We start from the raw sequence: 144,179 nt of genomic DNA on the forward strand, positions 1-144,179 counted from the left end.
AGTGTTGCCAGGTTCGTAGCGACAAAACCCTCCCAGTGTCAATTAAACCAAACCCATAAACAGTCAAATGATCAATGAAACTAGTCCAAAATAACAAACCAATAACAAAACTCCACAATATAACCCTGACAAACTTTATAAACAGCGTTTTAAGTCCTACAGCATTTAGAACATTTCCATGTAAATTGAAAACCGCAAACCTGGCAACATGAGGAATGCGAGCTTTGTTGACAAACTAACGTTAAGCTAGTAGTTCTGCTTGTCACCCCTACCTTTACGAGCTTCAAAACTATATTTACCGGTTGAATTTCACAGTAATTTTTACACAGAATGAAAGCCAAGGCTTTATTTTATTAAAATCTGTTGAAACACCAAAACAGCCAAAAATTGGTCTTTTCTCATAAAATCACGTTTATCCACAAATGCGCCGTTGCGACTTCCGACTGAAAATGATAGAATGCGTCACATATGATAAACACTGCGATAGTGACCGTTTGTCTTTGTCTCTCGTTCTCAGCGAGGATGGCAGGGCTGCAAGAGGACAACAAGAACTCGAAGCTCAGCCTGTCCAAAGTGGAGACAGAACGCAAACAGGCCCAGGAGAGGAGCAACAACCTGGAGAAGGTATAGAGTCGATACGAGCAGACATCTTTATTCACCAAGTACAAAGCATTTGACATGCCCTTGGCATTACAGACATCACATGATGCACAAGATGCATTAGACATTAGACAAGATGCATAACGTGCAAGAAGGACAGAGTGGACAGGCACAAGTATGAGATGTGTAACTATTTATTAGGTGCTTGTGTGTTCATTCGTTTGTGCGTAATGTGTTTTGCAATTTGCAGTGTTTAGGGGAATTACGGTACTCCCAGGCACCTAATAACTGTTCGTAGGATGCAGTGATTCAGAAATCTAGTGCAAGGTTCATTGACAGTCAAGAATTTAAGGTAATGGTGCTTGAGTGGTACTAGTGGAGTGGGAAGTGGTGGGACTGATTCTATTAACTAACTCTTCCGGGCTGTCCGATGGTGGTGAATCAATTTGGAACTGGTTCATTTGATTCACTTGCTATTGTCTCCATTCAACTGTCTCATGTGAAAACTGGAAACGGTTTAAATGCTCACTGACCGATATACAGAATTGATTCATTAAGTGAAGCGCTTAACCACTGAAGGAAGGAATGACTCACATTTGTTCCGTGTCCTTAGACCAAAAGGTGGCACTGGTTATGCAGCAGAATCAATGACTTATTCAGTCTCATACAGAAAGTGAGCTACTAACTCATACACTAGCAACAGAACCACTGAACCAGTCACTCTGTACTGTTTCTTTCACTCAGTCCGAGATACTAGCAACTGAACTGCTAAATGAACTAACAAATTGTACAGTTGTGCTTGTGCCATGAAGTAGTAAGTTGTTTGGGTGTCACGTAGAGACGAATGAATGAATGAATGGAATGAAGTTTGAAAATGTGTGAGTTTGTTGCAACTGTGGTTGATTACGCCCATTTTGGAGAGTAGTCAGCCAGCATTTAAATCATTGCCAATGTAGGCATATAAAAATGGTCCTGAATGCTTGTTTTATGTTTACATGCATTCTTGCTTAGAACTGTACGGAGAGCAGTGCAACTACAGACACTGAACTGATTTTAGTTTTTTGGTTCAGTAATACATATTGCATGGTAGAATGTTCAGGTTGGGGTTGGGAGTGATGATTTGAACTGAACAATACTACCTTAAACATCCAATAGTCTAGGGTCAGCCTTTGTAACATAGGTGGCAATTTGGTAATAGATGGTTGTCAAGTTGCTGATGCCGAATGTCAATAATGTTGCCAGTTCAATTATATAGTTAGGTTGTAACATTATCACCTATGCTCTCTCTATAATTGCATAAACAATGGCAGATCCAGTGTCTTTTGAAGATTTTTTTGTTTCTTTGTGGGGCGTAATTTTGGTTTTGTGACCCAGGTTTGCTCCCGGCCTGTTCCAGGATCAGTTCCAGCAGCTGTTGACATTTAAGAATGGCTCTTATTTTGGCTATTTATAATTAGATATATTGACAATTGTGCTGTAATTTCAGTCCTAATTATTATTTTGGGGGGTCAAATGATGAATTTTGATTCTATTGACATTTTTCTAACTGTGGAGGTAATTTTCAAGCAGTAGGCAGGGTACCTGAATGAATGTAAACACTGCAGACGCTCTTGTTGATTGTTGATTGTTACCCTCACCACAGGAGAAGAATAACTTGGAGATAGACCTGAACTACAAGCTGAAGACGCTGCAGCAGCGTCTGGAGCAGGAGCAGACCGAGCACAGGGTGACGCGGGCGCAGCTCACCGACAAATATGAGTCCATTGAGGAGGCAAAGTCAGCTGCCATGCATGGTATGCCAGTCCCATGTCAGAGCACGCCCAACTCTGCCGTCTCTTTCGATACACTTTTTTTTTTTTTGCTTTCTCCCTTTTGCCTCTTTTTTCCATGTACCCCACTTTGTCTTGCTATTTCTTTCTGACTCTTGATTTTTAGTGCCTCTCCATCCCTCTTTTATCTTCATCCTCCCCTTTGCTCCCTCCCTCTCTTTCCTCCACCTACACCTCTGACACCAGAACCATCTGATCAGGCTCGTGCCCAGGGGGCGTTTGGGTAGGAGGAATTCAGGGAGTGCACTCCACGTGGCATGTCAGGACTTTGCCTCACTGCATATTAAAAGCTGGACTCTAACCCATTTTTTTTTTTTTGTACAAACATCTAAACCAGACAAGTGTAGACTCAACCGCAGTTTAGTAGTTTTGTACATGTTGTTCAGTTTGATATAATTTTCTCTGCTCTTTTAACACACCTCCTACATTGTCAAGAAATTTCTCTTCTGCACTATCCTTGTGAAAAGGTTTTTGGATTGTTAAGTGATGTGTTACTTCTGAGTACCAAATGGCTAGTACAGTCTTGTATGAGCTGTTCAGTTTGCTTAATATTCACTCATTTCACAGTAGAGTAAGGAACTGACTCTTACTTTGATCCTGCCCCACCCCAGCTGTGCAGCAGAAGGTGTCAGAGGAGAATGGGGCGAGGATGCGAGCGGAGAGCCGGGTGGTGGAGGTGGAGAAGCAGTGCTCAATGCTGGAGTTTGACCTCAAGCAGTCTGTGCAGAAGATGGAGCAGCTGATGAAACAGAAGGAAAGGCTGGAAGATGAGGTAAAGAAAACACCTTGCATACCCTTCCAGTCTTGAGTGTTGATGTTGCCATGACATTTACCTAGAATCTTAAACTTCTTAAAGCCTCTCTTACTTTTGTCCTGCCAGTCTTGCAAACATCCAGCTAAATCCTCCCTTTCCCTTTCCAGGTGAAGGCTCTGCGGATGCAGTTGGAACAGGAGTCCAGCAAACGCATCCTGGCTCAGAACGACTTGAAGAGCCGCACCCAGGAGGCCGACCGTCTGAGGGGTTCGGAGAAGCAGCTCAAACAGGAGATCAACACAGCACTAGAGAGCAAACGCTCGCTGGAGTTCCAGCTGGCACAACTGACTAAGTGAGAATCACCTGCAGAAGTCCTGCTGTGTTGTAATTTCTGTCCAGTGTTGTTTTACCCCTGCTCCTTCCTTTAAAAAAAACATCTTCTCAGTGGTTGGAATTTGTTTTTTTTAATCACCTATAATAGTGAAATGAATTTATTTTTATTTTCATGTAATGTTACATAAGTGGCCCATACACTCACATTACATGAGACATGATAAACATAGACAGAAGGACGGGAAATCCTGAATTACACAGATAGGAAGAGGAAAGCCCAGACAGATCTTTGTCTTTCCATGTCCCCTAGAATAAACCCTCACTACCTTTGTTTGTTGGGGTAGGATAACTTGATTTTTGATTTATAAGATATTGCCTTATCAACTGAACTATATTAATTTGAAAACCATCATGAAGCATGTTATTCTAATCCCAAGACATGGTACAAAACAAAGTCATGGGACATAAACAATATGGATCCTTTAAATTGGCGTGCTTGTGACCTATTAGATTGCCAGTGCCCTAAAAGGTTACTTAGGCCATTATCCCAATTTATATTTGACTCTTCAAAGTAGAAAGAGTTTTCTGTTACTGCTGTACCAGTCAGTAATGCTCTTTGGAAGTCAAGGCGTAAATGGCCCTACAATTGCCTGGTATTCTCAAATAAGAGCTATTACTCCAGCTTAGAGGGTGACTGTGCCAAAACTGTTCTCCGACAATGTTTACACCACAGGATTAGGAATTACCCAGAGTCCAACTCCCTCCACCCCGCTAATGCTAATCCCCCGGCTAGCTCTGCAGGGAGCGCTGCTGGTGCTAGTTCCATTTCAATGCAGGACCTCAGTTAGATGCGAGGTCTATTTGCCTTGCTAAGAGTTTTGATTTGAAACTTGCTTTTGTTATTAAAGATAAATGGAGCAAAAATGAGGGATTAGTAAAAACTGGCTCGCTAGATACATGGATTTAACGATGAAAAGAAAATTAAGTACTTAATGTCTGTGGTTTGGTTGTTACCAGGCAATACAGGGGCAACGAAGGACAGATGAGGGAACTTCAGGACCAGCTTGAGGCCGAACAGTATTTCTCTGTAAGTATATGTTTGTTACCTTACCGCCCACTTCCCCAATATCTTTCCCTCTCTGTTGAGTGTGAAAGCCACCTGCTAAAGTGTCTGTCTCTCCTCCCTCAGACGCTTTACAAAACTCAGGTCAAGGAACTGAAAGAGGAGATTGAGGAAAAGAACCGGCAGGTACAAGAAGCTCATAAAAAGGTGCAGGAGTTGCACAGTGAAAGGTAAGAAATGGGAGACTAAACGCTATTCACTCACAGTGCAGCTTTGCAGATAACCATCACTCAGAGATTTAACCATGTAAAGGTTAACATATCACTGGCTGAAATGTGTTCAATTTGCCGATGTTTTTATTTTTTTAATAGTTTTTGTGTTTTATGTGTTTTTATTATGTGTTTAAACCACCAAAAAGTGTCTGAAAAGCTAATCTCACGCACTGGACAATAAAGTTTGAATTAAATTGAAATTGAATTGCTCTCTGGCAAAAGATGAGGTGACCGTGTTGCAGGTATAATGTCAGGATTTTATTAAACCAATTTTTTTTGTGTGTGGAACAAAGGGACTCCCTGTCCGCCCAGCTGGATCTGACAGTGACCAAGGCCGAGTCAGAGCAGCTTGCCAGGGCGCTTCAGGAGGAGCAGTACTTCGAGCTCAGCCAGGAGAACAAGAAGGCCACAGCTAGACACAAGCAGGAGGTCGGGGAAAGGGAGTCTACTATTGCACGGGTGAGCACCACTTAAAAAAGCCTTCGCTGTCTCTCCACATTGACACTCCACATATATATATTTGGAAAGACACATTTGATCTGGTAGGTTTTTGTCTCAGCTGTGATGGGTGGAAAAAGTGATAATATTCTCTTTTCTCTGCAGCTTGAGGAATCCAATAAAACGCTGACCAAAGATGTGGAGAACCTCAGCAAAGAGAAAGCTGAGTTAGATGAGAAGCTTCATACTCAGGAGGAAGGTACGGTCTTGTGATCTCTTGGTTGACCGTTATGTCTCCCCGTATATATTTCAGTTACATTGTTGTACAAGCTGAGTCTCTTTCCCTTACAGAGTATGTAGCTCAGAAAGAAGAGATTGCAAACACAATCAAGGCCAATTATGAGAAGGTCCTCAACACAGAGCGCACACTGAAGACTCAGGTAAAGATGCACCTTCTTAGTCAGAAGTTATTCTCTGTTTTGAAACACTGTGAAAACACTAATACTCCACCTACTGAAGAACTGGAGAATCACAAGTGGAGAATCACTGTGGCTGATGCTCTCCAACTATGTATCTACTTCAATCTGTCAGGCGGTGAACAAGCTGGCAGAGATCATGAACCGCAAGGACATGAAACTGGACCAGAAGAAGAAGGGCAGTACTGCCGACCTGCGCAAGAAGGAGAAGGAGAACCGCAAGCTGCAGCTGGAACTAAACCAGGAGAAGGACAAGTTTAACCACATGGCCATCAAGTACCAGAAGGAGTTAAGCGAGATGCAGGCGGTGAGTGACAGAAACTGTGGCAAATCATTGCTCATTGGTTCCAGATTACTGGGTTACTGAGTTAAGGATACAGACTAACTTTTGGCACTGCTGGTACCCACAGTTGACACCATCATATAATTTGGCAGCACCAATATTTCTGTCCAAAGACGCATGCATACCTCCCAATAAAGCTCCAAAAACTATTCATAGCATAACCTACTACATGAACACGTGAACAAGTCAATCTACCCATCATCAAATGTTCTGAAATATTTCTGTGCAAATTGAAATTATAGGCTGTTTAAGGTTGACTGAAATGATGTTGCACACTTCACAGTTCAAAGAAAAACCTCTGCAAATCAACTGGGCTGTTGTGCTTTCTTTAATATTCCTAAACCAAATCATCACCAAAATAGATAGGCTAATTACTTGCCTGCTGTATGTCTGACCAGCAGGTAAATTCATTACCTCATTACAAGCAGGACACATGCTGCACATGCTGTTGTTTGAGCCACACAAATATGAAACACATTCTGCCTTTTTGGTATGTATAGACTAATTAAATTGGTTTATTTACGAGACGTCTGCAGTTTTAATTCTAATGTAGCACATAAAAGCTTATACTGTTATATGTGGTCAAGCTTATTTGCATTCATCAGGCAACAGCTGAGAGGAAAGAACATTTGCCTGCTCGTTGTAAAACTGGTTGTGAGTTACAGGGTGAGTGACAGGAGATTATCAAAGGTGTAATCTTGCATAGTCACATCTCTGGTTCAAGCTTGACGTGAGCCAGAGCTGTGGCTGCACAAGATTATGAAAGGTGAGAGAGATAATTTATGGAGCTTGTTCATGTATCTGGACATTCAAATCAGAAGTGTATTCTCTCATAGCTGAAGAAAAGACAGTGTTTTAGTTTAGTTTTTTCATTGTAAAAACTATGAATCAAACTTTGACAGACTTATTTCATTTTGCTACAAGCACTGGCGCATCCAAAGAAAGGTTTAGTGGCACAACACAGGAAGAGGGAAAGAGACAGAAAGATCATAAATACTTTCTGCCCCAAGTTAGATGCAAAAGTAAAGCCTCATACTGATGGTAGACCAAGCAATTATATGGAATAAAGAGAAAACTTATTGATTTCCCTAGTAGATGCAGTCCCTTAACATCTCAGTGAACTAGAGCCCAGTATAATCATCTAGAGTTTTCCTTGTGTTTAAACCCAATTCTCCTCTGGGCTTTCCCACCAATAGCAACTGGCAGAGGAGTGCACGTACCGCAACGAGCTACAGATGCAGCTGGACAGCAAGGAGAGCGACATCGAGCAGCTCCGGGAGAAACTGAACGACCTGCAACTGCGCATGGACAACTCCAGTGTCACCAGCTTGCAGACGGACGAGACAGACAGCAACATCGCAGGTAGGGTCACCTACCAGCTGCTGCTGTTATCATGCAGGGCAGCCATTTCTGTGGAGACGTTACTCCCAGATACAGGGTTCCAATGCAGATCATATAAAGAATGGAAAAGTATGGAATTTGAATTTCATAATATCCAAATAGTCTGGGAACTGCACAAAAAGACGAGAAATATTGTTATACAGTCGCAATATACATTTCAGTTTTAAATCCACAGCTTTGTTACATAATGTTATATTTGTTCATTATATTTGTTTCTTCAGTTTCATATTACCCACACACAGACAGACAAGGGCAGTCAAGAAATTAAAGTCTGGAAAACTGCAATTTTGATATGAAAATTATGTTGGTCCTGCAAATAGGGATGAGAATGTCATGCTTATCAAAAGATTAAATAAGATACAATGCATACTGTTTGATGACTAAGCAATTATGCAAATAGCATGCGTATCCTGTCAATTCCTGTTTAGAGCATCGGCAAATGCAGATCCATGGTCACTGAATCGGAGCATCCCTTGTCCCAAAAAATGAACTCAACACTATCTGTTTCCTTTCTTTATCAGGGTTAGGTATAAAGAAGGTAACAGGAAATGATTGGAACTCATTCTAATCCATTATTGATTTGACCTTCACCAGCGGACCTCTTGTTTTTAAATATCAAATTATGACACAAATGTCCAAATAGGAAAGATGTGAAGTGTTGATATTGTGCATCACTATTTACTCATTTGAAATTCATGCTTTGACCTGCCACCATGTATCTTCTTTCTGTAATGTGCATTTCAAACATGTAACGCTCAAGATCACTGTAGTATTATGACAGATCTCGACTTACTGCGGCTGTTATATTGGTTTTATGTGGTATGTGGATGTGGTTGATGCAAGGTTGCTAAATATATCCTTGTGTATGTAACAATAAAAATGGATAGCCACCCACCCAAAACTGCCACACAGGAAACTGGGGAAAATGCAAGGGAACAGTCTTTGTCTTAAACTTTGTTTTCCACTTAGATAGGGTACTATTTATTGTTTGTTTTCTGTTGACTCAAATTCAAATAATTTCTAATATTGGTTAAAGCTTCTATCACCCAGAAGGTTGCACTGAGTACCTGGGACGCGACCTTTTGCTACTTTTGGCATGTGGATTTCGGCTTTGAGTAGCACTCTTTTTCCTTCAGACTGTTCCCTGTTGTTTTTCACATTTCTGTGTAGAGTGCTTTAAGCTATGATTTTGGGATGGTCAAAGTAATTATTTAGCATTGGGCACCTTGAGTATATATAAAACATGCTGGCAGGTGTTGTATTCAGCAGACCTGGATTAAATAGTATTTGTAAATAATTTGTACTGTTTGTTTTTAACTTGCTTGGAGTATCAGGTGGGTGGAGTTAAATTTAGAACAATACACTGAGAGGCAGAAAGTTGACGACAGAAACTTAGCTGAAACTCAATTTAACTTTCCTTTGATAACCAATTGTTCAAATCCACCCATCTTGTACTCCAAACAAGATAAAACACTGATAATTATTTGCAAATAGTCTACATCCTAGGTCTGTGTTTCAGTCCATTGAATGCTGGTGTCTGTGGTTAAATCCCTCTCTCATCTCTTTATTTCCCTCATCTCCAGTCGGTTCTCCTTGCTCCTCTTATCTTTGTAACTTCTATTCCTTTCTCTCTGTGAGTAACTTTGAGTGCAGGAGCCCCTCTCTGCCTGGCCTGTACTGCTACTGTTGTGTGTTTGTGTCTTTTGCCTCCTGATATTCTTTACCACATTATCATTTTTGCCAGAGGTGAGAAAGACATCTCTTTTTGTGGGAATTCAACACTTTTGAAAGAAGCATGATTGAGTGGGAGGCAAAAAGATCTTTCAAAATTGTAGACCAACAAGACTCCTGGATTAACATTGATGGGATGTTTAGTAATGATGTTGGCAGTGAATTTGTGTAGTGTCAGGAGGTCAACCCCACAGGTAAAGTAACCACAATACATCAGAGGTTACTGTCATACTAGACTACACCCTGTGTGACTTTTACCACATCACTCTCAGCACCTTTCAAAACGTGTCTTGAAAGTGAACACACCCCATTTTAATTTCCGGCTCTGCGTGCTTCAAACACTAAAACACTGTTATTGTTTTGTTGGCATGTTCACCCAGAAGTGCCGCTCTTTTGGAGTGACCGCACACTCACATTAGCACTCAAGCCCGTTTTAGTTCACTATTCCCCTTCAGCATGCTCTACAAGTTGAATTGTTATCACTTTACTAGTGTAGATGACCTGTAGTACACATCTTATTTTCTGTGAAGGGAGTGAGTGATCAAGTTTATAACAAATTGAGAGAAAGTAAATGCCAATTTCTACAGCTTAACCATTATAGAGTCCATCTTTTTCCCACAATTTAAAACAATTAAATTCTCCTAACATGCTGAAAAAATGACTTGCCCATGTTTTGTCTAATTTTACTCCTGCATGGGGAGTGTGAAGTAACAGCATGGGATATCTGAAACCATCTCTTGTCACCTACTCCAATGCAGTTACCTTAAAGTGAAGCCCTGGCAGAACTCCCTGAGGAGTTATGACCTTTGTCACTTGACTTTTTGTTCTTAGTTGAGTTTGAATTTAATCACTGCATGGCCTTTTTCCAGAGTGCCTTTAACACGGCACAGATTTGTAACTTGTTTCACATCTGGGCCGCTTTGCAGAATCCAGATTGGAGGGTTGGCTGTCCATTCCCAATCGTGCTAATATCAAGCGATACGGATGGAAGAAGCAGGTACGTTGTGTGTTCATGTTGCATTTCCTCTTTTCACCTGCATTGTGTTGTACTCTCTTGTGGTTTGCAGAGATATGCCGCTAACCCCTCGAGTGCAATATCAGACTTCCTCTCATTGTCTTTTAAATATGTGTAGTATGTGGTGGTGAGCAGCAAGAAGATTCTGTTCTACAATGACGAACAGGATAAAGAACAGTCCAACCCTTCAATGGTACTAGATATTGAGTAAGTATGTTTTGTTCTTCTCATCTGCGCTGTTGACCTTAAATATTCCCTTTTCCTTGTAGCAGACATTATCTAGCAACACTAACAGAATGCCAGAAATCCCCCTGAGGACTTGATAATAATGTGTTAATTACGGCTTATCTGGGAGGCCATGTTGCAGGGGTTTTGTTCAATTTTTTAGTGTTAATAGTGTCACTGATAGCTAATTGCTTGTCATCCTGCAGCAAACTGTTCCACGTGAGACCAGTCACACAAGGAGACGTGTACCGAGCTGAGACAGAGGAGATTCCAAGGATATTCCAGGTAAGAGGCTCCTTCTTTGTCCTAGAATTGTTTTGTTTTTTTAGATTTTCATATTTGCTTCCGGCCAAGTCTCTTCCTCAGCACAGACTGTTAACGTCCAAATGTCAAGTGGGATTCTGTGAAGCTCTGCTCTGCCTCAAAAGTGCTTATTTTAAGATGAGAGTTTCTAACAATGTCCTCTTTCTGGAAATATTCAGATTCTGTATGCCAACGAGGGAGAGTGCAGGAAGGAGGCGGACATGGAGACAGTCCCTCAGGGGGACAAGACCAACTGCCTCCCACACAAAGGCCACGAGTTCATCCCGACGCTATATCACTTCCCTTCCAACTGCGAGGCCTGCGCCAAGCCTCTGTGGCACGTCTTCAAGCCTCCTCCTGCCCTGGAGTGTCGCCGCTGCCACGTCAAGTGCCACAAGGACCACCTCGACAAAAAGGAGGACGTTATCGCCCCTTGCAAAGGTAACGTGCCAACACTCATGGCTTTGGCGGCCTGAGCTGTGAAAATAGACAATTTTATTTTTTCAAGAAGACAAGCTATCATAGAATCTATAAATCTGTGAAGGCACTTTGGAATGAAAGTTGAATCACTAATACAGAATTTATTAGACCTTATCAATGTTAGTGATATTCACAGTGACTCTCGGGGAGTTTGACTTGTACATGGAAAATAACTTATTTGCTAATTTTACTACCCAACATTACTAGGGATGGGACATGTTTATTTCTGAGCCACAAATATTTCTAGCAATGGCATTGGCTTGCTAGAATGTAAACAACAATTTAAAAATGTCATTACAAAGTGTAAATAATATAATTTGGATGGAGAGCTTGTGAAATTGTGACAGGCAAGTCATCTCATTTGTGATTACTACAGCTGAATAAAATGTAGCTAATATCATTTTTCTGCCCCTCGATACACATTTTTGTATTGCGATACATTGAATTTCTATATATTGTCCCATCCCTATGACATACATGTAAAACCCATGTTTAGCTGTTACATAATGTCACCGTGTCAAAAGTTCAGCCATTTAATCTGGTTCTGCAGGAAATGTTGTCAGTCTAATCAGTCAGTTCATACACATACTGCAGTTATGGTTTGGTGCTTTAATACAAATTAAAGCCTGTATTGTTAACTTGCTCTATGACGATAGCAGTCTTTGTTGAAAGACAGATTAGTGTGAGGTCATGTTTCTCAGAGGTGCTTCTTTGATCTGCAACATCCTCCCCTCCCACCCCCACAGTAAACTACGATGTGACCTCTGCCCGGGACATGCTCCTGCTGGCCCTGACCCAGGATGAGCAGAAGAAATGGATTGGCCACCTGGGCAAGAAGATCCCCAAGACCCCACCATCCACATTTTCTAGGGCCTCACCTCGTACCATGTCCACTCGCTCTGGAGCAAATCAGTCCTTCCGCAAGAACCCCAAAAGCATCACAGGAAAGCCAAGGTAACTTTACAATCTGGGCCTTACGTCTGGGCTTTTGAGCCTTTTTCTACATCTTTTTTTTCCTCTGGTAGTGTATAAATAATCTCATTTTTCCAGTCACAATAATTTTCAAATAGCTACAGACAGTTGCATGGCATACACTAAGACACTGTTGTATTGTTTTAGGGAGTTAGTGAGGGTGCGCTGTAGTCAGAAGTCTTATTTTATCCCATCTGGTGGACTGAGATGTGGTCAAGTCAGTCACATGACCTGCTGTTTGTCTCCTGTGTTATAGCAGAGCGCAGTCCAGCCTCCAAGCAGCAGACACAACATCCAGCACTTGTTGACAGCAACTTCTCCAGAAAGTCTTGATGTTTTAGAGTTTGTCCTACAGTTTTAAACGTGACTATTTATTAATTGTGTTAACGGGTGTTTCTAACAGCAGACACTGTTCTTGGTTGGTTGGTTGGTTGACTCCTGGGTTGTTCTTTCCAATTGACACCTGGGATTCTCATTTTTCTAATTGGCACTAATGTGTTGTTGGGTTCAGTAACTAACTCTCAGCCTCAGTACAACCCTCCTTTAGCGTTTGTCCCACATTAAGGGTTTTGCATTACCTCTATCCAACATGATGCAAAGGTGTCGATGGTGTTGCAATGTCTGTATACCAACTTCTCTGTTGTATGTTAACTTAGATTGGGTACTAACCAAGTTAGAGATGTCTTGCCTTCTTTTACTGGACACCTGTCTCTGTTCTTTCTTCCAGCTAACCATCTGAACCATTGGATTCTTTTTGGACTCAATATTTTTCCTCCTCCCTCCTTAAGCATCCTCACAAAACGGAGTATCCTGTATTACGTACAAAAGTCAATAAAAAAAATAAATAAATAACCAGCGCTGGAAAATCGTGACACTTGTCAGACACAAGGCATCAGGGACATTGAGAGGCCTGTTATCCGCTCCTTCCTCCAGACTCAAGAGTCCCCCTCACCAGACAACACACACTTGCAGCTCTCCATATCCACCAGAGGATGGCACACTCATCTTTAACCAAACGATGGACCTGGACAAGGGAGACAGAGGGACTCATGTCATGGGTACATACTCCATATAACCTGACAGTCATGATGGGAATGGGAAGGTAGAAGGGGGTTTTGCTGGGACTCTTGCATGTATGTACGTGGTCAATTGAAGGTACTGTCGTACAGGAATTGGCTTAATCTGCAGTGAGTGGGTGTGTCTCAGGGGTGGAAAACAAATATGTATTTTTCTTTCCCCACCTGACAGATACTCAAGCTAAATGCAAGCATACTTCTGTTTCCAGCTAAAAAATGACTTTGATGCCTTCATCTGATGGACTCTGGTGGCCTTTTTGCCTCTATTCTTATTACTCTGCAAGTCAGTTATCAGGGTTGGGGCAGAGTATTGGGAAATGAGTATTAGATGTTTTGAGTATTGAGTGAGGAGCATGCAAGATCATCATTTAAATCTATGCATTATTTTTATTATTATAATTATTTTTATTGCTCCAAGCCATAAGGAAATTCCATTGTAATGGCATATAGGAGACCTAAAACTTAATTGATTTTTTTTTTCTGTGTGTTCATTGGGTACATTGTTTCAGTAATATTGTTTTTTTTCCTTGTATTGTTTATTTTTTGTAATGTATTGCCTTACATTGATTCATAGATAAATGGTTCAAAAGGAAAACATTAAGTTAACAAATGTAAAACTGCACTGTTTGAAATGTAAATTATTTGTAGAAGACTAAACAGGTGTAGCATTTGGCCCACCTAGTGCCTTAACGTTTGGATAATGATTTTACTGCCATATCTGTTTGTGTTTTCTCCAAAACAAGACAAATCTTAACTCTTCCATCATTTATTTTTTAAAAATTTTGCCACGTCTGTGGTTTTATCAGAACTTTACTTCTCTGGTTTGAGTATATTAAATATATATATATATTAGATTGCCTCTTTATGGACACATTGCAATAGAGTTAGCGTGTCAAAACAAAGTCCCCAGACGCCATTATCATATGACAAATTTCGGGATGGTGAAAACCAAGGCTAAGACCTGTGTCAGTGGCTGCCCTTGTTAACAATTACAAGTTGTTTTACTAATAAGGTAATGTCCCGTTAATGCAAACACCCCCTTTCCCCGTGTACATAATTAGAGACACAAGGATTATGGAATACCTCCGCAATAATCAAAATGGGTTTTTCTTTTTTTTGTTTTGTTTTGTTTCTTTCTTTCTTTTTTTTTTTTTTTTTTTTACATTTTTGTTCAGTTGAAAAAGCACTGGAACTATGATCTACTCTTATTTTGTCTTGGATGAATTGCATGTTTAATTGCATTGGAGGCCGCACTGATGGATATGTGTCAATAAACATATCTTTATCATTCATTGTGTTTCTCCATTTGTGTTGTGGATAAAACAGGGGTTTTTGATTTTCAGATCACCTATAAATTCATGCACCACCACAGTAATGTACAGAGAAATCCAGGAAGTTATAAATTCATCTGGTTTTGAGGTTTCCTGCAGCTTCAAGGGCCACTTTCATTTTTATGGGAACCTGCTCGAAGTGTTGTGGACTGTATATAAAGCTCAGAAAAAATGTCCAAATCGTATTTGTAAGGGGTTTGTGGATCTATGGTATTAGTGACGATTGGACAGTCAAATTGTTTATGATCTCAGTGCAGTCTGGGTGGGTTCTCAGCATCAGGCAGGGTAGTAGATGACGGAGCGAATCGATAAGTTTTCAGCGTGTTGTTGCAGCGTCATTCTGTTTGAATGAAGTTCAGACTAGCCAACTCTACATTCGCGCCCCGGTGGACTGAAAACGAGGAAATAGGGTTGAGGAAATAAAAGTGGCCAAATATGCCAGTATTTACAGGTATGACATGATTATAACACAGCGCATTCATTGTACTGAGATAATATTAAAAAGTATGAAATCTTGCACGTGATTTAGTCCAGTGATCACTTTTAGCATGTTAGCTTAGCTTACGCTAGCATGATATGCAGTTAGCAAACTAACGTTACTTGGCACTTTTTCAGCCTGGCTAGGCCATAGGGAGTAAACACTCTGCCTGTGTTACAAAAAGAGTTTTTCCAGACAGGATAACATACATCACCGTCATGTTGCTGTAACTCTGTTATTGTCAGTTAGCTGAGTTTGCCAAATATGTTCATTGGAGTCAGCTGCCTAGCCAACTAGCGTTAACCGGCATCCGACTCACAGAAAGAAGCTACTGTCGCTAGCTAAAAGCTAGCTAACGTTGCTAGCTAGCTAGCAAACTAACTAACGTTAAGTTAGGTAGTTTAGTTCTTTGTAGTCATTGTTTCTAAACACAACGCAACCCCGTTAGTTGTATTGTTGTCAGTCTCGGTCATTTACTTGTGTAATGCTGTATCGGTTTATGATTTATTGAATAACAATGCTTTGACAAGTAAACAGAGTGTTAGGTAGCTATGCTAACCAAGCTAGCCAAATGAATGTACAATTTTTCAAGCTTTCCAGTACAGTTGCCGACTGTAATCACACTAGTATCAGAATATAGACAGCATGAGTGTGCTGTTTTAGTATTACAGTAACATTATCTCGCTTTGAAGTGGCTAATCAGTCGGCTCATCGCATAGAATCTGTAACCAACCAGCTATACTAACGTTACTTATTAGCTTCTACTTCATGCTCCTAGCTAGACAACCAGGTCGATTGTGCATTTGCAGCTGAATTGTTAGCTGCCTGTTTGCATGGAGCAGTTCACTACATGCTGTGTCATACATGATCAGTTTCCCACCACTCACCCTGTGAGCAGAGGCTAACAAGGACCTGTGCTGTTTCTCCGTTTCTATTAGTAAATGTGAAATGGGGCAAGGAGAAGTTTGATGCAGTGGAGCTGAACACGGAGGAGCCACCCATGGTCTTCAAGGCTCAGCTCTTTGCCCTGACAGGAGTTCAGCCAGAGAGACAGAAGGTCATGGTGAAGGGAGGCACTCTCAAGGTACTCACTCACAAAAACAACAGGCAGGCCTCTGCATCAGAAGTGCTTGTGACCAAAACACAAGCACTGTATTGCATGTTAACTAATCAATGCTAATCAATGTCTGGTCTCTGTTCTAGGATGATGAGTGGGGAAACATCAAACTGAAAAATGTGAGTATACAAGTTCTGCTTAAAAGCAAATAACGCTTTGGTTATCTTGATCATTTATAGAACGGTACCACTTCACTATTTATAACAAATATGTGTGTGAAGTTGACGTATTCCTGTTGTCTCTTAGGGAATGACCCTGCTGATGATGGGCTCAGCAGACGCCCTGCCTGAGGAGCCTGCAGTCCGGCCCATGTTTGTCGAGGACATGACTGAGGAACAGCTGGCCTCAGCGGTGAGTTAGACTAAAGATTACCAGCTGGCCTGAAACAAATATGGCCATTATTGTTTTTTGCAGCGGCTGTTTAAATGAGATTTCCTCAGATTTTCACTTATGCTGACTGTATTATGTTTGGCAAGCAGTATACGTAATAAACTAAATGCGTACGCCCATCAGTGTGCCGACCATTGGAGGGCATCAGCTGCTAAAGAAGATTTTACAAATGATGGTCAAGCAGTAATATCTTTGTCAGATGAAGCCTTACTTGACAGTAAGTAGGGCTGGGCAATAATTCAATATTATTGTTAATCGTCTTTCAGTGGAATCATATCGTAATGATATGAAGATATTTTAATATCGTGACACACATTTCTGCTGTCTAAATTGATGATGACAAGAAAATTTTACTTCAAAACTCTCATAAAATGAGGTATGGTAGGAATATTATTTGAATATTTCTGTTTTGTTTGACATCACACCTAACATTACCATTCGGTTCAATGAGATGAACATTAATTTGATTATTTAACGTGATTTTGCATACATGAACCATATCGTGATATATATTGATATAGAGAAAAATCCTTATGATTATTGTGATATTGATTTCAACCATATCACCCAGCCCTAACAGTAAGCTATATTTAGTAATTAAAAATTCTAGCTGCAGTCAAGGCATTTTGTTATGTTGTTGTGAATGTATGTCAATATTTGAAAACGTTTTTACTGAGGAATCGAACACAAGTAGCAGTAGAGACTACAAACTGCTGTGATTTGATTTTACTATTGTCTTTGGCTTCTAATATGTTACACTAATAGAGTATTGCAGTTAAAACACCATTATCTGACTATTAGGAAAGCTACAGATACAAAACTGTGGTGTAGTATTCCAAACAACCAAACAAATGTCTTTTTGGATGTATTACTGTTTTGTTTGTGTTTACAGAATCAAATTGAGACCATAGCAGCAGATATTCCCTGATCTCTGCAATCTCTTTCATACCTACCTAGCTTTGTGTTTGTTTTTTTTAAATGCTTAGCATGTTTTGCTGGTCATTCTGTGGGTACTGAGTTTTATTATCTTGTTCAACCTTATTAATGGTTTCAACCACTATGGCTTTTTGAAGGCCAATACATCTTTAAATTGAAATAAATATACCGTATAAATTTGACCATTTTTATGTCAAAGAGTGTTTCCTCCAGAATTGGATTCTTGACAGGGTAGAAAAGCCCCTGAAAGAGCATTTAGGCCATCATGTGACTACACAAAAAAATCTATTCAATGGTAAAGGAAACTCTGGGATACATTTAAACCTTGGAATGAAAAATTAATTTGCAAAAAAACGAATTGAAAAATTAAATGATAGATAACATGTGCAAAGACAATAGATTTAACTGCAGGTTTTACAAACTGTTTTTTATGTAGCTGTGGTCAGACAGGAACCTCCATCATATTGGTGGTGGTCGACACTGACTGGCTGATGTCCTATATTTAATAAAAGGCCAATATCGGCCCAATATGTCAGCAAACCGATATGTTGATCGTATCCTAGTATCCTCTATGAGAAAAAAAGACCATGCATGATGATACTTTGTTAATAACTGTAAATGGAAGAAAGAAGCTGCGTTTTTCCCTTGTTACCTGTGGAGGAACCAACCCCTCTCTTCTGGTACTTGCAGATGGAGCTGCCTTGTGGGCTGACAAACTTGGGAAACACCTGTTACATGAACGCCACAGTGCAGTGTCTGCGCTCTGTGCCAGAGCTCAAAACTGCACTCAGAAGGTGGGTTTTTCCTCTATTACTGGGTATCACTGGGTCTAGCAATTGAATGACTGCATTTCTGATCATAGAAAGTAAGAACATTTAATAAAATGTCATGGTGAACTTCGGACGTTAGTTGAAAAGTCACAAGAAATTTAGAATACATTTTTCATACTGCCTTTTTTTCTGAATGGTATTGCAAATAACAGTGGGACAATTGAGTATATCTGTTTTTCGTTCAATTGATATTGTCATGGAGAGTGATTTCCTAATGATAGTGGTGTTAAAGCGGTGCTGTGATTTACAGTAATGAAATATGTTCTGTTTGAATTCAGTTTATTTATATCCATTTCTGTGTTTTTACCTGTGATATGTTGATTTGTTTTCGCTAGTCCTCATAAAACAAGCCCCTTTCACACATGAAACCAGTAAAATTGCCGTTTTAATTTTTCTGGTAAAGGTAGCAGTTTCTGTTGTTCACACAAGACATGATAGTGGTTTGTATTTCCCTCCTACAGTTCGACCACAGAGCGTCCTGATGTTGTGCTGCTTGTGCCGATAATTTTATGGCATCGTTCACACATACGTTACTAGTAACGTTACGTCTTGAGCAGTGAAATTGGCAGAACTGATTTACTGGCATTTCGGCACCAGCTCCTTTCTACACATGACGGCGTGCCCTTACATTTAGGGGTTATTTTTTGGCTTTGCTTCTGCTGAAATCGTCTGTCTCCCCCTACAGGTATTCAGGTGCTCTGCGATCCTCAGGGGCAAACGCACCATCCCAATACATCACAGCAGGTTTGAGGAAATTCCCAGATTAACAAAATATAGTGGATCAATTCCTTTTGAAAGCTCGGGTAATATATTAAACTTGCTATTGCAAAATAGATGAATATGCTTTTTGTCCTCGCATCCTCAGCCCTTCGTGATTTATACGAGACCATGGAGAAGACCTCATCCAGCCTCCCACCCATCATCTTGCTGCAGTTCCTCCACGTGGCCTTTCCACAGTTTGCCGAGAAGGGAGACCAGGGACAGTACCTCCAGCAGGTGAGCAGCTCTTCACCACAGTTGTGCGCCCCTTGATGCTGCTGAGGGGGGTGAGCTGGAGGCTGAAGCTGCTCTGTAGCTACACCAGCATGGCGTGATGTTTCTGTGACACTGAAATGGATTTAACCGCGATTTGTGGATTGTGCCTACATTCTAATGCTAGACTTAGAATGAGTGCAGCGACAAATTCTCCTTTTCACTTATTCCTCTGTTCTTTCAGGATGCCAACGAGTGCTGGCTGCAGATGATGAGAGTCCTTCAGCAAAAGTTGGAGCCACTAGAGCCAGAGACTCCGATGGAGGTAAACACATATTTTTTTCTTTTAATATTTTGTGATGAAAGGATGACCATGACATTCAATCTTGTATGTTAAGACGGTTTAAGCAATAACAACCTAAGAGTGTATAAAACATTCCGTCTCTCCTTTTTGTCTCTGAACATCAGACTGACACCGAGAGCGGAGCCGCCTCTGCCTCTACGAAGAAGAACTTCATCGACCAGTATTTCGGCGTGGAATTTGAAACCACGTATCCTTGCAGTCTGCTGTCGTTCAATCCAACCATCTATGTTTTATTTACCGGTTCACTGGGGTTTGACTCATTAAATTAGCATCTTATTACAGATGAGTGTGTGAAATGTCCTAATTATGTCCAAATGAAGAATGAACAAGCTAAGCTCTCCCAGAAGGAGTGTCATGTTGCTCCTCTAGGCTTTTTTCTTAACTGCCCTCTTGCCCAGTATGAAATGCACAGAGTCGGAGGAGGAGAAGCCGACCAAGGGCAAGGAAAACCAGCTCCAGCTCAGCTGCTTCATCAACCAGGAAGTCAAATACCTTGCCACAGGACTGAGGCTGGTATGTATCAGACTTGAACAGAAAAGCAGCTGAATACAATTTGGATGTGTGGGGGGGAAAAAGGAGCGCTTGATTTCTTGCTTTGTGAGTGATGTGGCCATTTTGCGTTGAGCAAGACAAATCAGATGCACCTGGGGTAGTTCGGGTATTTTAAACCATATGCACATTATATTTTTGCCCAGGTCTAGTGAGAACGGAAGGAACCACACACACACACACACACACACACACACACACATACACACACACACACACACACACACACACACACACTCACGGAAACTGGCACATGGGAGGTCTGTCTCCATAGTAACAGGGATCTAATCATGTTTCTGTCCGTTTTTATCTCTCCAGAGACTGCAGGAAGAAATTACGAAGCTGTCTCCATCCTTGGAAAGAAATGCCCTGTATATAAAATCTGTAAGATTTTTCTGTTTTTAAATCTTCCTTAACTTGCTTAGTTGAAAGAAAATGCTGAATGTCTACCATTGAAATGACAAACTTAACACTGAAATGTATGTATTTTGTGCAATTTTAATCCCCTTAGTCAAAACTCAGCCGTATCCCTTCCTACCTGACTGTTCAAATGGTCCGTTTTTTCTACAAAGAGAAGGAGTCTGTCAATGCCAAAGTCCTTAAGGTCTGTGTTTTGATGTTTTTTTGGAATTTGCAATGACACTCGAGATCCAGCGTAATTGCTCATTTTTGATAAGGCTCACTATAATTGGTCAGTTGAAGCTTAGTCTGAAATGTCATTGTTTTTATTTTTCAGGATGTCAAGTTCCCCCTCATGCTGGATGTCTATGAGCTGTGTACTACTGAGCTGCAGGAGAAAATGATGGCAGTCAGGTCAAAGTTCAAGGAGGTTGAGGACAAGAAGCTGGAGAAACAGCAGCAAAAGGTAAAGTGGACTTATACCTATCTAAACTTCTTTCTGCCGTTTTATGCATAACTTACCCGAGGAGCACGCATTTGGCTGTGTAATTGTCAGCTTTGTACAGGGTCTCACTTTTTTATTTGTGTGTGTGTGTGCAATAGGTGGTGAAGAAGCCAGACACAGTGAAAGAAGTGAAATACGAGCCTTTCTCATTCCCTGACGGTAGGTTCCAACATGACACTTTCACATGACGCCCACACCTTTTAAAGGAACAGTCCACCCTAAAAAAACTCAGTTTATGTTTGATGTATTTGTGTGAATATCTGGCCAAACGTAGATTATTGAAGTCACTTTGAGATATTTCCAGCACAGTTACAATGGAGTTTAATAGCAAGAAAATTTTCAACTATCTAAAACATAAATGTTAAACGTCAGGTTTTGGTGTCAGTCCTTCAGAATCAAAGCAAGGGCTTCTTTCTAGACTCACTGTTTTGAATTGACTTTTCAGCAATCATACAGGGAAAAACCCATCATAGCGGAGATCAATTTCTCTACCGACAGTGGAGACAGCCTCAATAGACCATAATGTATTGCAGCCACAAGACGTGGTGTTTTGCATAAGAGGTGGATCTCCGTTTTCCTCGACTGGGAGAACTCACTCTCTTGCTCTTACTATACTATAGCAATTGCTCTCTACACCTAATGTACGGAATGCATCAATAGGTTAGTTTGAGATGAGCAAGTCCTGCGCAGTTTTGACCAGCGACTGCTTGGTCCGTTGCATGATGGTTAGAAAAGTTGTCCGACTTGCTCCGCCGACTCGACTGCGCGAGCCACGGGAATCTCGTTGGACTGAGGCGGCTGCAGTTTTTGGAGTGAGTGTGGGTGGCGGTAATGCACCTTCTAAATTGTTTATCAACCACCGTTAAACAAAACTGAAGAAGAAAAAGAGCAGTGAGTGTGCAGTTGGGAGTGTTTGGCTTGTTGATTCCTCGCCTGACTGCACTCGGCTACTCTCGTCTATTTTCCAGGCGTGCAGGTAGTCATCTCAAACGAGCCGATTTTCACACCTGCTCTCTGAGGGTTGTTGAAAGTCATTCTGGGTAATGTAGGAAATCATGAACTGAAGTAGAAGTAAACTAGGCAGGTGGAGGGAAATTGGCTACACCAAAAAAGTAAATTCTAGCACTTCATCAGAAAATAACTCCTGGAATGCATTGAACATCACAAATTCATGATATCTAACAGTGTAAAGACGCTATGTGTGAACACAGCCATCCAAGGGTGGATTTTTCTTTTAAGGCCTGCTACACTATACTCTACTATAAACCATAGTCCAGGGCCACAGAGGAATTGTAACAACACGTTTTTTTTCCTGCAGACCTCGGTTCCAACAACAGCGGCTACTATGACCTGCAGGCAGTGCTGACACACCAAGGCCGCTCCAGCTCATCAGGTCACTACGTGGGATGGGTCAAAAGGAAAGAAGGTAACCGTTTCATGTCCTTTGCCGGCAATATGCTGTGATGTATTATTCAGCCTACAGATATGTCACGACAGATAGACCATGCCACTGAACAGTCTGCACAAATCACAAAAGCACACAGGAATCTTAAATGCAAAGTACAGAGATGGTCTTAATGTTTTCGGTTTCTCCCTGGCACAGATGAGTGGGTGAAGTTTGATGACGACAAGGTGAGTGTGGTGTCTCCAGAGGATATCCTGCGGCTGTCTGGTGGTGGAGACTGGCATATAGCATATGTTCTACTCTACGGCCCCCGGCGACTGGAAATACTTGACGAGGAACAGTAACTGCAGAGGGGCTCCTAGAAGACAAAGACAGCATCCAACAACACATACAAAATGCCATTTCCAAGCACTGTCTGCATAGATGTGCAATAAATCTGGGTGTCTTTAAAAATTTGATGACCTTAATTTTTTTTTGTTTGTTTTTTGTAACTGACACAGATGCTTGTAAAACAAATTCTCTGTCAAAATGGAGTTAAATATTCTACCAGTGTGGGGTTTGAAAGTGGAGATACGAAAAGAGGCAATCTCTGGACTGGATCCTTGAAAGAGGTTTTAAAGTCTAGCTCTGCAGTTTCATTAAATGTTTTATACACATTGTATATTTTTTAAAGCCTTTGGATAAGGTGCTCATGTCATAAAAGCAAAGTATTCCTCTGTAGTCATGTAACTAATCAACCTGTACAGAAAGTCTTGGCCAAGTTATTGTCCTTGGAGATATCCTGGCTTGTATCTTTTCAGATCAGATGTATTATGGACATTTTCTCTTACTAGACTTGCCCTTATTCACCTGTTGGCCCTCTGGGAAATTTAGGTTCAATCTCAGGTCTTTTCTCAAGTCCCTGGCTTGCATCATCTCCTGTAATTGTTCTTAAGTGTATTGACAGCGATGAGGTGCTTTCCGCCAAATCTTCACTAATGCTGTTTTGAGGGAAGTGAGTGGGGAGCTGGTTCAGAACGTGAGTTGCATGGGTTGCCCTCGGGGTGAACCGTGTGCAGTTAAACGAGTTAAAGACTTGAGATTCAACCGCGGTTTGCTTGACAAGCCTTGCACATTGTCCTTGTTGGAGTTTTACATCTATGCTCTTACATGATGCTATGCTTCACTTTTCTTTTCATGCAGTTTTCCTGATCACCCTGCCGCAATGTGTGAGACCTAACCATCTACACTCTGTAATAAGTTATTGACTGATGGCTTTTCATAGGTGGTGAAAATAAACTGTTATACCAAAAGGTTCAGTTTTGTTTAATGTGAGCTTGTGGACACACTGAATGGATGTGTAACAAGAAAGTGTTTATTAGAAAAACAATCTTTATTGAATTTCCTACAGTGAAAAAGAAAAATTCACTTTGGCTTCTATACAACATACAAAATTTTCAGTTTCCAAAATTTTTGGGACAAAAACAGCGTTGACACAAGGTAATATTAAAAAGAATATTCAGGTAACTGGTGATCTACTTTATGCCTCATTGAGGTTGTCGGCGATCTGGGAGAATCCTGCAGCACTGAGGGCGGAGACCAGGTTCTCCACGGTGGCCTGTGTTCCCTCTCTGTCCTGCCAGGCCACAAGCAGCAGCTTGGCCTGCATATCAACGTCTTCACTATCCGTCTCAATCTCCCGCATGTCCGCAGCCTTCATCTCCAGCTGCCCAGCCAGGGTCTTCCACTGGGCACCCAGTTTGGCTGCTATGTCATCCATCTGCTGGTTCGTCACCAGCTTGCTCTGCATGCTCGGACCTGGATCAAAGACACAATAATGAGTGTATGAATAATTACCACTTTTCTCTGTCTGGTTTGAAACGGTTGCCAGACTCTTGATCCAAAGTTAATCTTAAAAAAACTAAAATAAAACAGGGACAGAAAGTGAGTGGACAAACGGGGGAGGGACAGATGATCAAGAGGTATCATGTCAAATGAGAAAGTGACCATTGGAACTCACTGTCATTGCTCTCTTTGAGAAGATTGTCTCCATTGTCGTCATCATCCTCCTCTCCTGTCTTGATCTCTTCAGAGGGGATGTCCTTCTACATGTAGGGAACCGCAAACAATATTAGTGGGTTTAGTCAGCAGGATTTCTGTGCATTGTGCTGTCTCTATATACTGAGGTCTCGTACCGAGTAATGCTGTTCTTGGAATAGAAAATTCAATGAACACATCAGCAGGTTTAGCTAGGGCTGGGCGACATGGTTGAAATCAATATCACAATAATCATAAGGATTTTTCTCGATATCAATATATATCACCATATGGTTCATGTATGCAAAATCACGTTAGATAATCAAATTAATGTTCATCTCATTGAACCGAATGGTAATGTTAGGTGTGATGTCAAACAAAACAAAAATATTCAAATAATATTCCTACCATACCTCATTTTATGAGAGTTTTTAAGTAAAATTTGCTTGTCATCAATTTAGACAGCAGAAATGTGTGTCACGATATTAAAATATCTTCATATCATCACGATATGATTCCATTGAAAGACGATAAACGATAATATTGAATTATCACCCAGCCCTAGGTTTAGCCTGAATCAAACAGGTTTTGCTCACCGGCAGTTCTTTGGCCAGTTTGCTAACCATGCTGTCCAGGTAGTCTGCCAGGCTCTTGAACTTCTGGTTGGTTGGCTGAAAGAAGTGCGGACTCCTCCTGGACAGCAGCCTCAGAGCACGCCAGCCGTAGTTTGAGTTCCGCACAACTCTGCGCAGATTCACAGGAAGGGAGGGAAAGCAACAGATATAGATAGATATTTATTAGTCACTGGGAGGTAAATTGGGATTGACGTGACTTGGGTGCATCTTGGACTTTCAAAAGTGCATTAGGACAGAAGGAGATGTTGAGTTTTATAGCACTGAGTCAGTTATAATGCACACATACTTGTACTCGTCCTCCACCATATTAGCTGGGTCAGCCTGTTCAATCGCCTCCGCAAAGAATTCGTCCAGAGATGGCATGAACTCCCTAAGATGGAAGAAGTCGACATGTAAAAAAAATTATTCTGATTGAGAAAAGGTGAACACAATTGCGGTAGGCGATAAGTTGGCTTATTAACCACATGCAACGCTTTTCTGAAACACTGACCTGCTGTCTGACTTGCAGGCCTCCATGTTGTCATGGTTCAGGTTCCACAGTCTGGTCAGCTCGTCACTATGAGAAAACACAAAAGAGATCATGCTACAGGAGTTTGTTCATGGGCTGTTGCTCAGCAATCCTAATGTATTTAAACTCTTTTGATCTCTAAGGGAGAAAAATGTCTCTCCGCTTGCCTCCCGATAGCGAGTTTCACAACTGTACTCGAGGATACTTCAGTAGGGTGGATGCTTACTCTCACTGGGGCTTCAACCTGGGCCTTCTGGTTCATTGACAGTCTCCCTAATCACTACATGTTGCCCAGCCTGCTATAAGACTGCTTACTTTCCCATGAAGATCTTGCGGTCCGGGCCTTTTCCCAGGAAGTCTTCTGGAGCTTGTCTTTTCCTGGTGGGCCTCTTGGGTTTGTCATCTACCGTCCTGTGAGAGAGAGAGAAAGTCAGGCAAAATGTCTCATTGGTACCCTGGTCCCAGCTGAACCACCATATTGAATCAAGAGGAGTGATTTGCCATCACTGTAACATCATTATCTTTCCATACCTCTCTTTCACAAAGCTTGGGCATCCCTCATTTTTCCAAGCGTTCCAGTTCTCCTCTGTGTTGAGGATATGCTGTGAAAGATGAGAGAGATTGCTGTGGTCAAGAAGTCTTGAAGTCACTAAATTAGGGCTGCAATGATTTGTCAACTTCATGATTACGCTGACTATGTAAATGTGTTGATTTTGTATATTCAAAACCAGTTCATCAACTTGCTTTAAACATAACAAGCCCAAACCCTGAGTGTACATAGGAGGATTCCAAAAATAAATGTGTGAATGTGAATATGTACAAAAAGGATACCCGTTTATTAATTAACACCACCATTCATGGTAACATCGCTTACCTCAACCATGGTGGCAAACTTGTCTCCATCAGGAGGGATCTCTCTCAGCAGCTACAAGGGAACAGTTACAGAGAAATTAAGGTTTGCTTTTCTCCCTGTTGGACCAACACCATTTGCATCGAAAAAAAAAATGCTTTTGACATGATTCACAGAGAGGTAAACTGAAACGGATTCGGTTTACCTGTGTTTTGATATTATGCAAAATGCTTTATTTGGCAGTTATTACATTATTAGTTGCTCCATGCATATTTATTTATAAATTTAACATTTCAATTACGTACATTATTTGTACTTGTGACAAGAACTGGATTCAGTTCAATTCATTATAGTGCATCTCCTCTTATAGAAAAGATCCTAAGGGGTCAATGGAGGCATACGTGGGATGAAGCATATAATTTATGGTTGACAAGTGCAAGTTCACCTCTCAAACTGTCAAATGTAATCATCCTTCTCAGCATCCTAAAGGCTCTAATAAAATAAGACATTTTACATCATGAAAAAAGGTCAGAAGTTAGCAATAGCCAATCTTCTATGTTCAAACGTTTGTCAGATACAACAGTGAATCATTGCAAAGGAGAGAGCGGCAGTGGAGTGGCTCCGGTGTTTGTTTGTGTGTGTGTGTGTGTATATAGTAGAACCAGCCAAATCACCAGCACAACAGTGTAGAAAAGGAGAAAACCCAAAACAAACTGTACAGCTCACAAAGGCCCATTCTAGTCCTACCCAAGCCTTGATTAATTACAACCCGTTTTTTTACAAACCTTTTACAAACTATTTTACCCATTTCATTCCAATTCTTCCGCAAGACAGATTGACAGACTGTGTGCAACTGATCAGCAGGGTGTCTACAAGCTCCATCATGTTAAATCAAAGCCCTTTTTAATGCCAGTTAGAGTGGAATGTAACACAAATTTAACAGGTGAAATGGATGTGAAAATGAAACCTTCTGATAGAACTCAAGCTTTTCTAAGTCTGCATGACTAGGCTGATTTCTCACCAGAAACATGATTTTTAAGACCTCTAATACTATAAGACCTAAAATAATAATCTGCAACTTTTTCATATAAATAAATGTCTGTTTTACTACTCTCTATTGGCGATTGATACCATACAATAGTGATTCAACCTATACCCAGTTCAATCCAAGATCTTTAAAGGCCTCAAGGTTAGATAATATAATTTAGGACATCTTAAGACTTTTTCAGGACTTGCAAAGACCCTGACATGTGGTGAGAGTATAAGAGCATTCTTCTTAACACTGAAAATCAATCGGATCATTAAAGACACACTTATCAGAATTAGTTAATCTTCACACCTAAACAGACAAGTTAATAGAAAGTAAGTGAGAAACTAATTTTTATGGATTACAACAGCTACCAGTATGTGTGATCTATGTTAATGAGACTGAGGTCTGACCTGGTAAACCAATTTGGTTGTGTCTTCAATCCACGTAGTCTGGTCATCATTCAAAACGCAGCTGGAGCTGTAAGAAGACAAAGAGATACCGAATATGAACTTCCAATAATTGGCGATTTAATGGATTACAATTCCTCTGTTCCTGTTAATTTGGACAGATATGGCTTGAACGTTTGTTTGCTGTACTACAGGGTCAAAGGCTTCACCTTTTGAACTTGACTTGGCCCTTCAGGTACTGGAAGAGGATGAGGTACTGCAGGAGGATGTGCCGCCTGAAGTTGCTGTCGCTGAGCTGCAAGTCCATCAGCTGGAGACGAAAAAAGAGCAATGAAAAACAGCAATGATTTATGCTTCTTTACTCATAAGCACTACTGGACATATTTAATAAAGATGCAATTTAAGCATTAAAAAATAAACACATTTAAGCAAAAAGGTATCCATTTCAAGAGGCGGTGTGGAGGTTAAGAACCCCACTTTACTAAGTGAAGGTTGTGGATACTGTATTGTCCTGACATTTGAGCATTATTTGAGCGTCTTGGAAAATAATTTAACAAATATATCAAAAAGCTGTTTCAGTGCTGAAAAAATATAGGAGTACTGGAATGCCAATTGTTCTTTGGAAAAAACACAAACGATTTTTCTCACCTTCTCACTTGTGAGGAACTTGGCGAAGTAGACGTGTTCTCCTCCAGATGTTCTCAGCTCCTCCAGCTTCCTCTTAGACGCCTGCATGTCATCCAGCTTGTAGCTCTTGAATACTGCCAAGGTCTCATCTGAGTACTGGACAGGACAAACAGGAGCTTAGCTTACATTGGCGCAGTGATATTATTTTTCAGCATCTACTGTGGTACTTGTAACGATGATGTGACAGGTGTAGAGGTGATCAAAGGTGACGAGCAAGGGTATCTGATAAAGAACTGAACAGCAAAACATGAAACTCTGTCTGAATAAATGTTGAGGTGCGTTACCTTGAGGAATGTCATCCAAGAGAATTTATCGTAACACTGCACTGGGTTTCTGAAGTAGTCCTGCAGCGTCCAGAACTTTCTGTACAAGTTGTAGTCGATTGGAATGGAACTGAAAGTAAAATTTGATTCAGTGGAAATAAACTTGGAGAACATGAAATTGGGACATGCCTAAGTGTAATTTATATCAAGAAGCATGGACAAGCCTTGTTGTACATTTTAGAGCATGACCGTTGTTGTGTCACTTACCATGGTGCAGGTGCGTCCTCCTCTCCCATTTCTCCCTCCTCTACCTCCATACCCTCTTCCTTTTCTTCTGTGTGCTACAACAGATTGAACCAACAGATACAGTTTGACTGAAAAATCTAGATTAAGTTCCTTACAATCATCACTATGCCTTAGCCCTTTACCTTCTGTCCAAGAGTACTTTCTTGTTCATTTTTGTTGAATACTGTGATGTTGTCCAGATTGAACTGACTCTGCAGATTGAGACCTGGAACAAACACAAAATAGCGATACATGCATGAAGGGTAAGAATAAAAAAAACACGGTTAAGGAACATTGTGGCTACACATTCAAACTGACAATGATGCCTTGCATTACAAGCGCTGTCAGTAGGCATTGCCTGGATAACTCATCCCGATTTTTTTGTGGCCAAATTAAACTACAAAAATCAATGCAATAAACTAAATTAAACTAATTACGTCAAGTGGGTAAAATCAGTTTGAAACTTGCTCTTGAAGCGAGATGGGTACATTCATAAATTTGTTTGGATGAATTATGAATTCATGCATACAAAATAATTAAAATGAGGGAACGATATGTACTTGAGCAGTAAAATTAATCAAATCGAGGGCAGCAGGTCTATCTTGTAAACACACAACGGCATCTTGTGCCCTCAATCTGGTAAACCAAGGCCTCATCATTTAATGTTTTTTTTTTCCTGCAGCCACTCATGGACTCTGCAAGTAAGAGATATCAGTCAGAGAGACTGGTTGCCTGGATCCAGGCAAAGCAAATGGGTTTTCAAACAACAACCTGGTAGCACATCAAAACTTGGTCAAGATTTGCATGTGCCCAGCTCACACCATATAGAAATCACCAACGGATATTCAAAAATTATCTTATTTTTCTGATCGGTAATAACGTTTGAACCTGAACCACTGGTTTCATTATACTGACACTGAGGCCTGCCAAAGAGCCAAATATTATATTAAGGAGATCAAGCTCATGTCCCTCCCAGTCCTTAGTATTGAAAAATATATGGCATTGTGTTTTTATTTTGTTAAATCATAGACAACATACACAAAAAGTCTTCTCACCTGATTTCTCAGACAGAGGGAAGAGGCGGGCCAGGAAAAGCTGGATTCGCCCACAGAATACCGTATTCTGGGATTTGGACAGCCTCCTCAAGAGATCTGCAGAGATGGAGAGGTGTGACATAGATGTGTCATATGCCTTTTAAACCTTTTATGAAGTCTTGTGTGTTAACTACTATAAACAGGTACTATCCTTACCGTTACACATCCTCAACAAGTAGTTCTTCCCAGCAGTGTAAAAGGAGTTCTGAGAGAAAGAAAAGAAGCATAAACATGTGGTATGATGATCAAACAAAAGACACCTACAGAAATGTGTTAATGATTTAGAGTATGCTGGACAAAGACAAGTGGTTTTACTAAGGGGCTGTAAGGGAAAGCTTACTTACCGACTTCCAGGTGGAGACATTCTCCTCAACAAAAGAGAATATCTTGTCACACTGGTCAAGAGGAAGGCAGTCCAGCACGTCTCCCAGCAGAAGGAAAGGAGTTGTAGCAGAGCAGATACCTGCATGGAGAGGAGGGGGGGGGGGGGGAATCAGTATAACTACTCTATGAAATCCAGAGAAACCAAAGCATATGTGCAGAGGATACTGAAATTGGATGTTAATGATTGCAATGGGAATTTCATATAGTTGGTGATTGCATTATTGACTGCCTTAAGACAACCGAGTGAGCTACCTACCCTCTGTAACTGCATCAATGCTAAGGTAGATGAGAGCCAGGTACTCATCGCAGCTTGCCTTCTGTTCAACCTGCAAAGAAAGACACGGAGCAATTTCAGACTCTCATACGGCAACAACAATCTGGGTATGTTAACTTGCCATGTGTATGTGTATGTGTAAGACTAAGGGCCAATTCAAGGTAGATGAGCGCTCATTTACTTACAATCTGATCACCGAGGACGCCCCTCAAAGCTTGGTCAAGTGTAGTTTTCTTTTCCGCCTCACTGTAAAAGACAGGCAGACAAGTCATAGACGGGTGAGGTGAATTTTGACGTGAGGTTGCGTGAATTGCTAAGCTACATTATATTCTGAACAATATGTACAGAAGCTACTTACTTTCCAGGGATCTGGTTGAAAGCATTTATCAAAGGTTTGCTGGTTTTTACAGCCAAAGCATTTGTGGCCGATGCCTGTGTGTGAGAGAAAGAGGGAAGGCGAGAGCATTTCAAGTGGGAGAAAATGCAGCATTGGAAGCTGAGCTAGGCTAACCTATTGGGTAGCTAACACTTGCTAACTATGATAGCAAATACGGACAGAAGTAAGCAGTAACTAGCCCGCCATCTACGGTATTCATCGCAAAATAAACTACACAATAACCAACATTTTAAATACTTTAGACAATTCAGTAATTTTCTCACCGTAAATTTGTCTTTAGCGTCGACAAAATTAAATAAGGACGGCGACATCTTTGCACAACAATATGACCTGAGAGACTGCTGAACTACTTCCGGTTACTCCGGCTAGGGGCGCGTTCAGGAGCAGAGTGTTTGTTACTGTTTGTTACTGTTTGTTACACGGTAACCAACTAACGTTACTGGTAGAAACAACTGTTGCTAGGTTCGTTACTGCATTACTCGTTACTCAGTTCATAAGTAATCTTGCATTACGTATTACTCCCTGGGAGCAGTAATCCGTTACACAACTCGTGGTATTAATTTTCCGTTACCTCCCCTCAATTTGGCGGTTGCAAGATTCTGTTAACTTACATTCAAAAATAGGGATAAATTAATTAACCCGAATCATCCAATGTTCTTGTTCTTTGCTGATGTAGTCAAACCACAGACTTTCACTACGAGAAAGTAAACTTTTCTTAAAAAAAAAAAAGTAGTAGGCCTAGAGGTATGCCAGGTGCTGGATAAAAGAGTCATGAAAAGTGGTTCAAAAAAGGATTATCCGCACACAGGATTAGAGCTCATTTCTTAATACTTTATTTAATGCAATGCAACGTTTCGACCCCAAGGTCTTACTCAGACAAACATTTTTTGCATTTTTGCCTTTGCCTTTACCTTTTCACTTTTTCCAAAGTAAGTAAACAAGACTAAAAACCCACAAACATGACACTATCCCAGCACATTTTTCCATCATGCATTTTTCTATCTATCTCAACTCAATGTAATCCAATGTGAGCCAGATGATGGCAGTGTTGTACACTATACATGGACACTACATAACCTATAGCATGTCTAGTTGAAGCTGTCAAATCATATGCTGTTGTTGCATCCACACACACACAAACCCTCACTGTGTGGCACAAGTTCTGTGGAGCTACTTGAGGTTATATAAACCTGAAACCAACCGTTTCCTGGCAGAGATCCCTATAGCATTTTACAGAATGAATGCACATGCAGCTATACCTAGTATTGTATTTTAATGGTGCGTTGGCTCCATGTATTTCTCCTTGGTTTTAAGTTTATTTCCATTACATCCTCATAATGATCTATGGTATGGTTCAATGTGGACAGTTAGCTTTGCTTCCAGGTCTCCAAACCACATAATTGTCGGTCAGTTAATGGCCTGTGGGATGTGTCATTAACTTTAAGTTAGGGGTTATAGGGTTTGGGTCAGGCGAGGGACAGGGCTAAGGTTAATTTTTGGCATTCAGTGGGTATGGGTATAGGATTTATGTGAGTCAACAGAAGCTCATTACTGTGTGTCTGTGTGTGTTTTTATGTGCGTCTGTGTCTGATGTTTGTGAGTGCAATTCCCATGTGATGTGTGCATGCTGTTAAACAGTGTGACTCTACTGATCTGCATGGCTTGGATTCTCTGATAGGATCTAGTCTTCAAACAATGTCGTTCGGCACATTAGATCCAGCAGGGCATTACACTGTGACATTAATCATTAACTTTGATAGAACCAATCTGAACATTGTGAATAAGTTGATCTGTGTTCCATTAAGGCTTTCACCAGTAGTTTCACAGGTCAGGACCTCTGAAATTGCTCTCACCCCGGGACAATTCACCTTCCACGCCCTCTTACAAGTGTTTACAGTTATGCAGTTGCACAGGCTGTGAACTGAACCTGAAGGTGTTGTGCTGATGTTCAAAAAAAACCGTGAAGCTGTGAAAACGAAGGCCAGGAGTGTCAGCCAGAAACAGCTGAGGGATCGTTTTCATTATGTCTGTGTGGTCAGTGGTCAACAAAGAGGGAAGCAAGAACTGTTTTGCCCTGCAGTTTTGATTGGCACCTTGTTTCTCGTACACAGAGTTCTTTCTTAGCTTGCGATGATAATCTGGCCCAAGTTAACAGCCAGTTCTTTTTTTTTTTTTTTTTTTTTTTTTTTTTAAACCGCTCACTACATATCTGACCACGGCCCCCTCCCATCTGACACAGCGGTTATTGAAGCTGTGCCAAAAACTGACGAAAAGCAGAAAGGGAGTGAGGGTGGTGAGTAACTCTGGGGGGTTGCAGATAAGGACTCAACACCAGTCAGCAGGGTGAATGTGGAGAGGGGTCGAGTCGGGGGAGTGGGGTTAAAGACAAGTTAGAGTTACAGTTAAAGACGAGTCCTACTGGGCTTTATGGCAGCCAGTGCATGTCCCTTTAACGTAGTACTATTGATTTTTAAAGTGCGAATAAAGTACACTGATTTGCCATCACAGAAACTGAGGGTAATCACTAAACTCAGAGGAGTGGCCAAAATTAAAGGGTTGAATATTACAGTTAAATATTGAACTTGCCACTTGGTAAAAATAAGTTCAAACCAGGTGAAGCCTGCAGCTCCATTCACAGTTGTTTCTTTTCTCTAGATAAACGTAATGAAAAGCCCACTGAACACTCTCCCATGCCTTGTAATCAAATAATCAAGCTCAACATGAGAGCCAAATAATTGGATGAGAGAGACTCGGGAGACAAATGACTGGGGGACAACAAAAAGAGCATTGTCCATGTTGTTGAGGACAAACTTCAAAACAAGAGCTAAACACAATGCTTTGACCTCTGAGGTTAAGCATACAAAGGAAGTAGATGTTAGATAGGTCTGTCACATGACCGGCCGTGGAGAATATCAGCTGAAGAGGCGTCATGTCATATAAAAGAGGGAAACTCATCAGCGCAGCTCTCCTACATCGCTAATGTTAACAGTGCAGTACAGCTTAAACCTCACCGCTCGAGTCGACTTTAAATTTGCAACGGTCTTATGACAAACTGACAGAATTATGCACCTGGGATAACGTAAAGCAGATAGAAGGGAGGGAAGTTATAGAGGATGATCAAGTATACATATATATATTTTTCTTTGAGGCATTGCTAATAAACGTAATGAAATATGTTGACATGCGTGCATCCCTGACTTGAGTTTCTGGGTTCTCAAAAAGTGATGGAAGACAGTTACCTGTTCTATATATATACAGAATGTACCATATGCATTATCAGGCAAGCAGAGAAAATAATCCTGGATGCCCTCCCACTCAGTTCACCCCCTCTTTCAGCTCCTTTCCTCTGGCAGACTCTACAGATCTTTAGCTTCTTCCCTCAGGCTGTCCAAACTCTCACCATTAGCACTTCGTTGTTATGTTGATGCTACTCTTTCGCTGTCTATTGTGTTTATGCATATTGTTGCACTTAAATTTGTTACGTGTGATACATATCAGAGTGATTTTCCATCAGTGCTGAAATGAATTCCACCCGCCTGGGTGTGTGGCAGTGAACGGAAGTTGGACTTGAGAATATCACAAAATGTACACCTTGTTCCCCTCTACATTTGGTAATGATAATCTCACACAGAGCAGAATAATAGAAATGCTCAATGAGGGGATGTGCATCCAACTACAGCGGTTATCCTGCCACTGATTGGCGGCTCAGCTAAGAATAACCTACATCTATTTAAAGGGCCTGAGATGGATTTCCCTCAGACTATACGGTTTCTGTTGAGAAAGGTTTGGCTGTGGAGTTTAAAGTCATTTGATGGTTATTCAATGATTAGCCCAGGGTGTGGGGACCATTAAATACCCATAAGCCATAAAACGGGATGTGAGAGGGGCCATGTGCGTAGATGAAGAAAGAACATACTTGTGATACTGCCAAACAGGAAATCCCAGTGTCCACATCTTCTCTAATCAAACTCCTTTTCTTCAGGAAAATGTATAGTGTTTTTATGTGCAATTACCTGATTCACATCCTTGTGTTGTTTTACTGCTGTGAGATGTTTGGGACTGTCGCCAAACATCTTGAATAGAATAATCTATGTGATGCATTATAAAGTCAAGGTCATCAGGATCCAAACTCACACAATAGGTTATTCTGGAGACTGTGCATAATACAATGTTTACCTTACTTTCCATTGTGCATTTGAAATGTATGTCACATGTAAAAACTGAAAACAGATGAATCAAGGTCTTTATTACAAAAGATTCTCTTATAAAAAGCAAAGAAACACAGTTAAACAGTTAAAGAATATAAAAAAAATAAATAAAAAAAAACTCACCAGCAAACTGATAAAATTTGAACAATTACCAACATTTTTACTGCATGTCTGGGCTCAACTTCTGCCAAAAATTGAAAAGTAAACATGCTTGATTTTATTCAGTGTTTTGGCCACTGACTTGGCCCTGGGCTGCTGTTGCCTTCTTGAATCAGTTCAGGCAAATTGTTTTCAGCTTCTGGACCATTAAGCAGGACGTTCTTGCACACGCTGAAGTCATGTGTCCGTGGATACAGAAGGAAATCGTAGATAAGAGCTGCTGCTATGCCTCCGCACATCGGCCCGAGCCAGTACACCTGCAATCAAAGTAGAGATTGGATATATTTCTTTCTTTCATTCACAAATTTAAAATGCATAACATGTAGGGCTGTAAGGAAAAAAAAGCTTCGAAATCTTTTGAAAAAAGTTAAGATTACCCAGTGGTCCTGAAAGCTGCCAGCTATCAAAGCTGGCCCGAAGGAGCGAGCAGGATTGATACCACATCCAGTGAAACTGATCTGTAAATGGCAAGACACCGAGTTTATCATTCTCATCAGGAAATTATTTTAATTGAATATTTCATGTCAGCACTATAGGAATATATTGTAAGCCTATACACGTACAGGCCAGGCAGTGCACTTGTGCATGCTGTTCTTGCATCAAAAACAAAAAAATAAAATGACGTTTACATGCAGAAGAAGGTGCAGAAATTTGAGTTTTGAGAAAAGAACAATTTAGGACATTTAGGACACCTTCTCATAGCTACTTCTGGTTCCTCTTAAAATTGCCCTCAAGGTATTGAAATATTGATGAAAGTGTTTAGCCTTTTTGGTGTGGGGCGTGAAGTGTCTATTACTCTATACTGTTTAGAGACTGCCTCCGCCTTGAAAACAATCTGGGAGCGTGACTTAGGCTTGTTATTTGTGGAGAAGGAGTGGGATAAAATATGAGGGATGATGCAACAAGGTTTCTAGGGATATAGAGATCAGATACAGTTTAAAAATCACTTTTATTGGATTCCATCTAGATTTTTAAGATAGGGTGTAAAAGATATTCCCACTTGCTAGAGATGTCAGGAAGATGACAAACTGGTTCACACACTCTGGTCATGTCTACAAATCCAGGAATTTCTGGGCTAATGTTCATTCCCATATTTCAGAGATTATAGGTATTGATTTTGAGTTCCATTCTACTCTGTATATTCTAAAGCAAATTGGATACAGACTGTTATTATGATAGGCAAACAAATTACAGTGAGAGGGTGGAAGATGTTGATGGCCCCACCTTATGTGACTGAACTATAGGGAAGATAGCTGAATGTGAGAAAAAGTCATTTAACTTAATTGAAACAAGGGTTAGGTGTGGGAGTAAATGGGGGAGATAGATGAGGCTCTATAATCTACCTCCTTTATGAAAAAGGGGGCAATGGGAGTCAATAATGAGAAATAGAATTGGACCTTCTTTCGTAAATGAGATTGTGCTTTTTTGTGAGCCTGTGAGTTTTTTCCACAGGCAAATGGCAGTGCTACAGTACGTATTTGTATTTGTCTTAGTCTTAGGGCATCTAGACATCTTTGAGGTGGTGATATATAAATATAAACAGGTATGGAGAGTCTCAATTCACCTGAGGGAGATGATAACCTCTCACAACAGAATCCTTGTGGGACCGTTCATGTACAGATGATCAATATTGATCACGCAAGGGCAAATATCTACATGTAGACGGGTATATGCGTGATCATGAGTGAAGACACTTTAAAATCAAAATAAACGTCATGTCAAGTCATCTTTGGGTACATGTATAGAAGTGAGCTTTCAGGAGGTTTGACATTTTGTACATATATTGCATTTATAGTTGAATATATACTTTATTCAGCACTGGACAGGACAATAGATGGGTTTAAAGGTATAATTGATAATACATTAGTTATAAGCAGATAGGGACACATGAGTGTACTATCAGAATGTTTAATTATTTTTAGATATGCTTAGGTGTATGCTTTTTTAAAATTTGTATTAACCTTTGTTATGTGGTTTGGACTCTTTGGATTGTGGATTAATAATGAAAATATTAATAAAAAAAACATAATTAATTTAGATTAACCCTTGTAAGTTCATACTTATTTCAGTTGAAGCGATAGCCTTCACCACGAGTTCTTTCACATAAGCAGATGTCCCCCACATTAATACTTACAATACTTTGACGATTACATCCTTGAGGTTATCTGAAATGTAATTTAATTTCTCTTGTCTTCAGTTTATTTGCTTAAACTTGCAGTAGCAGTTAAAGTATTCCTTTTTACTGCCACTCAAAAAGAAACTCCAGATTTGGCTGAATAGAAGTATTATCTTTCACTTACAGCTGCAAAGTGCCCAAGCCCCACCGACAGGCCGATAGCCAGAGGCGCAGAGCCGGTAACATCTTGGCGCCTCTTATCAGTCACCGCTATCACACACAGAACCAGCTGAAGGGTGGCAAGGAACTCGATGACAAAGCCTTGTCCCACAGTCACTTTATTTAGCTGTAAAAAAAGACAAATGAACTTCAGCTTGCAGCTAATTGCTGAAGGATTGAATGGCACTGTATTAAAATGTTCCAATTATCACCCATTGTCAAGATAGATGTCAAATCAGACACGGATGCCCCTTACCTTGTTAACACCCATGGATTCAATGCTCTGTGGCTTGAGTCCATACACGATGGCACTGGCTGCAACGGCCCCGAGCATCTGAGCCAGGATGTAGAACACACATCTGAGGATGCTGATCTGGCAGCTGACCAGCAGACCCAAGGTGATCGCAGGGTTCAGGTGGGCTCCGCTGATGTGACCCAAACTCTGTGCCAGTGTGGCGATGGCCAGCGCAAAGGCCAGCGAGACCTTCAACTCAAAAGCGCTATTACCCAGGTTTCCGATGATGGCAGATATACCAATGTATATGAACAGCAGCATACCGACAAACTCTGCAAAAACAGCCCGCCAAAACGTCCAGTTTTTTAATTCTGTCATCTCTGCTTCACATTTGACTGCTGTGTAGCTTTACAACATGCAGGCTGTTCAGTATTTATAGTGAAGAGGTTTGTGCAGAGGGGAGGAGAGAAGAGATGAAACAGGAAAAAGAGGTTTTACACAATTTGTGGTGACACCAGTTGAGGCCATCCATGACTTGAGAATGCATGGTAAACTCAATTCAATTCCTGGAGTTGGACTTGCACCCAGCTCTAAAGAAACAGAACTGTAATTGAAATGGAATGACAGGAAAAATACTATACATACATTCAATCAATGTATGTATTACATATGCATCAAATACCACTTGAAAGGTACCTTAACATTTTATGATACTCAGTATTAATATAATGTACATAATTTCAGATATGAGTTTCCTGTATTTTTTTCAATTTCCAATTCCTCACTGAGATGAGTTCATTTATTGACTGTGTTCATTTTCTGACTATGTGTTAAACTGGTTCAAAACATACATCAAAGGGAGAAAGTTTTACTTCAGTCTTGTCTCAGATCATGTGTCTGAGAAACATGACATCTGATTTGGGGTTGCGCAAGGGAGCTGCCTTGGTCCATTATTATTCTCACTATACATGCTGCCACTTGGTGACATTAGATCATTAGAGACCACAATGTATGTTTCCATAGTAATGCGGATGACATGCAACTGTACATCTCTGCTGAACCAAATGATGCTGCAGCTATAAACTCCATTACTCCCTGTCTTTTGGCAATAAATAAATGGATGAGCAAAACATTTTTAAAGTTAAACGAGGACAAAACTGAAATCCTACTAGTCGGCCCTAAAACAAAAAGGGAAATGCTGATTAATAATCCGGGAACATTGACTCCCTGGATTAAATCTGTGGTTACAAGTCTTGGTGTTATCCTAGATTCAGATCTAAGCTTCAAGCCCCACATTAACAAGGTGACGAAAACATCATTTTTCCACCTTAGAAACATAGCTATAGTACGACCATTTATAAATCAAAAAGATGCTGAAAAACTGATTCATGCCTTTATTTCAAGCCGACTCGATTACTGTAACGCACTTTTTACTGGTCTCCCGAATAAAAAACCAATGAGAGACTTCAGCTTATTCAAAACTCTGCAGCTCGGCTATTAACCAGAACCAAGAGGAGAGAGCACATTAGCCCAGTTTTAGCTGCTCTACACTGGCTTCCTGTAACATTTAGAATTGATTTTAAGGTCCTCCTCCTTATATACAAAGCCCTTAATGGGGTAGGACCAAGCTACATTGCTAACTCCCTTGTTCACTACTTGCCAATTATGCCCCAAAGCTATGGAACACACTGCCTATAGATATCAGGGAAGCCAGCTCACTAAATATTTTTAAAAGAAAGCTAAAAACATATCTCTTCACTTTAGCCTTTAACTAGCTGTGACTTTCCTGATACAGGCCTGAAACTCTTTTTTGCACTGCTGCACTTCTTTTAAAATGTTGTATTTTACTTGATTTTATGCATTCTATGTACTCTATTTTTTAACTTTATTTTTATTATTATTCAGTGGACTTTATTTTCCATCTTATGTTATGCATTCCTCATTTTTACTATTATTATCAAGTGGGTTTTATTCTCCATCTTATTTTACATTAATTATGGCATTCTATCCCTGTTTTTATGCTCATTCTATGTCTATTTTCATGTGAAGATGCATTCTATGTATTCTATTCTCATCTTTATCTTATTTTCACTATTCTTATCAATTTTATGTGAAGCACTTGGCGCATGTAATTTCTTTGTTGTAAAGCACTTTGAGCTGCATTTCTTGCATGAAAGGTGCTATACAAATAAAGTTTATTATTATTATTATTTTTTATGAATTGACCCAAACCCTGAGTGACACACTTCAGTATCTACAGAGATCAGAGGATACAACTCTGAATCTTGAAATGGGTTTTATTTGATACAAAAAAGTATTATTTGGAAGTGTTTCTCCTCAAGCTCGCTCCTTTTCCCACTCTCCATCCAGAAGTGGCTCTTGAAGTTGACTTTCCAGATCCGGGCCACAGCAGCACAGGACTCTGGCTCGTTCACTGAAGGGCTCGTCTCTGGGCAGCAGCAGATAATCATACAGCAGAGGAGCCACCAGCCCGGCGCTCATTGGTGCTGCCCAGTACACCTGAAAAATATAGTCAAACAGACACTCTCCCATCATTTCAATAGGAATGACTCAGGAATTTTTGCAAAAATTTGACTTAATAGCTTCTAGCTCACATTACATACCCAATGATCATCAAAAGACTCTTGAATAAGTGCAGGCCCAAAGGATCGAGCTGGGTTGATCCCACATCCCGTGTAGCTTATCTATGAACAATGCCAGAGGAAAAGACCACTTGATGCCTTCTCTGGCTGCACATCAGCAATAGGTGATAATGAGCTGAAGTCAGCTCATGTTAATGCCAATCCATTGTATCGGGCCACAACAAGCTGGATAAACCATCTACCAAACTAATGAGGGGAAAAAATGACTTGATTTACTCACCCCTGCAAGGTGTCCCAGCCCAACGGACAGTCCAATACTCAAAGGTGCAAACCCACTGACATCACGTCTTTTATCAGTGACGGCTATAACACACAATACCAGCTGGAGTGTGAGCAGGAATTCCACACCAAAACCTTGACCTGGGCTGATCCCATTCAGCTACAATAGAGAACAGGAAAACACTTCAGCTTCCTCCCTGTCCCTTAACCACTCCTTGGATCAAACAATTGAATCTGCATAATTAATAGCATGTCTAGGCAGAGGTTACAACTAGACCCCTCTTTTGCAGCTCCTGCATTAGCTGCTAGAGCAGCAAGGCTCAATTTAATTTCACAAACCTAAATTAGAACTACACATGCTATTAAAAAAAAAAAAAAGGCAGGTACACCACACAAAAAGCAGCCTGATAATTGCCTGACTGATTCAGAGCTCAGCAAATTATTGAGGAGGACAGCACAACCTTTTTATCTTATCAATAACACATTCCCCGATAAGTGAAGGCCTGCGTTTGTTGCATGACAGCTACAAAACACATGATATTTAATTAAAATTTGGCATTTAAATAAAACAACTTATTGTCAGCAGTTACCCAATGCGAGTCTCAGATCAGAAGACAAAAACTTTTAAATGAGTGTCTGGATTTTACATGAAAAAAAAGATCAAGTTTAAGACAATTCCCCAAATGCCACTCATCTCAGGCCTGCTGAGTAAACACCATTTATTACATAATGTAGCGTTACGCCGCAAATTAGACTCACACAGACTGTACCTTACCTTGTTAACGCCAAGTGAATCTGTGGTTTCTGGCCTGATACCGTATACAATGCCACTGCCAGCCATTGCTCCCAAAATCTGAGCTATAATGTAGAAGAAAGCTCTGAGGAAACTCATCTGGCAGTCGACCAGAAGACCCAGGGTGATGGCAGGATTCAGGTGGGCGCCACTGATGTGACCTATACACTGGGCTAATGTAGCAATAGCCAAGCCAAATGCAAATGCCACTTTCACCTCCTGGTCAGGGTAAGAGTTATGTTTGTTTCCTATCGCAGCTGAGAGGCCAACGAAGAGAAAGATAGTCATTCCTAGCAACTCAGCCAGAACTGCCCTCCAAAATGCCCACGTTTTGATTTCTGACATGGCTGCTCAGATTATGTCAGCTTTATGCGAACAGACCGGTTTGTGGGCAGTGTTGGATTGGTATACCAAGACTGTGACATAGGCCTCTCCAGAATTTGGGCCCCACCATCAAGCCAATTGCACCATTGTGAGCGACGTTACCAGCGTGCAGCAAGTGTGTGGCTTTAAAGGATCAGGCCTAATTAGAAACAGCTGAGAGATATGAGTTTTCAACCAGTGGGAACGACCTCCACGTCGTCTCCTGTTCTCTTCAGTACTTTTCCAGTCAAACAGGAGGCGGTGCTACCTTTTTGCTCAAAATTCATCAATAGACCAAACTGTTATTTCAGTCTTGTGTGTGTCTGGTGGATTGTAAACACAGAATGATCCTTAAGAACGTTTCAGATGGAAGGTATGTTAAATTAGATGAAGGGATTGAATGATGCACACAGACCTGCTGCAAAGGCTTTTCGTTTGTGAGTTGCGCTAGTTTTTGAAAATAAAAAACGTAAAGGTTATACTTGTCAGATGATTATATGAACTGATGCATTCATCTCAATCCTATTCTGTCTAATCTTATTACATTAGATAGTGAATCCTGCATCTGCGATTTCATTCATATTCTATTTAAGACTATTGAAACATGTAGATTTTCTGATGATATGGTCCTCGTAATAACAAGCTTTATTTCTATATCACTTTTCAAAAACAATGCTATAAAGTGGGGGCCATGGTGTGACAGCATCTCAAATAGGATAATCCAGCATCAAATATATATATTTAAATAAATTAAATAAATAGTTATATTCATTTGGAAAAAGTAATTAAATGGACACAAATAAATGATATATATATACTATTTAATTTATCATTTTTAATATTTTCTTATTTTTATAGTTATTTTTGCAGTGATATATTTGTCTGTTTAGGCTATTGTATTAAATCATGCCCACATTTATTCCTTAATCTATTTACTTATTTTGTCCTATTTTAGTATTTTCCTTCCTTTCTATTTCATATTTTTATTGCTCCAACATTATAATGAGATGGGTGTGGCTAAAAGGCTCTGAGTCTGTGGCCACATTCCATTCGGCCACCAGTTGAGCTGTGAAGGACACTGCACAAGCAAAAAGACAAACTTTCACCAAGATGCCAGAACTTCTAGGCAGCAGATAAACACGCTTTGTCGAGTTGTGTGGGATTCAAAGCACTTTTTTCCACTAAGAAGTTGCAATGCGGTATAAGGTTGATAAGCTACCTGTTGATTGCATGCACTTTGTATGATATAATGCATTTTAAAGCCAACTGCAAACTAGTATATTTATAATTCTAGTAACAAACTTTGAACATCTCTTACAAATGATCCAGGAATTAGAAAAGATTGCAACGCATCTTAATATTATGCAATGCATTTTCAATAATTTGGCTTGATTCCGGGCACATACATGAGACATTAGATATGTGGAGGACAGCATCTGCTGTGAATTACAATAAAAAAGGGAAATTTGCATGTTTTTCCAGGTCACTTTCAACATGTCATTCACATTTTTCAATCCACTGATTCTATTTTGAGTGGGTGTCATGCAGAGCTGGCTGCACTGAAGTTGGCCTCAGTCATACGCTGCTGTGGGGGAAATGGGGCCTTTTGAATTCAGACAAGGAAACCAGCCTCCCATTCTCTTTTTCTGAGTCAAAGAATAGGCAGGTTACAGGGGTCACGCTGCTTCTTGTCTTTTTGTCAGTAGTCAGAATGAGAAACCTGTCAAACCAACGCCTTTGCCTTTGACTCTGGTAATAATGGTTATCCATCCAATGAGTAGAGAACATCCTTTTGTATTTTTGTATCAAGGAAATGTCAAAATATTTCTGGATGGTTTTTTTTTTTAAATTTTGTTTAATTTCTAGCTAGTGGCACATCATATCACTGTTTCCATCTGCAGGGGATTTGTCTGAGATTGTTTGTAAACATTTAACACCGCACTAAACATATGATGCAGTTTTGACTATATATAGTGTATATGCCCACTCAAATCTCTGAGTACAGCTACAGATACTTGGGCAGAGATAAGGTACTTGGAGGTACTTGGAGTAGATATGATTCATTATTTGAGAGGTGCAGAATGTAGGAGGGAAATGTGTAGGAATGAATTGAATGAAATGAATGAATGAGAAATTAACATGATGATGCAAAGGCCACAATAGGAGAGTGAAGGCTGGAGAAATGACAGGAAGGAACAACAGTGATGAAACATGACGTTGGAGAGAAAGTACTGATGATAATGATGTGATGTGATGATGATGATGATGATGATGAAGCTCTACATTCCAAACATGAACATTCTGGGAAGCACACAAACCAATTCCTCAATACTACAATGTGCTGTAGTCTGAAACTGAGATTTCACTTTGGCAGAACATGTTCTCTTTTTAGTCAGCTAACACGTGTATTCTGATAGTATTGTTTTTTTTCTGTTTTCATAGTCATAATTTTCAAGACGTTTGTGATTCTGTGCTGTAGATAAGCACCGACTGCACAAAGCAGGAAAATCTACTGTATAATCTATGTTTATATGGAAAACTGCATAACAGGAAAGTGCCAAGAGCAACAACTGTTAACAACAAGTGTTTTATTTAAAAAAGTGAAAGACAATCCAAGAGTGTACACGCAATATATTATCCATCAGAAATAAAAAGTTATACAGGCACTTAGAAATATGTATACAAAAAAAAATAAAAAAAAATAAAAATGGCTCCACATAGAATACTGATATGGGAAATCATTTTATCAGAAAGCTGCCCTGTCAAGATGCTCACAACCTCAATGTGTCCGCTTGAGTGGCAGTTTGGGTGAAAATCGAGTACGGTCAAAAACAAATGAGTGAATTAGAATGAGACACTAACTGACCCGTTACCACAATAGAAATCCTCATTGGTATTTCAAAAAACAGCACAAAATTGCTGACATCCTAAAGTAAATTCAATAGTTTTTTTGTACAGGAGTATAGACAAGTACTGTTACACTACATGGCTGTGCTTGAGCGGTACTACTTTGACGACATCTCCACAGTTGTAGCGTCGTTGGCTCCGTTGACGTCGTAGTCTCCCACCGGGCCGCTGACCAGGACCTTCATACGCTCAGGGAAGTCGTCGAATTTGGGGGAGAGGAGGAAGTCGTAGATGAGAGCTGCGGCCACGCCTCCGCACATCGGTCCCACCCAGTACACCTGCAATGGATAACTCTGATCAATTCCTGGATAGCTAACAGGATGTATCACGGGCAAGCGTCCATAAATCAATTGTGTCACCATCATCACACAATGAAATAACACAAAGATTCCAGTGAAGTTCATATTACCTTCGTCAATGGTTTATCTCAGGGAGATAATAATAGATGGGCTAATAATAAAACAATAGGAACTCTATTATAGATTAACTTTGAGCTATAAAGGTGGCCACGTGTGTTAGGGAGTTGTTTGCCCGTTATGAAGTTACTGAATTATTTAGGCATGACATATAATAGCTACACACAAAAATGTGAGGTATGTGAAAAGTGTAAGAGCTCATGTGCTCCCCTCTCTGTCTTACCCAGTGGTTTGTGAAATCGTTCATGATCAAAGCTGGACCAAAGGAGCGAGCGGGGTTGATGCCGCAGCCTGTGTAGCTGATCTGTGCTCAGCAACAAAGAGACAAACATGAGAAGACATCTTCAGCTACATGGTCTGGTGGTGGAATATATTACGGCAGGGGTGAAAGGTATAAGGCGAAACAATAAAAATGCATGAGATTCTTTTGCAGGTGGACACCGAGAGCTCCACGGTGTCCACTGCTGGTTCATACTGCTGTAGTGTAAACATGATACTGCATAGGGGATGATTGTAAGATGCAACTTCTACTTACAGCTGCCAAGTGTCCCAGACAGACTGATAGGCCGATGGCCAGGGGGGCCGAGCCAGTGACATCACGCCGCCTTTTATCAGTAACTGCAATGACACACAGCACTAGCTGGAAGGTTGCCAGGAGCTCTATACCCACGCCTTGGCTGGGAGTGACACCGTTGAGCTGTGAGAGTGAGGGGGGGATCCAAAACAACAACAGTTTGTCATTCTGCATCAGCTAGATGGATGTTTCTCATCACTACCGCTTCCCATTTAGCAGCTGCTGGCAACAAGCCGAACTCGGCTCATCACAACAATTCTAAATTTGGCATAGAAGTCTGACCGCAATTTGGCAGAGACTCTAAAGTGCCAGATTGCTTCATATTCATATTCATTCATATTTCATTTGTGGAAAACTTGATCAACATTACTTTGATTGATTTGGCTCTACTGTAATGTGTATGAGGGATTACAATTTCTCCAGAGTAAGTGGGTGTCATGCCTTGTCAGTCACTAGCTTTTTGGTAAGAAGACAGCTGTTGGTATTCATTACAGATAGTTTAAAGTAAAAGTGTAGTTAGTTTTTGGGAGTGCCAACACCAACCTCCAGTCTGCTACATCTAATATTTGCCAGAAGACAGCAGAGGAAACAATGATAGAATAAGTCTAGCACAACACAAACAGTGCCAACTCATATTTATCAATTCAATGCAGGCATCTTCACAAACTCCTCACTTTTCATCTAAACCTTGGACTAGAGATGCACTTTAAATACATACCATTCTATCACATTGCAAGCCAATACATTTCTTGGCACTGTGGGAAATTAAAGAGCTTCCTATCATCTGTCAACAACCATGATATGAAAAGTTTCACTTACAGCATTGACCCCCAGTGCATCAGTGGTACTTGGACGTGCTCCATACACAATGCCACTGGCCAGGGCCGAGCCTAGCATCTGGGCCACAATGTACATGACGGCCTTGAAGACGCTGATCTGGCAGCTGGCTAGCATGCCCAGGGTGACCGCAGGGTTCAGGTGGGCTCCACTGATGTGGCCTAAACTCTGGGCCAGCGTGGCGATGGCCAGTCCGAAGGCCAGCGAGACCTTCACCTCCTGGTCCGGGTTACTGTTGTTCTTGTTCCCAATGGCTGTGGAGATGCTGAGGTAAATGAAGAGGGTCATGCCGACCAGCTCGGCCAGGACGGCCCTCCAGAACGCCTTGCTTTTGAACTCTCTCATGGTGGCTGTCCGGCTGTGGGCTTGCGGTGGTCCTCGTGTGGTGATGTGTGTGTGTACTCACAAACAACAGCAACAGGCTGCATATATAAGGCTGGGGCTGATAATGGTAAGGGGGCGGGCTTTCAAAAAGTGAAAGGGAAGGCCACACTGAATTAATGAGAAATCCAAAAGGCTGGTCTCCCGCTTCCCTCCCTCCTCTCGGTCTCCCTCCCCCTCCCTCTCTCCCTGTCCTCCAGCCCCTCTCCCTGCACCTCCCTGTGCGCCGCTTTCTGCTCTTTGGACTTTTGTGAGTAAGGGAATTGGGTCCTGAAACAGTTGTACCCAGAGATAAAAATTTCCATTCATAAAGGAATTTACAGTTTAACTGCTGTGCTACTGATTGTAAGTTGTGAGTCAGCAAACATTTATTTAAATCAAGGAGAATGATGTCCTGCTTAAATTTGATTTTGTCCCATTTATTTTTGTCCCACATTGTTAAAAGTCACATCTTTGAGTACTTTTAGTCATCCCTTGTGGTCTTATGGACTTAATCATACTATTGGTCACTGACAGTACACGGGGAAAGAAGCCAGACAACTCCCTGATATTCTTGTCATTTTAGGTCTCACCCTTCCTCCCACAGAAAAGGGTTTCCAAGATTATACAAGACACTGCCACTCAAAGGACTTCTTGCAAGTGAGCTTAGGAACACCCTTTGAGACAGACAGAGAAAAGGGTTGAGAAAAAAAGAAGATAATGGAGTTTATTGTATCTATTCCAGCCAAATGAAAACATGCTTCTCTATATTAGATCAAATTGGAAGAAATTGGAATTTGTAACTTCCAAAACAAGCAAATGGAGGCTGCTTAAGAACATTTTATAAATTTGTTTGACAATCTAAACAAGGTTGAATTTAGATGTGTTGCATGTGCTACCACAAAGAACAAAAAGCTTTTTGAATTTAGTAGAATCGTAAATTTTGTAGAATTTAGTTTGTTATGGGACACATTCACAATAGATGGACTTCTCATCTCATGTAGCATTAATAACTCCAAGGGTGGAAACAAACAGGAAGGACATTTACTTGCTTATTAGTTATGTTGTAGAGTAAAAGTTGTAGCAGGGTAAAACATCAACTCTGAGAAATGACCTGCCTGTTGCACCTGACCTCCAACTCAAACAGAGTGTGACAGCACACATTAAGGACTGGCACGACTAAAGAAAGAGACAGCAATCTACATGCAACATAGATATACACACGTCAGCCAGGCCAATGGAAATATACAGTATGTCATGGAATGTAATTTATTTACTCCATTGTGGTGACTGGATAATCTGCATTATCTGCATATGCTAATCCAACTCTCTCTCTCTCTCTCTCTCTCTCTCTCTCTCTCTCTCTCTCTCTCGGTGTGTGTGTGTGTGTGTGTGTGTGTGTGTGTCATGTGCCTGATTCAAATCAACTCAAATAAAACACACTTCAACTCTCAAAGCCAAAAACATCCATTCCCTCTGGTGTAAATAACGCCATACATTTCAGCAACCCAACTATTTTTAGAACATTATGAAGCATTTCAAATTAATTCAAGTATGCTTATGATCACTTCTTGCCTTGCAACTTAGAATATCAAAGTAGCTAATCTTCCTTTTCTTTAAAGATCACCGGAGGCAACCGGATGCAGATGAGGGAAAATGTTCTGTTCTAAAACTACATTGTGACCTTTCAATTATTAACTGTGCCACTGCTGGCAAGCTCAAACTCTTACAAGTTCAGTTTAAATTGTCTGAAAATACGTTCTTGTGCTGCGGCTCTCTTTGGTGACCAGGAAGTTTATGACAGGCTGCTGCCATGATGATAAGGACGGTTCATCTGACAGAAAGGAATTATGACATATCCTCTCCAGCCCTACACATTGTGCTGTTTGGTCTTGAAAGATGTAGGTTATATTACAACAAAATGGGGGATAGAATCAGAAATATTAAGGTTTATATAAGTTTCATGAGAAGCCTTTCATCATTTTCCACCTCTTACTTATCCGGGCAAGCTGAGTGAAAATGATATGCACTTTTGTAGCAACTATCTAAAAAAAATTTGTTATAGGGAGGAGGGGTACAGGCTGTCTAATACTATCTGTCTGTGGAATTTTATAGAGGACAGAATGACATTGTCCAATGCTTCAGTTGTTTGGTCCATTCCCCTTATATTCCCTCCTTCAATATGAAATTAGAAGGGATGAAATTAATTGATTTTCAGAGTGTTTGCAATGTAGCATACACAAAAGCAAATAGAGACTTAGCATACTTGCATGCAAAGTTATGAAAACCATGTCCAAGAGTGTGGACTAGATTTCCATTTGATTTGTTGCCAAGCCATGCCAATGCACTATACTCATAATGCTGTTTGTCTGAGCTGATGCATTGACTCTGCATGATCAGTGTTATAAGATAAGATAAGATAAGATAAGATAAGATAATGCTTTATTACAATATATATTTGAACTGTTCTTAAATAATTTGCTAGAATAGATTGCTACAAAGTCATTATTGTCATAATCAGGCCTGTTGCTTATGGACAGTAGTTTGTTGCTCTTCCTATTATTAAAAAGACAAGACAGAGGAGTGTGACTATTTTTTCAGAAAATTATTTGCAATTAATGTTTTTTTTTCTTATCTATAGAGGTTTACTTTTGTACATACATCAACTAAAACTATAGATCAAAAGGTATACCTCAACCTTTATACTTTCAAGTGCTTCTTTCAAGCTTGGTTTGAGAGTGTTAACCACATGATCCACAGGAGGGAAGCTTTCTAAGAACGTTATGTCTGATTTTGTACACTCCAACGCTGCCATAATGCAGCACCCAAAAGGTTGACTTCTTCCATGTGAACATTGAGGGAGGTTTTCATTTTTTAAATGCAAAATGTCAAAAATGCTGCTTCACAAACTGAATAGACATAATGTGATACGTAACCTGCATGCACGTTGTAGTTATGTTCTCAATCATGGATTACACTCTTGTCCAGTGAAAACCATGTAACTCCAATTTAGGTGATTTTCATGTTTTCACTTCAGTTGAAGGATTAGATGCTCCTCACAGGGTGGGAAATTATCTGACCTCTTGTGCTTATGAAACCAAAAGAAAATCCACAGGATAAATTTTCAAATGCATTGTGATCTAAAACAAGGTTGTTTTTCTTAGTTCCTGAAAAGTTAACATTTTAGAGATACAGGGTTTTCACCTGACAGCGATGCTGTATTATCTCTTCGGAAAAAAAAGGTGACATATGAGCAAACGCACTAGTGTGAGTCAGAAGACTGCCATAGTGTGGTTTTGTCGTAAACCTAGTTTGAGGAGATTTAATGTGAGTTTCAAGCTGCTTAAACTTGTGGTAAACCAAGACCCAGCCTCTGGAGGACTGAAGCACTAGGATACCAAGATGACTCAGATGCAACTGAAGTGCAAGACAACAACCATATTTCCCCTGAGGAAGGCACTTGTGACTGATGCTGTTCTGCATCCAAAACCTAAAACATGTGGATGTAAATGTGTGTGTATACTAGAGAAGAATTTTAAGTGAGTAAATCCCAATCAACATTTTCGAATGACTGAGATTCTATCTCTTTCTTTGAATTTCTACCACACTATGTATTCAACTTATTCTATTCTGTTCTACTGCTTGCATCCGTCCACTATCATCCCCTCAGTCCGTAGTCAACTGTATGTGTGGTGAGGTATTGACATTATAAATTTGCACTGTCATAAAACAAAACAAAACAAAACAAAACAAGACAAGACAAGACAAGACAAGACAAGACAAGACAAGACAAGACAAAACAAAAAAAACAAAAAAACAAAACAAAACAAAACAAAACAAAACAAAACAAAACAAAACAAAACAAAACAAAACAAAACAAAACAAAACAAAACAAAAACAACAACAACTAGTAAAAAAATGGCATCTGAAGAACCAAAAACTTCACATAAACATTACTAATACTATTGTAATTTTCAGGCTTATCATGTTGCTTTCCCAGCATCACATCTTCTTACAGCAATTAACAAGAACAACCATCTAATGTGGCCTATTCTGTGAGGCAGGTAATTGTAAATCTTTTGAGTCCAAAATGCTGCACCTCGACAAAAAATTACGACGTGCAATTCCATGAGCCTTTTGCAGCTCGGAGTATAATAGATATCTTTGCATCTTATCAGACTTTAAGACCACTCTGCCTATATCTCGTCTCAAACGCTCCTTTTCGCTGGAGCTTGTGGATGGATGTCACATCAAACTGAATTGTGAGGTGCTCAGACTATTGCTCGAGGAATGTAGAGAATGCTTAAAAACACACACAGAGTATAAACATAGTGAGGAGGTTTGTGTGAGTGATTTATTTCAAGAGCTGAAATAAATGTTCTGAAAGCTTTTAACATTTCCAGCTAATGGAGTAGGCTGCTACTATGTAGGGTCGTGGAAAGCCAACGTCAAGGGAAGGTCAAGGTCACGATCATGGGAGACTTGATTATCCCATGGGAAGTTTGTTTAGCAGTTAGGTTCAAAGGTGACACACACCACAGACAATTAAAGTGCACCATCAACAGACTCTGACAATCCACAAACACATTGTAAATACGGTAATATATAGGCTAATTGTACATGACACATAAGCATGGAAGAAAAAAAAACACACACAAGAAGAAATGCAATCAGAAACCTGCTGGCTTGTGACATACGCAAATGATAAAGTGTATTGAGGAAGATAAGGTGCATTCAAATGAAGATAAGTTGCGTTCAAAACTGTAACAGTTTTATGAAGGAAGGAATTTGTACATCTGGAGGATGGAGTTGGCTCTCTGTTGTATTTGAAAACAATATGGGATGGAAAGGTTGAGTTGTGGAACATGGCTAATCCAATTTTACGAACCAATTTAATTATCCGTTTAAAGCCATTTTTGTTTTCATTGGTTTCGATTGCCAAACCACAAAGGGACAGAGAATAACAGAACAAATTCTAGCTTAATAACAGAAAAGAGCCATCATAGTTTTGTCCGCTTTAAAAAGTGTCAGTTTCCTTGAACATAACGGGCATCGATCTCCTTTTGTCCAGACTGCCAGGCTGCTTCTGTCAAAGCAGTTCAGGGTGTTGCATTGCAGTAAAAAAAAGGCTAAGATGAAATCAAACAATATACATATTTTTAGTGCTTCTGGGGAAGATTCTGGGTTGGTGGATGAACAACAGACTGAAGGGTTAAAGGTTGAGGAGCATGAGGACAACACAAAAATCCAGTGACCCGTGAAACCGCCTGTGACAGTTAGGAACTCATTTTACTAATTGCTCAAACCTATCTAATTGGTTCATACAATTTGGTCATGGGGCATTATGTGTCCAAAGGGAAATTCCTCGCAGCAAAACAAATACAACACTACGAAAAACTTCTCTGAAACCAGAGTAAATAAATAAACTTTCTGATGAGGCTAAAATAGACAAAGTCCTCTTTGACAAAGGGAAATCATTTAGGAGCAAGGCAGATTGATTAGTTTGTTCCTAAATAGATGTTTTGATTACCGGGATAAAGAGAGGCCGTTCTTCACAGTGACCTGACACTGACAAGCAGAGGAATTTAGCTGCAAGCGTGTGAAAGTGGACAGAGACAAAAGACCTAAATGATTGATTAAATGATTCGCCGGGCCTCAGATTTGTTACCGTGTGTCTGACCGTCATGACGCGTCACCGACACAAGCATAAACACACACACACACATTCTCACACCCCATGCACACGGCTGGATCATCACCGGTGAGCGGCCTCCTTCAAAGACTTCTATTCAGCCCCAGGAGACAGTAACATTAGCGTCCAAATCACAATCATGAGACCGCTGCTACTTAATGAGGGGTTCGGGTCAGTGCACCACTGAGCTGACCCAGACTAGACTGTTGGTTATGTAACTATCGTGAACCATCCCGAAATAAAGAGGCTTGACCCAAATTAGCCCATTCTCTTCGTTATTCATCATTCTTCTAAACATCAGAAAAATCTAAAAGAGAGATAACAAGCGTAAAAAGGGATACATGAGCGTATCAAATTCCTGTAAGTGCCTTTCATGGGTTATTTTTAAAAGATCTGAGGTCCTCCGGTGATGTTTACTTCATGATTGATCAGGTCTTCTGTGCAGCACTGGAGAGGCGACGCTGCCTCGTCTCCAGACATTGTTAGAGAGGACAGGTGAATTATGATGTCCCCGCAATTTCCTGCCGTCTCTGCGTCACTATCATTTGTTTATAAAATATCCAAGGTGTAACGTTTGGTGTGGTCGCCCAGGACAGGAAGCATTAATAGTCCTAATGTTTCTTTAATGGTTTTTGGCTTATCTGACTTCCACGATGGGAATGTAATTAGGGAGTTGTAGCGTGAAAATGTTTATTTTTGCAACAACCATCATAGGATATCCTCTTATTCTGCATGACAGAGGAACAGTTGTAAATTTGTATGCCCTTGTAACCCATCGATTAGCAACATTGGCAGTACTTCAACGACGTGAATTCCTTCAGACTAACTTTACTGATTTTGTTTCTGTTTTGTTTTGTGTTCACGACGGCTTAAGAAGCAGTTCCAGTGCAGTAACTGTAGAATTAATGCATTCTAACCTATTCTAACATCAGAGTAACTCATTAATCTAGTTGCTCTCTGCAAAGACAAAGCCCTCTAAACCTTTCGGATGCAAACAATTATTTTGCTAGGGCCCTAAAATTGTTTCACAACAGTCACAGCAGCATAAAAGGGGCTTATCTGTGGCAAGTTCGTATAACTTTGTATGACATTAACCAATTAGTCTTTGAAGGGATTTTGCACTCACTAGATGAAATGCAGCTACTTTGGGTCTTCTTCGGCAATTGTGGTGATTGGTCACGATTTACCCTATTTGTTTGGTGCAATGCATTGAGAGTTGACAACAGCCATTTGTAAGCAGCCTCTACAATTTGGCTCTGGGCTGGAGCTTATACATATGTACATCTTTGGAGAGATTTATACTTGCAGCCTGTGTGTTCTCTTAAGACTGGCAGACTCACAAACACATAGGGGGCCTTTTATTAGGGGCCCAGATCCCCTCAATTGTTATGTGCGGCTCTTGGCTCTTTGTCTATTTATTACAATTGTGAAGGCCCCTTGCCTGTCTCCCCCACCTCTAGAAAACCTATACAAAAACATTTCTGAAAGGCTTAGTCAGGGGTCTGTGATGCCATGACAACTGCTCCAATATTATAGACTTCTCCCAGCTTTCGAGACCCTATCATGTTTTACGCATCTCTTTGGTGAGATCACCAAGGAGGCCTTGCTGAGTAACTGTGTGGCACAGAGCAACAGCTACACTTAATCTGCCCAGCATCTCATTCGGTGAACATTGCTCACTGCAAGCAGGAAAACTGAGATTATGGAATTGATTGCAAAGCACAAATTTTGCATCATAATCCATACGGTTAAACCAAATATGAATGGTTGGACATGATATATCTTACAATGTTGACTGTCTCAATACAAGCTACAACAACTATGGACAAAAGACCAGGCAATTTTACGATGATTTCACGGTATATTTATGGTGTTCCTATGTTGTGTCAAAAGAAGGCAGCCGTGATAATACTGCTAGTTTCACAAGATAACACTGTGATTATCATGTGTTTATGATCTCAGAGCGCTCTCCCATAAAAACAAGTTTATAAAATAATAAAAAAGTAGAGGTGCCACCAGATAAAGGAGTGGACTTAGCACTGCCAGCAAGCTCATCCTTGGCTTTAATCCAATATGGATATTGACTGCTACTTCGAAGCTCCCTCAGCCACTTTGATTTGATTTTTTCGTTTTTGTTTACATTTTTCATCAGGTAACAGCTTGAAAGCAAGATGCTCAAGGAATACAGAAATTGTTTTCATTGTTTTCCATCAGTCTGTCTCACCATTCATAGAGGCACTGCATATCCATGAACAGATCTCTGCTGTCCAAAATCACACTCCAAGTAAAATAACCATTCTGTGAATAGAAAAAAAACAATACTTGCTATTGCTTCCCCGGACATTCTCGTAATCAAAACAAGAACCAAAACATTTCCCTTCTACCATATTTCATCTTATGCAAAGCTGTTTTCATGATACTGTGGTTGGTGGGATGTGTACGAAATACCCTCCCATGGCAGATGAACCCTGGTGTATGTCATTTGGTGATGTTTGCACGCAGTGAAATAGTGAGAGCAGGGTGATCCTTCTCATTCCAACAGAGCAGCACTTACAGTTATTTATGACAATCTGACAAAATCCTGAAACCTCTGGCAAGACGGTTCCTCAGGAGAAACTTGGTTCACCAGGAACCAAGATACGTATTGATGTATACAAATGAGTTATTATATTGTAAATTGTGGCAAAGCCTCCTCCTAGTCCCAGTGGGATTCTCCTCATACCATGGGCAGTTAATCTTCACAGAGACAGGTAATATATTTTTTTACATTTGAACTCTTAAATATTTCAGCAACTTTGAAGCACTTGTGATAAGAAATAGGAGTTAGAATAGCAAGGGTACCAATGTCTCGGTTGAATAATTACACACTATTCAGCCTTAACTAATCAAATAACCATCGTCTTATATGTCAACCCAGATTGTACAAGCACACCCACTCAGATAAAATCATCCAGTAACCCTTGACTGTCCAGGCTGGTTTATTTCCTAAACAGGAGTTGGTAACAAAATGGAAATACGAATGAAAAATCAGCATGTTTTCTCTTCTAATTGCAGGTCTAATCTGTGGAAAATACAGATATCTAATCAAAATTAACTCCAACAGCAAGCAGTAATTATTTGACATGACTGTAATGATATTTTATGCTGAATGTGACACTTCACCTGTTAAAAATAATCATGATCGGTGTTCATTGGAGGGAAGTTGTCTGTGTTGTATTAGGTCTACTATTACATGGTTTGCAAAGTGTGAATGTTTCTATTTAAGGATGATACATCACTGATAGCGCTGATCTCTTCTTCAGTACATTCCACATAGCTCTATTATAATTTAATGTGTCAAGAAATCTCTTTCTAATTAGCAACTCTACATTACAAAATAAATCACTTTGACAGTAAAGGGTTTCCACATCTTTCCTGGGAGACACCAGCAGCACATGTATGAGTAGAAATCAAGTGTTGGTACAAATGTTGATGGCACAGAAAACCGTGTACTATATTTCCTAATGACAGATAAAACTTAAGTCTTGATGTATATCTCAGCAAATGTCTACGAGAGAAATAAGTCAAACGCTATTAACAAACCAAACAAGTCATTCAGGCAGCGATGATGAAACAGAGACATGTCAACCACCACTCAAGATGTCACTCTCTAAGAAAATGGAAAGTCGACATCTCTGTGCCAGCTGCAAATATGATCTGTGGTAAACAGAGAATGACACAGATTATCTCTCCTCACAAGGTTGTCTGAGTGGAAATTTCACTACATATTCATCAAGCCGTCTCTACACATATCAGCTCTGCTTTTATTTGACAAATGAACTGTGTTTATATCTGATCCTTCTGATAGAAACCTTGTATTGCTCTTGTAATGAATAGCAATAATGATAGTGAGATCCCTGAAGAAGAAATTCTCTCTCAGGCAGGTCAGAGCACTGGGTGACAGAACAGCGCCCCCTGGAACTGGTAGGGACTTTCCATCAGGGTGGATCCTTGCTGTCGGGGGGCTTGAACCCAGACCTTCTGGTTGAGACTTCCTACTCACTACGCTTCCTGCTGCCCACAGCGGCTTGGCTACGGACCAACAATGTCTTTTCAAGAAAAAAAAAAAAAGTTATTGTGAGTAAGAAGTTGGTCATCTGTATTGTTTATGAAACAGCTTCATGAATATGAAATGCAGTTGGAGACATGAAATGTTTTGGGCCACATCTGCTCAGAGGGGCTCCTGCTCTCTTATGCTACTGTACCTGCAAATGTATGGTACATTAAGATATGAATTGTATGAATGATTACAATTGATCAACTCTTAAAGAGTAAAGAGACAAAGTTCATATTCATATCCATTGTCTGAAAGGACAGAGGGTCACCAACACATTGACTTTTCGTGCTGTCCATCTGTTTAGCGCAGAATGTGTCGATGCACAAGAGAGTAGGTGTGGGTGTGTGTGCTGCATGGGTGTGTGTGGCCATCTGTTTTCATGCTGACAAGGGAGACAATGTAACCAAACTAGACTACGTCCAGCGAGACAATCAATTGGGTGCCAGAAATAACAGCAATAAAATTGACTTCCTTATCGTGCAATAGACCTAATTTGCCCATATAGGCTGGACTCTGTGCTTCATACACACCTTTGTCTTCACATCCATGCTTCAGTCACAGAGGAATGCAAACCCTGACATGTACCTCACACCAAGTCTGATTTCCTGGGAGTAGCTGGAGGACAATGGGTTGGAAATGGGATGAGATGACAGCAATCGTTCAGCACGCGTCCTCTAATATTTCTAATTGCAGAGAGAATGTCTGAAGTTCATCTTGGAAACACCCACCGCCAAGGGTGCTTAAATTTTCCCTCGGTGTGGCTCCCATGTTGAAAACGAAATGTTCACAATTAGTGGGTTGTGTCTGTCTTGATGAAGCTGACATCATGTGGAAGCAACAATAATCCCCACTCCCTCTGTTCCAATCACTCCATGTAGAAGAAGAAGAGCAGTCAAAAACCCTGTGGAGGTATGTATGGACGTCTACACATTATTTGAAAGTGTTACAATAACAGGAGAACATGGAGATGAACATTGCAGATTTATATAAATAATCTCACGGAATCATAAAAATTGTAAATGAGCAGCCTTCTTGGTGCTGTCTGGATCTTACTTTGTGGGAGAATCTGTAGTATTCAAATGGCATCTTTAGATTAAGCAGCTGCTCTGATCATTTTTTTGGGGATATTCTTAGAGTGGATAGAAAATAGTGGTCATGCCTGTCTTTTTTTTCCATGTTAAGAAAGATTAAATTTAGGAGAACACCAGTATTGTTGACATGTGCATCCAATCACAATCTTACCTTGATAGGAATTAATATCTAAGACTGGGGTTTGACATTTCTACTGCTTCATCATTACCACAGTGCTAATTTTTCACTCCCAGTGTATCTGAAGATGATCTTTAAGCATTTCAAAAATCCGCAAATATCACCACATTTAATTAAAATGCCACACTAACCTCAGAGGTCTCTTTTGTTCTAAAATATTGTTCCATTATGTTGCATCTACACACGAGGGAGAGGCGGCGTTCTCTCAGAGTGTGTATTAATGCAATGGAACAAGAAGTACTGAGAAATTAGTTTTCACGACATTTAAGCCATATTTTCAGATACAGCATATGAGAGAGACAAATCAGTCCAAAAATTGCCATCGAATGTCACAATAATAGAGAAAAAAATGCTGCCAAAAAAATCTGAGGCAATAACTTGTATAAAGGCATGAAATATGTGCACCAGCATATCAAAAACACTGTTATCATACTTTAAGAGTGAAAATAAAACTCTAAATCTACGTGACTGGGTAATACCATCAACATGCCTGGACAAATGATATAATTGAATTCCCCTCGCCAAGGGAAGACAGCTGTCTCATTGTGATAAATTCTCTGTTATCTGATGTATTCAGTGGCCTTTAAGTAAAACAGGCCCTTGCACAGATTACTTAATTGGATCAGCATGACTTAAGGAGTCGTATTGGTTGCTACTGAATTGGCAAGATACACAAACACAGGTCAATTACATGTTATTGCATTTGTTATGTGTTGTTTAAAATGCTCATTTGGCTCTTTGTATAGTCCCAGAAAGACGTTTAAGGTTTAAGATGTTTAAGGTCTACTAGTCTATTTTTAATTTTGCCCAGAGAGTGCTTTGCATCCTTCTGCTGTATGGGTGTAGTGTTTTTGCTGGGATGTGGATGTAGACCAGCATTGTTAATGCTTTTTGGGTTGGAAGAGGGAGTCAGTAAATTGTGCTGCCAAAGCATTTTTGTGGCTTTCTAACCATTGTTGGTCTGAGTATGGAAAGGACTTCTCCCTTTGATAAAAGACAATACAAGGAATTGGGATGCAGATGGGCATGATTTGACATGAGACCTTGTGGCAACAGGAGTTCAGATGGTACTGAGGAATGCTGCATCAGAGGTAAACATAACAAAAAAACCCCAAAACAAACGATAACAAGAGACTGCTACCAGGATACACAAAATAAGACATCAAAGCAGTAATTGGAAGGTACTCTTTGGTTGTGGGATTTTCAGTTGAAGGAAAAAAAGAGCATAACCACGTCACTGTTCACTTTTAAATGCCGTTATTCATCTGTTTTGTTCAACTTGACATTTAAAAATGGTGGATTTTGGTTTATTTATGCTCCCTGCAGAGGGGAATATGGGTTGAAATGTGTTAGACTTAAAAAAATAAATATATAAAACTGAACTCATTCACTTATAACCATAACAGGTAGGAAAAGCAGATGCCCCACACAACCTCATATACGAGAATGTGAACAGACAGAGAGGAATGCTATCTAGAGGAAAGGAGGAAATGAAGTGAGACACATCGCTGTCAGCCAGACGAGCAGATTAGGATGCAGATACAACTTCATAGGATGTTGGTGTTAGGACAGGACTGTGGTTTCTCCTTTTGGCCTCACTGGTGTGATAGTGTGTCAGTCACTTTAAATTTGTGGGAGTATAATGATTGATGGAAATGTGTGTGGATGACTACTGACCTTTGAATAACACTAAGGCTGACCACATGTTGCCTTTAGTGGCTACTGTTTTGTGTCTCTTTCATTTCTTTTTGCAAGAAAAAACACATCCCCTATTTTAAGCATTGTGACACAATATGAGAGCTATAAGAGAACAGTGAATTTTGCACAATTAAAAAGAGGCGATCAGCTGTATTATCATTCCAAATAACTATACCTATCTGTGCTACAAGAGATAAAAATCAGTGTTTGTTTGTGGGAATCCACCCACTTCTTCCTACAAATACCTAAAGAGAGAGGATGCTGCCTGTCTCAGGAGATGAGAAAGCATATTGGTTTCCCTTCCCATGCCTTCTTGGCATTCTAAGAAATGGCAGTCTGTGAGAGACTACTTGGTGCTGGCTGTCAAAGGCTTTGATGTGGTGAATTCGGTGGCTGGAACAATGCGGGGCAACGCTGGGCGACTGTTGGGGTTGACAATATCGCACGTCTACCCCCTGCTGCTGATGATCAATGAGAACGTCATGGGTAGAAGCTCCTGAGCGTGGAAGCCAATTGTAGTGGGGGATTCAGTGTCTCAGGGTGGCCTCGTGCTTAGAGACACCGTCCTTGAACCAGAGGAGAAACCCGGTTTGAACCCCCGTGTCGATAAACATCCGCCTCGCTCAAGTGTCCTTGCTCAAGGCACCGAATCCCTACCGGCTCCAGCTGCAGTGTAGCTGCCCTAACACTCTGATGGAGGCAAAAACAAAATCACATTATTATTTCAAATGCTTCCTTCATATTGAGCACTCTTTATATATCTCTATGGAGAATCACAAAACATCTCAAAAAGTTAGGAAAGACTGAACAAATGATTCCATGTGGCTGTCAATGCTATGATTTATTCTTTTAAATTGGTAATTACACATATTACAAATCATGTTTTTCTAGTTTAACTATTATGCAACCTGGGCGAATACTGAATGAGTATTCTTGGTTGACCAACAGGCAATCATGTTTTCTGTGCACTCCTCCCATAGCCACAGACAGAGAATCATATCACGTTGCATCACAGCTTCCCAGATGCCTGTGTGTCAGCTTGTAAATCTGAAATACAAAGCATAACAAAGCGTTGTGCGCACAGCGGTGGAAATCAGCAAGGGCTGGCAATCAGTGGGAGGCGGACTGGGAACTGAGGGGAGAGAGTTCATGGGTGGCAGCGGGGCAGGTGTTGGCTCCAAAGGCACAGGATCTTCTCACACTGCGCGGGTCCCAAGGGTGCGAAAAGGACTCTCCTGTCTCCCATTCTCTGGTGGTCACTGCCTTATCAAGGGAAGGAAATAATCTGGGAGCTGCTTCCCTGCATTGTGTATTATTGTTCCCCCTAGTGAGAGCAGGTTGCATCATTCAGCAGGAGGAAGATAATGCTTAAGTGTGGCTCAAGGTAAGTTTGTTTGTGCCTTTCGAGGAATATCATTTGTATGACTTGCACGGTAGGAATGGTAAGAAACAAACAGAGGAATATGAGAAATGATGTTAACTGGTGTGGAAATATAAACTATAGGTGACAATATAATTTCAAACCTTTAGAGAGAGGAAAGTTGTGGTTGAGGATGACAAAATATTCTCACTGAAGAAGTGACAATTTCAGTGGCCCCTTTCATATGTATCCTTCTAAATGTTCCCTGAAACAAAGTCGCCACATTTGGCACTCTTAATATTCCCTGGGTGAGTTTTTATTCTTCAAACATAAGTGAGTGTCCCTCCACCTGAAATCCATTTAACAGCTGAGTTGTGTAGCTGCATAGCAAGAGCCTTTCCCATTCACTTCCCTTGGCAGACGACAGTGCCAAAAACACACTCTGCCAACTTGGTAGAAGAACAGAGGATAGCCCCTTTCACTTCCTGGAAAGCCTACAGCACTGTAGGCCCGGCTTACACATTATCACAGCATTGACACTTAGCTTCCGCCTATCTCTCATTAAATCCTCCACAGCCCTGGTGTCAACTTCTCCATTTATTTTTAACAGATTTTTCATCATCCAAAGGCAATACTCGGAGGTGAGCATGGGACTTTGCAGGATCTAAAGAGCTGTTCAAGGGCTGAATGGTGAAAGCTGTATTTCTCTGCTCCGCTTAATGACATCCTGAGCTTCTGTGTGGCTGCCCAGGCCAAGGCCTTCTCACAATACAGGCCTGTAACCTGACCAACACTTCCCTAGGAAAGCCCTACACATTACTCAAGTGCTGTCTGGGCTTGATCCATCAGCCACGAGGACTTCATCATTCTGGTGTGCCATGGAGACTTCTCTTATGGGAATGGTGCGCCTTATCAGATGAATCCCTGGGAAGGCTCCAAATGCTCCACATGTACTCAGATAGTCAAATTAGTGGTGTTTGTTTAAAACCAACCAAAGGTTATGGTTGATACTGATATCAACTGGCCATTACATATAGCTCATGCCCTCTCATTATTCTCCACTGATCTGTCAGCGAGCAAATCAGGCTCCACCAAAATAAAGCACATCCTCCCAATAAGAAGCTGTTAAAACCAGCAGACATGGCAGCAAGAGAACTACGTAAGTCATGCCATACATTCCCCTCCATGTAGAGTTATCACAAAGCCGATGGCAGATAAATAAATATGCTCACAGCTTTGTCCCTGCCAATTGGATTAATGTGGCTGGAGGGGCACAATAGTCAAGCCGGTACTTTGAATGTCACTTCACTGGGTGCAGTTCAGTTCTGTCAGATATAAAACCTCTCCTGCAGTCATAGCACTAATTTGGACTAATGAGATATTATAGTATTACAATTTGCAGTGAAAGTGGTTACAAAAGGATTTGAACTGCAACTGACTTTGGCCTGAAGACCTAAAATCGTTTCAAACCACGTGTGTACTTAACCTCTTGAAATGAGACAGGTTCAGAATATGAATATCACAAAGCGTAATTTTAAAATTCCCTGTTATTTGAAAAGGTCAATTCTACAAACCACTGACAGGAGGTGGGCCCCCTTTCACTTGAGCTACAGCAATGGAGAGACCTGCTAATGTTTTTAATTTGGTTTTCTACCAAACGCCCTGCAGTGAGGAATAAAGGCTATTGAGGGAACTTGGGTGTAAGCCGCCATAGTTAAAAAGGGATCAAATGTGCGAACAGGAGGCCATTTCAGACCTATATGGTAATGAGTGAACGCTGCCAAGATGCTGCCGCTGCGGCCGTTCAGACTCAGGATGTAAACAAGATTGGTGTCTAAATCCTATAGACAAACATTTGTCGTTAAGCTTTGAGGAAAGAGTGTGTTTCCATTTCACTCCTGGATTGTAATTTGCAGCCCAGCAACACGTCTGAAATAATGTAAAAAATGACTGAGGTGATGAGTTGTTTAACGTCACGGCCTATTAGTCAGCACATCACGTGATAAGCGTAGTGGAAACGACTCTCATTTCGCTGCTTATAAAATTCTTTGTGAACTCTATTTGAACTTTTCAGGAATCATATTTCATTAAACGAGTGTCTCGGCCACAATGAGAAGTCGCAAGGAAGGAGGCGGGGTGAGTCATTCTGACTCACAGCAGTCAACTCTGCATCCTGCTAATTGGACACTCCTATGTAGCATATGTACTGTATGTATACTGATTATACAGACATTGTGTACAGACAGTATGCAGAGGTTTTTATGCTTTGTGTGTCTTGTTGTCTGTCCTGTGATGTTCCTGTGTGGCTCCCGGCCCTCGCTGTGTTGGACAAATCTGTTTGCTGTTGTCTTTAATATTTATGTATTGTGGTTTTAACACTTTGTCTGACAGTTTTATGCTTTTACTTACTGTTCTGTAAGGTGACCCTGAGCGTCTTGAAAGGCTCCCACAAATAAAATTACTGTATTATTATTATTATTATTATTATTAGATTGGTCCTGCATCAGTCGACTAGATAGGACTTAAATCTACTTTCCTATAGAACAAAAGGCCTGTAGATCAAGCTGTAGTCTGCGAGAATCTCTTTTTCAAATGGCCAAATTTGAATGGCGAATAGTCTTGCAGACCAACAGGTAATTCAGGTATAAACATCTTAGACTGCTGGGAGAAACACTGGTGCAAAGTTCATGGACATGTGAACGTACATGTGATCCCGACATACAGTGCTGACACCTGTTTGCTTGCACTCGTTATTCTCCATGGAGCATTCTGGACAATGGGTTGAACTAGCAACACGGCAGATTTCGTCCACAAATCAAGGCCTATCAGGCATGGGGCCAGTCATTGTGACAGCCTTTTGCCAAGTTCAAAACATGCCTTCCAGACTGGCCTGGGTTGGCTTGTTTTTCTTGGAAAGTCTGATGTGTTCCTTACATCCTGTCTGAATGGTTAACTGGTGGACTTCATGCGCTAGCGTACATGTTTATATATCGCTTATGCATATTTAACAGAGAAACCTTTTATTCCTCCGTGTGCAAAATCCATGAAATCCTTTCCAAACAAATGTAATCAGCTGTTTCTTTCCATATATTAAAAGATAAATCAACTTGTTCAATCAACATGTTATCACTGAATCCATTGAGACTTAATAGCTAGACATGCATTCCTTGATGTTAATCTCATATGGCAAAAACAATCTCTCCCATATCATAACCGTGATGGAACTGAGAGATAAGGCCTTATCGTGTTTTCTTACTAGCTTGCACATGCTATCGCATTGGGCCAAACACAACAGAATCAAAACAATCCCTTCACAGCACATAATTCAGCTATTTTCACACAGCAGAACTGATCTCTACCCATACTGCACTGGTTCTGATTATTCCCCTTCATTTTACATAGTACTGTAGCAGAAGTAACCAGACCAACACAGCACAGTTGATGTTGGTTGATATGGTTTGGTTTGAAAATGCATTAGGATGTTTTTTGCTGCGTAAACAGCTAGGAGATATATGATGACCAAGGAAAAGGAAGAGACCTGAGCGGACTGACGGTCATAATTTAACTTTTAACTACTGCCTATAGACCTGTTTGATTGATTTGGTCTGAAGCGTCTAGCTGAAGTGGTAGAGTTGATTTAACAATATTTGGAATTTACATTTTTTTTCCCCATTTGTCTTTATTGTTTACTGTGGAATTAGTCATTTTAGACTCATCCAATCACTTGAGGAGGAAAGTGTTTGGCCATATAAATATAATTGTACCGCTCACCATTTTTATTGTGACCCATGTCAAGATAACTTCTTTAAATGGGTGACCAGAGATGAGTAAGTGGTCCACCGCCATACAACTGTCTAAAAAAACAAAAGCAAAGGTGAGTCAACAGCCTACTTTCCTTAAAAAAGATAACTGCTTTAATTCACATTGGCTATAGTTTATATTATTGCTGTAGAGCTGTATTGCCTAAAACATCAGTGTTCAGATTTAGCTACAAATTTCTTGTGATAAAAATTATTTAAGGAAAAGAAATGGGAGGACAGGAAACATCACTATTGACAAAAGCACTTGCATAAATATTAGGATAACACTGTGCTGAACTCAAAATAAGGAAGGTGTATGGGCTGCATGTTGTTTCAACTCAGTATCCTGCCATTGTAAGATGGGACATGGTGGAAAAAAAAAGCACCATTAACATCACAAATCTTGTTTTAAATATTCTTGCAAAAATATATTTAATATCCAATGGTTTATTATATTCATTCTTGTAGAACACATGCAACAGGGGGGCAGAAAAACTGGGGCTGGTGAACTTGGATGAATGTAAACCTGTGATTGTTTGAGTGGAAAATGGCCTCCTCATGCTCATCAGGTCTGCTGGAGAGTAGATTGCTAGATAGACAGCTTCATGTGGGTCCAGGCTTGACCCCCCCAATATCAGCCTCAATGGGCCTCTGGAGTAATTAAGTGTAAATATATACCGTTCCATATCAATTGTGATATTCTGAAGAGCCTTTATAGGTCGCCTAAAATGTCAGAATGCCCATATAGATCTCACTTTATCTTCGCTTTTATCACGGCATACCTCGCATTCACTAGAGGCCACCCAAGAAGTCCAGGTTAATGGAGGTTTGCGGTTCTCGTATGTGCAAGAAGTTGTATCCCAGGATATGTTGTTTATTATTTATCAGTGTAGATGATGAAATGGGAAAGCTCAGTCATCGCTGCTCTGTTATTTTCAAGCTACAAGTTTGAATATTGAGCATCTGGGTGCAGAACAGGTTCATCATTAAAAAAGCAGAGAAGAGGTTATGGTATTTCCCGACAGTTCTGTGACCCAGAGGTGAGCTTGTGTTTATAGACGCCAAAGCTGTTAACATGTCTGCATGATGGACTGGTTTATGCCCATGATACCTGACTAAGGAAAACAGACAGATGAAAAAAACCAACAAAAAAACACACTAAATCAGCCTGCCACCATATATCATAATCACAACTACAGATAGGGTAAAGAAACACAGAAACTTCTGGTCCAAGAGTACAGTAACTGCCAAAATACAAGTTTGCAGAAAATATCTTGGGTAAAACTCATGCTGATAAGTGGCAGAGGTTTCATTTATTTACACAATTGCTAAAACTCAGTAGACCTCCTTAATTCCTTACATTGTTTGGTATATGCCCTGGGAGGTCTCATGGGAGTATCAGTCGATTAAACAGTGTAACGAAACATCTCAAATATTCTCTGAATGGGGTGTTTATTCCTGTAAAAAACCCCTCCGTGGGGTCAAAGATGACATTTGTTATTGCAGCCCCGAATACCTCTATTGGGTGGTCAGAGCAGCTTGGCAAAACCAGCCTTTCTGAAGACAACATACGGCTTGGTAAAATTTGTATCCGGCAATGTGGATTGCTCAAGCTGACATGTTGATTATTAACAAGGCCAGGGATTTGAGTGCGCATCATCATCTGCTAATGTAATCAGAGGCAAGAGAAGGAAGAAGCCTCACACAGTGTTTGATAGCTATCTTGTGGGAGTTGCCGTACGGTATTCTCTGCCCTGACTTTCATCTCCCTCTGCCCACATAACTGTCTGTGGTTGGACGAAAAAAGTCAAATTATCAGGGAGCAGTGCATAAAATACTCTTTGATTCTTTTTTTTCCCTCTCAGCCTGAAGGAAATGTACAGTTCCTTGACCTTCTGAAATGGCACACTGGGGAATAAGCAGGAGGGATTTGTCCCCCCCACCAGATGGTCTACCCATTGGACTCCTAGGAGGCATTTATAGCAACAAGGTGGGGTCTAACGTGTGACCGATGTGGGAGACTGGGAGACAATACGAGCTACTACTGCAGTCACATGCTCGCTCCACGCGACACAGGTCATATTGACTTCCATCACCACTGAGATCAACATAATGCCCGAAACAATTTCCCCTGAACAGATCTCATTGTTTACTGGGGTGCAAAACCTTTAAATAGCAGATTGCTTTAACTTCCTTTGCATTATGCTTTGTGATTGCATCCGACATAAAAACATGTCCGTGGATATTTCCCAATAGGCTTTTCCTCAATACAAATGATATGGCAGTCAAAGGACTCCTTGATTTCCACCTGAATGCCAGTCATTCCAGATGCTGATTGAGATAGCTGTAATACAACATATGCACTGTGTTGAGCCTATGGGTCACTGCTCTCAAACTCTCAACTCCTAACCTCACCAATGCCCTCTAGTGAACACTGAATGAGAAATATAGCCAAATTGCAGGCTGTCAGTTTAAGGTAGTGGTTCTCCACCTGGGGGGTCAGGACCCCCCAGAGGGTCACAAGATAATTTTGGGGGGATCTTGAGGTGATTTAGGGGATAGAATGGCTCCAATGTCAAGGTCAAATGGACTCCTAGATATGACAGCCAGATGTTTAGTTACTCTGATACAGGAAAATATCACACTGTTGCGTTCCACTACAGAAATGCCTATAATTTGAGTCAAAATCTTGAGATGTTTGGCTTTCTAGTTATGGTCTAATTAAAACAAAAAGCATAAGAAATTAATCAAAAGACAAACAAAAACAAAACACACACAAACAAAGATATACAAACAGCCCAGAAGCTCACATTGCCTTCTATTCAGTCAAACTTCAAGCTGCAAATTGGTTAAACGTTACACTAGTATCATTACGGTTCTAACAAACTTCTTAAAATAAAACTGAATAATGTAATAGGGCATCTGAAGAAAATGGGTTATCTCGTCACACATCTCTTCTCCACTTGCAATTTGAGCTTATTTCGTCACAGCCAAGAGATGAATCCAATCATCTCAACTGTATCTTTTTTTATACTGGCCCACTGTGAAATTGATTTTACTTGTCTTCTCTCTTTCTGCATAGATTCTAAATTACTGGGCTTTCACATCACTAAGGATTGTAATGAGACATGTATTGCTATTTCTCATTCTATTTAGCCTTTTCAGAAGTCATCCTACAAGTTGGAAACATGGGAATATGAAACAAACAACTGAGGCAAAAACCAATCAAGGAGACACAATGACACATTCTTTTTTAAAATACTTGAAACATCATGCCACTACACCTGTTTGAAGTTTAAATGTGTGTTCATTTTGCAAGTGTGTTTCTTCAGCTGTTTGAATTCCTAGTTATGTGTAATTTCTCCTGGCGTTCCCCCTCAAGAAGCCTCAAAGAAAAACAATCTATTACAATACTATACAATACCATTCACATATCCCATATCTTATTTCCAATGGTAGCTTTGAATTATAAGAATTCATCTTGAGTCATTTATTCCAGCCTGAAATAGACATTTGTCATGACAGCGCAAATGCGTCACCATTAAAAGCAGGGATGCCTCTTATTTATCCAAATTTCATCAAGGACAACAGTTGATATCTTCAGAAACCTTGGGAAATGTATCTTTATTTAAGATTGAGTGCTGCTGATTTTAGTAAGTTATAATAGTTATAAATGTATGGATAGAAAATAGAGTTTGAGATTGTCTTTGCTTTCTAACTACTTATAATTATTGGGCAGTAGTTGTGAAATATTCAGCACCAGTCTGCTGTGTGAGTGACTGAGCCTGTAGTGCTCTTGCTGCCTTTCACCAAGGCTAAGACCAATGTCCAGTAGAGGGCAATAATGGATTGACAATGTCCTTGCAAAGTTCTTCACTACATTTAAAATGTGGCTTATGCCCTTTGAATGATCTTTACATCAATGTTTTGTTGCATGATAACTTGCTTTCAGTGGTGTCCTTGTTGATGTTGGTGTTGTTTTTTTATGCTGTTTACTGTCTCCAAGTCCTTATGTCTGTCGGTCCAGCTTGCTTGTCCAACCTTACTGTCTCTTTCAACTTTACTGTTTTTATTGTGTTTTCTGTTGCCTTCTGCAAACTGCAAACTCCCTGTTTTTTTTTGTCCCCTGTCCTCCAATTCCCCATCAAAAGGCCTTTTGTCTTTTGTCTCTTGCCAGACCTTCACTGTAAATAAGAATTTGTTCTTAATTGACTTGCCTGGTCCAATAAAGGTTAGACATGCCAGCTTATTTCCCTATTGCCCCTGCTGCACAAGGGATCTGTAACCTACTTAAGTTCTTAAGAAATTGATAACAATACCCGTATGAGAAGGGATCTTCATAAGGCAAAGGCATACAACTATTAATCATCACATTAACAATGCGTTTGAACATAGTTGGGGGATTTATCAAATGCATAAGTGGGGGTCTTTAAATCCGCACCTAGTTGATGACATCTCAAATTAAAAGCACTGACTCTTGCCATCCTGACAAATTAAATATGCCCTTGCACACATCAGTCTATCACAGCCTCCTTGTCAGCTGGCCTTGAGGCTGCACCACTCACATCAGGCTCCAGAAGTGAGAGAGGAAAATTCCCGTCTAACAAACTGAGGTGTCAGGTTTCATCCTCCCATTAAAGTGTGAAGAGCATGTGAACATCGTTAGGTGGGAAGTAACAGGTAAACCGCTTGCATCACTCTCTCTCTTCAAAATGCTATTTCAGTCGGCTTTTATAAATTGAGATGATGGAAAACATTTCACAAGCTGTGATGCTCCTGCTTTTAATGCGGGTCTTTGTAGAGAAAGTCTTTCAAATAGGAATGATGTTGACTTCAACAGTGTCTCTGAGTTCAGAGTATTTATTGCGGCGTGCTGGGTAAGCCCACACTAACTCACAGCAACCCAATTTGAGCCAAAAACCACACATGCTACAATACAAACCACTGTGACAAATTATGGATGTAAAAACTGTTGTGTGTGTGTATGTGTGTGTGCATGTATGTGTGCGTGTGAGAGTGTGTAGTTGGTGGACTGTGCTATGTTATGCTAATAAGACCAAAGCCATCCACTCAGCTACCCAGAATCTAGTTTGCTCAGTCAAACTTCCAGCAGTGAAAGTGGAAAGTGTCACTTTTTAATGGATCTTGGGGCGTTCTGTGATCAAGTTAGTCCTGCACTGGCCACATGTGTTAAGATGATGACATCTGTACTTGATTTTTCCCTTTAGAGAGGTGGATTGCCTGATAATAGACTTGGAAAAACCAGAACGGGCATTAGGTTAATAACGAGATACTGGGTTTATGTGAGGTGGACACTATCAGAGATCTGAGGCCTTATGGTACTTAACACTGGAAGAGATCATGTCACAAAACACTTCCATTGTGGTGACTGGATAATCTGCAGCATATGGTTATCCAACTTTCTGTGTGTGCGTGCGTGCGTGCGTGCGTGCATGCGTGTTTCCAGGTCATAGCTAAGCTTTAAAGATCAATCCCACAGTGGGGTTGTACTTTATTGCAGCGCATTTGAACAGATGAATTGCTTGACAGAGCATTGTAAATACACACGCACACACACACACACACACACACACACACATACAGTGGAAGACAACAGTCACGACTCCTGTGATGCTGGGCGAAGACGTTCACCACAGTGTCAGGAGGATGCGGAGGCGAAGTACATAAACAGCAATTTTGCTGATGAAACTGCAGGGGATCACCCACATTTATTCACATTCTCTTCTGTGATGAACCAGATTCACTACCTAGCAATTTGTCATGATCGCAAATACACACAATGCAGTGTTTGCATAGACAAAGACATCGCAGACTGTGTGTCAGAGGAAGTTGTGCTCTTTACTGTTTGTAGATGGATGTAGATGTAAGTATTTGATTTGGCAGATTTGATTATTCTTGCAAAACAAAAAACAAGAGTCCAAGAGAGAAAACACTTGATACTCAATGAACTTCAAATGTGTCAAACAAACATCTGTGAGGCTCCCATTCAGTCAGTAGTTGAACCAAACAGTCTGACTTACAAATAGTACAAATAGAGTACAAACACAGTTACAATTCTGCTCAGAATTGACATAAACATCGCACAAAAAGTTCAGAACTTTGTGTTTGGTAGATTATTTCTCTGTTGTAACAATGCTTCTTGGCAATACATTTTATACCGTTGGAAAGCCTGTTTATTTTCCTTTTAAATGGTGCCTCATTTGTAAGGAACATGCATTTGTGGGATGAGCAGCACAGCTGAGTATGTGGGTTGCGCTCATGTAAAATTTGCCAAATCTTCTCTGCCAATGCCAAACAGCTTATTCTGCTGTTGCTATTGACTCTTGTTTGGTGTTGTTTGGTGGATTGGATGATTGAAGTCTATCAGTAACAAGGAAGAAACAAGACATATTGGCAATTTTACAATTTATTAATTTAACAAACAGTCAGGAGCCTCAGTAGCGTGTGGAAGAACCATACACAGCCACAACAGCCTGGCACCTCCTCCTCATGCTGGTCACCAGCCTGGTCACACACTGCTGGGGGATGGCATTCCACTCCTCAACCAGGATTTGTCGCAAGTCAGCCAACGTGGTTGTGTCGGTCACTCTAGCACGAACAGCACGCCCAAGCTGATCCCATAAGTGTTCAATTGGGTTGAGGTCAGGACTGTTGGCAGGCTGTTCCATTCTCTCTACTCCCAAATTCTGAAGGTAGTCTCTGATAAACCCCGCTCTGTGGGGGCGAGCGTTGTCATCTTGGAGGATGGAGTTCGGTCCCAGACTGTGGAGATATGGGATCGCCACCGGTTGCAGAATCTCATCTCGATATCTCTCTGCATTGATATTGCCTCCAATGATGACAAGCCTCGTTTTTCCAGTGATGGAGATGCCGCCCCACACCATCACACTGCCTCCACCAAAAGGTGTTACTCTATCGGTGCAGCGAGCAGCATAGCGTTCTCTCCGTCTTCTCCACACTTTGACCCTACGATCCAACTTCCGTAGGCAGAATCTGGACTCATCGCTGAACATAATGTTCCTCCACATGTTCAGGTTCCAGTGCAGGTGCCAATCAGGTACCTGATTGTCAGCACCTGGGGGTACCGGAAGCTCAAAACAAGAGTCAATAGCAACAGCAGAATAAGCTGTTTGGCATTGGCAGAGAAGATTTGGCAAATTTTTCATGAGCGCAACCCACATACTCAGCTGTGCTGCTCATCCCACAAATGCATGTTCCTTACAAATGGGGCACCATTTAAAAGGGAAATAAACAGGCTTTCCAACGGTATAAAATGTATTGCCAAGAAGCATTGTTACAACAGAGAAATAATCTACCAAACACAAAGTTCTGAACTTTTTGTTCGTTGTTTAGATTTTTTGACAGTTCACTCAAAAACAAGCATTTAAAGACAAGTGATTGGCACGACTTTATTATTCTGACAAAATTGATGGGGACAGCTTTCGGGGTGTTTGATATCACATTACACTTGAATACTGGGGAATTGGGGCTTAGGAACTGCTAAAGGCACAAAAGCTCATTGGGATGCACTGCAGGAGTTTTGTGCAAGTAGTTTATATTCAAAATATTGTTTTTGTTACTGTCCTTATGCAGGTATTTCAGTATTTACTGAAGTTGATGTTGACAATGTTTTTTCCCATGATATTACATAGACAGATAGATAGAATAATACTACTAATAATACAACATTGAAAAGCATTCTAATTATTCTGACCATAACAGTACAACTTTGTTTCATTCGTTTCATCAGTTGTTTGTTTGTTTCATACGCTACGCTCTTGTGCTGAGCTTGAGCTGAGTGACATTACTGTTCCAATATTTTTTATAGCAACACTCAAAGCTGTAAAGAGGCACTTCACTCTGCTGAGGACGGTGATGCTTCACTTACAAGGTTGGGTAAATGGCGTCAGAAATTACAAGAGGCCATATGATCCATGGAAATGTCATTAATTTAATAATCACTCAGTGTTGTTTCACAAAGGAGTAGCGAAGGTAGGCTGATTGTTATGCAAAAATCCCGCTGTTGTATCTGGATAAGAGATTTCATAAGGTCCTTGGCTCTGTAATTAGGCTAGTGTAGTGGTTGAAAAAGGCCATACACTCATATGCACACACTGCCATGTGATGCAAAGGCATGATGCTAAGGCAGGCACACACACACACACACACACACACTTACACATTCACACACATGGACAAAGACTACACAAAAAGCACACAGAAAGTACACAATCGAAACAATGAGCTGAAAGACATACACTATCTATGAAATTTAAAATGTAAAACTGAGCTGTAATGCTGAAAATCTCTCGAGGCATCAGATAATAACTTCAGTGTTTTACAAGCTTTTTAACAGTTTGATCAGACTAAATGATGAGGCACTTCTGTGAATATTAGATTTTTTGCTTAATGGCTCCATAACTGAATACAGTCACATTGAAAACCTCTTGAAGTGCTGTTTGATAACACACCAAACAAGCCTTTCTTTTGCAACTGGATAGAGTGTAAGCTTACTTCACTCAGTATTATTATTATTATTATAACCTTTATTTACAGTGTTAAGTGTTTTACAAGATAAAAATGTAATAAATAAATAAAAACAATAAAATAAAAACATGAACAATCATGAAGAAACCAAAACAATTGGTTTGTGTGTGTGTGAGAGGGGCACGGGTATGGGGGTGTAGGATGTGGGATGCGGGTATGGGGGAAGGAATGGGATCATGCTACCAGGCCAATATATATATGGTATTAAAACAGCCTCACAAGTATTCACAAACAAATGTCAAGTTACGTTAACTCATAAAACACAATGCACAAATAAATGCAGAGTGATTTGTATCTGTAAATTTGTATCTGTATCTCTAATTTACCACTCGTATAGCATCATTTGTACATCAACTTAGCATTTTTAAATGGAAATATATTTGTGAATCTCCACCTATTTGTGTGGATTCTTTTGAGACTGTTTTAACGTGCCGTTTCACACAAAGTGACTTGTAAAATGTCATGTGACTCGTGTCTTGTAAAACACAATGCACAAATAAATGCAGAGATTTGTATCTGTAACCCATCATTTGAATAAATGTAAACTGATTTGAAAATATGCGTTAACATTCGTAAATAAATGCCTCTAATCTACAACTCGTATTTGTAAATAAACACAAACATTTGTACAAATACATTGTCATATTTTTACTCAAACATCCCCATTTGCATGGCTTAATAACGTTCACAATCCTTAAATTCATTTGCGAATTGTCAGCATTTTTAAATGGAAATGTATTTGTGAATTTCAACCGATTCGCGTGGATCCTGTTTGAGACACCGCGCCGTGTGTGTTTCACAAAATCTACAAATGCAGGGAAGACCAAGCGCTTTCCAGTAGATGGCGGTAATGCAAAATTTATGGATGCCAAGATGCCAACCGCTGTTAAACTAAACTGAAGAAGAAGAAGACCAAGTGAAGGGACGGCCAGGACGGGGACGGCCCATTGTTCCGACGGCCCATTATTCCGAAACCTCAATAGTCCGAAAAATGTCCCATTGGACCGAAAGCCCATTTGTCTGACAGCCCGTTATCCCGAAAACAAACGCCCATTGCTCCGAAGGCCCATTGCTCCAAAGATACACACTCTCCCTGCAGTTAGAAAGGTTCATGGCCTACAATCAGTCAGCCCAGCCTCAGGGTTCAAGTTATAATCTGAGCTTTGTGGGGGCCTCTAAAATAACTAACGTTAGGGGCGGAGATAAATAAATCAATAAACTAGAAGGGCACTCGCAGAGCGCAGACCTCCGCCAAGGTTTGTGCTATTATTGCTTGTTCGTGAGTCGGATCCGGATCCGCTCCAAAATTTATTCATGGGTTCTTCCTTGGCCCATGCTACACCCTTCCATGAAGTTTTATGAAAATCGGGCCAGTAGTTTTTCCGTAATGCTGCTAACAGACAAACAGACAAACAAATGCCACCGAAAACATAACCTCCTTGGCGGAGGTAATAATAGCCTAACGGGTGCGCTTTCTTTAAGGGAGAGAGAGAGAGAGAGAGAGAGAGACTTCACTGCTCATTACATGGTCCAAGACTTTCACACACACACAGCAGCCCACTTTTTTTTATCATGTTGCATGTGGCACATGCTTGGTGGTGAAGTGCAGCCAGAGAATATGGTGCGTAGTTCTTTAAGAAAACATTTTTCTTTTAGCCTATTTATCTCGTTAACGTAAGTAATACTCATTACATTGAAAAATGCATTATTTGTGATTAAAATAATGGTTGTTGGTAATGTATTAGCGACCCCCACAGATGTATGATTTTATGGGAGCTCAGACCCCTCCTTATGGGAGCTCAGCTCCCACTGGCTCCCACATAACTCAAACCCTGCTCTTAATGTTTCACACCCTCTTTCCCCTGGTTGATTGGGAGCATCAGCTGCTCCAAACATCAGACCATGTGCGTCCATGAAGAAAACTTGAGTAGCTTGTTCTTCTTAGGGGATTAAGCCCTCACTACCGTCGTAATATCACTGCTGCATGGAACGCTGCATAATTCCAACCAGGGAAGAAGAAGGATTGTTAGAGTAAATATCCGACCGCGAGGTCCGACAGCCAGCTTCCTCCGTTGTACCCGGGAAGGTCCGATGACGTCATTCTGCATAATAATTAGTCATGTGCTCCTGTTTGTTTGAGAAACGATGGAAGATTTAGTGTGAACAATGGACAGATAAAGAAAGATAACTTTGCCTCAGAGTAGATTCATTTCTTTATAATTATTATTTGGAATGTTTGTTTAAATTATAGTTAACATGATTTGTAAACTTGTTACACATAATAATGATCTGAGGACAAGGATGTGATTGTCGGACAAATGGGCTTTCGGTCCAATGGGACATTTTTCGGACTATTGAGGTTTCGGAATAATGGGCTGTCGGAACAATGGGCAGTCCCCCCCCCTTGCACCGTTTGGGCTGGAGCCATATTCCCGCATGCATTGGGCGGAAGGCAGGGAAACACCTTGTACATGCACAGCGTTGCTAACACACCAATAAAATCCAAAAAAGTAAGGAAGATACTGAGTCGGCCAGCCTGATGTTGTTGGGCAGTTTGCCCCGGAGAAAGTTCGATCAGCCTTAGTCTTCAGTCTAGACCGGGACAACCTCAGGCTGTGCTGCTTATAAAGGTTAAAAGCTCTGAGAAATAGCAGGGTGCTACAGTCCAAAACGTGCCTTGAAGGTGATCTATAAAGTTGTAAAGTCAATCCAAAGATCCACTGGTGGCCAATACAGTGATGATGAACTATAATTGAGGTAATATGCTGTTCCCAGCTAACTCCCAGTAAATCAAAATCAACATTTCTTTTTAAACTTTCCTATACTTTTCATTCAAAGACCACCAAATATATACAAACTAGGCTCTGGACCCCAATTTATGACGACCTTGTTCCATACCCATTTGTAAAAAAAAAAATAAAAGATGAAAATAAAAGATAAGATGAAAATTTAATGATCAACGTGATGAAATTGGGTCGTGTTCTGGGTTTGCAGCCGCAAATAGCAATAGGCCTAGGACACAGCAAGAAAAATAGAATATGAACAATTATAGTAAATGGGTTATGAGGGTTATGTAGATATAAACAACTGACCATTTCAACACTAGAACATGTTGAGTAGAAATGTTTGACTAAAAAAGTATGAGAAAAAGCATGAAGATGTGCAAAATAACATCACCAGATCTTAATGGGACAAAGAAAAATTAAGGCAGACTATGTAACATACATATAAAATACATTCAAAATATGAAGTATGCAGTATGAAATAAATAGAATAATGATCAAAATAATCTAGATATATGCAATGTGTAAAAAATGAGAGGGATAGGAGAATATAAAGAAAACAGACATTAGTCTATGCATTAGTATATACAGAATGTGTAAATAGTGTATTGTATTAACATTAAAGTGTCTACAGGGAGCCAAACATACATACTGTATGTACAGAAATTATCTAGGCACGTAGACGTGTTAGAAAAGACTATTCACCTCATCAGTATTCACAAATGTAGATAACACATGTACACAGTGTGCTGAATTGGATATGTTCATTGTTCCAGATGGAGGTACCATATCTACAGAAAAATTAACAATGTGTAAAGTGCATCGTTTGCTGTCATTATCTGTATCATTATCAGAACATAAATATACATAAATATACATAAATACATAAATATATAAATATGAATAACCCTCGTGTGACAAATGTATGTGCCGACTCATGCAGAGAATGTACAGAAATATTTGCAGATCAAAAGCTGCAAGCAAACGTGATATAGATTAGTCCAGAGCTTCTATGAGGAGGGAGTTGTTATGAACACAGGTGGGACCCGAACGCAGGACACGGACAGGGTGGTGTTGGTAAGGAAAGGTTTTATTGTAAGGGAGGATCTGGATGAGGGGCTGATGGCAGGGAACGGAAATCCAGTGGCTGCAAGGGGGAGTGATGGTGAGGAGGAGCGGGGCTTGGCGTGAGCGTGGGATGAGGGGAAGTGTGGCAGGCAGTTGTAGCTTAGAGGCTAGGAGGTTGCTAGCAGGCAGACAGGGAGACAAGCAGGAAGACAGGCAGGCGGGTGATGATCCTGGGACACAAGAGAGGCTGGTTAGTCACAGGAAACACAAAGGGACAAAGTCGCTAGAAGTTCTAACTAGATTTGGCCTAGAAGCGTAACTACCACTGTGGCTGAAACAACAATCTGGCGAAGAATGGTTGAAGAGCCGGGGTAGATATACTGCAGGTTGATGAACTGATGAGAGGCAGGTGAGCAGACTGGGAGAGGTGATGAGCCGATTGCAGACAGGTGTGCAGGATGAGCAGAGCCGGGAGCCAGGAGAACGAGGAAGGGAGACCACGCCCACACCAATACACACACAAACAAAACATAGACAGCGAGAGAGACAGACAGGGGAGCACTGGGAACACAGGGAAGGGGAAACACAAGGAAACACCAGGGAATCTTCTGGGGGTATGGCCACGGCCGTAACAGGAGTTTGTAAAGATAGGTGCAGCAACTTTGTATTTGGCTGAGGCTGGGGCCGTTTGGGTATAGGAAGCATGGTACAGTGATGGCTGATTTGAAATGTAATGTAATTCAATACATGATGAAACGACAGTCAGTAATACCATTTCAATTCATTACAATATTTTGTTTCGTAACATGGTATAAATATGAATAACCCTCGTGTGACTCCAGTCCTTGGGGAATTTCTCTCCATCCAGAATCCCTATTCATAATCCCAAAGAGTGCGGCAACAGCAATGCAAGGAGGTGAATTATTGAACCTACTTACTCCCATTTTGTGTTCTCGTTGTATTTCAAGTGGAATACATGTGCCCGCAAAGCAGAACTAATCAGCTCATCGTCCACTGAAGTTTCCTGCACTTTATTGCCCTGTCACCTCCTGGCTATGGCAGTGATCTCTGCCCCATCAAAGACGAGCTCGTCTGAGAGCGGAAGGTATGAAAACCATTATCTGGCACGAATATAGTTACTTCAGAGGAGCAGTTTAACTGCAGGCGATGCATTAGGCTACAGAAGGCACTGCTGCATGGCAGATAAAAGCAAATCAAACAGTGATGTCTTCTCTCATCAGAGGCACGGCCAGACTAACGGGTTTCAGCACCTCACCTCATGGATAGTGTAGACGGAAAGCAGGCTTCTGCTGATTGCTTAACAGGAATTTTGATTAGCACAGAATGGAAACATGCAAAGTGATTATATGCGGTGAGAGGTGATGGCCCTGCAGTGATCCCATTTGAAAAAGAGATAATTAATCGTAAACCAAGGTCTAATGATATATGCATAATGGGCTTGTAATAGCTTGATACAAGCCAATCTTTGATTCATAAATCTACTGATGTCCTATCAACAGCTGCAAGTTTTGAACTGAATCAAAAGCAAATCAGTATTATCATAAGCAGGTATGAAAGAAGGTAGGAAACAGTTTGAAGAGTGAAAATAAGTGGGAAAGAATGGAATAATTACGCAGATGAAACAAAAAAAGAATACGATCAATGGCAATGTTCAAAAATGTTGATGAAAAGTCTCTAATACCACTGTTTTTAGTCCAATACAATTTGTTGCGATGAGTGTGTTGAATAACTGCATAATTGTATAATCAGTAGCAGTAACACACTACAAGCCTGTGGTGAAAGGGCTACATAAACAAACTGAAAAGCAGAAAAGTGAATAGGAAACACACACACACACACACACACACACACACACACACACACACACACACACACACACACACACACCCTGCCCAGCCTTCAGTGGCCTTAAGTGGTCTCTGCTCTTTCCTTCTCTCCCCAGTAAACGCCACACTAGGATTCTCAGCTACATTCATCATCTGACCGCAGAAAGGTTGAAGCACCGTCTACAATTACATTGAAGGATTAGAATCTTATCAAGACAAATCTGTCAAGGGAAAAAGGTTAAAAACGATTCTGGGTAGTTTAGGTTGGTCTTCCCTAACACTTTTGTGTTTGTCAAGTGGAAGCAGACCGAACAGCCGACTCCTCTTCAGTACTCGAAATCATCACAGATCATAGACTTGCAATATTCAAACCTTGAAAACTCGTGCAAATTCTCAAATAACTACTATATCACTTTGGAAAAGAGCTTTACTAGCTCAGATTGTAATTTATTCATAAGTGACTTTTATCTATGGCCTATGGTCTAACATGAGAACATAAACACTGTAATTCAGTGTAGATTTTTGTTTTGAAGCCCTGGTGTTAACATTATCCTCACTGAAAGGAAGACTGTCCTCCTGCTGTGGTTTACCAAGTGGCAGTAGGAGACTGAACCCCCTTAATTGCCATATAGTTCCCATCCCACTACTACTACCGCTGTGGCACTGTGTGGGGGTGGAGCTCAAAGGACTTCAAACATCCTGATTCTGGATCATTTCCGCTATCACTTCAACTATAAAGTGATTAGAGGGTCCTATCAAGGGTCGTTAGCATATAAATTAGAGATGAAACTGATAGGAAATATCGACTGGAAAGCATACTACTACCTGTTTCTGAGCCATTTCCTCAAGGGTTTGAATAAACGTTTGCATTTGCATATGATAAGGCATCTCTAACTATTCCCTTTAGATCTAATCTAAATACTGGTCTTTTATGCAGTTGTGCTGCTGGGTGGGACCAGTGTTTACAAATAATGAGGCAATTATCAGAGTGAGCTTCATTATGCTAATCCAATCATATCTTTATCTGGTCTTCGCATATGACAGTGGAAAGAGAGGGAAGGTAATGAGCTGGTTGTGTAAAAAAAAAAAGAGATACACCCCCCCCCCCCCACACACACACACAGAGGCTAAAAAGAATTCTACTAGTTTCCTGCCTCCAAACATCTGATTTACCCCTGCTATTTATTCCTTATCCACATACATGTTTATAACAAGCATTATGTTGCACTGTACGCTTTGTTAAAGGTCAAAACATCCACTTTTAATGTGTGGGTCCTAATGTGTGACATGTTTGCCTTAGTGTAAGTTATTCTGTCAGACCATTGTGTTGGACACATTTCACTGTTTTCATGCCAAAGCCATGAAAATGTGTTAGAAACACTTTGGAATCATGTGAAAATTCCGAAAATAGATGACAGACAATGCTAATCTTTATAATGGCATTTTCTCTGAAGTTCAACATCTGAATAGAGGGCAATGTAAGGTTTCTCTGAAGACACGTTCAGACCAAGCATGTTTGGAGCAGTTTATCTGATCTGTGGAGTGTTTACTTTTTTAGTTTGGTTCGTTTGGGCAAGGGGAGAAAGCCATTTGAACTCGGCAATAAATAACTGCACCAGACCGCCTGAAAATGCAGGTCTCAGTCCTCTTCCAAGCTCTTTATGGTTTTATGGTTATAAAAAGACAGATGTTAGCATAAGAAAATGAACCAAGGGCAGGAAGTCAAGCCACAGTCTTGATCGATGCTCATTTTCAGCTATTTCTTAACTGGTATGAACACCAGAGAAGGTGAATTATGGCAAGACAAGTCTATCATGCTTAGCTAAAGTTACAGGGATTTGATTCAGATTTGTTTTGACTCTCACTGCTGCCAACATGTCTAACCTGACTGCTTACTAAAACTCCAATAAACAAGCTTCTTGTGAGTCCATGGTGTGACATTTGTTTACAAGCTCTGTTTTTCTTGTAATTGGGGAGTGTGAACCTAAACATACCAAATATAGAAATGCAACAAATGGTTTGGACCAAAGAAAACAAACTGAAGGTGTTAGCGCACTGTCTGAGGATCTGCTCCAAAATGTAGCACAATGAATCTCTTATATAAATTAAATATTTCAACAAAGCATTTTATAGGCTCTTTGTTCATCCCATGTTGAAAAGCATGCCAGCTCATGAGCTACTGCGTCTGTCTAAAGTGTCGCCCAGATGACTGAACTCCTTTTTAATTTAATTCATAAAAGAATCTGATTGGCATGTTGTCCCTTCAAGGCAAGAAAGCTGATTAGTGATTCACTAGTGACTGCTGTATGCCTAAATTATGGATATAGCATATACACGGCTAAGCTCTTAATTTAATTGCCAATCTGAGCGCTTCTATGCATACAAAATTTGGTCTGGAGATTTCAAGGGCAACGCTAATGACTGGATCAATTGAATACAAATGATCTGCCCTCTTATATGAGGCATATGACAAAACAGCTGACAAGATGAATCTAGACAAGATGAATCTAGTTCAAAACGAGTAAAATGTCAATTGATCCATTAATGGTATGGGGTAACACAATGGTACTATGATTATTGTTAAAGCTGTGATTTTTCATGCTTTGAGATATCTCTACATTGGAATTTACCACAGCATGGAAGAGCCTGGAAATTGGTATGGTGGCAGGGTGCACTATCTCCGCTCCATGGTGGTGATGGAGGTGATGGAGGTAATCATTAGGACATCAAAGTGGCTTGTGGGAGGGCAAAGGCAGCAGAGAGTGATTTGCCATCCGCTCAGCAGGGCACACAGCAGAGCACATATTGGAGCTACAACTGCAGCCACACCCTGCACTAAAAGGCTGCTTGCAAAGTTGAATGACAAGCTTAAATGGACTATGCAAATCAAGAAGCATATCTATTAAGGGGACACTGTCTTACAAAGTACTCTCTATTGATAAAAAGGCTATTCAAACATTATCAGAGGAGCCTGGCCAAAGTTTTGGAAGATGGAAAAACATTATCATGAATCATGAATCATGGATCAATACGTTAAGATCCCAGGCAATGCCTTGCCTTGCCTTTACGCCAGACACCAAATATATATATATATATATATATATATGTATGTATGTATATATGTATGTATATATGTGAAGCTGATTATATATGTTATATCAAGGCTGAATAGGCTGAATAGCAAGGCTATTCAGATGGCAACTACTGTGGAAATATGTCCAACATGCCCACATCACCATGTGTATCAAAGGCAATTTTTGAGCAATTTAATTTTAATTTAAGGGTATAATTTCATTGGAAATAGCATGGGGCTTTATAGACTGTGGCCATATATGTTAGTGACACAGCTGACATACAGTTTGAAACATTTGTTTACTGTATGTATGCACCTCATTTCATTACATGTAGGGATGTAAATAATAAGTAATTTAGCAACCGCATACTCATTTTGTCTAAAATAGAAATATTCAATTACCCTTTTTTCCGGTGTGTGGAGGTTTAGTCTGAGTGAATAAAAGCACCAATGGTTGAAATGACGACTCTGTGCTAGTGACGGTAGGATGCTTTGCTTTTAGGTGGTTACACATACTATTTGTTGGATCATATTGAACAATCACATTCAAAACAATACCGCATAATTTACAGTGTTGTTGGACTGTGTGAAACTCCATAATTGACTGCGCTGGTTTCTCTGCATCCTGTGTGTGGTTAGTGGATGACTAGCTGAAGCTTCTCCGCAGGGTGGCTGACCTGCTGCTCCTCCACAAAGGGGGCAGGTGAGGTGGTTCGGGCAACATTGAGGATGCATACCAGGCTGACGGCCGACCAGGAGAAAACAGACCCAGGACACACTGGAGGGACTACACCTCCCAGCTGCCCTGAGAGTGCCTGTGAATCCCCCAGGACCAGCTGGAGGAAGCTGCTAGGGAAAAGGGCTACATCTGGGTCGCTCTGCTTGTCTGTTTGCCACCGCAACCCTGACTCAGATAAGTGGCTAGAAAATGAAAGCATGGATGGATGAATGGATGGACAATTTCAGCATTAAAACTCAGAGACAGACAAACTACAACAGACAAAACCCTGTTGTAAGTTTAAGAGTTGTCTGACCAGGCGAGTCTATTCATCACCAAATTATAAGAAGCAAAATATTTGAGCACAATATCTCAAAAGTGAGAAAATGAGAACTTGTAGCAGCTCTAAAGCTAAATGGCAAGATTTCATTTCTATAGGAAGTGAACAGTGTAGAAATCACTGTGCAGTGGATGAATACATGGTTGCTCACCTGAAATGCTTCCAAAAATAAATCACAGCTACATCAGCTATATTGATATAAAATGTATGAATATAGGGCCATATACTAAAAACCACCAGCAACTTTTTATTACTAAAAGGTCAGTCTTCTTACTTTGGATTATGTTATCACATATGAACACGTATGCTAAAGTGTTAGTATGGAGCATTGGAGTGAGCTACTGGGGACACATGGGTGATTTCGGTGTCTATGTTCTTAAGTTGACCAAAGAGGCCAACTCTGTGAACTCCTTTTCATTTCGCCCCCACCCAACCGCAATTCACCATATTTTGTTGGACATATCTTGTTTTTCTTGTTAACTGACAAACTGGGTTGTGGGGAGACAGGCAACTATTAACTGCACCCAATGAGTCATCTCATGAACATTAAAAAGCCAACTATAGCTGACTCCCTCATTGGGAATCATACATATTGTAAAGTGAATGACAGATATTCAATCAAGGATATTTCATTCATGTCGGAGCTGCATTTAGGAACAACAGGAGGCTTCAGGGGGTTGGCGTCTGTAAATGCAACCATGTTCAAGGTTCCTCTGACTACATGTTAAAGACTTATTCTAGACATATGTGAGCTATCACAAAAATATTTAATATTTGACAATTTATTTTATTGTATTCAGTTTAAATTTGTAAATGTATACATTTACAAATTAACATTCTATCTTTAATTGAATTAAGTAAGTTGAATTGGTTAAAAATAAGTAGGACCCTTAATAATCAGGAATATACAGTACAGTGTAATTACAGTAACATTTTGTTATGTAATATGAAAAAAACAAACATTAATAATTCATTTCACAATCATTCTCCCTGGTGGGTGCAGTAAATATGAGATTTGGTCCGCTCCCAAGCCTTTACCTAACCTATGACCTTTCACATTTTGATGGTTATTTGCAATAAATCCTCCATTACCCTCCAATTGTACACATTTTTTCCAGCCTGAACTAAATTTCCATTAAATGCATCTTTTTCCAGACTCATAATCTGTAATCTAAACCTATTATCTAATGTTTTTTTTACGGAAATAAATCAGTTCAAAAGCAGTTCTTATTATAATTGACATTTTTAATTTATATAAAATAACCCTCATGACTCTAACTCTCATTTTATGAGGGGATTAATCTTCATATGATATCACTGGACCTCAAATAGGATTTGTGAATCTGGCATATGCCGTACAGTTGTGGAGAGAATATAAAGATTAGGAAACATTAAGATGAGATATCAAAGATATCATTATATCATTCATTCTCATTTATCATTAAATATTCCACCATTGATGAAAATAATGAAAATAATCTATTAAACATCTTACTGTAAAGCCCACCACCATCTTTACTTTCTGAACATGATGTTACACACACACACACACACACACACACACACACACACACACACACACACACACACACACACTGAAAGTTCATGGTAGAGTCACAAAGAGATTACAGAAAAAAATACAGACAGAGACTTAAAAGCACCCTGATAATATTAGCAGAAGGGACTTGCATAATGTGATTGTGGCTGATAGTACATACAGCATGTTATATTACTATACAAAAAAGTGACATAATAAAATAGAAATAGAATAGAGGCTGAACCCACATTCCAAATTGTATCTAATGATAATAGTTCAGAATTCCATGACTATCTGTATTGTGGGTAGAGAGATAACAGTGGAACTATGATCAAAGCAGTCATTCTTCTACATTCTCTAATTGTATTAACTTTGCAGGGGACCCCCTGGAACCCCCTAAAGGACCCCTAGTGGTCCCTGGACCCCACACTGAGAACCACTGGTGTAGAGTATAGGGTTTGGCTGACATGGGGTTTTGAAGAATGATATGGTATTTTTAGACTAAAGTCGCCAATAGCCAATATTTTCTGCCAATATTTTCTGCCAATATTTTCTGCCAATATTGTATATCTTTAAATTTGACTATTTTCAAACCAAAAAGTAAGTATTCAGTGTTTCCCCCAGTTTTTTTTTTACAGCATCTAAACAGCATTTAGACTCTAAATGCTGTTTAGAAGCTGTAAAAAAAAAAACTAAATTTTAGACCACAAGACACTAAAACTCTCCTCTGAAACCCAGACTAATGAAATTCTTTAAGGGTTATAAACGCTTTACCGACGCACCAATTGCACGGTAGGGGAAGCTCTGGGATACATTAGGCCTTTAAATTGATAGGCAATCTACAAAACACAAGAAGTGAACAATTAAATGCATAAATAAAATGCACAGAGAAATGCAAATGTCACTGCAGCAATTTGTGGTTGTTCACCTTATGGGGATCCATTTTTGTTTTCATTTAGCGCGACATTCATGTCCACGAGTAAGAGACGCTGCGCTAATACTGACTATAGTTCAAACGAGGCCAAGCACTTAGTGACTCCCGTCTACTCTCATAACATCGCAGCTTGACTTTGACATCCATGAAATTCTTCTCCGTTCCTGAGACATCATGTCACTCTCATGCTTAATACTGTCCATCTTCCTTCGCTCTCCCTTGCCTCAGCTGACCTAATACTGAGCCCTGGTCCACTGAGCACACACACACACACACACACACACCCATCATCCCTCTAATCCATCTCTGCACCTGCTTTGGACGGCACTTCTCCTTGAGTGAATCTGGAAGCAGAGATTCAGAGGGTCAGTAATTAAACGTCATTTTGGCAGTTTAAGAGTCGACACATCGCCAGCCAGTCTGATAGTTCACAAATACACTTTGCACGGATCTGCAAGTGCCTGGAACATCAGCGGGTTTTATTCCAACAATGGCTCCCGCAGTTGTCCTCTAACAGGACAGAAAGATGCCCGGGGGGATTAGGATGGCAGAAACAAGCTCAGTTTGCACCCGCAGTTTCACTTCAGTCAATTGCCAGTTTAAATTAATTTGAGACTTTTTTTTTTAGAAAGCATAGGGGGGCTGTGCCCAAAGGAGGATAAAAAAGTTTTAATTGGAATTTTATCGTGCAGGCTTTCCTTTTATTTCCTTTTTTCTTCTCAGTCCATTGATAGACTTCTGTCCCTGACTGTGAAATGTTTGTCTTTGTGCTCATCTGCTTTATCCTGAATCCTTAATTTATGTTGTTCATGCCCTTACATTGACGCCCTCTCTCATCAGTCAAAGGCTCTTTCAGCATTAGCGTTTTACCAGTCCACTTCCTCTAATACCCAGTATTAATCCCAGGCATGTAGCCGTGACAACAGATGCCTCAGAGGTGCTGACATTAATCTGGATATTACTCTATGTCTCACTAAAACCCTGCCCCTCCAATTCAAACACACACACACGCATGCATACATGCACGCCAGCACACACACACACACACACACACACACACACACACACACTCTGACAGTGACAATTTATAGTGCTAATTTGCTCTTCGTTCTTTCTTGCAATTAATTTGCCTCCTCCTACACATTGCCTCCATTTTGTTGTTTGTGTCAAAGGCATTTGTGTTCGCCCATTTCACATTAGGGGCAGAATAAGTAATGCAGGCTCTGATGAAGGCTAGTAGAATCTAATTATGGCAAAAGAGGTCGATGGCAGAAAAACGTCCTGCAGATTACAGCAAATAAAAACTGAATATAAATAAGAATATAGCAAAGAGTATATTGAACAACATCTAAATTGCCAATTGTCATGAATGTGAGCATGAGTGTGTTTGATGTAGTATAGTATGTGATGTAATATATGTATATGATGTAGTATGCTATATGGTATATAGTATATAGTGATGTATTATGGTATATGATGTAGTATGGTATATATAGTGATGCAGTATAGTATGTATATGATGCGGTATGTAAAGCCCTTTGGGACATGCTTGTGATGTAAATAAACTTGACTTGTTGATGTTAAAAATGTGTGTCATATTCACATTAGTTTTTCCTCAGTTGTTTACACACTGATGTTAGAAGTTGAGATAACAACATGACACTCATGTAACATTTTCTGCTTTTCACTCAGACTGCAACTCTAAATCACACTTGTTGCAAAACACTACACACAATCATGTACTTTTGGGACAATCTTGATAACTAAATCTTTACTGCCATTCAAAATGCTAAACTGAAATAACAGTTTGCTGCATTGACTACTCACAGGTACAAACATTACTAATTATTACACTTATTTCTGAAAATCTGATGACTGAAGAATAGGAAGAAGAAGCTGTACTATGTTTCATTATGCTAGATTAGAGTGATAGTTAGATTGAACTACAAATGACACCACTAAATTTGTTAAGGCATTTTCCTTAAATTTGGTTGTTATGGGTTTTCAGTGTTCAAGGTCCTTTCTCAGGTTGTACATTATAATCTTAACATGCTATATCTCAACGCTGGTACAACAGACTGTGTGCTGTTCTCAGGAGAATTGTTTCCAAGTTTGAAGTTTATCAACTTTTTATTTTCTGTGCTGCACTGGTGAAATCAGCCAATTTATAGATGTTGTCAACGCTATAATCAGCATCCTGGTTAAAGGCAGCCTGGCTGTTTGCTGTGACATTCGCCTCTTAGATCTCTCATGGATGATGCACTGACTTCAGCCATATGAGAACAATGGAGATGAAAAAATGGGACACAGATATTAATCAAAAGCATAAGATGCTTGTGGTCTCCCTGGATGAGAATATAAAACTTTCCCAGGCCACAGAAAAACTCGCATTTTGTCAACATTTTGTCTACAAAGTGGCATAGTAGTTAGTGAGAGATTCAATTTAAAAAAGTCTACAGTTTTAGCATTTGAAAATGAGAGATACTGTAACCACAGTATCTTTCAAGCAATGCATCCCCAGGAACCAACTTCCAGCATCTCAGTGTTTGCAGGTTTTAATCATTTTTAGTATCAGAATGTTCCAAACAGCATGTGCCTGAGTCGGTCTCTGAGTTTCATTACTGTAATAGAGCATATTTTTGTTTAAAAGCTGCTAAAGATATGGTAACCACATTGGAGACCAATAATCAAGTACAGGGAAATGTCTCTGAACACGTTACATATCCTGAGGGAAGCAATTCAGTACTATAGCCTGTTCTTTGATGCATTCTGTTCACATAGTTTCTCTTTCCGACATGTGCTTCACATCTCCAAGGAAGCTGAAGCCTGAAGGAAGGTTTTTTTTTTTTTTATGGCGCCTGTACTCAATACACCAAAGGACAGATGCCAAGGGATCACAATCCAATATGCTGCATGTCAGGGTCTAAATTGTATTGGGACTTCATTTGATGATGCGCTAAAACTCAAATGATAACTCCTAAACTTTGAAGTGATACAGTCAACTGTGGAACCAGGTGGAATTATTTCACCGCTATCTTCATCCTCTTTCCTTTAGTCACCAATCAAAGCCTGTCTATTGACGAGACTTTTGCTCCAATCTTGTCTGAGAAACACTATTCATGAGTTTGTAAATTTTTTCATCTCTGAATACAAGGTGGAAATACACAATTTTGACAAATAATGCTCTGTATAGCTATGATGTTTACACAGTCCTACTCAGTAAATGCATTGGTAGCATTCACTTACAATACAGTCACTAGTAATCTAGTTAAATCCTGCACTAGACTGGCAAATGGCAGGTTTTTTCCTTTTTATTAAAGTTCCCACAAATAGTATTTTCTTGCTATTAAGCTAAATTGCCACAAAATAAGTTGTGATGACACATTCTCACTCTGTGTTTTCTTTAATATTGAGGGATGATCACCAGGTACTGTAGCATTATTTCCCAAAATCTGTATGCAGTGGAATGAACCCCTTCACCTAATAAAATGAATTGATTCAGGCTGTTATGAGTTATATATTTACTGATGCATATCCATGTGTATCAGTGTGCCAAGAGATTCAGCAAGAGCATCTCACTGAAGGTGCATCTCATATATCGTTGTGTACCTTTAAAGGCTTAGGAACTCAACTGAAATGCCATCCATATGTGAACCATGTGTCAACCCCACAGATTAAATCCCATCTGAGATGCATTGATGTAATATCAGATCTGCTAATTTGAAAGGCTGTAAAAAATGTTTACAGGTTACTGTCATAACCAACAACCTAAAGATGAAATTTGAGTAATATGTGATATAAATTCAACTGTTTTTGAGCACATTTTGCGCATAGATCTTTCTGTTGTTCAAAATTCACAGCGTCACATGAATCAAATATCAAGTAAGAAAAACTCATTGGAGTATTAAATTTAGCAAAGATACATTATACTGTATGTAACTTATATAAGCAGCTTATTTTCAAGTTCCCCAGCATTCCTTCCACTGCAGTTTCATCTCTATGAATCATTTCCCCCATTTTGATTCACTTCAGTGACTACATGACTGACTAACTGCATCTTTTGGGTGTTATTTAATACAGTGTTTTATGTTTTACATTATTGACATTGACATCTGACAACCAAAGCTGTGAGTGTAGAAAGTGAAATATCTGATTGTTAGATAAAACAAAACAATCTAATCATGGCATTAACTGTAAATCGAATTGAATATTTAAAGACAGTGGGATTCAGCATAAAGAGGCTCACTGAGCATGCAGTCACACAGCATATCAATAAATATAATATTAATTTCCATTTTTAGATACATCGATTACGGTGGAGATACTTTACTGAGTTGAAAGGTATAGATTGGCTGATTTGCTCAGAGGATGGAGGAGGGACTATTGATCAAAACCCCAAACTTATTAGGAATCTTGTTCAGCGTACTGCGCAGTAATCAGGAGGAAGCTCATTAAATTGAAGACTTCAGAAAGGAAACCTTGTTAGTTAAATGTCTAACAACCCCATTACAGGAATTAAAGAATGATAGGACTCAGTTGAGCAGAACCTCACTGAGCGCACTGCAGATAACTTACATGTACATCAATTTTGATTCTGACGATAATGGAAATAGTGAGGGGATATTTTCAGCTCTGATCAGCCAGCACTGCTATATTGTTGAAAATTTTTTTTCCACTTGTTCCATCTCTCTCTCAGACATCCTCTTTAGACTTCCTTAGCACTCGGGCCTGCGTGTCTTCAATTCTGAGACAAGCGGGGAGAAATCTTGTGAATAATGACATCTGGGCAAAGGAAGGGGATGTGAAATTGCTTCACCCATCACATGGCAGCTGGTGGCCAAGGTATCACCTCTATTATCCATGATTTAGATGGATAGACCCTCAGATTCATCCGGTCAGTAGTTAATTATGGTGCTGCTGCAAATCCAGACCATGATGGAGAATGTGAAGGTTAATTATCACACTCTCTGAGATTAGATTGAAAGTCAGTAGTTTTGTTATTTATTTATTTATGTATTTATTTATTGTATACATATATTTCAATGTACCAGTACCAGTGATGGGACTGTGTCAAATTGCGCTTTGATTTCATAGATGACCTTAATCACTGTAAGCAATTACATCGATGAACTCAGGTTAAGTGTTATTTTCCAAAAAGAGGATTCCATCAAAGACTGGCAACAATTATAGCCAGTTTTAATAGATGAGTCAGTCAGAACCGATTACTGAGCAAGAATTTCAAACAGAAGCTGAACACAGAAGAAATTGCATGAAACACACTTACTTCAGGCGGATTACTATTACAGCTATTATTAGCCACTTTTGATGTAGATTATCAAAATACTCTCATCCTTAGTGTCTATTGTGAAATGATCTTTCATTGTAGTAGAACATCCTCACTGTTTAGCATGCGTAACTCCAAACAAGTCAACCCAAATTACGTCACCAGGAGATGGTGACAATGGCTCAATCCCAATGCCCCCCCCCCAATAGCTCTTTAGTGAACACCTTCTCACCTAATAGACTGTGTAACCAAAAAAATAAAAAAAACTTTTCATCTGCCTCTATGCACTCTATGCATTGCCTGTACGCACTGCCTCGTAGCACCTATGTCCTGTTGGACCAGAACTTAGCTTTATGACACTTACTCTCGTTGTTGTCTCCTGACTAGAACCTTGCTTGTGTTGTATTAAAATCTCATGTGTACGTCGCTTTGGATAAAAGCCAAATGGGAAATTGTAAATTGTAAATTGTATGGACTAAGCACTGAGCCCTCACGGACTTAATTGACGTCACCTCTGTGCGCAGCTGTGCCTGAGTGCGAGAAGTCATGAGGGCTCGAAATGGTATATGAGGAATGGGACAGCACTTTGTGGGGTCACACGTTGCCTTGACGACGTCAGACGTTACTATGTCCCGTGAATTAATCAATTAGTAATTTACTCTTTGTTTGCTTTTGACTAAACAGCATTATTAAGATAAAATGAAAAAAATGTTGATGAATAATGTTAAATAGGTCTAACATAGCAAAGTTTAAATACTGTGCTAATGGATACAGGAAATACTCTTCATTCTACTAGAGGTTAACCTGCACTACATCATTACAATATGTAAAAAAAGAAAACAAAATAGAAGCAGTTGGAGGCACCTTGCAAGCAAAAGGTACTTTTAATAAAGCTTAATGACCACAAATAAGCACAAATAAGACCAACTAAAGCTGCCCGGTAATCAATATTTATTTACTTGAAAACTATCATTTTAACTTTGAAAACTTAATCCTAAAGTCATATTTGCAAAACATACAAACTATTTTGACATGGATCCTCATAATCCTATTGTTTAATTGAGGGTTATACATTTCTAGAAACTTTTTTTTTCTATTTTGCCTCTTTGCAGTAAACAGGATGAAAGCTTGTGGTTGGCTGGATGCTCCTGGCAGCATGGATGCTAAAACGTTAAATATTCTTCCAAAATGAGATATTGCTTCAGAGGAAGAGCCAGAAACAGGTTGCCAAAGACCTCTGACAAGGGCAGCTGGCAAGATGTCAGAATGAAATCACAGGCCAACCACAGTGTTTAAATGTTCTGCTCCTATTTCTAGCGAACCACAATAAGCAGCTCTGCTAATTGCATTTAGCCTGTAATGCAGCTGCTTCCAACACTTTCGGTGTGAGAAGCTATTCTGAGGTTTACCTCTGAACTGGGAGCATGATTTGCTGGTAAACTCTGATATTAACTCATACTGTATGTTGCTGTAATTATGTCTGCCATGCTTTCACTCACACCTGGGAACTACATGGCAGGGGCCTCCCTAGAAACGGAGAAGAAGCTTAATAGAAATGTCTTCATTGGGCAGGACCATTATCGAGTGATTTCACCCAGAGATGAGCGGTGAGGAACAGCTGATGTTTACTGTCTCCGAAGGTTTTCAGTGAGTGCTCTGCCAGCCTCGTGTTTAGCTTAATCTTCTAGTTTCATGGACCAAATAGCACAACATGGCATCATTATTGACTGCTGTTTACACTTGACTTGAATCGCTTGACTTGTGTAATGTGCGGCTTGGCTACCCACTGTGTTAGGATGACAGTCTTAAGCTCTCCAAAGAAGCGTCTAAAAGAGACGTCTCACAAAACACCTCAGACCAATTTTATGTGTTGTGACATGGACTGGGAGCACCATTATATAGAAGAAAGGCCTTCAAACCCAAGACATTTCACAGAAGGTTAATCTGAAGCACTGGGAGTGACATCCCATAAGGCGGTGCTCTTTGTCAGGCGATTTCACAAAGACACCCGCGGCGTGTCAGTCTAGCATGTAATATTATGATGAAACTCATGAGATGAATCAGCCTTTGGGAAATAAACTGGCTGCGATCAACGCATTTCTTCATCCTCACTGAGTAGATGCAGTGGCTGACGTGCCAGCGCCACACAAGCGGCCAGATCCGAGGCCCGATACCAACAGAGAGAGACGCCATAGTGCGTTAGCATTCCTCTTATACCTGCGTTTCTCCACACGACAGCATTGTTGCCAGGTTGGGAGGCTTTGCTTATTGAGTTACTTACCTTTGGATAAGTGGCACACAGTGAAGAAATTGTTTTCAACGCTGACCCTGGCAGCGCTACACACCTTTTGTTTGCAAAGAAAAGTGGAGGAGTTTGTGAAGTAGCACTGAATTGCTGATTGCTGTGAAATTAGAGGACATTGAGATGTGCTCTGCAAATGAAACAAAGCCTCATTTAAAATGCAAGCACGACGCTTACAAACTGTGTTTGGACAATACTACAATAACTTCATGCAAAAAAAAATACTTTGCCTCGAGGGTAGAAGCAATCTCTGGGTTGGAAAAAGCATTGCTGTTTTTTAATCCGCTGTGTATCCTTTGAGGAAGCTTCTGTTCTGCTGTGTACCTTAACAAAAAGGGAACATTAAATATAAGGTGTGCATGTGCGCCCTCATTTCATTTTAGCTCAAACGTTTTAAGATTAAACTGAGATATGAGGCCTTCTATGATCCTCCACTTATTATTATGCATTAACATATTTTTTTCATATAGTCTGGATTTACACAGGAACAGAGAATTAGATTTTTCTTTGCCCTTTGAGAGACAGATTAGAAACATCAGATCTTGGTGACATATGTAGGGTTAAATATCAGATTCTCTGTTGCTGTGTAAATCTACCTGAAGACATCACTGGTAAATGAATAGCTTAATTAAAATTTGTATATGCAAAATGCCTGGAGGAAGATGTGGGTATACAGCATGTGTATACAGTCCATTACAGCACTGATGCTGTCTGAGACCAGATACACACCAGATGCAGATACCGATCAGTGAGTTTGGAAGACATTTTTAAGAATATCTTTTTTCAATAATTGTTTGCTCTAACAAATCTCATAATATAACTGTAGTGTGAGAGGATTTACTCCGAAAAGAATCAAATGGCACCAACTAAAATATAATTGTACAAGTAGACCTATCCCTATCAGGTGTGCTGTTTGTGCTACCCAGAGAAAGGAAAGGACATATTCTGACACAATGGCTTCTGAAAAACTAGCACTGCAGCTGACAAGTCTTTTCTCATCTTCACCACAATAACTCACACTTCAGAGTCTCCTAGACTCCCGCTAATAATGCAAAATACTAAAAGTCATTTCAGATTCACTTCGGCTCCACATAGCAAAAAGAGTCACCCGGATTATCCACTGCTGCAAGGGGGAAAAAAATGAAACAGATGCACACACACACACACACACACACACACAGGCAGGCATGCACGCACGCAAACACACACAGGGACAAAGTCAAAGCTTGTGCTGAACTTTGGAGTGTATTTTGTTGGGTGAAAGCCAGAGGAAACTCCCCAGCAGCAGATTTGGACTGGTATCATTATTGAGTTGCTTCTTATACTCAGATGAATCTCAAATGACTTTCTGCCCTCCATGTCAGATGTAACAAGCTTTATTTGTCTTCGAGAAAGCAGGGGGTCCGACATTTTTTTCCTCCATAATGAAGGATTTAAAAAAAAAAATATTATTATTGTCTTCCTCTGAGGAGGATGACCCCTTGTCCTCCCAAGAGAATTCATTTTCTTGAACATATTTTTCATATGCTACTCTTCAGTTGAGTAGCTTTGGGCTATTGCAGCTCATACTAATTTGTTCTGTTGAGGAAACTTTCAAATGGATTGTGAGAGAAAAACTAATTTGGACATAGAGCTTACCAGGCCTGTTTGTCTTAAACACATTTTTTGCTTTTGGGGATTTTAATGATTTATAGCACAATTTCAATATCAATAGTAATAGTAATAGTAGTCACAGTTATAATTACATTGCACATAAGTACTTGAGTTTTCTAACTTCAAGAGCACAATGTCAAAATCTTGTTTGAAATGTAATATTAATGGTCACACCATGGCCAATGTTATGTTTGTACATTCTTCACATGCTTTTGCTTATCATACAGTGTCTACAGAAATCAAAGTGATCCAAACAGATCACATATAGAACAGCTTTATTTTTGAAAACATGCACACGCACCAAAAAAACCCAAATCTGAGAGGGGCTCTGAGGGATGTTTTCTGAAATCAATTAGATATAGAAGCGTCCTGTAAAGTGAAGGTAAAGTATCTTTCTATAATGTATACACCAACACACTAACATGCTAAATCAGTGTTGTAAGATTTATTCTAACTTTACTGTGTAGCCAGGTGGAAATTTGGTCTACAACCAAGTGATGCGAGACACAAAACAAACGTCAACAATAGGAAGGCTTACATTTATCTACAGTGCAGCAGCAGGCTGTGCAGCTTCTCCCTTTGAGCTTAGCCCATTGTAATGATCTGCTTTGGTAAACAATTCTGAGAACATAAAGACACCCACCTTTCATATTGGCTGGACGGGTCTCTACTTGTGATAACACGTTCCGTTCAGCACGGCCCGGCATGGCGGCCGAGTTAAATGTGTGATGTAAGCAGATATTTACCTAGATGCCAGTGACAACAGCACATTCTGTTTAGCATATTAATTGCAGTCATGACTCTGCTGTCTTTGCAATTCCTCCAGCTTAAAAAAATTTAGCACATGCACAGAAAGTGAGATGTGCCTTTCTGCAGTTGACAAGATCCTTAAAATTACATGCTCAACCGCCTCGGAGGCTTTTCTGTAACCCCAAAGGAGACCTTGTGGAAATAGCTGGCCCTCCACTCCATCCCCATCGCTATATAATTGCCTGCCTCAGCTCCCAGAGAGGCCATTTATGTGAATATGATGGTCTTTACACGCTGTAGAGTAAAATGGGGGGTTTAACTGCTGTATGTGGTCACTGCCACTCACTTCAGACAAAGGGAGGGAAAGCAGAGTAGAGGCCAGAGGTTTGGCCAAGACGAGGCATGTTGTTTGCAAATCAATTTGTTTCAATAATTTTGTAGAATCGTGTGTCATTTTCTTGATAGTAGTGCATTGATCTGCCTTGTTCTGACTTGCTTCAAGACACTGATACTCATTTCTACAAAATTATTGAAAAGAGTGAAGCTGCATTGGAAACAAGTGGACTTATCGCAACTCACTGGCAGGATTTTTCTCTTGGTTTAAGAAAAATAAGATTTGAAGGCTGAATATGAGACTAAATGACTCATTAAGATGGACGTTTTTTGCAGTGTGGCACAACATGGATGGACCTGACTCAACTGCCCAGATCCTCAGTCAAATGACCTGGGGGTCAAATGGCCTATCACAGGACCTATCACTTGTGCCACCTGAGCGGGGCTCACTGTTTGACTGCTGGGCTGGACTGTCAAATGACTTTAAGCTTTGATTAGTTCACCTTGAGGCCTATACCACTGTCCATGTGGATATTTATTCAGCAGCTGTCATTTCAATAACAGAGCTCATGCCAAACCCTGCAGTCATGCAAAGCTGCTCATGAGAGAATGAGATCACTTTTTCCCTTCTATGCTGAACGTTCAAAGAGCCACGTTAAAGTTTAAGTCAATCATATGCTGATACTGTACAGTGTATTGTAAGATAGATTGTATATAGTATAGACCTGCTTTTGGAATTTACACAATAACTGTTTCTTTTCTTTTCTTTAGCCTATCACACTGTGTGAGATCTCCCTGTTGGCCTTGGGAAGCACCAGAGACAGTAACAGGATTGTGAAGCTGAGGCCACACACTGCAGTGGCACAGGTCATGTTCAGTGTATTCATAGACCTGCCACCATTAATGACAATGACTTCTTGTTAGGCTGTAGTTGTGGCTTACTTGGCTGAGGCATAGCGCATAACCTCGATGACCAGGCTTGAATCCAGCGATGTTTGTTGCATGTCCTCCCCTCCTCTCTCTCTCTCCCATCTCTCCTGTCACTCTCCTTATCACATGACTTCACCTGTTGACTGAATACTCAAGGTGCTCACTGTTCCCCACTGTATCCCATTGGCATTTACCAATAACAAACATGCTCTGATTATACCAAGGTATAATGGTAAAGACAGGGAGTTTCTGCACTGGCATAATATACTGTTGTATGGTATTGTGTTGTCACGACATGGCATTGTGTCGGTCAAGATGCTACTACATCCTTCTTGGAAGAGGTTTGCTCAGTATTATAGCTGTAGTACAAATGTTACATCTTTATGACAGCATGATTAATAAATTATTTAAACGCACAGTATGTAATTTCTGCCGCTAGGGGTCTCTCAATCAAAACAATAACAAAAGACGTAGTTTGATGACGTCATGAAGTAACGTGGGATCATGGGAGTTTTTTTACGGGGACAGCTTCGGCGACAGAACGCGCAGCAAACACGATTGAATAATCATGATCCATCACGAGTGAGCAATAAAAACAATAGAACGAAAAAAACAACAGAGTGGCTAGAGTGGCTAGCTAGCTAGTTCGCCAACTTCCTTCCTCACTCTCTGACGAATCATCTGGTGTTTCCCGTGTTTCCCTGGAAGTTAGGGGGTAAAGGGGATATGACGCCATTCACAGGCGACCAAATGAAACGCACCGTTACCTTGAATAAAACTACGGATTTCTCTGGGTTTGAACATTGTTGGAAACATTTGGGATAATGTAAATACACAACTCAAAAAAATACATAACATAGGTCTAGTCGTTTTTAGATATGCGGAAATGTTACATATTATACCTTTAAATAATTATCTAATTAATAATCATCATTATGGGAAAAAATAATTTAAATTTCCGCCTCATCATAGCACAGTCTATTTCAATCCGACTCTTCTCACTCACATTTGAAATCAGAGGTCTTTGGTTTTGTGTTTGTTTTTCCATAAGAGCAAAATGTTCAACTGAGCTGGAAAAAAACCCATCATAACACCAGCTAACAGAATTGCAAGACAATAGGCAAAGTAGCATAATGTGCGCACAGAGTAAAATGTTTTGCTGAAGCAAATATGATGTGACATAAATCCCAGTAATCAAAACGGAGCACAGTGGGTTCTTCAGGTGCTCCGATGTCAGGCGCTCGCTTGCGTTTCCCTCCTGTTGTCACTCTGCAGTCGGCTTCTCCACCCCGTGTCTTTCGTCTGAGCCACACCTCCAAGATCCTTCTGCACAGAGTCAGGCTGCAGATTCCCTCATCCTTGGGGCTTGGCAGCTCAGTGTTTGTCAGCCAGTGGAGAAAAAAAAGTGTCTCTCTGAACCAGCACAAAGGCTAGCTTGGAGAAATGACAGTGTTTAGAATTAGGTCAGCGATAACTTGAAGGGTAGCGGATTCCCTTCATATGGTGCCAGCTACAAAGATAAAATAAAACATTCTCAGAAATGTCCCATTAATTCCAAATTATTCATGTGGTTTGTAACCACAGGAATTCCACAAGGTAGATATCTTGATATTCTCCCATATATTTATCTGACAAATTAAGCAGTGCTCAATAGTCCCAAAAAAGCACAACACTAATGACAAAACCAATAATAATCACACTGCAAAAAATCTCCATCTTCAGCAAGTCATTTAGTCTACTATGGAGTCTTGAAATATTTTTCTTTAAATAAGTGAAAAAAAAAAATCTGCCAGTGGGGTGAGATAATTTCACTTATTTCCAATGCAAGTCAATTTGTTTCAGGGATTTTGTAGAATCAAGTGTCATTTTCTTGGTAGTAGTGCAGTGATCTGCCTTATTCTGACTTAAAAATATTACACTAATTTCTAGAAAATTCCTTCAATAAGTGAAACTGCATTGGAAACAAGTGGAGTTATCTCACGTGATTTTTCTCTTGGTTTAAGAAAAATAAGGTTTTAAGGCTGAATATGAGACTAAATGGACATTTTTGCAGTGCACAAGTTATCTCTATGATAATAATGATGACAAATCTCTGAACATAACAATTTCCCATACATCTTATTAGTTATGCTCAGCCAAAACGGTGGCTTATTTTGTTTTTGGGATTTCTGCTTTATCAGACAGTCACAGTAGAGAGAGAGGGGGAAAACAGAGAGAGAGGCGATGACATGCAGCAAAGGGCTTGGACCGGATTTGAACCCCTGCTGTGATTAGGACTTAGCCTTAATGGTGCACACTCTACCAGATCCCCAAACTGCAGCCTATTCTTCCAGTACCAGGAAAAATCCTGAGTCACTGAGCACCCCAAGGACCACAATCACCACAGGAAACCCACCCACCTTCACGCCTTTTCAAGACCCATCACACAATCTGTGGTAAAGCTGGGTTGGACTCAGACGCCTTCGGGTCTCAAGACACTCTAGATCCTGGATCTCAGGCTCACATTTGCAAGCTTTTGATCCATGCAACCCTGATGAAATCCCCCCGTCTGAGCTTCACTTTTGTATAACACACAGTACGATCTGCTGTTGAAACAAAGATTAGATGGTACTGAAGGCATGTTATGTCATACTGTGTAGGCAGAGGAGATTAGGAGGAGGTATTTTATTAGTCCCTTTCTGCTAGAGATATAAAAAAGTTGATGCACGAATTCAAAGTTATTGGGTTGCAAGATGACAGAATACTCATAATTAAACTAATGAGCTCTTCAACAAGATCCTCATTCTTGTAATTTACATTTCTCTCTACCTCTAGCCATAAGGGGCTTGGGACAGTGCAATTTTGTAGAGAAATCATATTGCAACAGAAAAAAACTATAATTTGGTCGAAGAAAATGAGATGCTAATGCTTAGGATTTGTGCTATTTTTCTCAATTAACTGTGTAGCTTCAAAGAAGTTTTTTTTACAATAATTTTGTAGAAAATGTGGAATTTAATCAGTACAAGACACAGAGTGAAGTGTTTATGCCCCAGTTATGTGAGCAGCAAAGTATAAGTCTCTCTGAAATGAGAATTTCTAATTTTTCTTGTCTTAAGCATGGATACAGGTTACACCATCCATCTAACATTTTAAATTACATTTCCCTTCCTTGACTTCTCTCTGGCTTTAACTTAATGTGAAATTATGGATGTTTCTATTAAAAATATCGCCCTCTTAACTTATACTGTTTGTTAAATTAAGTTCAAATACTTTATGTGAAGCAGAAAAGACCAGAACTGGCAACAGCATTGTAAGTATTCCATTATCACAAGTCCACTCTGGAGACAAAAGCTAATTCCTACACACACTTGTTCTGATCTGTGAAATTAAAAGGAGGGATTCAGTCCCAACTTGACACTATCTCAGCTGGCTGTAATTTCCACTATCATGACTGTAACCTGATTAGAGCCGTTTTAGACCCAGTGTTTTCAGGTGAGGGAGGGGAACAGAGCTCTGGTATGAAGTCCACAACTGTTCTGCTCCAATTCACAACTTACATTTCATTTCATGATAAGGACAGAGGCATTGTGTGACAACAATACACACCCATAGAAACACCCATGGAAAATCCAATGCTGTAAGTGTCTTGCAACACAAGTAATAGATATTTTTTCTATCACCAAAAATGGAATATGTCCCATGATCAGATTGCTGAAAATGATTATTGGTTTAATTGTGATAATAACCATTCTGATCCCATCACGGATATAGCGGCCTAATACAGAAGAGGTCTGTGGGAGAATGCATTAACATTTTGGCGTACTATTAATAGCGGGGGGCAATTAAAACATCCTTCATCACTTGGTGAAGTCAACACTCAGATGCTGGACTGAGCACTGTGTTACACATCCATGAGTGCGTGATCAGAATACACAGAGCAGTAAAATGAGATGGAGAGCTGTATGAGGAAGCTGGGAGAGAAAGCCTCATGCCAGTGAAAAGGTCATGTCTCCAACTGAACAGGTAAACAGCCCAGATATCAGACTCAGTTATGAGGTACAAGAGCCCACACTGACATTTGGACAAATTGTGCTTGAATGAAAACTTATCGCAAAGGTAGCACATTGTTCAAAAGCTTCATTTTTTTGCCATCTTGACTTCACTCAGAGAGACAGACTGTTGGGGACAAAGGCTGCCGACAAGAGTCAGGGCATAAAACTTTCCACAAAGCGTCTGCAATGTCTGTCTCCTGTTCACCGCTGGAAGACACAGGACTAAGAGTCAAACCTGTGATAAAAATGTAAAATCTGGAAGTGCTCCATTTACAGTAATAATAGCCATATTTGTATTACACTTTTCTCAGAGTGATGAGGTGTTAAATAAAAGGAAGAAAACAAACATATAAACAAACATTCAGCTATAATAAAGGGGATTCTTGCACTTCTGATTCCATCAACAGCCATAGCTCATTAAAGCCTACTTTAAAAAGAAAAAAAAGAAAAGAGCTCCAAAGCACAAAATAGGTTAATCCTATTTGGTTATTCATTATGAAAAGTTAAAAACTGTATGATTAGTATATTGAATAAAGATGTTGAAGTACATTAAAAACACTATCAACTTACAAACACACTATAAGACACTAGGAATATAATAGTATACATATATAGTTGATATATAGTTATATATACTGTATTATAGTTACACTGCCAAAAGTATAAAGGCACTTCAACTTAAAAACATGTTTCCTTGCTGCCTTAAAATTGTCAATTGACTGAAATATTAGTGAATAGTTGAGCCAAAGTTCATTCGTTGTTCTAATGTCATAAAATTCTCTGAGTGAACTTAAGACAATAAGTTCACTCAGCAGATGTCTAGTCATGTTGACAGGTGTTTATTAGTTGAATCCACTATTTAATGAGCTGCATTCCAGTGTTATGTAATCTCTCACTAGAAACGTTTTTTAGTTTTGGTTGTTCATGTGTCACATAACTATTTAATTATTTAATTGGGCTATACACAGCTAGCTGCACTAATGTGAACACAATTGTTGAACACAACCATTTGAGGAGGCTGCTCCCCTGATTTAATTTTTGGAAACTGTGAAGTTTGAGGTGTGATAATTGAACTGGGTACAAATTTTCAGCAAGGTTATAATTTTTTATTTTTATTTTTATTTTTTTATCAGAAGTAGCCAGAGATTCACCTACACACATAACAAGTCTCCATCCTGTAACTTTCTCCAAACTAGAAGAAGGAAGAGTTTGAGATAATTCAAATACAATGCATGCTGGGAAGTCTGCTAATGTGCTAACAATGCCTCTCAATAAACTTTAACATTATCAGTGTAGAAGTCATTTTATCAAGTGGCTCCGGCTCTATCCCACCCTCCTCCCAAATTTCTCTATTATCTGATCTATTATCTGATATTACCTGGTCTATTGTTGCTAAAGCAGAGAATTACTTTCAGGCTCCAGCAACATAAGCTTATTATGATTCTGTATCTCGCCAGTTCACCTGCCTCCTCCCCACGCTTGTATTGTGAATCTTTTCTTACCTGCACTTACCTTTTTTTCTGAAATATAGTAAACACGGCAGGGCTTTTAGGGTTCCAGAGTGAAGTAGCCCATCTGGTTAGTTAAGTGTGTGTTTGTAGCGTTTCACTGCAGCACATGGATGCGCGGATCCGCGGCTCTGATTGGACAAGATCTCGTCAAAGCGGCTCCAAACAGGCGCACTCGGCTCGTACTTGTCATTACTGTTGCTCGGATTCACAATCCCATGAACAGCGCTGGGCTCCGGGTGTCCATCTCCTCTCGGACTAACCTCGTTTGGAATTGCTTTTAAATTGAGTCCAGCAGCTCGCGCCATGGATGCTACAATTTATCAGATAATATTTGGAGAGTTTGGAGACCCGAACTGTAGTTTGATAGACACTTTTTTTGAAAACGCATCCTTCTCATTGCTGAACATTGATGGTAAGATTGGATTGCTTCTTTCATGTGGATATTGCAGGTGGTTTTGTTGCAGCTTGGGAAAGGGAAACTAAGCGTCACCCTGTGTTTTTTTCCAAGGTTCATATTGCAATGCCACAACCGATGAGATTGGGACCTGCTGGCCACGGAGCAACACCGGGCGGATTGTAGAGAGACCCTGCCCCGAGTACATCAATGGGGTGAAGTACAACACAACGAGTAAGATATCATGTCAAAAGTTCCTTACAGTGCATTTATGTGGAAATCGTAGGATGTTGGATTTTTTTTGCAGTGTCCTCCTGGTTTGTCGTTTGTGGATAACAACACAAATTTGTAGTAGTCGCATAAAGTAACCAGTAATGTACATTTTTAGCAAATACACAATTCAGTTATATGTGCTGGCTTGATAGAATCTTTACTTCAACATTAAGTAAAGCCAAACAAATTATGTTTTAGTGATAGACAGATCTAATGACTGCTCTGCCCTTTAGGAAAAAACAAACAGAAGCACTAAACAGATCAAACACAACAAACAAACAAGAGCTTAATAATTGGTCTGTGTCTTGAGCTTCTTAATTTTCGCTGTAAACTCAAGGGGTTTTTTGCAGATATGTTCCTGGTCTGCTGCTGCTCTGATGTGAAACAGTGATGACAGTGAATCTCAGTGATCATCACACCTCCTGTCACTGCAACAGCTGGATCAGAATGGGCTTGGGTGGCTGCTGTTAATGCACAGATATATTATAAATGAAAACAGCAAACTAAAATTGAAAATGCCACAATATTTCTCTAAAGGAAAAATCCTCCCTAAAACACCTTTAACACTGTTAAAAACAGCTATTGGCGATGCACCTTGTATTTCTGGACCATTTTGGTGTTTAGTCATTCTTATTCCTGAGGATAAGTGGCCAAACTTGGCCAAATTTCCAGTGCAGTTACAAAAGAGTTTAATAGCAGAACATTTTTCTGCTATCTAAAACATCAATGGTAAATTGCAGGTTTTGGTGTCAGTGCCTCAGAATCAAAGAGCAAGAGCTTTTTCTACAGACTCACCATTTTGCACCGACACTCAACAATCATACAGGAGAAATCCATTGTGGAAGAGGCAGAGAGACCCATTTGTTCCTTGACAGTAGCCTCAATAGACCATAATGCAATGCTGCCACAATACAAGTAGTGGTTTGGGTAAGGGGCGCGACTCCCACATTTTCTCGACTGGAAAAAACTCTTGCTTTGTTGCTTTTACTACGCTATCGCTATTCATCTGTCTACCTACACATATGACCCACAGCTGAATGCTCGGGGTCAAGGCTCATGTTCAGGGTCGTTCTCTGCGGGTTGTTGAAAGGCATTCTGGGAAATGCATTTACAAATAGACAACAAATGCAACTTAGGCTTATCCGTAGTTCCCAACATTACTCGATAATTTGAACTCGCTGTTGATCTCAATGACAATAAGGTAATGACGGCTGACACTGCTGGGTTGGAATGAATCAGAAACTGAATTGTAACAGCAAACAGTATGTTAGATGTGTTAGATGTGTTATGTTATGTGATTCCTGTCTTAATCATAAGATGGATATTCACATAAGAAGGAAATAAGTAACTGAACTAGAAGTAGACAAAACCAAGAAAAGGTAATGACAACGCTTCATCACAAAATAACTCCTGTAATGTATTGAGCATCACAGATTCATGATATATGACACTGTAAGTATTTCTCCTGCAACACAGTAATCATCTCTGTAATAGGCTCAGGTGCAGTGTCCCCCCCCATCCATCTGTCCAGTTGCCTCTCACTGCATTGATCCGCCCTTTGCTGATGCACAGTATTAGTTAGACATGCTCTGTGTTTTGCTCCTCTTGGCCTGAAAAGGCGCAGTCGTTTGCCATGACAACACGTTTACAGACACTTTCTCTGACGTACTTTCATTTGTCCACACCCTTGCCAATCAATATAATACTTTTGAAAGCCTGAAGATAAGTGATCATGTCGAGATCGTGCCGAGGTAGTGAATATTTCTGGTACTAAAAGACTAAGCCAGCCAGATGCAGTGGGATAAAGTGACACATTGTCTGCACTCATTAAATCTGGCAGGAGGTTTGAGGTGATTATAAAAATGCACGCAACAATGGTACCTGGACTCTAGCCTCCTGCTCTATTGTCTAGGTGACAAACCAAAATTAAGAGGTCGAGGACAATTATTATCAACAAGAAAAAAACCCAAAACAACACTCTTCGAGAAAAAGTCATTTGCATTATGGGATAGATTGTAGTTCATTGTTGGAATATAACAGGTGTCAGATGTTTTGATGTGCTGTGTATAGAGCCCAAGAGTAGGGTAATTATGTGAATCAGTCTTCCTGACAGCAGATCATACATTTTTCACTCTCGCACAGTCAACAACATTTATTATTAACACGGTCAATGACTTTTCCCATGGGTTGGGCTATAGATCAGTGTTGATTTGTCACATGCACATGATTCATAAGGTGCTTGAAATAAGATGTAATGATCATGAGCAGCAACCGCATGAAAACAACTTGTTATATTTTTGCTGGATCTGATATCTATCAGGGTTCCCATTAGTCCTGGAATTATAATGGAATTTTGAGAGGTGTATTTCAGGCAGGGAATTTAATAAATTAGCTGCAGAAATGAAGGAATATCAGGGTACAAACAGGTCATTTTACTGGAATATAGCATAATGTTTTCCAACTTCTTCCACACATTCCACACATTAGATGGTGGTTTTCAGCTGTTTTTTCCACAGCAAGCCCAAACCAGATTGTTTACCCCTTCAGAACTTTTCCGAGCTGAAAAACAACATTCTCAAACCAGGAAGGAATACAGTTTTTGAAAGCACTGCAACTTCATTCATGGAAAGTCATGGAAAAGTCATGGAATTTCATGTCAGAGCCACGGTGGGCACCTTGATCGGCTTATCTGTCTGTGATCAATTATCGTAGTCCCAGTTTGAGGACAAATACCACAACATGCGGATTTCAAGGGGGGGTCTGTGAGAAGCTTTGGCTACAGCTTGGACTTATTTAATGCACTTCTGATCATGTGAAAGAGCATTACAGTCTCTGTAGATTATGCCTCTGGTGCATACGAGCATGCAATCCCTGGAGGAGGTTGACAAGACTGCTGCATGACATGCTTAAACATCTCATGCTTTACTTCAGCACGCACTTCTCAAAAGATCATGAACAGGTCTAATTGCGCCAAATCTCTGGCACCATTCTGCAGCCTATAGGGAATTTCTTAGTTTGTGTTTTTTAATCCTTCTTTATCCAGAGTAGGATTGCTGAGCACGCATGGTCTTTTCCAGCACCATCCTGTCTCACATTCATACAGAAACCAGTATTCACATCCAGAAGCCACCCAGTAGACCTCTCAAGTGTGACATAATTTCTTCCCACATGAGGGATTCTGGATCCTGCCCCCTTTCAGTCTAATGTAAAAATGAGTAGGGGCGTAAAATGATTGCCTTTAACTACGTCCAATGCCATTCTTGATTATGTTTGCTTTCGAGGGTTCCTCTATTATGCATTTCATTATTTGTTGAGGTGGATTCTGATGGGTTTTAAAGCTGCAGTGAAAAAACAAAACAAAAAAATCGCTAGTAGCCATACTTAGCATTCCAGCATTTCATGGCTTTGTAAAGCGAGGATAATGTTCGCCATAAGGAGGATAACGCAACATCTGGCCCATGGTTGTTAGCAAAATGTTTTTTAAAAATTCAGCAAGATGTTAAAATATGTGATAACTTTGTTATATGCAATTTCTTGTACATTATTTCACCCATTTTAAGAATAGAACGATTGGAAAATGCGATTAAAAAATCCCATTCATTCTCGCAATAGGAGAAAAAAAAAGTCTCCGGATAAAATCTGTAAAAAGCCCCGAAATGACACTTGAGAGGCCGATACAACAGCAGTCTTTTTCTGTTGGCCACAGCTGCAGGGTTAAGGACACCTTGAGTTGTTGAGGGAGTGTTGCTTCAAAAAGCTTCTATGTAGTCTCAAGCTCTACATGGTTTAGTTTTCTTTAACCATCTCAATAAAACACTCACTTCACCTGGTAGAGACATTGTTAAAGAGTCATTTTGCACCCGGTTTGAGCTTCTCTCCGCCTACTGCGCGCTTTTGAAAAAAGCAAGAAAGTGGTTGTGAAGAGCGGGGGAGAGGAGAGCAGTTTGGAGCTTGTCTGGGTTGATGATAAGGAGAACAGGGTGGTTCACATTTTTCTGCCAAATGATGAATTTTAGGATAATTGTCCTTGAACACGGCTGAATCTCTAACTGAACACCGGCTTCTAATTTTAACCACTAGAGGGCGAACTGAGCCAGGTTTAGTGAGATAAATACGACATCGGCACATTTGTGCTCAAATGCTGACAATATGACCGGCATTGTTGTATTTCATAACTACATACTCAATACCAGTTTACACCCCAAAAAAGTGTTTTAGTGTGGAGTTACTCTTTAAATAAGCTTTGTGTGTACAGTAGTTTCTCAAAAGTATCATAGCAACATTGTTTCTAAATTCAGTTGTGCAGTATTTCTTTTTCCTCGTTGTTGCAGCACCTGGCAGCCACGGTGAATTACAGGGATATATTTAGGATATTGAATGTTGAATATATACATGTGCAATGATGTGTATAGCCTACTATCCATTGTATATTGCACTGTCCCATTGCATTCCTGCTGTACTTTCATCATGTGCATCAATATGCAATGTGAAAATGTTAGTTGTCTGTCTCTACACCCACAGCACCAAGGCAAATTCCTTTGTTACACTCACGTATTACTCATTCTCATCCTGATTGAACTTAAATTACAGTCTTGTCATATCTTGATGGTTTGTTCAGAAAGTTACAGCACAAGTGGACAATTAGTGTCAGAGTTAGGCAAATAATTAAAAACAGAAATAGATATTGGATTGATGGATTGATTTTGATTTCTTTCTAAAACAAAACAAAACAAAACAAAACAAAACAAAACAAAACAAAACAAAAAAAAACACTCAAACAATTCCTCTAGGACAGTTGAATTTGAAGGACATCCAATCTATATCCTGTTAAGAATTCAGGAGCAGTTTAGCTGCAGTAACAGATACAGTTGAATATATCAGTCCATGTAGAGCAATGTGCATATAGATTCAAGTTAAACATAGTAGAGGAGATTTCACCATACTCCTAAATGCTTAATTGATATTCAGCTCACTGGCGAGGTTTTACAACAAATTCCCAAATGTCCTGAGGCAATTGAGGTGATTATCTTGATCCTGCTGGGTCATATAGGCAGCAGCCATCTACAGCAGTGGATAAATACAAATTCCAAATCACAAAATAGGTCAGACTAAGAATAGAAAGAGGCCCTAAAATCACGTGAGCAGGTGTTAATTAACACTTTGCTGTTACATGCAGTCTCCGAAATAAGTCACGATACTGAGAAAAGGACTTTGATGTGAAAGCTGCAGCACACAGGTTTTTCCAACCAAAGCGTATTCGGACACGTCTCTTTTTAACTGCCCCCCTTCTGCTACACATCTGACCCACGTACTAACAATAGATTCTCTTCCATTTGATATCGCCTCCTTGGTATGTCTCATAGCATTTTACGCTATACGCCTGCATCTTAGAAAGAGAGGCTGAACCCAGGCCCAGGCTACTGTTACATGGACTATTGAAGACAAGCCCCAGTACACTACAGTCACAGTTGTTGGACACTGAAAGCTATAAATACATTGTGTTTGACCTTGTTGGATTTCAGCAGTACTTTGAAATGAGCAGCTGAGTAAGGTTAATGTCAGCAGAATTTCAGTTAACCATTGCCATAGTCTCAGAAAAAATCAGAGGATTCACACAGTTTCAGCCCCACTCAGGTATAAGGGGAGATGAATTCTTTGCCATTTCTTTCATCATATATAAATATTAATGTCTGCAGAGTGGCTTAAGAGGCTTATGCATTTTTAAACCTCCCCGTGTCCTTTTTTTTTGTGCGTTTATCCAGTTCCATGGTTTACATGAAATGCACATCGTCGCTGTTGGGGTAGAGCTGCTAGATGTGGTCTAAGTTTCTTCATTGTCTCTGCTTGGCACTGCCATGTCGTCCGCTTGCTATCAACCCTCGGGCAGACATGATGTGCACAACAGTATAGATGAATGATATCAGCAACTCAGTGTCGCAGTATTCCAATTTCAGTGTCCTCTGCGCCTTCTCAGTTCAGGGAAATCCAGAGTGTAACTGTAATTTGTCAGTGAATATCGCTCCTTTTCCTTTGTAAACTCACCTCATCCCGCTGCGTCTCTATTCATTGCCATGGAGGAGACATGCTATCAGCGCAGTGTGCCTTTCCAATCACCACAAATCAAAGTCAGGATCACTGTGTCCACAATGTAACTTTATTGATTCCCTTATCTGGATTAATAAGGCTGGAGTCGTATCAACACTGTGGTGTGTCGCAGGTTCAGTGAGAAGAGCAGAGCTTCCGCAGCAGTGCATGTCGGGGATACAACTTGTCACTTCATTTTAAATCAGAGATGAATCAGCGCGACGCAGTTTGTTTTTCTGAGGCAAACATGGAAGCGAAGCTGGCCAGTGAATGAAAAGACACTGGGGGTCAACATCAAACATGAAAATCACAGCTATCTCGCTCTAAAAAAGTTTGGCACAGGAAATTCTAGGCGATGTGTTATGAGACGCTGTGTATATTTTTGTTCTGTGGTTTTGTTTATTACCAAAGAGATTGCACCACATAAGCAATTAGCCTCCCACATAAACTGTTGATGTTTCCCCGGTATTCAGGACTATTACTAACCCATTGAGATGTTTTATTGCAAAGATAAAGATTTATCATCTCTCATAAAAACATTATGGGCACAAATAATTTCGAAGTGATTGGAAGTGTAATATAGATGCAGGTTTGATTCTATAACCGTGATACAGCAGTGGATTTTATTTGAACAGGATATTTACCCAAGACAGTGTAAGGGAAATCACTCTCAGGAGCTTACTCATTTCTCAGCGTAACCGAATGAGTCACTAATGTCTGACGCTGAAGTTTGATGGCTCTCTAAATGAGCGTAAGACCATCATATGTCATCAGATCCCCTGTGGAGGAGTGATAGGTCGTAGTTCAGGTTTAACAAAGCTGTGAGAAAGCCCCTCATGGACTCACATGTAGAAAGGGCAGATTTGGATGCACAGATTCTATTGGTTTGTTACCGCATGAGTGAGGTTTACCACTTCCCAACCACAGAACGTCTCTTCTTACGTTAGCAACACATCCTCCTGATGCAATTCCATGTGCAGTTTCCCATGGTCGAAATCGCACAGGCCCAGTTATTTGAATCCACTGATTGCACCGAGGTCTTCATTAAAGTACCTCTCCTTTGGTACTCTATTCTCCCTTGAAACCTTTGCTCTACTTCTGTACAGTGGGACTGGATAAGAGGTTAGTCAGTCAGCAAATTCAAACATTTCACTAACCATTGCATACCATCTCCCCCAGGGGGTGTCCAATCAGCACCAGTCTCCCCCGGCTGTGCTTAACACTGGCTCACCATCCAAGCTACAGTAGAAGAGCTGTAGAGCCTTTTTTTTTTTTCTTTTTCTTTTTAATCCAAATTCATCCAAAAGCAGCTCCCAATTAGTGTTACTGTTAGAGATAGGAGCGCTTTGAGTTTAAGCATTGCTTTGTTTACTTTTTAATAATCTTGGTTGATGCAGAGCTGTTGCACAGAGTGGATTGTTTTTCATTGTTTTTCAGTAATGGACAGAATCAGAATCAGGCTTTATTGGCCAAGTATGCAACACATGCTAGGAATTTGACTTTGGTTAAAAGCCCTATTCATAGTATTCTGTTACATCATCACACGGCCATCTTGGTAGGAAAATAACATTGTAATCAATTAACAGGTGAATATAATCAAACGACAGCCACAGCCAATGAATAGTGTATATTGTAAGGCACCATATTGGTAGGAAATGCATGTGACATCATGGGAATACTATGAATAGCTCCCGTTTTTTACATTCATACATACACTAACACCTTCCCACACATACAGTATATATTTCCATACCATGCTACAACATATACATACATTCATATATATATGTACATACAATGATATCATGCTCTGAATGGAAGCTTAAACTGTTTTATGAAATGCAACTCTTATACCACACCGGCGATTTCCCTTCAAATAAAGAATGATACAAGTGTATTGTTGCAAGCCAATGATGACCCATTGATTTTACAGATGATTTTATATTGTTAACACATATGTCATTATGTTTCCTTACAAAAAACAATTTAATAATTTATTTCCACACCTCTAAGTGTGAAGTTGCTTTGAAAATCTCTTTCATCTAATTCTGAACATTTCTTCCATCTTTGACACTGAAAAATGAGAGATGGGATCTCTGTTTGATGGTGCTCTTAGATAAAAGTCAAAGGCCACAGGATCGATAAAATGGCTTGGTTGCTTTTGGCCTTGGAAGATGCTGGTCAAAAGCTTATTTTCTTTCATGCCGTGATCTTCAATAAATTACATGGATATAGTCCTTATGTGATGTGACAGCATATGCTCGCTATTTGGATTTGTTATGTGGTTTAATATGTTCTCATTATCCTGACATGCTATCCTACATATGTGGCTTGGTTGGTGTCCCTTAGGGCCGTAGACTTGTAGCGCCTGGCCTCTTTTCCTCTCACCAACTGACCTCAGCTCAGCTGTGTGGTGTGAGACTCTTGACAGCACACAGGCAAAACATTTTAATTTATGCCCTACAATTGTAGATATTCCTAATGTGTTATGAGGGCATGAAAGGAAAGGGGGGAGCTTAAAAGACACAGCTGTGAATAAAGCATTACCCAGCACCACTTCCTCAGGCTCTGATGGTCTGTCTGTTTCAGTGGTCATCACTCAAGGCAGAATGCTTTTAAAGAGAGATTTGATGTTGCATGCTAAATTGGAGGGTAAACATAAAGACAGAGTGAATGAGGAGAGCTACAGCTGGTGTGAAGTCTATCCCGGGTATGCTGATCAAGACAATTTGTATTTGTGTATGTATTTGTTCAACCAAAGTTTCTCCAAAATACTTTATTTATTCCCCTTGTAATCATTGCCATTGCTATTGTCAACATATTAAAGCATATAACAGCAGTGTATAACAACAAATCATTTGTTTTTTAAAGCTGTATTTAACAACAAACATAAACATAAACAACAGCTGTGACCATAAACATAGGCTTTTATAACCCAGCCATAAACAAACACTAATCAGTCAATTACAAACTGAAAAGATGTCTTTATGAATCAAAATTCTCACTATGAACTATTCCACCATCAACCCCCCCTCACTGGGGGACACTGAACATTTATGGACTGGGATAAAATACAATGGAATAAAAAATAGCATACAGCATTAGGAGGAGGAGGAGAGGTGGTGACTTGGACAACTACCTTTTGAGAAGAGAAAGATTTGGGATTTTTCAGTTAGGTACGCTGACCCCAGGTGGTCTGAATGAAGTTGGCTCCATTTCTTTGGTCTATTTTTTTTTTTTTTTTCCATTTTCCATTGTTTGTGGTTTCTTGAATGGGAGGTTTAAATAACATTCAGGATATTGCTAAAGGTATTGATACATTGTCATGTCTATGATATTATTATGTTGATGTGACTTCCATTTGTATAGCTTTCATATATGTGGTTTAAATATGAACAGCATATCTCCTGTCAAAGTAATTCTATAGAATGATGTAAACATTATAGATATTGGTCCTTTTTTGCTTATGTAGGCCTATGTAAGAATGAATGTAATTTTGTTTTTTGTTTTAGATGTGAATATGTTTTGATTTGTAGATACTGCCCCTAGTATATGAGAGTCTATTTATTATTTGTATTAAAAGGAAGTCACTAACAGGTGTAACCAATGACCTGACGAAGCCTATGGGCAAAACGTTGTCTTTTCAGTTTGCCAAGCTGCATATTTTTTATTTGAAACACGTAAAATAAATCAATCAAGAAATCTTTTTGAGAGTGCGGATTTCCCTTTTTTTGGTTCTTCAATTAAGCCTATTTGAATTTGACACACCAGAGAAGCCTTATTTTATGTCCATTTTCTTACCCGGTGTATGGACCGTCTTAGTCATTGACCTGTATTAGACCACCATGGCCTGTCACAGGCTGTGTAATGCTGTGTCACCTCAAGGCCCTTCTTATACATAGGATGTGGTTCTGCGCTCGATGCTTGGTACAGCACACAGTGGGCTAGAAGGTCAGAGGAAGTTGACGAGGAGTGTGCAAAATAGGCAGGGTTTTTTATTTAGTAGTAGGAAAGAAGGTCACCATTATAGCTCGCTGGAAAAAGCTTTTGATGTATGTGTCCCTTGTTCAAAAGAAAACCCTGGCCCTAGCACTGGCCCTGCTGGGAAGAAAAGAAAGAGCAGCAGCCGGTTTCCTGGACAGGCTTTCCTCCAGAGATCACGATATTCCCTCGAAGTTGTATTGCACAGCTCAGAGAATTCAGATACAGCAAGATTTAATTTCTCCTCCATTTTCCTTCATTTCCTGGCTGTGTCACTTCTCGTTTCTATTGGATTTTCACAAAAAAAGTTCAAGTTGTTGAACTTTGGGCGCCAAAGCTCCACGCTTTGCCTGCCACAGCAAAAATCCATTTATTAAATTTTTATGTTAAATTTTTGTTTTTATATATATTTTTTTAAATAAATTGCATTTCGTGATCTTAGAATTGTAAGGGTCTATCTGCCTTCAGGATAGTTCTGAGATATTGAGCTTCAAAGTTTTCAGCATCCATTGAGTTAAATGGAGATGGGTCCTTTTGTTTTAGAAATTACAGACTCAAAAATCATTATTTTAAAAAAATAACACCACACATATGTCAACAGGCACTCATAGCATAGGTTCATGCAACTAACTCAGTTTTGACAAAAAGGTCAGATAGAACCTTATAATACCAAGGTCACGATTTTATGTTTTGTTAGTGTTATCTAAATCTAAAATAAATCTAAATAAATCAAAAGCTTTGCTGGGAGGAACCAGCGGTGTGGAGTGATGGGGAGACACAACATCCCTGCTGTACTGAACTGACTTCTTAATTCTTAATCCACTCCCAGTCGAACCAACTCCGCCTCACAAAGTCTATCAGCAGATCCGCCGGGAAAAGAAAAAGCAAAAAACTCACCAATACTAAATTAATAATCAAAATAAATAAACAATTCTCGCAGCAAACAAAAAGCGTACGAACAAGCACCTCTCTCTTTCTCTCTCTCTCTCTGGCTGTGTTTGTGTGACAGGCAGCAGCAACACAAGCAGACTGACTGAGAAATGCAAACAAGCTCCGCCCCCTTCTCTTTTGAGTTACAAAAGCCAATCGAGTTTATATGTTTTCCCCACGACTACAGGCATACTATTAAAATATCTGAACAATATTGAAGACATTTGGACGGAACAAATATTCCTGTTAAATTATTTACAATATGGTATTCAGACTCAGGATCCCTAATGTCTGTACAATCCCACCTTGGGGTATAAGAAGTTCATAAATCAAGAGACCCTCCACTCTCCTGGGACAAACCTATGTCATGTACATCATGTTCATTCCCCTTAGTTAAATTATGAAATTCACTGAACCATCTCAAGGATATTTGAAGTGCCAATCATACTGCCTTCCCTCCCTTCAGGGGGGATATATAATTTATATATATAATTCTTCAGTTCCAGAGGTACAACTTATACCCTGTGGGACATAAAATCACACCCAAAGTGCCTGGCAGAGACTGACAGGACAGGATGGGAATCTCACAAAGGTATTTGGTGATGGACAATTGGCTGCTGACCTCCTACACCAAGACGTCGTCACATTTGGTCCAACAATTGAACAAGCCATTCCTCTAGTAAAGTGGGCACAATTTCACTCTCTTGCAGCTCGGGTAATAGCCTTCGCAATCCGGGGGGAAAGACGCTGCTTAAAAAACAGTTTGTTCCTGACCAGATTGGCAAAGCACACAATCAACTGATTTAGTCCCTGATTTTTCAGAGAAAATATAAAACATCACCCTCACACCACGATGTGTGGAAATCCAGATGGCCGATTTCAAATTTCTGTGAGTTTTTCTTGTCTAGTTTCTTCATTGACTTCCGAAGTAAAATGTTGATTTTAAATGGCAGGTGTAGCACTCGTAGTACTTCTGCAATCAGCTATAAACTAAGTTAAATCTACACAATATTGGAAAAAAAAATATGAACAATCCATAACCATACTTTCCATTCTATTGGTGGAAAGGCTGACTGACTGAGCATAATTTGGAAAGAAATGAATCTTAAAATTCACGTTCAAATCAGTGTAATTCCAGTGTGTGAAAATCCTCTGAATTTTACCCTTAGCTGGTCTAACTGGAAAAGGTTAGAGCGCTCCAGTGCTTTTGCCAAGAACCTTTTCCCAGTTTTCTGCTTTCACTTTCACTAATTAATATCTGTTAATTCCAATGCTAATATGTGTTCAATATACTGATGAATCCTCACAAGTAATTACGTACTTAGTTCATGAGAACATTGCTTCAGCACATCAATAAAAAAAAACACTGGCAGGCATAGAGCATTTGAGTCAATCTGAGCTGTTACCATTGATGCATGTAATTCCTGGCCTGTAATGACTCAATTATTAACATATTCTATGCCTGGATGATTTTGTGTTAGTTAGTATTCAGCTTCATTTGCAAAGATCGTGAGGTGACATAATAATCCCATAGCTGTCTAGTCAAAGTTTTTCACCCCCCTGGGGTGGAAATTAAATAAAAAGGTAAAAAATAATAATTAAATAAAAGGTAAAAAGAATCTGTCGCCACCTCTAATTTTGAGTTATTGATTTCTTCACGTGGTTTATAGCTTCAGTCCCCTTCATCGAGGGATCAAAATCATGAACTGGTGAGCTCAAAATGTGGCATCTTGAAATTCTTTTATTTTGGTAAAGATATTTTTTTTTCCTACCTGCTGCCAGGACAGTTGATAAGAGAGTGATGAGACAATGATAAGAACGTATTTGGGTATGATCAAGCTGCAGCTAGACGTTATCTTTAGCAAGCTGTCTATGTTAATGTCAGCTAGCTTATAGCTACTGACAGCTCTCTTCTTCTGTCCAGACTGGGTGTCTGATTTTTATGAGGGATACATATTAATAGCTAAGTTGCCTTGGCTTCTTGGCTCCTTCCTACCCTGCATGCTCATGCTAATCAGTATGTAATTATGAAACCAGTTATTTTGGTCAACATGTACTAAGCTACTACTACAGTGTTAATGCAGGGGGTAGGAAAATATTTACACCCAAGAAAAAGCATTTCAGAATGGTAAAATTGTATTTTGATCTCACAAATGTATCATTTTGAGCCCACAAATTTGTAATGTTGTGGGGACGTTTATCCAAAAATGTGCAAGCAAAATGCATGTAGATTGAGTGTTTATTTATTTATTTTTTTTCTCCCTAGTGGCAAATCCACAGCCCTACACTTTTGCAAAAGCCATTAAGAGAATGTGACTTTTATGCAAGGAAGTGAAATTTAATGCAAGAAGCAGTGAAGCTACAGATGCGGCCGTGATAGAAGTCCCACTTCTTCCTACATGCTGACTGACCTGATGCTGCACTCTTGCTCCATTCTCAGGAGGAATTGTTTGAAAAAAAAAATCCACTGAAGGTCACAAAGTCTGGTATAATAGTTGCTTGAGAGACAGAATTTTAGTTTTTTTTAAGTTATCAAGATAGAAGTGCCTGCTGTATTCATACAGGATAAATGCAGGATGAAGACATGAATAAGGGCCGCTGTATGTGACCATGAAGGATTGTAGTAGCAGGTTGGTCAGGCAGGCAGCCAAAGCTTTTAAACCAACCCCATATGTCTTTTGTTGATTGGCTCAGTGGAAGGTGACCTGCGGCTGTGTGGTGAGGCGGTCCACAGGCTGCACTGGGGGCCAGTCACTCGAAGAGATTGCTCTTTTTAAACCCGGTACAGCTTTTCTACCGCCACACATCTAGAGCCAACCGCTGACTCAATAGTCAGCCGTAGGAGGAAACAGCGTGACACAGAAGCCTACAGTCACTAGGAGAAAACAGTAAAGTAACAGTGGGAATTCCACTCTGGCAGTTTCCCTGCAAAAAAATCTGTGGCTTTGTATAAACGGACGCAATCTTTCTGGTAATAAACTGAAATCTAAGCACGCTACATCTGTTTTCCCAAAATAAATCTCGTCCCCTACCATAAGGCATCTACAGTATAAGCGTATTTAGTCAGCAAAAAAACTATGTAACCGATGTATCTACACTAGCCACAAATCCACATGACATAGAAGGAGCTTGAATGTCTTTCTCTTGAGCTGTTCCTCCCCTAGGGCCATTCCCTTTATAGAAGCCACGAGTCAATGTCAAAGATACCACAGAGGGAGAGCGTGCACAAACAAAGCTATTCAGCACAGCTTATTGTCATTGTGTTGGGAGCCAGTATTTAATTTCTAAACTTAGTGTACAGTATCTCAAAACCTGACAGTTATTTGTAGCTTATTTGATGCAGCTTTTCAATTCAATTCAATATAACTTTACTTATCCCGCATGGGGCAATTCCAAGGATGCAATTTAAGGTACAAACAATCATTAAAAACAAAACAAAGAATACACAAAATAAAATGAGATGGGACACGTTTAAATTAAAAATTGTTTTACTTCTGGTACAAAGCTGTTTTTTCTTTACACTGGGGTGCCAGAAAGCTTCCTACTTGATGGGACGAGGTTGAATTTATTGTCATTTAATATTGCCGGGGCGTTTGTCAGAACCTGCTGAGAGTTAAACTCTTTGAGACTTATTTGAGCTAATCCAATGATTTTTGGAGCATGTGCTGACAAAGCCAGACAGCTAGAGCCTTTACTTTGCTTGAGTAAGGTTTTAGTACCTCTGACTAAATTTATAACAAACGGTATGTGACAAGGACAGGGCAGTACTTAGTGAAATTGTTTAAGCTGCCATGTTCTGTTTTTATCAAATGTAGGTCGATCAAGGGCTTGGGAACAGTTGTGTTTTCATGTTGTGATGTTGACATGTTAGTGTTGACAGCCCCGACTCACTGGAGGCTAACGCTTTATGATTTGAACCGCAGGTCATCTGGACCTGCGAATCATGATTTTGGATACTGGAGGCTTTGAATTTACAGTATGATCTTTTCTCTCTGCATAGAGAATATTATACTTTTCCATTATATTGCACAGAGTTAGTCGGCTCCTCCTCCCATCGCATGTGATCTGATGCATGTAAGATAACATGGATGACGATGTGATGAGGAGGAATGGCACACACACCACGAAGGGGGACAAGATGCAGGTGCAGAAATATTGTCTGGACAATCTGCCAATGTGCAATGAAATCAATTTGAGACAAATATCAAAGATCTAGCACATAATCCTCAATATGTTGTAGCACATGGCAGGACAAAAAAAAAAAACAGCATAAAAACAAAACATTGACAAAAGCATTGACGCCGTTGAGCACAGTTTAACTCAGTCATCTGGTAGGAATACGATCCATTATTTTTAAAGTGCCTCTTAAATGTTATGCAGGTTAGTCATTCATTGAACAAAATATTAAACGCAGCACAATAGACCGGCAGTGGGCTTACATAAAGCAAGTGGAAAATCTGTTACAATTTCCAGTGTCTGGGTCATTGACAGTAATGAATTATCAAAGCAGGTTATTTAGTGCAATGGCTATTTCATGAAGTGAATGTAGAATGAAGAAGAGAATTAAGGACAATAGAAGAGGATGACAACAAAAATTGTCCATGAAATGTTTTAATTGTTCTCTATTTGCCTGTTTTTGGCCCCAGTTAAATTTTTTATTTAAAATAAATCACTCCAGGGTTTACTGAGCAGCAGCATGGGGCCACTTCCCTGAGCTGCCATGCTCGCTGCACATCTAAGCTCCGTTGGCCTGTCACCACCTCCTACAGCAAAGGAAACTGACTGAGTAAATATCAAATGTGAAAGAACCCTAAAGCTTGTCAAAGAAAGAATTGATATATTTACTTTTTGTTGACATTCTCTCATCATGCTATTCATGTCTGCGAACGCCTTGCTGCATTTGAATCTCTTGACTCCTGCCTTTTACAGTCAGACAGACTTTGCCATATCCTCACCTGCCCTCTGACATCTGTGGCAGCTTTGCTCCAATTTCTGCTGTCTTTAAATGAAACGTCCAACTGCATTGAGCTGAGAGATTTCCATAATGTTATGGCATGCCCTAGTTTGCTCTGTGTCTCCCAGGTCATGAAATGTAATTTCATACGGCCTGAAAGCAAAGTGCTGGCGTATCTGGCTCAGGTGTCGCTCACATGAGCTGTTCTGAGTTCTGATGACTCAACTTTGTGATATTATAGCCTTTCATCTTTGTTACAACTTGAAACTTATCCAAATCTGAGGTCATAACCCTAACCCTAACCCTAACAATATCCAATTACATTGTGGACTGTTTTACAAAACAATTGTAAAAAATATGGTTAGAGCAGTCACTTGAAACGCCATATGCCATATTCACATGGTGGCTATGTTTAATTTATGTCACACTCGGGGTGGGAAACACTACACAGAAGACAGGGAAGCAGATGGAAACAGTGGCAGACTCAACCAGTCTTTGGACAAAAAAATGTAAAATATCCACTAAAATTTTCATTCAACATTGTGGAAAGATGAGCAGAGCTGAAAACCACATTTCCCAAGAAGGTCCAAATCACTAAAGCGACTGGACTAACGGGATCATCCATGATGTTGAATGTGAAACCTGCTCACACCAGTGGTTCAACTATCCATAATGTTAGTTAGTTAATGCGTACTGTGCCTATTGGTTCAGATCTGCCTGTCGTAGACTACTTTTCTACCATTATATTTAGTATACCATATGAAAATCAAATGAATATGCCATATGAAAATCAAGTGAAAGCAGGCTGGACTGTCCACTGTCATGAATCTATATTTCCTGGCAATAGTGCTTCTACTGTCACCTGTGGCTGTTTAATCAAATAAGGGGAGAAAATGCTGTGAAATGGTGGCAATAAATCACACAGATGTGCGCGCGCATACACACACACACACACACACACACACACACACACACACACACACACACACACACACACACACACCACTAAACAGTAGGGTCTGTGGGACTAATCAAACAATCTTCCAGGTTGAAATTACTTTCCACTTTTTTTTGCAGTCCAGATGACTAGGCCACGATTCCTGGAATTTCTCCACCAATGTGGAAATGGGTATGGTGTTTGTGTGTTGGTGCATGTGTGTGTCTGAGAGTGAGAATGAGAGAGAGATAGCGAGAGAGAGATGAAAGTTGGCACGGTGGCTAGTAGAGGAGGTGGGCGATGTTGGCAGGGAGCAAACCAATTGGTAATCGCACATTTCTTTTATCTCCTTATGCTTTTCCAGACTTTCCTCCAAGCCGGTGGAGTGTGGTCAGTGTCGGTTAGTTAGCCGCATTGTTACCATCTTCACATGGAGACCTTATCCCTGATACTGAAACCTAATAGAAACTGAGTCATTAACTGATTTTTTTTAACTGCATAAATATGGCAGTCTGCATGTTGATGCACTGTAAAGAGAAATAGATATGTGAAGAGAATAGCTTTATCATGCGTAAGGCACAGATGGTTAGTCAGAAATGTGCTTTCCCTGCACCAGTGCCTTGAATTAATCCTGCCTCAGTGGAATAGCTCAGAGGGACGAACCTCACAACCTGCTCCCCCCCTTCTATTTCTGCACCATCAGAACTTGCTTCACAAACACAGTGTGATATTAGCCTGGAGAGACGAAGGGCTTTATCTGGAAAACACCTTGTACTATTAATATTGGCTTCAGACACCTTAAAGGTCCCACATATTATTCAGTTTTCATGATTGTGTTTTGAAATATACCAAGGCTCAGGATGAGAACAAGGGTATTTATGACCAAGGGTGTTTATTGAATGAATAATGAATACTAAGTCCTCACAGGCAAAACAGTCTTAATACTGGAGTCTCATTGGCAACAACACCAGCTTCTCTAATTCAAATGAGGCAAACCTATTTGGAGGCTTTCCAGGGGGCGCTGTCAGTTCAAATGCTGCAACTTAACTGACTGGAAGGATTTTGGTTGCTGTTCTGTTGACCATACTGACGCCCAGTTTAACTCTCAAAGACGTTTACAGTGCCAACCGTCACTATTCTGTTAAATAACACTAACTTTACTTACCGAGTACCAGTCATATGTTCTGGGGCCCCCAGGGTTCTACCAGGGGGCCCCAAAAGATTCTGGGTTCCCGCGTCTGTGTTCAATGCATTTCGCAACATCTCACTAATTTCAATTGAAATGTGCAGCCAGACGGGACCCTGGCAGATACTGACCTGCCTGAGGCTCCTAACTGTAGGCCACAGTTTAGAAAGATTACGGGGCCCAAGTCACAGCCTCTGTTCACATCGTGCCCTAAACACTATCTCTGTTGATACAGAGGCCTCAACCAATGCGATGCATTTAGTGAATATACAGAGCACTAATTATGTACTGGTGGGGCAGGGGGTCTACGTACAGACATAATCAAAATTTCTCAATAAATTTCAACATTTAAGAGTTTTTTTGGTCCTTCATTCCCACCACCACATTCCCACCACATCACCTCCTTAACGGCACATTCTGCAATTCAAATGTAATCAAAGGGAAGCCCCACCACCTAAAACTAAGCCTTGGGGTTGGACAAACTTTATCACTCAAATTGAATGAGCGAGCGCTACATAAAAGGTAAAGATAAAGTAGTTTGTAATAGCTAAAAATTAGTTTCAGATTACTTTTAGTATCTTGAGTTAAGGTGTGTGGGTGCGTACCGAGAGGAGGGGGCCCAAAAGGACGTGTGTGTGCCCAGGGGCCCTGTGGCTGGTTCATCCGGCCCTGGATGGATGAAGTGAAATTTCATAATTTGCCCTCTGATAAAGAGAGACATGACATAGTAGCAACAGTTTATAAAGATAACGTTATCTTACCTGCCCACTAATCTGGACCAACTTTTTCTCTTGGAGATAAAGTACTTTTGGATAGTTTCACCCTCCCTGAAGTGAAATATCAAAATGCGTCAGCACTTTTTTTCGCCTGAAGGGTTTCGCCGGAATACAGAGACAGGTCGTGGATAAGATGTAGCAGGTTGTGTATATGTCATGAAACGACAGATCAAGGAGTTTTGCTGCAGACTTTAATGGAGTCAGTGATGTTGGTGGCAGAGATGAAGGGTCACATCCTTCAAGGACTTGGATCTTTTTAAAATATCTTTCCTTTTCATGATGACTCATGAGAGACGTTTGCTTGTTCATGATCACTTGTGTAGTCTGTGATTAGAGTGGAACGCTGTTCAGGAGTCTGAATAAAATCAAGTCATGGCCAGTTGTGATGCGTTGAATGGAGTTAGTCTGAAACTTCCTGCAAAAAAAGATGCTCGTATGCTCCTGCACCAGAAGTCAAGTGGAAGAGAAAAACACTCAAAACATAATCAAATTTTAGTAATATCTTCATTATATATGTATATTAAATAGAGAGAAATCTGAATTGCAATAATAGGGCCCCTTTAATGTTTGCAGAGAATGGATTCATGGATTTGTCTAATGGCCCCAAACTAATTACAAAGTCACATTTATTCAGTGAAAATAAAGGACCTGATTCCTGTATTGGACACTATTTAAGGTCCTCAGCAGTGATACTGTCAGAAAAAAGTGCAACCCTACTTTAGAGGTAATCCACAGCCCTGAAGCTGTGTAAATCCATGAATTTATTTGCCTTAGTTCATCTTCTAACTATGCATAAGGCATTAGCTGTCCTATCACGGTTGCCTAGACTTAACAGGAGATTTTTAAATGCCAGATGGCAACTGATCAATGAACAGGTTGAGTCAGTCTGTTACAGATTCAAACAAACAAGCTCAATGTGTTTTGTAATGCAATTGATTGTTTTACCTCATCTCATGGGATACATGTTCTGCTCATTCAAGTGCTTTAGTGATTTAACTGACTGTGATTTAACTGACGGCGTTCTGTGCTAAGCAGCACCCACTCAAACGGTTGTCATTTGGGATTTCCCTTCATGAACACATATTACAAAGCATTACGTTGTCAAAATATGTGCTGCCATATCAAGTTATGTCAAAAGGAAGGCTGTTGAATGTGGAGTCAACAAAGTATGAGAAGTAGGCTATGACCGATGTTTCTAGCTAGTTCTTTTCTGCTATTCCATTTGTAAATGTCAATTGTAAGAGAAATTTAAATTCAAAGGGTCTCACTCTGTTGTTGCTACCCTTTCAAGAGTTGCTTTAGGCATTCAGAGGTGGATGATTTACTCATTTGCTACCATCTTGTTTTCAAGAAGCTGGAGGTGTTTAAAAGGACCTTTGGATGAGTGTTGAATGTTAACATCACACACCCACTGTCTTAGATTTGTCTAAACCACTTACTGATACCTAAGAGAAACACATTGTTTGCAACTTTCTGGTCATTGTAATTAAAAGACTGTAACAATAAATTATTTGAGCGATATAATGGTAACCTTAAGAATCCTTTTTTTCATAGGAAATAGGATGACTGGGTGCAACCTATAAGCATACATGTAGGAAATACTGCAAGATAGAACTAAATTGATCACATAAACTGACTGACTATGATAAGTGAATCTCATTTAGAGTTGAATATGTTATTCATGCAATACCCACTGAATCGTCTATTTTGCTAATCAAAACATGGTCTAATGAAAGACAGGTTTACTGGATCAACTTAAAATGGTAAAATGTGAACTCTGAAAACAGAGTGGTTTAAATTATCACTGTAATTGGTTGGTCCTAATGGAATAGAAAAATTAACTTTTCATACATTTACAGCTATTCTCTATTTCCCCCAAACTCTTTATACATTTTTAAGTGTTAAAGAGATAAAAGGTCCACCGAATGTAAAGTGGGGAAAGGCAAAATAAAAAAAATCAGTTCAAAGTCGATTATGGAAAGCGGTTTTAAAAGATATGCAAATAAACTGACGGAGTAAGAGGCTTTGCATATCCCCTCCATGAATACAATTTTTTATTGCTGAATTGGTATTCCTTGTAAGCGTCAGAGTCCAATAATATTGCTAAACTTTGAACTGAAACCCAAAGAAATTACAAACATGTTTTAGCTAACCTACTTGCCCAGCACCTCACTACGACCATGCTACAACAGATGAATGTCTCTCTTACACCATTACATACTTAGCCAAATGTAATGTCTGTTGTTGAATACAGATGGGAGATTTTAATGGATGAACAAATCTGTGAAGCTATGCTTGTCCAGTATTGGTAAAGAGTCTAATGGTTCAATGTAAAGTATTTTAGAGCATAAACAATGTTTGAAATAGTTTTCCAGTTGCAGTTTTGACAACCTAACGTTTTTTTTGGCAGGGAGTGCATACAGAGAATGCATGGATAATGGGACGTGGGCGTTGAAGAGCAATTACTCCAATTGTGAACCCATTTTAGAGGAAAAGGTTAGTACGGTGGTGCAGTGGGGGGCACTACAATCCCCATTCATTCTGTAAGCAATCTGTTAACAGTAAGGAAGAAATGCTCATCACGGTTTCTCATCATTACAATAATGGCATGCTAGGAAAAGCCATCAGATATAGCAAGTTAATGTGATGTTTTGATTGCATAACACTAATTGAACTGTATTTTCTTTTTGTGCGCAGTGCAGTTAAACAGTTGTAATTAGTAGTCAGAAATAAATGTTTCAAAAAATGTATGTCTGACTCACTTCACAAATGCAGATGTATTCCCGTTTAAACAGTCTAGTCTGTGTTCCTATAAGCAAAGCCCAGGGCAAAGTTGTAAGTCTCCTATATCATATGTACAGTAATGAGTTTTGGCCTGATTACCTCACATCATGTCTCCTGATTATGTGTATTTATGGCTCATGCTCTATTTCCTTAGATAATTTTAAGCCACGACATCTGAAGTGTGTCAATGACATTTGCTTTCTGTTACTTTAGTTAAGACCTCAAATGTAGCACAAAGTAGACAGACAGACAGACAGACAGACAGATTGATTCTCATTGCCTTATGCTACACAGTTGGTCTTTGGTGTGTAAAAACCTTGTTCATTCCATATATTCATCTCATGCCCATTCTTTGTATTTGTGAACTCCAACAGTAATGCTAAAGAAGTAATTCAAATATTGTCTTTACAGAGAAAATATCCAATGCATTATAAAATAGCGCTGATCATCAACTACCTAGGCCACTGTATCTCTGTGGGAGCTCTAGTGGTGGCCTTCATTCTCTTCTTATGCTTAAGGCAAGTACAGAAATAGCGCCCATCTAAAAGTATCCTGCATGCATGAGACCTCTTATAAGACAATCAGGGAAATTCATGTAATATCTTTGGACTGCCGTCCTTATCATTAATTCGCTTTATGTCAAGTGAATAGATCCCTCCAGTAGGAACACTCAGACTAAGAAATGCGTAATATGCATTTCAAAACACTTTTAAAAAAAATAAGTATTACTTCTTTTCATGTCCTGTTTACACAAACACACACACTAACACACACACACACACACACACACACACACATACAAGGCTACTATGAAAGAACAGGGCAGATACTAAACAGCCTCAACTGTGCTACACACTAGGGTTCGACTGATATGGATTTTTGAAGGCTAGTAGCACTACTGATATTTTTAGATTGAAGACGCAGATAGGCAATATTTTGTACCAATATTAAATATCTTTAAATTTCATACCAAGTTTTCAGTGTTTCTCCCAGAGGTTTATTCTTGTTAGGCTGGAAAAGCCTCAGAAACAGCATTTAGACCATCATGGGACACTAAAACTCTCCACTGAAACCCAGACTAATGAATTTCTTTTTAGGGTTAGCAGCTCTTGAAAGCAGAGCGACCCACTGCACCTATTCAGTGGTAGGGAAATCTGTGTGATACATGAAGAGGCCTTTACATGAAGAATTAACTGACAAAAAACAAAACATAATTGAACAACTAAATGAATAAATAAAAGATGTGAAGAGAGTAAAACTTGCTGAAATATTACATGAAAATGAACTGTTTTCATGTAGCTGTGATCAGGGAGAAACCTCCATCATATCGGCCTTAGAAAACCTGACTGGTCGTTATCTGATATTTAATAAAAGGCCAATATTGGCCTGATACATCGGCAAACTGATATATCGGTCTTACCCTACTATGCAGCAACAGTTCTGGCAGAAGTCACTTTATAGTCACTTTATAGTCATTTTACTTTACTTCAAATGAGCCGTAGTTATGTTAATATTGTGACTTCTCTTCCCCTTGACTTCTGGTGCAGGAGCATACGATGTCTCAGAAACATCATCCACTGGAACTTGATCACCACCTTCATATTGAGGAATGTTATGTGGTTTTTGCTTCAACTGATTGACCACAATATCCATGAGAGCAATGAGGTAACAGCATTGATTCATTATTTGTTACACACACACACACACACATTAAAGTTAATATTATATCGTCATGTAATACTGTTTACAGTCAGTATAGAGCTATTGAATGTCTTGATCTTAACTGATTTTAACAAGTTCAGATACAAACTGATTCACACCAAGAAAACAATTTGTGCTTTTGTTGAAATGTTGAATGACTCTGAGTGTCCCTTTCTTTTGCAGCCTTGGTGTCGACTAATTACAACAATATACAACTATTTTGTGGTGACTAACTTCTTCTGGATGTTTGTTGAAGGATGCTACCTTCACACCGCCATTGTAATGACTTATTCAACTGATAAGCTCAGAAAGTGGGTCTTCCTTTTCATCGGATGGTGTAAGTATGTTCATATTCACAGTGCAGAGGTTTAAAAGCCAGTAAATAATAACAACGTAAATATTTGTGTAACCGTTGACACTGGAACTACACTTGAAACTAATCATGTCTGGCCATTTTGAGTATAGTTTCAGAAGTCATTATACTCAAATTCAGAATCACAATCACTTTTTTCACCAAGGACAATGTCTGTACAGGAAATCTTCACATTCAGTGCAGGGAGATAGTACAGGACATATACAATAGACATTAGATATTACATACCACTCAAGTGTGTATACATTGACCCATTCAGTATTATATTACTGTGTGCAGTCAGGCAGCCAGGGTTGGGTAGCATAGGAATACTTGTTACGATAATACATATTCTAAATACAAAAACATGTACTGGATTATGTTACTTTACCTAAATCTATCCTTTGTGAAAAATTTGTGGATTACTTCTGGGAATACTTTTACAGTGAGAAACTTGCAAGAAACTTGCAAGAAACCTGGAGGGCAATTTAAAAAGTGTCAGGTGTGCTACGTCTATGCAAACCAGAAATAAATCTCCTGAAGTTTGTATTTTTTCACTACCTCAAGTATGGCAAAGTAATCTGAAGGTAACTGAAAGTAATCAGAAGACACTACTAAATTTGGGTAATCTCTTGGATTATGTTACTGATTCCATTTTTGATGAGATAACTAGCAACCAACTGCCATGTTGCTTACATGGCATTCAGTAGCTTGCAACAATAGATGAAAGTCTAGCAGTGCATTGGAGCAACATACAGTACCATAAGATAGTTGTACTGAGTGAAATGAGTATGTTGTGTAGAAATACAGATTTAAAATGTACACAGTTGTTGAAAAGTTGTGATTTGAAAACTGAATTGAGAAGTATTTTTTCATCACATATCCACCACAAAAAGCGAAGAAATTTATATGTATTTGTTTCAACTTTTGTAAGTGCAACCCAAATACCAAATTGCAAAGTAGGTGGATCACTCTGTTATATGTCTGTGTGTTCACCGCTGTTTTTAGCTACTCTCTATTTCTCCCCAACTTCACAAGAGCTCAGTATGCTCCATCATATGCTTGAATAAAAGCACTTAGTAAATATTGAAGCAGAGGGAATTACTTCAATGCTTTAGATTCAAATTAAGTTTGGATTTTACGAGAGAATACAGCATCAGTGAAGTGTGGAAAATATCTTTGTTTGTGCATGACTTGCTGTGATAGAATGAGCTCTGGGTGTGTAGCAGATGCCCCATCATCACCACATAAATTATCCATGCTCACCTGAAGTGTTAAGGGAAAGCATATTGCAACTTGGAGAGACCAACACCACTGTCAAATCTTCTGTCATGGGACGGAAAAATGGACACAGAAAAATGCTCACGTGCATCGATGTCATTAACCCTAGCCACAGCTGAGACATTTTGATGTTTTGTTTATGTAATGGGCGCTGTGTGTGCTTACAGGAGGAAAAAATAGATGCACAACACTGCTGTACAGTACAGTATGTAGGTCATACGAAAGTGACTCAGCAAAGCTTTATTTAGATTAGATAATAGATCGATAAATAGATGACAGATGAGTAGATGATTGGAAATATCATATTGGCTTTAAAATGGAAATAACCAAAGATTGTATTCTCACATACTCTATATCAATGTGAAATTAAATTTTTTCCTATGATGATGAGATAATCTACACAGACGCCTTATGCAGAATGTCAGCTCATTCATACTTGAGATTAACTACTTTATTCTTACTCTGTATGAAGTAAGCAAACATACAATATTGGTTTTATCTACTCCTGCAGGTGTAGTTTAAACTTGATGTTTTGTTTTATCTCATTATCAATGCAATCACCCGTCCTTTCACTGTTTTCCCAAGTATTTTTTTTCAGTTGTGGCTTCTAGGTGAAAAGAATACGGTGCCGTTTGCGTGTTATATAGATGCAAATTCTCCTCATTCTTTCAATTGGAGCATTCTGGAAACATTGATCTCTCGAGTGAAACAACTTCAGCCAGCAAAGAGAATTTGTCAGAATCCTCCCTATAGTCCTCAGAGTTTGCTAATTAGTATTCATTAGGACGAGACAGAAGTGGGACAGTTTAAATCTGTCTAACACTGGGAATCTGATATTAGCTGGCTCCTGCAGCCAGATCAAAATAGGACTGGACCTCAAGTGTATCAGTGGTGCAGTGGATTCATTCGGCTCCATTAGAGGCATCCGTTTTTCAGATGACATAGCATTAGTGCACGTTATGGTAGCTATAGTGGAATAGTGGAGGTCCTCTCTTGGCAACAACAGCTGAGAACAGCTGATTGCATTGGTGGTCTCAACAAAATTGAATAGACATGGTGAATTTCTGTGATGTTTTGACTGGTAATTGACCTCACCACTGATACATCTGATCAATTTTGTATAGGCCTATAATGTCAGCTTGGTATTTGGTCAGCTAACAAACACTGTCTTGTTGTTAGCACATTAGCACATGATTTCAACACAAGCTAATATTATGTATACGTTAAGTAAAATGGCAAGTAACAACTTCAGTTAAGGTTAGAGTGAAGGTTGGGCAACTAAAACAACTTTGATTAACATTAGATTGAAAATTAAATTACAGGGTTAGGGTTAGGGTTTTCGACAACTAAAACTTTGGTTCAGGTTAGACAACTCAAACAATTTAGATGAGGTTAGGGTGAAATTCAGAAAAACTTGCTGAAAATGAAAACTACAACTAAAATTCTGAACATGACTTGAACATGGAATTGAACCTAGGTCATCAGAGCTGAAGGTAAATGTAAACAACCACCCATGAACCTGACCTCCACCACCTCACTTTCCACCACACTTTCAGTGTCAAACTGCTGCCTATTTCTAGTCTCTTGGTATCCACTAGGGAACAATGGGCAAAAAATATGGGCTTCCAAAAGGCCTGCAGCAAACAAAAAGAAAAGGTTGGAAGCCACTTTAATGCAGAGGGTGAAAGTAACAATGAATGGTGGCTGTCAAAGTGTGCCTGAAACATGATGCTTAACCTGCATAGAAGCCAATCACTGTGTTCTATTTTACTCTTTATGTGCCTTACTGTTATAATACACTTTCACCTTCTGCATTGGAGTGGCTTCCAACCTTTTCTTTTTGTTCAGTGATGTCTGCTCCATCTAAACCTTTTGTGGTGGGGAAATGTACAGTATTTCTCTCACTTGTAATGTTATTTACATTTTAAGACATTATACTCATGTCACCAGATTTCATTGAAATTTTGGCTGATGCAATGTCTCTTTGAGGATATACACAACAGATATATGTGAAAATAGACACTCAAATGTTTGATTGACTAACAAACACAATACATAGCATTGTATAATACAGCATAGTGGCTTTGTATGTTAGGATTAGCATTTTTGTTGTGCAAATCATTTTTTAAATTTGGTCCGTGTGTGCCAGAGACTGTGCTGGCACACCAAAGACAGATTTACGCAGTTGGAATTTGACACGGAGTGGTTTGTTTCTGAGACGTTCTAAATAGATTCTAACAATGAAATCAGACTTTCGAGTGTCTATTTTTTTCACATATATCTGTTTTGTATACAAGCGTATACTCAAGGAGAAAGGCATCACATCAGAACCCATTTGTAACCTGCTGCTTCCTGCCGCATGGTAAATCCAAATGAATTGCAGTGACATCTTGAGGCTGTTTGGGCTCGGACTACGACCAAAGGGGCTGAGGCTAATGACAAGGCAGTTTGTTGTGTCAGTTACCTAAATATAGAAACAAATGTACCTCATCAGACAATTCACTTTTAGGTAAAACAGCACTATTTTAATGAAGCATTTTGAATGGTGTGTTACACTGTTGTAAGTACATTATGTATTAGGGAGATTTTCATCAAGTACCTACACCCCACCCTGACAATCTGTTTCAGATGTCTCTGTTTTTCTTCTTATGGACAGTGTTTACAGACATTATTTGCACACAGCCAATTCTCCACTGCACCTCCATGATGCAGCAGCCGTAGTTGCTAAGAGATTTGAGATGCCTTTTTAGGTTTAAAATGTTGCAATGACACTGTAATTAATTTAATACTGTACCCTTTTCAGAATATGACAGGGAAAATGCCAGTATCCTCCTTGAATAGATGTTTGAAGAATTTGTACTCACGTATATTGTATTTCCCCCTTATACACCATGACCAAAAAATTATCAATGAATGATAAATGATAAACAAGTGTCATGTTATATGCCACTGTCTTGCATTTAATTTTTGTAAAATCATATACTGTAGTTCTGAAGGTAAAATGATTGTTGTTGTAGTTGCCTTCTTCAGTTACCACCAGTAAAAGTTGCTTTAAGTTCACTAAAGTTATGATACTTCTACTTGAGGACTGATTGTGCACATTGCCCAACTCAATTCCGTTTAGAGAGCTGTTATCGCTGCAAATTGATACTTATATTTGCATTAGAAGCTTTTTCAAACAACATTCTAGTCCTCGTAAATGTTGCTGTATAATGTTGTTTTGCAAACACTTTTCTTACCCCATATCTTTTTCCTTCTCTATTACAGGTATTCCTTGCCCTATAATTGTTGCCTGGGCTATTGGAAAACTGTATTACGAAAATGAACAGTAAGCATTGACTTAAAAATTCAGTATGTGTTTTGCCAACCCTATAATGTTTTCCTTAATCACATGGTATTGATATTCATTTATTTTCTGTGTTAACAGATGCTGGTTTGGCAAGGAACCTGGAAAATATATTGACTACATTTATCAAGGACCAGTCATTCTTGTCCTTCTGGTGAGCAACAACAGAGCTGTAGAGCCATTCTTTACACTTCGGTTTGATTGGTTAAAAATGCTCATTCATAGCATAATAACACACATTTTACACTAATATACGATGATCAATGTCTGCTGTTGTTTGTATTACTGTTTAAAAAGCACTTCAAAATGGAAATGGCCATACAGTGCAAGACATTTCCATGCAGTAGCATGTATCACCAGTAAAAAAGATAGGCTTCACTTACCTGATGGTTTAAAAACTACTGCTTGCAAATACAAAGTTTTTTAACGGATCAGAGGACTATAAATAAGAAATTCTGTCCATAGCAATTTATTTACTAATTGGTTGTACACATGCTGTTAGCAGCATATGGTGGCCGACTGACCGGTCCTGGTTTGTGTCTGCTCTTCTAGCACCGCTTTGTTGAGAAAGGAGATGGCTTTGACCTTTGTTGCTCTCCTCACTCAGTAGATAATGAGCAGAATCTGCTCTCGGTGGCTACTTTACTGTCAGTGTAAGCCATTAGTGCAGAGTTCAGTATTTATTCATTTTTTCATTTCTTTCCTAGATAAACTTTGTTTTCCTCTTCAACATAGTAAGAATCCTTATGACCAAACTGAGAGCCTCTACCACATCTGAAACAATACAGTACAGGTGAGTTCATTCTATGGATGATTGCAGACATTATTGTTCATATCCTCTGAGAAAAATGGAATGAAAATCTCTCTCTCTGTTCGCTCCTTCCATGGGCAACATGGAATGTTTTAAAGATAATTTAAAGCTCTGTAGAAATTGCATTTGTTAACATCAAACTAGTTGATTTTCACTAACAGTTACCATGTTATAATTAGTGTGAGTAAAATCTGACTTCAAATTAATTTTATTAATCTCACACATCATAAGCTTGAATATTGAACAATTGAGCTTGAATATCCTGTTCTCCAAACTTGCAAATTTGAAGTGTTTTCTCAAATTTTCTCTGAGAACAGGACAAAATAAAAAACTATGTTTATGATCACATATTTGTGAAGTGCTTTAATTGCAGAGACCAATCATATTTGGTAATGTAATTTTTATGGCTTTTGATGCACCACTTCCATTGTCATTATTGCCTCTGTTGGTATATTAAAACAATAAATCACTTTTACACTAATAACTAAGCCCTGTTATCATAAACTTGGTTCTTAGTTGTGTTTCCCTCAAACACCCTCGATACCTTCTAACACCTTCTATCACAAAGTGATAATAGGCTCAGATCTTTTCTCACCTTTTATATACTGAATCTGTTTTTTTAGTTTGGGTCACAATGCCCTAATGTTTTTCTACAGCACTGCCAATGTTATTACAGTAGATGTTCAAATTAACTTGCATAGCAATTTCCTCAAAAATCTCACATGAAATATGCTTTCCTATGATGGATTATTTGTAATCTCAAATCCTACCAAAGACCCTATACCAGACATCAGATCCACAAGTTATAAATATACAAGGTTTTAGCGCTGTTCTGGAGTTAGCCTTCATGTTGCATAACGAAGGCATGGCAGGACATTGCTACCACAGATGTGCCTGTCAATAAGTGACAAAGTATAGGCAAACAAATTGACCTCATTCAGTATAGTTCTAGAAGTAGTTATTTGATGTGAGAGGCCATTTTATTTGGCCTCACCGGTAAACCTTGGATGTGGAAAATAGTCTCATCAGACATGTTTGATGAGAACTGATGAGTCGATAATGGAGGTGTGGTATTTGCTTGAGAGAGGTGAGCTGCATGCAAGCCAACTTTATACTGTTTCATGGTGTATTTGGCCAATAAAATTGTGTTTCTGTGTTTCTCAGCTCTGATTACTGTGTTTTGGCCTGTTTTCACTTCTAAGGTATATTTACAGCATACAGGGTGTTTGCATTGTAACTGCTGAGCCTATTCACATTAGTTGGAATTGAAGTTGCTTTGTGATTTATATATGACAGATATGTTACAGTAGGCATGAGCTACACAAATTTAAATGGGCGCAGGGTTAATGGTGCATGAGCACATTTTGCGAAATGATCTCTGCTGGAATCCAAGTACATTTATATAAATGAGCCCCCCCCCCCCCCCCCCCCATCATCTTCGATCTCTCTGTCTTCACAGAAAAGCAGTGAAAGCAACACTGGTCTTACTACCTCTACTGGGGATCACCTACATGCTCTTCTTTGTGAATCCTGGAGAGGATGACATTTCACAGATAGTTTTCATCTATTTCAACTCGTTTTTACAATCCTTTCAGGTGAGAATAAAGACAATGATTTGAGGAAGGCAGTTGCGTGAAACCAAGAAAACATTGGGCCTCATTCACCAACCGTTCTTAAGAAGAAATTTCTTCTTAAGAGCCACTTACGCAGTTTTCATGAAGATTCTGACATTCACCAATGTTTTCTTATTTGGGATTTGTTCTTAGGTAAGAACAGAATCTACGCACACTCAAGAGCACACTTACGCACATTTGAGTGCTGACATGTTTGTGCAAAATAAGTGGTTATTGCGTTTCCTTCAATTCTACAGTTGTATAATATTATAGGATTTAAATTACAATAATATTTTTATCATTTATAATATTTTTTAATAATTATTTTACAAAGTATTATGGTCTTTTAAAATAAATAAACACTACACTAACACTTATATAAATTATGTTAATTGGGATCCCATGCATCTTTTTTTTCTGTTATCTTATATCCACTACTGACACTACTAAATATGACAGCTCGTTTGGTGTTCACTTCCCTGCTGTCTCATGCCCTTTTATGGGGACTGGCGGGGCGTTTACCTATGCTAATTAGGATCACCTGGCATGCGCTTTCAATTTACGAGGACAATGGGATTCATCATTATAAGAACACAGGTGCGAACAATTCTGCGGTTTAAGAACATGTCATGAATCTGACGTAGACTTTTCTTAGGACCTTTCTCAAGAACAAATTTAAGAAAAAACATAGGAAGATATTGCTGAATGAGGCCCATTGTATCTAAATATAACAAAATGAATCTTGCTAATTTCATAATGAATCATGTTATCGTAGAGTGTTATTACTTCTTTCACGATGACGTCTGAGGTTATGATCCTTCTTGTGAGAGGATGATTTGTACTAGAATATGCCTCTCCCTATGCCCAGCGCTCTCAGCAGTCAGCATGAACAGGGCCATGTGGGCGTGATTTCTGCTCTGTGGCTGTTTTTCTATCTTCCCATCTTCTGTGCTTAAATGTAAGACTGAGTGGGAGGAGAAGAGGAAATTCACGCTCAGTCTCTGTCCAGTTTAGAGGCATACAGCTCCATTTAATGAGACATCTATTTGTGTGATTCCTATAAAAAGTTACAGGATTTGTCCACATACTGAACATCTTTCTTTTGATGTCTTTTCTTATCCCTTGTATGACTCCGCCCTCTGCATTGTCTGATACCTATTTCCAATTATAGAGTTTTGGTTCAGCCAAGGAACTCGTTTTCGAATAGGCATGCAGCAGCACTTAGAAAGCTACTTCTAATAGTCATCTGTCTTCTTTTGCAGGGTTTCTTTGTGTCAGTATTTTATTGCTTTCTAAATGGAGAGGTGAGTCATCAGAATTTTGCAAAAGACTGTTCGTGTTTGTTTATGAATTTAATTAAAATGTCAAAGTTCTTTGATACATGATCCTAACAAAACCCAAAGTGGATTTCCTTCATTAGTCTATTACTAGTTTAATAGGCCAACTACCTTGCAGGGTGTATTTAGACAGCACCTTTCATCTGCAGTTGATGAAAGCAATACATCAGTGGGATTAGCTAGCTTGCGAAAACAAAAGAGATTGCTGTATGTTTTTTATTTTTTTTATTCCATCAGTGAAACTCAAACGTCAAATTTAATAATGGTCCTTAAATATGATAGAGACCTTTACTGAGCTCTATCCCTTCACATAATGAAGATAAAGGCAAAGTGCTGGAATTCCAGCTGTTTGAAGGCCATTTATGCCATAAAAAGAATTCTACATCTGTCAGTAATTATGAAATATTAAGCACCCTCCTGCTGATTTATTCCAACCCTGGTATAATTGAAACTTGAAAAGTGTGCGAGAATGAATTTCAATCAGCACTCTCATGCTATTCTAGATTTGTCATTGAAATCGACATAAAACACGATACTGTAACTCAGGAATCAGCAAATATGTTTAGCACTAAATAATTACATGGGATTTTTATCCTGTATTCCATCTGGATTATTTAGATTATTTGGAGGATTCAACATCCACTTGAATTGAGTCGAATGGGTTGTATTGGGTAGTATACAACAACAATAACATAATTTATCATTCATGTTTTAGGTGCGTTCTGCAGTGAGGAAACGGTGGCACCGCTGGCAGGACAATCACGCCCTTCGAGTGCGAGTGGCGCGGGCCATGTCCATCCCCACATCTCCAACTAGGATCAGCTTTCACAGCATCAAACAGACCACAGCTGTGTGACCAGGGGGAGCGATCTCTGCTGCACTGTCTGAGGGAACAGACGAGAAACAGATGCCCTGGACTTCACTTTGCTCTATCTTTTTGTCCAGAAAAAACAATGAAGTGATTTACAGAAGAGACTGATTTCCAGATTCCACTAACAAGGCTACAGTTTGTCCACTGTGACAGATGAGTCATAATGGGGACAATTTGTATTTGCTTGTGAGAACAGATGAGCATCTCAAAATAAACTGTTACATTTGATGCTCATAGAATTTGCATCATGTAACATATGGCACAATCGTTTTTAATTTTTCTGGAGATTGGGCCATTGGAATGTCATGTCTTTGGAACACAAAGGCATGAAAATGGAACCATAATCAAAAGAGGACATCACAAAGAGTCTTCTTATCATCTCGTCTTTGAGTGTTCTTATCCGCGTCCTCTTTAGTGTTCAGTGTTCATTCAAGGAGTGAGATAATCTCAAAGGATTTGTAGTAGGATCCTTCAACAGCTCACACACTTGCAAATGTCTGCTCCATTGTTAGTGATTGTGAGCGCAGTGAGGAATGCTTAAAACAATTTAATTTGATACATTTGGCCAAGACACTTTTTTGTTTTTTCAAAATGTCGCACAAACAGCCATTTTTCATTACGATTTCAGTACGAAAAATAAAAAAATGCAAAAGTCGACAGGTGCTGTTTGGGAGCAGGTTCTTTTGACAGGAACAAGGCTTTGGAGAAGAGGCTTCGCTTTTGAATAAACATCAAAAACTGTATAAAAAGCATGCACCTCTAAAAAGATCCATAGCACAATAGTCAAAAGGGATAAAAAAAATCCTTTGTTTTGATCTGAACAATTGCTATCCATCAAAACACAACCAAGACAGGTTGTGACCCTGACAAAGACATCAGTTTGTGCTAATAATTTTATACAATGTAGCCATTATAATAAAGCCCGTATAGTTTCTTCCCCACTGCAGGCAGAGTGCTTGGCCTCTTTTTGGAGTCCTGTGCTTTTTATACAGTGTTGGATGTTTAATCTCATACTGTTTTTGTATAAAATTTGGACGTCCATTCACAAGCTAAGCTTCATCTCCAAAGCTTTGTTCCAGCTATTTGTTTGCGCTGCCATTTCCCTTTCCCTTTGTTGAATTTTCTTTTTTAAGCTCATTGAAGAAGTATAAGATCATAAAGACCAGCTTCATGTGTTTGCTGTTTGAGCTCCCCGAGGCTGATGGATGAGCGATCACAAATTCAAGCTTTTTTCCAAGTGATTGAAGTTCACATTATATCCATTATCTTACGCTAATATGGAGATGGGCTAGTGATTCCAAGACATTTATGTAACATAAATGTACGCTAAGTGTCTTGCCTGTATTATACAACCGCAGGAAGTAGATTAAATCCTTTTGGCTTTGTAAAATCCTTGTGGGTTGCTCGTAATCAGTGTCACAAACTAAGCTGCTGGTCCAAGAGATAAGAGCTTGATGACAGTGAGCACCATTTGCCTTCCTAAACGCTTGGCCCGGTCAGGTCATCACACAGCACACAGCATACTGGGAATGTCTGTCGTGCCTGGGTGTAACGCTAAGCTCCAACTTTGGCATCTGCATGGGAACAGCATGCAGATGCCAATAGGACAGTGCATCCACAATGACAAACTCCAAAACACATTGTGCTCTATGTAAAGATGAGGAACAGAGCAGAACAATTTGTTCTAAGAATGATTTAATTCTACAACATGTCTTGTTTATGTATTTATTTGGATATTTCCAAATTAAACTGTCAAAGGTGGGAATTTTTCCCCCAAAATTAAAATGCAGTGTTCTACAGTGTCACCATACTCCTAAAGATTCACTTTTTCTAACTAGGAAATTGAAAAAGCAGAGGCTGAACTTGAGATTCAAAGTTGGCAAGGGCAAGATGTTCAATAATTACATGTCACGCAAATTTCTTTACGGAGGTCTTACATTTTTCACTTCAGACGCACATGTGCTCCTTGAAATGTACAATCGATTCACTTTCGGTTACAGCGCGTTCTTGGAAGATAATTGTATTGGGTAAAGGACAACAACACACTTACTATTGTACAGCAAGTGACAACAACTCATTTGCTGCTTGCTGTCAGAAGTTTACACATGGCCAAGTGGCTCCAACTGCAGTGATTATCATGTCTCATTGGATTTTTATAGGGCCCAATCCTCCAATCACGGAATAACATCAGAAGATAAGGTGGTACGAAGAATGTTAAACTTTTCTGTTAAACTATGTCATTTTAGTTTGTTCAGTTTAAATTTTTTCTTCAGTCTAGATTCAGATCCATGCGATCGACTGGATTTGTGGATTTATAAGAAAAGAGAATCTATTTCCTTCAAAGACTGTGATGAAATGTCTTTAGAGTTTAATGGCTATTGTACAGAACATGAAATATTCTTTCATCACCCCTTGTAAAATGTACAATTCATATTTGTATTTTGTAAGACTTTTATTACATTACAAAAGACGTCTTTCTATTGTGCTGCTGGACTGGACTGATTTCAACCATTAAGAACAGTGAGTTCAAGTGTTGATGATCATCCAAAGTGATTTTGATGTAGATATTTTAAACATTTACCTGTGTTTCTGTTGCCACCATCAAATCGTGTGCAGCTGTAACACTGCACACACCTCCATGATGTCTTAAGCTCATCATGTGAAAACAAATTCACGCGTAAAGTTTAACTTTACCTGATACAGTTGTGAAATTACAGTATTTCATATAGCCTATTTCATACAGAGAGAGAAAACGAATCATTTATTTAAACTCACCAAAGAGACAAACCATGTTTACCTACATATTTTTATTGTTGCCACTGCACTTTGTAGACCAAATCTTGTTGGCATTATTTTGTACACCCTTTTCATTATGAAATGTATTCAATGTGTGTGATGTCAGATTTGGTAACTTATTAGTGAACATAAATACATTTGACCTATAATGATTTTATTGAAAACTATTCGTTGAACCACCCATGTTGCCTTACAAACAAATGGAAATGCATATTTGTGAACAGGAAAGTTATCTCTCTGTAAATGATGTATTTGTGTGTAATTGATATACATTTGTACATGCACATGTGAAATAAAAAAATACCATCTGATTTCAAGTAAAATCATACTATTCTTGTTGTTGTTGCTTTTTATATTAAAGGACAATCTTAGAGAGACTTCTAGACATCAGTGATCAGTGTTGACAGTGGATGATGCATTAAGCTTATTCAGTTTGGGCAATTTGACATCAGCCACAGATTGCCCTAATGGGTTCTGTTTGGTTGATGCATTTGCTCTTTGTCCCCCCTGTTTTCAAGCACCGCATGACACAAATACAGTAGTCCTGTAATGACTCAGATAATTATTTTTATGGAGTGGACTACTGTAGCCTTGCTGGCACTGTGGCATCTAATTGTCTTACTTGTAAATAACATTTTTGTCATTGGAATATTTTAAGATGGCCTGAGAAAGCGTGCCTGCTAGGTTATGTAATATGCATGTGGACTTGGTTTCATACCATTCTTATAGGCTGGGCTGGAGTGAAGTGGAGCAGAAAATGCTGCCTATGCCCAGACCCCTTAGGACTCTATGAGTTATACATCCCCTAACAATTAGCTGGGACTCTGATGCAGCCTAATAAAGGCTTGTTGTGACAATTAATGCTTTCGATGCTTGACAACTGTATGAAAGGCAGACAGTGGATCTGCTGTTCTGCAGCCTACTGCCAGAGGCAAGGTGCACATCTGCACTTCATCTTGGAATACTTCCCCCAGGCTCCCTTGTGTCTATATTAAACTGATTTTCACCAGTCATTCCTTGACTAAAAATAAATGATTGGCATGACAATCTGGGGTTGCCACCACATTCTAACAATGCCTAGTCATTTATGATGTCATTATATGAAGAGTTCTATTCCAAAACACTATTTATCCATTTAGGAAAAAATCTGCTATAATCGCTACATTTATTATCGCCTAATGAATTATTATTTTTAACAGAATAGGCAATCTATTATAGAATCCAACTCCTCAGTGGCATCCTCGGTGGCAAAATTCTTCAACTGATAATTATATTGATTTCTTAAGTACTGAGAACAAAGAGTCAGTTGTAAAGCAGATTGAATAGTCAGCTTCTCAGACACTATATTGGATAGGCTTAGTTCAAGTGCAGCACCACAACTTTGGTATTCAGTAGCAATATTTCTAAATTCCATGGGTGAATTGTGCAAAACCATGATTCAAATCCTGAATCATTCAATCTTGAATTTTTAAGCTATTTTAATGTGTAGTTTGTGTTGGAGGCCATCGGTTGAACCAACAAAAACACATAAGACAGAGACCAAAATTAAACAATGCAACCTTTTTGCATGGACTACATAAAAAACAACTTGAATGACTGAGAATGAGATGGAATTCTAAGCTGAAGTTGTTTATTGCCAATAAATCATTCACTCATGGGTCCCCTGGAACACATCATACTGAAGCTCTCTATTAATAAAAGATTAATTTGGTCATGTGAAAAATGAACTAGGTGGCAGGGAGGCCTAGTGGTTAGAGAGACCATCCTTCAGGAGGTCCTTGGCTCAATCCGCCTGTGTCAGCAAGCACCCACACTGCTGGAGCATCCTTGAGCAAGACACTGAAGCCTCATCAGTTTATGCTATGGCATTATACTGTAGTTGTGGTCCTATTTAAAAGCTGGTATACTGCACTTGGCTTAATCTCTGTCTGTGACACTGATGCTAAAAGTTTCAACGTTATGCCAGTAGAAATGCACAAGCCTCGCTCAAACCATTGGCCTAATAAACATTATGGACGGGGGATGCTAAATATAGAACTGTCTTGTATTTATCAAATCATTCAAGCCAAATCAATGTAAATGTCAGATGAGAACATTATGCATGGTATTTCTCTTAGGGTGAACCTTTGGGATTTGGCGCAGAGTACGATTAAAGTGTACTTTAACAATAGTCAGTGAGCACTGCTCACTTTGCCGGAAGTCACATCAGAAAAATCACAATGACTCCATGACAACACGGTGGTTCTATGGGATAATAGAGGTTTTGCAACTGTGTCACAAATTCCCCAGCAACCACAACTGGTGCCACCATGGAGGCCCAGTGGAGAATTGGCTGTGCGCAAATAATGACTAAATATATAACAACCAGGCTGGAAAAAGAGAGATGGCTGAAAAATATGTGGTGTGTGTGAAGGTCAATATATTAGTGTTAAAAGCAAAAGAACAGTCTGAAAGTACATTTGTTTTCAAATTTAGGTTACTGTGCCACAGGAACGTTTCTTGTCTTCAACCCTGGCCTCTATAGTTACTTCAAAGCACAACCTTAGTTTTAGAAGAGTCAGTACCAGAACTTTTTGCCAACTTGGTGACAGATTTAGAGACTTTTCAGAAATTATGTTTACTATAAAGACTGTCTTAATTTTACAGTTCTATTTTACAGTCCAGCATAATCTGCCAGCAAACAAAACCAGTGCCGTCTGATGTGTGTGTTTGTGCGTGTGAGAGAGAGAGAGAGAGAGAGAGAGAAAGAGAGAGAGAGAGAGAGAGAGAGAGAGAGAGAGAGAGAGTGACAGAGAGAGAGAGAGAGAGAGAGAGAGAGAGAGAGAGAGAGAGAGAGAGAGAGAGAGAGAGAGAGAGAGAGAGTTTATTCAAAGAAAGAAAGAGAGAGAAGCAAGAGGATGTGTGTGTGGTAGGCCTACTTTTGAGGGGAAAGAAGACCTTAATCAGTCCTGACGCCTTTATTTGAACTGTCAAGAGATGTAGATTCATTAACGATGTACAATGTAACTATGCCACAGGTTGGATCCTATATTATATATCTAATTGAGAACTGACAATGAGTTGTCTAAAATCTGGGTAGGTGCAGGTTGTTCTTACTGGTGTTGTAAGTGTGAACATGAACTGAAATGAAATAAAGTTTTGTTGGACAAGTGAGAAGGATTGTCTGTCACAGGTGAATAGTAGTTATTAATGTATTATATTAATAACTACAATTCCCCCTCATGTAATGTTTATTATGTTCTCATTTGTATGTAAATGCTTCGGAGCTTTGAATCTGTATTTAAAAAGTCAAATTCAAGCACAATCCCCACAAACAAGTTTTCATGGCTCAGTAACACAATTTTACTGAATCCCAAATTGAAAATGAAGAATCTTTGGTTATTGGAGCAGCGGCCCCCTCTACTGGCTAAAAGGGGAAATACTACTATTCCTCAAATTTCCAAGGAATGGAGGGATCCATTGCTTTGCATTTTTATCCGTTTTCATTCCAAGTGTGCTGGTATGTTCAGCATGTCCAACAATAGGTGGGATTCTTGGGAATCAGTTATTTTTTCTCTAGAGGCATTTTGGACACTGATCTGATAATTTACCCCTGATTAGTGAACAAAGATTTTGTCTCCTTTCTCTTCAACTGTGCCTTTCTTCATATATTTAGAACAATAGAATATCTAAGAATTTAAGTCTGGGCTATAATATGTGTTAAAATGAAGCCTGGATAAGTTTAATTTTACAGTGTCATTCTAAAAAGAAGCAGCTCAGCCTGCAGCAGAACCAGCGCTGGTATTTCTTTGTAACAATGTTAAAATGAAAGAAACATCAACAAAAAGTCCCAAAGTCATGGGCTGGCGGGTGAGTATTGGTTTGAGGGCCATTTTCCTATATTAATACTATCAGTGCTAATTTTCTAACAGAATAGAGATCTTACGGATCATTTATATCCCATGATTCATTTGTGTCCTGATGGAAGCAGTGTCTTACACAATCAGAATGTCCAATGGTAAGAAAAGCAAGAAAGTATTTGAGTATTTATGAAATTGTGCTTGATGACACACTCATCACCAATGTCACCGATACAGTAAATGACTGACTATCTCATAAAACCAATGCGTCCATGCCATTGTAAATTTAAGCTGTGAGGGGACACTGTGGAGCCTGACACTTTATTTGATGTTTTTGATGTCCACTTCTGATGCTATTCCGTAATCTTTTGCCAAATTCTCTGTGATACATACACAAACATACCATATTCTTTATTAAGATTTTTTTTTGTATCTATCAGAAGACCGCATGTGCCTTGTTTTAGGGGAATCACAGAACTGCTGTTATCAGGGTAGAAATACATCATGGGATGAAGAGCATGATCACTATGATTGTTTCATTAGGCATCAATAGCGTTGAAGCTTGAGCTTTAAGTGATGGGTAAACCAAAACCATGCTAAAAATGCATTTGACACCAGTACAGAGCCACCATAATCCTTAATTGTGGGATGACTTTCATTACATGGGTGTTTCCCTTTAATTTGACTAAACCTTGTGGCCGCACAGCCACTTTCATTTCATTTTAGTGCGATTAAAGTTAGTGTAGCACCCTCTACTGGATAGATTGCAGAAAAAATCAACTTTATCAAACAGTCTCAGGTGGAGGAGACAATGAGTCACAGCTATCAAGCGCTGTTTTGAAAAAGACCATGAAACACCATTACACCATG

The 144,179-nt window shown here is 39.7% G+C and overlaps 7 protein-coding genes across 7 annotated transcripts; 3 read left to right on the plus strand and 4 right to left on the minus strand.

Annotated features, from left to right (window-relative positions):
- The first annotated feature begins 521 nt into the window (after positions 1-521).
- On the plus strand, positions 522-14,603 carry rock1 (Rho-associated, coiled-coil containing protein kinase 1). The gene is made up of 17 exons (XM_071521418.1): positions 522-624; positions 2,243-2,393; positions 3,041-3,201; positions 3,351-3,535; positions 4,534-4,603; positions 4,706-4,809; positions 5,145-5,310; positions 5,455-5,548; positions 5,641-5,729; positions 5,881-6,072; positions 7,305-7,470; positions 10,167-10,237; positions 10,374-10,462; positions 10,687-10,765; positions 10,963-11,224; positions 12,010-12,217; positions 12,492-14,603. The coding sequence occupies exons 1-17, from the start codon at positions 523-525 to the stop codon at positions 12,541-12,543; spliced, it is 2,241 nt and encodes a 746-aa protein (XP_071377519.1). The 5' UTR covers position 522; the 3' UTR covers positions 12,544-14,603.
- A 337-nt stretch (positions 14,604-14,940) lies between these two features.
- Positions 14,941-23,872, plus strand: usp14 (ubiquitin specific peptidase 14 (tRNA-guanine transglycosylase)). The gene is made up of 16 exons (XM_071521432.1): positions 14,941-15,093; positions 16,059-16,204; positions 16,324-16,356; positions 16,484-16,588; positions 18,254-18,357; positions 19,079-19,137; positions 19,259-19,389; positions 19,610-19,690; positions 19,834-19,916; positions 20,128-20,242; positions 20,597-20,662; positions 20,790-20,882; positions 21,015-21,143; positions 21,281-21,341; positions 22,501-22,608; positions 22,786-23,872. The coding sequence occupies exons 1-16, from the start codon at positions 15,078-15,080 to the stop codon at positions 22,929-22,931; spliced, it is 1,476 nt and encodes a 491-aa protein (XP_071377533.1). The 5' UTR covers positions 14,941-15,077; the 3' UTR covers positions 22,932-23,872.
- Positions 23,873-23,963: 91 nt separating this feature from the next.
- Positions 23,964-31,759, minus strand: thoc1 (THO complex 1). The gene is made up of 21 exons (XM_071521435.1): positions 31,681-31,759; positions 31,379-31,452; positions 31,206-31,266; positions 31,003-31,072; positions 30,707-30,825; positions 30,519-30,567; positions 30,324-30,419; positions 29,412-29,494; positions 29,251-29,324; positions 29,005-29,113; positions 28,682-28,816; positions 28,243-28,343; positions 28,037-28,103; positions 26,621-26,671; positions 26,278-26,348; positions 26,062-26,157; positions 25,729-25,794; positions 25,525-25,608; positions 25,200-25,347; positions 24,587-24,671; positions 23,964-24,384 (listed from the first exon to the last, which is right to left on the minus strand). Exons 1-21 carry the CDS (start codon positions 31,726-31,728, stop codon positions 24,107-24,109), a joined length of 1,965 nt encoding a protein of 654 aa, XP_071377536.1. The 5' UTR covers positions 31,729-31,759; the 3' UTR covers positions 23,964-24,106.
- Positions 31,760-35,658: 3,899 nt separating this feature from the next.
- Positions 35,659-38,749, minus strand: LOC139645636 (aquaporin FA-CHIP-like). Its single transcript, XM_071521417.1, has 4 exons — positions 38,376-38,749; positions 38,085-38,246; positions 36,162-36,242; positions 35,659-36,041 (listed from the first exon to the last, which is right to left on the minus strand). The coding sequence occupies exons 1-4, from the start codon at positions 38,730-38,732 to the stop codon at positions 35,847-35,849; spliced, it is 795 nt and encodes a 264-aa protein (XP_071377518.1). The 5' UTR covers positions 38,733-38,749; the 3' UTR covers positions 35,659-35,846.
- A 1,942-nt stretch (positions 38,750-40,691) lies between these two features.
- LOC139645633 (aquaporin-1-like) lies at positions 40,692-42,374 on the minus strand. The gene is made up of 4 exons (XM_071521413.1): positions 42,012-42,374; positions 41,238-41,396; positions 40,979-41,059; positions 40,692-40,874 (listed from the first exon to the last, which is right to left on the minus strand). The coding sequence occupies exons 1-4, from the start codon at positions 42,372-42,374 to the stop codon at positions 40,692-40,694; spliced, it is 786 nt and encodes a 261-aa protein (XP_071377514.1).
- A 2,591-nt stretch (positions 42,375-44,965) lies between these two features.
- On the minus strand, positions 44,966-47,554 carry LOC139645627 (aquaporin-1-like). The gene is given in 5 exon segments (XM_071521406.1): positions 44,966-45,577; positions 45,939-46,019; positions 46,251-46,412; positions 47,109-47,473; positions 47,476-47,554. Coding segments are annotated over 5 exon segments (867 nt in total). The 3' UTR covers positions 44,966-45,397.
- A 55,812-nt stretch (positions 47,555-103,366) lies between these two features.
- Positions 103,367-136,659, plus strand: LOC139645642 (corticotropin-releasing factor receptor 2). The gene is made up of 12 exons (XM_071521423.1): positions 103,367-103,475; positions 103,572-103,691; positions 124,989-125,074; positions 125,774-125,880; positions 126,910-127,027; positions 127,247-127,400; positions 131,964-132,024; positions 132,124-132,196; positions 132,750-132,835; positions 134,313-134,448; positions 135,729-135,770; positions 136,519-136,659. The coding sequence occupies exons 1-12, from the start codon at positions 103,367-103,369 to the stop codon at positions 136,657-136,659; spliced, it is 1,233 nt and encodes a 410-aa protein (XP_071377524.1).
- The last annotated feature ends 7,520 nt before the right edge of the window (positions 136,660-144,179 follow it).

The sequence above is a fragment of the Centroberyx affinis genome, unplaced genomic scaffold (assembly GCF_046629955.1).
Source record: "Centroberyx affinis isolate AG114_WGS23_722 - 3 ecotype Tasmania unplaced genomic scaffold, CSIRO-AGI_Caff_v1 ptg000888l_1, whole genome shotgun sequence".
Taxonomy (NCBI): Eukaryota; Metazoa; Chordata; class Actinopteri; order Beryciformes; family Berycidae; genus Centroberyx; species Centroberyx affinis.

Coding starts and splice junctions, on each gene's coding strand:
- rock1 (XM_071521418.1), top strand. CDS start 523: ATGGCAGGGCTGCAAGAGGACAACAAGAACTCGAAGCTCAGCCTGTCC. Junction 3,536..4,533: donor CAGCTGGCACAACTGACTAA/GTGAGAATCACC, acceptor GGTTGTTACCAG/GCAATACAGGGGCAACGAAG. Junction 12,218..12,491: donor AGCATCACAGGAAAGCCAAG/GTAACTTTACAA, acceptor CCTGTGTTATAG/CAGAGCGCAGTCCAGCCTCC.
- usp14 (XM_071521432.1), top strand. Junction 16,357..16,483: donor GAAACATCAAACTGAAAAAT/GTGAGTATACAA, acceptor GTTGTCTCTTAG/GGAATGACCCTGCTGATGAT. Junction 19,691..19,833: donor AGCCAGAGACTCCGATGGAG/GTAAACACATAT, acceptor TCTGAACATCAG/ACTGACACCGAGAGCGGAGC.
- thoc1 (XM_071521435.1), bottom strand. CDS start 31,728: ATGTCGCCGTCCTTATTTAATTTTGTCGACGCTAAAGACAAATTTACG. Junction 29,325..29,411: donor AAAGTACTCTTGGACAGAAG/GTAAAGGGCTAA, acceptor AATCTGTTGTAG/CACACAGAAGAAAAGGAAGA. Junction 29,114..29,250: donor GAGGACGCACCTGCACCATG/GTAAGTGACACA, acceptor TTTTACTTTCAG/TTCCATTCCAATCGACTACA.
- LOC139645636 (XM_071521417.1), bottom strand. CDS start 38,732: ATGACAGAATTAAAAAACTGGACGTTTTGGCGGGCTGTTTTTGCAGAG. Junction 38,247..38,375: donor AATCCATGGGTGTTAACAAG/GTAAGGGGCATC, acceptor CTTTTTTTACAG/CTAAATAAAGTGACTGTGGG. Junction 36,042..36,161: donor GCAGCTTTCAGGACCACTGG/GTAATCTTAACT, acceptor CTTTGATTGCAG/GTGTACTGGCTCGGGCCGAT.
- LOC139645633 (XM_071521413.1), bottom strand. CDS start 42,374: ATGTCAGAAATCAAAACGTGGGCATTTTGGAGGGCAGTTCTGGCTGAG. Junction 41,397..42,011: donor ATTCACTTGGCGTTAACAAG/GTAAGGTACAGT, acceptor TCTCTATTGTAG/CTGAATGGGATCAGCCCAGG. Junction 41,060..41,237: donor GGCTGGGACACCTTGCAGGG/GTGAGTAAATCA, acceptor CATTGTTCATAG/ATAAGCTACACGGGATGTGG.
- LOC139645642 (XM_071521423.1), top strand. CDS start 103,367: ATGGATGCTACAATTTATCAGATAATATTTGGAGAGTTTGGAGACCCG. Junction 132,197..132,749: donor CAGTCATTCTTGTCCTTCTG/GTGAGCAACAAC, acceptor TTTCTTTCCTAG/ATAAACTTTGTTTTCCTCTT. Junction 135,771..136,518: donor ATTGCTTTCTAAATGGAGAG/GTGAGTCATCAG, acceptor TTCATGTTTTAG/GTGCGTTCTGCAGTGAGGAA.